Raw genomic sequence first — 144,179 nt, 5'->3', positions numbered from 1 at the left:
ACTCGAACGTGATTCGGATCACCGATGTCCAAGTGCTGAACGGACAGCACCTCCGCGTTCAACACACGTACGGGACGGGAGACGTCTCCTCCTTCTTGATCCAGCAAGGGGGAAGGAGAGGTTGAGGAAGATTGTCCAACGGCAGCACGACGGCGTGGTGTAGTTGGTGCAGTAGTACTCCGACAGGGCTTCGCCAAGCATATACGGAGGAGGAGAGGTGTTGGGGAGGGGAGGGGCTGCGCCTTGGCTTGTGTTAAGCTCCCATGCGCCTCCCCACTATATATAGGGGTGGAGGGGCTGGTTTCTTGCCCTCCAAGTCCATTGGGGCGTTGGCCAAGGTGGGAGGAAAGAAATCCCATCATTTCCTTCCCCACCGATTGTTATCCCCCCTTTTTAGGGATCTTGATCTTATCCCTTCAGGATATGATCTTATTCCTTCTAAGGGGGGATCTTGGTGCGCCTTGACCAGGGGTGTGGGGCCTTTCCCCCACTACTCACGTTCATGTGGGTCCCCCCATGCAGGTGGGCCCCACTCCGGAACCTTCTAGAACCTTCCCGGTACAATACCGAAAAATCCCGAACATTTTCCGGTGGCCAAAATAGGACTTCCCATATATAAATCTTTACCTCCGGACCATTCCGGAACTCCTCGTGACGTCCGGGATATCATCCGGGACTCCTAACAACATTCGGTAACCACATACAAACTTCCTTTATAACCCTAGCGTCATCGAACCTTAAGTGTGTAGACCCTACGGGTTCGGGAGACATGTAGACATGACCGAGATGTTCTCCGGTCAATAACCAACAACGGGATCTGGATACCCATGTTGGCTCCCACATGCTTCTCGATGTTGTCATCGGATGAACCACGATGTCGAGGATTCGATCAAACCCTGTATACAATTCCCTTTGTCAATCGGTACGTTACTTGCCCGAGACTCGATCGTCGGTATCCCAATACCTTGTTCAGTCTCGTTACCGGCAAGTCACTTTACTCGTATCGTAATGCATGATCTCTTGGCCAACACTTTGGTCACCTTGAGCTCATTATGATGATGCATTACCGAGTGGGCCCAGAGATACCTCTCCGTCATACGGAGTGACAAATCCCAGTCTCGATCCGTGTCAACCCAACAGCTACTTTCGGAGATACCTGTAATGCACCTTTATAGTCACCCAGTTACGTTGTGACGTTTGATACACCCAAGGCACTCCTACGGTATCCGGGAGTTACACAATCTCATGGTCTAAGGAAGAGATACTTGACATTGGCAAAGCTCTAGCAAACGAACTAAACGACCTTTGTGCTATGCTTAGGATTGGGTCTTGTCCATCACATCATTCTCCTAATGATGTGATCCCGTTATCAACGACATCCAATGTCCATAGCCAGGAAATCATGACTATCTGTTGATCACAACGAGCTAGTCAACTAGAGGCTCACTAGGGACATATTGAGGTCTATGTATTCACACGTGTATTACGATTTCCGGATAATACTGTTATAGCATGAATAAAAGACAATTATCATGAACAATGAAATATAATAATACTTTTATTATTGCCTCTAGGGCATATTTCCAACAACATCTCCTACTGCTCCTCCCGAACGAGGTATTGTTGGGGGGCCCTGTGCAGAATCGTTGGCAGTACGGCCCTGAGAGACAGAACAAGCATCTACGACAGAAATGTGGAAACAAAGCTAAGATTGAAGCTTCCATAGCTGAGGCAGTTATCCTAGAGGAGGTGGCAGACCTCAGGACAGCCTACTATCTGGACCATGTTCCCACGTTGCACAATAAGGTGTCTCGATACAATACAGAAGAACCCAAGTATAAACCCAAGTTGCCTCTATTCATCGGGCAAGGTAGTAGGGCTGGATGCTCGAAATCTTATCTCATGCCACGAGATGAGTGGGAGGATGTCATGTTTTATATCTTGCACAACATCAAGGAAGTTGAGGATGAGTGGATGAGGTAATACCTTTGCACCATTCTTTTAGTCAATTCATTATGTTCACTTTGCCTAGTTCTTATACCGCTTTTCTTATTGTAGTCGATTCATTGAAGAAGAATGGACGGGAATGTTGCCTCCTTCTGAAGCGGAGGCACTTGCTCTTCTCCGAAAGGGTGCTGATGGAAGGAAAAAATTCGTTGCGTGGTTCATCAAGAAAGTAATTTTTCACACTTTCAATTAAACTCATGCACCCTATAATTTCAATTAAACGCATGCACCCTATAATTTCAATTAAACTCATGCACCCTATAATTTCAATTAAACTCATGCACCCTATAATTTCAATTAAACTTGTAGGGAAATGATCCGACCGAATCAATGGATGAAGAATTGAGATGGGTTTCCATGGGTTTTGATCCTGTCGTCATGACATGCAAAAAGTATGATGTGAATGGGTATCGCTTCCATACAGAGGAGCACCAGAACAGTCGGCCTGATCCCAAAACCATAAATACCGGAGTCTTCACTGAAGGAGATAATGAAGTAGATTACTACGGAAGGGTAGGAAAAATATACGAGCTTACATTCAAACGTGGCCGCGAACACCTAAGTCTCACTGTGTTCAAATGCCGATGGTTCGACCCCAAAAAGGGTCTGAGACATACGCCTTCTGTTGGTTTAGTTGAAGTTAAACCATCAACCGTCTATGCCGGAGCTGATCTCTTTATCGCCGCTACCCAGGCCACACAAGTATATTATCTGCCTTACCCATGCCAGAAAGAGTACCTAAAGGGTTGGGAAGTTGTGTTCAAGGTGTCGCCGCATGGTAAGCTACCGGACCCGAACGATGATGATTACTACAACATAAACCCCATGACATACGAGGGAGTGTTCTATCAAGAGGAACATGATGACGTGGTCCGAAGCAACGAGGATGATGACTTGGGTTATGTTGACCTGGACCCAAACGACGACGACGCACGGATTGATGGTGAGGCAATTGTGAATCAAAGAGACATAATTATGCTTGAAAAGTTAAATGAAGACGCTGACAATGAGGAAGAGCCTCCACCTTCGTCAGACAACGAAGAAGATATGCGTGATAGTGATGATGAGACCGGTCCACAAATAGATTACAATAGTGATGATTCATATGGGTTCTAGAAAATGTAAGTTCTTTTAATGATCATTACAATAGTATGCTTAATGTGCTCTTCTGGTATTAATGTTTTTCCTGTATGCTTGTTTAATTGATATCATTACTAATTGTTTATTCTCTTCTCAATGCAGGTTTAATAATCATGGGCAAGTCCAGCGGCGCTAGTTTCCTCAGTAAATTTAAAGGACTTACTCGGAGTGGACGAGCCCACAAGGTTCCCTCCCGACTACGCGAGGATGACACCTCACAGGGAGGTGGAGGGGTTGGAGGAGGAGACCCTAGAGGAGGAGGCAGTGGGGGGAGAGCCCCTAGAGGAGGAGGAGGTGGGGGAGAGGCAACCGGGGCAAAAAACTCCGGGCCGTGTCTGAAATAGGAGGGTCTTCTTTGATGCCCTCCTATACAGAGGCACCTTCTAAGTCTGAGGAGGAGGAGTATGTTCCTGATGGCGAGGAGGAGGAGGCCGAGGAGGAGGGTGAGGAGGAGGAGGACGAGGAGGAGGGTGAGGAGGAGGCCGAGGAGGGTGGAGGGGAGGTTGATCCCGCGTTGTGGGGTGACTTGCCACCGGGTTCTTCGCAGGGGTGGCTGCGTGGTAATGCCGGACTACCTACACCACCTTCTATCGAGGAGCACAAGTGGCTCATTGAACCTGTGGGGACAGAGTAAGTGCCTCTCAATCATATTTTCAACACATGACAATATTTTCTTATTGTACACATGGCAATCATTTGATTCTTTTGCAGAAACTGGATCCTTCACGGAAAGGGCCGTAAACCGAACGGCCTGGCTTATTCTGCCCGCGGCTAGACAGGGACCCGCAACAGCGGGTTTTGGCCACGAGCTGGGCCCACTACGAGGCTTGCAGCAACGCGGAGTATGGGACGACCGCTAAGGCCGTGATCACCAAATTTTGGGTAAGTTCTCTTCTGAATCACTTGTCTTCTGTTTCGTTCATAGTTTATCATTGAATCACTCAACTCATGCCTTGTTTGCTTCTGGTTTTTGCATGATTGCAGCAACTCTATAGAGTTCTTGACGAGCACAAGGCCAGAGCCAACGTGGTCTTGCTTGCGGCTGCGAAGAAGAAAGCTCATCAGTTGCAGTACGAGGTGCACTGGGTTGCCGTCTCGCAGTACTACCACTACTACCTGCAACAAAAGATGCCCAAAACTCAAGCGCAGAAGCTACGACTTACCTTGAGCAAGGAGCAGTTCATGATGGTAACTATTACTAACTTTTCATTGTTTCAAGCAGTCAACTATATGTTTCGTGCTCACATGTCATGCTTCCAAAATTTGCATAGGTTGTTCCTCGTTGGTGCTATGGAAGGCATGACGGATGGGCGAGTTTGGTGGATAGGTGGCTCGGCGCCGATGTAGAGTTTGCTGCCAAGAGCATCAAGGCCCGAGCTAACCGTGGAGACAACGGGACACACGGCCAAGGAAACAGGAACCACTGGGGCATCAAGGCCATGAAGGTATATCTATGTGCATGATGCATTTTTGTTCTTCTTTACGTCATGTTCTTATGTATGGCTGACTTCTATTTGACGTTGTAGGAGGACAAGTTGAAGAGGCCGCTCTCAGACATGGATTCGTGGAAGCTGGCCCGCGAGCGGAGTCATCTCAAGGAGGGCGAGAGCCAGTACTACGGCAAGACCGAGGAACACCTGGGGTCTTACATTCATCACTATCAGGAGTTGCATCCGGATGTTCCTGTTGTTGAGGTCGCCCAGTCTCAGATCGACGACACGGCGGTGGTGGCCATCCAGGGGAAGAAGAATGGCCGGTATCCGTGTTTCGATGGCTTGATCACTCCTTCGATCTCGTACACACGGCTTCGGGCTAGCAACCCGAGCCAGTTAGAGAGTACGGGGCGTTCACAGACTCCCTTAGCCCGCCAGCATGCTGTAAGTACTTCCTCTTTATCTTTTTCTATCTTGCATTCTCAGTTTATTTTCAGCATTGCTCACTTAGAAACAACCTAAATTATGTAGGCATATAAGGAGTTTGTCGAGCATAGGAATCTCAAGGTGCGGGAGTACTTGAAATGAGTGAAGGCAAACGATGATTACAACCGTCAGATGATGACGGTTAGTTTTGCCCTCTTAAAACCAACCTAAATTTTTGCACTTTCATTCCTTCTGATCTTCTAGTTTGCTTGTTTAACTAACATTCAGGCTATGTTGGCGTCTTGGACTAACCGCACGGATCCACCACAAATGGGACCCCCACCACCACCTGCGGGAGAACCCCCACACGTGCCCACGTTCGATGAATGGGTGGCACTAGGCAGTGATGGTCCGGTTAGTACATTTGCCTAACTACTAGCAAACTAGTTCTCGTTCATGAAACACTATCATATCATATTTACCGTTAGAATCTTTTCTGAAACATGTAGGGGACCGGTGGCTCGACTCCTGCTCCGTCGACCCCAGTCACTCCGATCTAGCAGAGTGGTGGTGGTCGCGATGGCGGTTTTGGCGGAGGTGGTGGTGGTGGTTTTGGCGGAGGTGGTGGTGGTGGTTTTGGCGGAGGTGGTGGTTTTGGCGGGGGTGCTCTTGCTTGATGATTCCGTGCATGTGGCCATCGTGCCATGCCTTTCATATTCCTACTTTTATCATGTTTCATGTCTTGCACTATTTTTATGTTCATGAACTTCCATCGGTAATGATCTTTAGATGATGTGATGAACTTGAGTATGTTTAGATGATGATGGTGAACTTGAGTATGTTCACATGATGAATTGTCATATTTCTGCATAATTTCATATTGTTCTGTTTTGAAATGCGGTCAAATGAATTGGAAAAGAGAAAACAGGGAAAAAACAAAAAAAAACTATGCCTACGGCAAAGCCGTCGGCATATATACGCCCAGGAGTTACCAGGGCTTGCCACGTGGCACATCTATGCCTACAGCAAAGTCGTAGGCATATATGAAAAACTATGCAGACGGCTTTGCCGTAGGCATAGCCCTGCTGCCAGGAGAAACCAGGAGCTGCCACGTGGCAGAGATATGCCTACGGCAAAGCCGTCGGCATAGATTTCCATCTATGCCGATGGCTTTGCCGTAGGCATAGCCCTGCCGCCAGGAGAAGCCGGGGGACGACACGTGGCGCAGGTATGCCGACGGCTAGGCCACAGCCGTCGACATATGCTCCTATGCCGACGGCTATACTACGCCGACGGTCTGACACATCTACGCTGACGTGATCTACGCCGACGGGGCTATGCCGACGGCAGCCGTAGGCATAGATCTATGCCGACGGCAATGGACCTATGCCGACGGCCCTGGGCCGTAGGCATAGCCCGCGAGTCCGGTGGTGATAGATGCATTTTAAGTATAGATTCATTCATTTTGCTCTATATGTAATCCACCTAGTGAAATCCCTACAAAGATTTATATTTAGGAACGGAAGGAGTAGTTGCGTGATGAAGGTCAAATATTACGCGGCACTCAAATTCAAATGCTACAATTGTTCCAGCCTGCAGTTTCATCAGGTTCTTGTAGTCCTTGCACTGGAGTCAGATCACTCGCTACCTTTATCACTGGAAAGTGCAGTATTAACAGTTTAACACTGGGACAACAAGTACAAAAACAACAGCACCAAAGGGCATATCCATATTTTCTAGATATAACATCAAAGGAGTATAAATGAGCACCTGATCCAGTTATAGATACTAGCAAAAAGGCCCGTGCGTTGCAATACAACACGCGCCAAGTTAACCTTTGACCAGCTCAAAACACAGCTAAAGGATACTGTACTCACTTCTCTAAGAAGAAACATATTCCATCAGAAGAAAGATTAATAAGTAAATGAGTAAAAAAAATCTGCCTCAAGTACTTGTTAGTTATGCAACCACGATGACAATCTATACACTGATAGGATACTCATAACCTGGCTGGTCCAAATTCAAGACTCAATAGCAGTAGCAGCAATTCAAAGCTCTTATCTACCACCTGGTAGGTCATAGCAATAGCGGCTAACTAGATGAGGAATCTCACCTTGGATGTATGTAGTCAGTGTCCTCAAAATTAAACTTGCTAGACTACACACTGCTAATTAGAACAAAGTTTGCAGGTACAAACAATAAAACAAATAGGCACACTGTAGACTGTGTTGGCATGCAATACAGGTTGGTAGCAGGTATTTCCAAACATAACCGTACAAAGATTATCGCAAATAGTTAGGATTTCGTAGCAAATATAGGAGCACCTGAACCAGTTAAATAGAGCATTCTAATTCAGTACGCAATAAACAACCGACTGAAAACACGGCTTGTGGATACTACTACACTTGCTTCTCTAAGACAGATTTTATGCCGACGGACCAAGTTGCCACGATGCAGCTCACTCTTCTTTGATCCAAGACTGAGGTGGCCTCTCTGCTCCAAGAAAAACAGAACATAGATCAAGATAGAGATTTAATTAAGCATAACAAGATCTAGACTATTTAGAAGCCAATCAGCTGTACAATGGAAATCAAATATTAGCCGGTACTAAGTCAAAATGATACAAATAAATATTGACACCCAAACAGATTTATTTACAGTTCACCCACTAAAACATACTAATTGGTCATAGAAGAAGGCAAGATGAACATCACCCAACTACCCTACATGTTTTTAGCTAGGTTGCACTTTGCACTTTTCATAAGTACAGGAAAAATGTACTGTCACATATTCATAATTGAAATCCATGTGAGAGACAACATACTTCAACATACAGACATGGAAGTTGGTTCCATTGTATCCAGGAGGCCAGATCATCCTAAATTGACAGATATTATATGTGTGGCTCATTTCCTGTCAACTCATGCACTTTACACAGCACCTTGCACATGATATCTCGGTAGAGTATGCATCGATCCATTTAGATCGATACAAGCAAAAAAATAATAGCATTTCGTTTACGCACATAGTGATTAGCAAGCATCAATAACTTTTATTATACTTCTGATATGGATTCAGTCTATTTCAATAATAAATAATGATATAGTTTAAACTCTCGTAAGGGTATTGGCCAAGGAATGGAAATGGAACCCCCCTCGACTTGCATTGCCCTAACATGACCATTCTGACAAAGAAACAGAAAAAATCAATTTAGTCACAAATATCTTGCCGACCTTGAAGCACACCAATGATATCACATCAAGCATTTACCATAAGGAAATGTAATGAATTCAACAGAAGAAATCACTCAAGGGGGTATTACCTGCAATGTAGAAATTTGTATACGGATAATACATTCGGAAGTGTGTGCATTCTCTCCTTCCAATATATCTGAACTGCACCGACTCGAGCTGCAGGATGAAATCATGAGAATCCGAAGACAGAAATATCGCATTTGTGTCCTCATCATAGCCTGCCAAGAGGATGACATTTTTCCTGCGTGCGGGTCTTGAAAAGAGCTCATCCAGTTGAACACATTTCTGCAGCACCCATGAGACAATACCATCACCATTTGACTTCCTCCCCCATAACTGAATGCTCAGTTTTAACTTTGAAAGAACCGCAAGGCCAAGGCAATTATACTCTCCTCGTAAGATCTGGAAGGACATGTCGACGCTAGAACCAGTAACATGGGCATATGTTGTCGGCTTCTCAATTACAACAAGGGTCTGCCTTTCACAATCAAACTCAAGGATGTTTGCTCCAGAGAGCAACCAGTAAAGTGCATTCCCAACTATGACGCTGGGCCTTGCCACATTAGCAATCTTGCATGTACCCGTTATGGATATAATATCTCCCCATGTATTAGACTTGGAGTCGTAGAGGCAAACAGACACCTTTGTTTGGTTAGCGAAATCTTCCTGGCACACCAGTACCAGTTTGAATGTGTTCAAGCAGTTCTCGTTGTGCAAGTGCTGATGCACGTCGCGGGCAGAACACATCACCGCTGCGCTCACAACAGAGGTATCGAAGCCATGACTGACTGCTGGTGGAAAAGTCACATGGTTTTTGCCCCCGGTGGTGGGTTCCCAAATGATGGCCTTATGGCGTGCGCGGTCGAGGACGAGGGTGATGCCATCGCGGCAGCCAAGGAAGACGCCACCTAGAGAATAAGGACCAGACAGGTTCTCCGGCAACGCTACGGCGATGAGGTCCAACTGGTCCGAAATTGGAGTGAAGATGGGTGCTTCATTAAATTGTTGGTAGAAGAAGCCGAGGAGCTTCCAATGGTGTTTGCGGAAGCGCCCGAGGAATTGGGGGTCGAAGAGGATGCGGCGCCATCGCTTGTAGATGAGGGAGGCGTTGCGGAGGGAGGATGGCTTCGGAGTGAGGCGGAGGAGGATCTCGATTAGGAGGTCATCATCACTGAGCACCTTGGACACAGGGTCAGTTGGTGTCAAAGAACACCCAGGCCTGGCATCAACCCTGAAATGCAGCAACAGCCACAACAAATCAATGAATGCGGATGCATATATAACTTCACATTCATCCGGCGGACCAGCCCAATAGACACAAAGTGAAGGGAGAAATTAGAGGTCTTACCCTTGGGGAATCTCAACAGGTTCCATCCTATCTGTCGCAGCACCCTCTTCTTTCTTTCCCTCAGCTGTCAAATCAAACAAATGCAGGGTTTAAGAGTGGGAATCAAGCAAGGTTTTCCACTAGGACAAAAGAGAAATCGAAAAAATTACAAGGAGATGGAGAAGGGGTGGCCTGACATCAAATCTTCAGTGTCTGCGATCATATATATAACCCTTATTACTTGCACACCTGATCATTTGCCATATTACTTTGTATCTATTAATCATTTGCCCCAATATTACATTTGGTCTATCGATCATTTGCCCTATAATACCGCCCGACCCCATTAATCAATTTCCACATATTAGATTGATCTTTTGTCCCGTATTACCTTGCCTTTAATCATTTCCCCCGTATTAGACTGGTCCATTGATAATTTCCCTCATATTACACGCACAAGAGAACAGGCCTATACCTATAACTTAATTCCTAGTAATTTTATTGTCTCTGTTTGATCCTTAGCAAATGGATCAAACTCACGGTTCTGCAACCCAAACAACAATTAAAAAACAGTAAGCATCAATTGTTGACCGAGAGGAAGTGTAGTGCTACAACAAGGTTATGTGGTACTGCCAATTTCAAATCCAAATCTGGTCTTTGCTTATAATCAAACTGCAACAAACTTAATGACAAATCTGGCACTGCAAATGTAAAGCAAAGTTGGTAACCCGGTGGAGGCCGGCGACCGGCGCGGCTGCGGGAGGGAGGAGGGCGACCATTACCTGGCCGGTGACCCGGTACAGATGGAGATGGCCCCACCTCCTCGCACGGCTGTTCCTCTCTCCTTCCGATCGGACACCGCCGCCAGCGAGCTGGGAAAGAAGAGAAAGGAGAAGAAATCTGTATGAGATGGGAAAGGAGAGGAAGGAGAAGGGGTAGACTGACCTCGATTCGTGGGTTGCTGCCGGCGACGGGGCCGATTGAGGTCGGCGGCGGCGCCGATGTTCCTTCCTCTCACTGCAGTGGAGAGAGAGAGACTGCGGAGGGAGGACAGAGGGGAGAAAACTGCAGGCGTGCAGTGTGACAAGCCAGGCCCTACTACAATCCTGGCCTGGACAAGCCCGGCCCACTGTCAATTTCTTTTTAAGAAAAAACTGCCTATGGCTTTGCTGGGTCTCCAATCCAAAGCCCATCTTTCCACGCAAACCTTACTTCGTCTGATTTGTTTCTCAAAAAAAATTGTGTGATAGCGGATAAAAAATACTTCTACAACCTGTACTCATGGAAGACATGGTCTGGTATTTGTTTCGCGAAGAGCAGATTGAGTGTTAACATGAAAAAAATTACGCAGGAAATCGTTCGGGGAGGCGCGGTGAGGCTTGCACTTTCATCTTGGGATACAGTTATGCATTTATACCATTATTACTGGTGAGTGCAAAGATATCCGAGTGAGGAAGATGAATTAACAATATCCAGTGGGACACTGTGTTGATCTTCGATGTCTTCTCCTGTGGTCCGTCGATGAATCTAATAGCGCATGATAATACTCCATCGATGAATCTGGGTGAGTAATAATCCTACGCTCGCGCAAGATCTATCTAGAATATGCATAGCAACGAGAGAGGGAGAGTGTGTCCATGTACCCTCGTAGACTGAAAGCGGAAGCATTTGCTCAACGCAGTTGATGTAGTCGAATGTCTTCTCGTTCCGACTTATCGAGTACTGAACGTACGACACCTCCGAGTTCTGCACACATTTAGCGAGATGACGCCCCTCGAACTCTTGATTCAACGGAGGGTCGAAGGAGTAGATGAGTTCCGTCAGCACGACGGTGTGGTGACGGTGATGGTGATGTGATCCGCGCAGGTCTTCGCCTAAGCACCGCGAGAATATGAACGGAGGCGTAAACTGTGGAGGGGGGCGCCGCACACGGCTTGAAGTAATTGGTGTGTCTCATAGGGGCGCCCCCCCCCATATATAAAGGAGGGAGGGAGAAGAGGCCGGCCTAGGCGCGCCCCAAGTGGGGGGGTCCTACTAGGACTCCCACTAGGATTCGCCCCCCCCCTTCCTTTTTCCGGAGGGAGAAAGGGGGAAGGAGAGGGAGTAGGAGAAGGAAAGGGGGGGCGCCACCCCCACCCCTTGCCAAATTCGGTTTCCACCTAGTGGGGGCACGCCAACCCCTTGTGGGCTGGTGTGCCTCCCTCCTGTGGCCCATATGGCCCATATCTTCCACCGGGGGGTTCCGGTAACCCCTCCGGTACTTCGGTTTTTACCCGATACACTCTGGAACCCTTTCGGTGTCCGAATACCACCTTCCAATATATCAATCTTTACATCCCGACCATTTCGAGACTCCTCCTCACGTCTGTGATCTTATGCGGAACTCCGAACAACCTTCGGTCACCAAAACACATAACTCATACAATACGTATCGTCATCGAACATTAAGCGTGCGGACCCTACGGGTTCGAGAACTATGTAGACATGACCGAGACACCTCTTCGATCAATAACCAATAAAGGAACCTGGATGCTCATATTGGTTCCCACATATTCTACGAAGATCTTTATCGGTCGAACCGCAATGTCAACATACGTTATTCCCTTTGTCATCGGTATGTTACTTGCCCGAGATTCGATCGTCGGTATCTTCATACCTAGTTCAATCTCGTTACTGGCAAGTCTCTTTACTCGTTCCGTAATGCATCATCCTGCAACTAACTCATTAGTTACATTGCTTGCAGGGCTTCATATGATGTGCATTACCGAGAGGGCCCAGAGATACCTCTTCGATACTCGGAGTGACAAATCGTAATCTCAATCTATGCCAACCCAACAAACACCTTCGGAGATATCTGTAGAGCATCTTTATAATCACCCAGTTACGTTGTGACGTTTGATAGCACACAAGGTACTCCTCCGGTGTCCGGGAGTTGCATAATCTCATAGCCTGAGGAATATGTATGTGACATGAAGAAAGGAGTAGCAATAAAACTGAACGGTCATTACGCTAAGCTAAACCGGTGGGTCTTGTCCATCACATCATTCCACTAATGATGTGATAACGTTCATTAAATGACAACCCATGTCCATGGCTAGGAAACTTGACCATCTCTGATAAACGAGCTAGTCTAGTAGAGACATACTATGGACACGATGTTTTGTCTATGTATTCACACATGTATCAAGTTTTTGGTTAATACAATTTTAGAATGAATAATAAAAATTTATCATGATATAAGGAAATACAAAATAACAACTTTATTATTGCCTCTAGGGCATATTTCCTTCAGCAAGAGCTACCAGTATCATGCCTGGAGTGTAGGAGCTCATATAGGGTAGGACGCTAAAGGAGACTCCAGACTCATCAACCTTCTTAACCTGCCCAGAATTGAGCTTGGTCGTGAATAAGCCACCACCTGAGCTAAAGAAGATGATACCCACACCTTCCGCAAAGCTGCCCACAAATTATTTGTCATTGGGATTGGCAACAAGTATTGTCGGAGGACGCCGGATAGGGGAAGTCGGGCATGGAGGTGGTGGATGCGAAGCGGGGGGTGGGCGGGCCCAATTGGCAGAACATGAGACGGTGGAGGAGGCCGAGGAGGGGAGGGGCACCGTGGAAGGCGCGGTAGCTGCGGAGGAAGCCGGGGTCGCAGATGATGTGGAGCCACCGCTTGCAGACGAGGGTGGCGCGGAAGAGGTGCTTGGGCTCGTCCGGTGGGAGGCGGAGGAGGATCTCGGCGGTGGCGTCGTCGACTAGCGGCGACGGCGGCGCCATGGTGCGGTCGTCGAGGGTTTGGGTGGGGATTGGGAAGAGTCAGAGCAGAGCAATCTACTCTACTAGTCGGTTGGGTTGGAGCAGAACCGGGTTGAGCTCAAGAGTTGTCTCACCGTTCTATCGTAAAAAAATGTCGTGTTCACGTGTGGGCTACAATTCGAATGCGCAAGCATATGTTCTTTTCAAATTTTCTGAACTTCAATAGTTTATTTTTGTTTTTTTAAATAGGAGTATTATATAATTATTATCATGTCACAAAATTTAAATATTAAACTCACACTACTACATACTCAAAAAAACTAAAAAAGGACTCACACTATTACGTGCATGCAAAAAAAAATATTCACACCACTACCAATACCAAAGTGAACTGCCAAAACGCTTTATATTTAGAGATAGAGGGAGTATTGTATAATATTTTCATCTCAACCGGCTTAAGTAGGCCAACTGCTATATGTGATGATCATTGTATCCCATTCCAAAAGGGAGAGTCATGTCTGGCGGCAGCAAAGACCAGCAACTTAGGGAAATACTTTACCTTAAGAATCCTCCCCCAAAGGTCGAAGGAGTTTTGCCTCTGCTTCTAGATCTTTTGGTAAGTAGCGTCACATTCGTTACTTTCAGACTAACGATATATATATACTAGAAGAACGCCCGTGCGTTGCATCGGGGCCACATTAATTTTAAAAGTTCAATATTAATCATGTTAATATTACATTTAATATTCTCATACATATCAAATGACATTGACGACCTTTTTTATCATTAAATTCTCACACACACGCACACACTCTCCTTCCCTCTTCCTCACTCTCTCCCCCTCTCCCTCTCTCTCTCTAACACACACACATATCCATCTTATTGGGTACGGGACCATAATCCATCTATTTCACACACACAGACGGTAGTGCATAACAATATGGATTATGTGTATTATATTTGCCACCACAACTGAGGGAATTAATTTCATGTAAATCGGCTAGCCACAGCTCCATGACAAACAATACATCTAAATTCTCAGTGTTATTTTTATGTAATATGCATTATCTTTATACTATTTCTTGAATGTGTTCAAACTATTACTTGAACTTGCTACCACCAAATGATATCTAAATTCTCTCTCTCTCTCTCTCTCTCTCTCACACACACACACACACACACACACTCTCTCTCTCTCTCACACACACACTCTCTGATATTATGGGACCAAAAACTTTTACCAATTATCATACTGTTACTTTTGTTGTTCACAAAATGCGGCGAGGTAATTCTGAGGAAATAAAATGCAGAGTTGACCAAAACAATTAACCACTATACTTGATGTAGAAGATGATGAAAGTATAAGCCTGCTGACAACAACACCAAATGAAACTTCAAGAACACCACCCGCACAGAGATTAAAATCTATAACCATACAAACTCAACTTCAACATGACTCTCCAACATCAATATAATCACTGGTTATCCTCCCCAGCCTACTTTGAGGTTGCTTGAGCCTGCATAACCATTTGACAAAAAACAGCTTATTTTCTTACTAATCCCTAGATGAACTCTAGACATAAACAAACTCTGTATAGTAAGCAATTAGATGCAGAGCCTTTTTAACAGTAGGCCAGGTGTTGAAAGGCAAGGATGAATATTATCTTGTGCAGACTCCATCGCACGAGGCTTCAAGAACGTTGTGGTCAACCACTTTTTTGCCGTGGAAGGCAGTAGCTTCCCCACCGGGGGCAGGAGGCCAGCACTACCTCGCCGGATCTCGTAGGAACGGATATCGGTGGAGTGCTTCATTGCTGGATCTCACATGGAAGGGCATCCTCCTCGTCGGAGCAGGGGCGGACGCCCTTGCATCAGCCTCGTCGACCGGAGCGGCGTAATAAATAACGCACGTCTCTCCAAAATTAACGACGAAGCGAACGAGACGGCACTGGGCGCAAGGGGGTGATCATAAACGTTGGCAACTATGAGGTGATTGAGTCTCCCTTGTTATCAACTCCATACACGTTATCAACACGCTCTACCGAGAGCGAACGAGAGACAAAGACATTCCGGCGAACCCCAATTCCGGCCACCATGCACACCCATGTGCTGGAGCGATTGAATAGGAGGAAGGTAGCCAGCATGTGGAAGGGACGACGCATGGAATTCCTCCCGAAGATTGCCGATCATGGCCTGGTTGCTGGAGAAGTCGACTTCCACGCCGCTCACTGCAAAAACATCAATTAGGAGAAAGCAAAATCATTGTCTTCTGTGATTAACCTCAATGATTTAATAATTAATTTGATTGTTTTCACTTGTATGCTATGCACTCACGCGAGTCACTTCCATCCGAGCATGAGAATAATTCATCTATTCCATTTCCACTTCAGAAGCAAGACGACACCGTCTTCAGCTGGGAGGAACATACAGAAGGGAATTAGGGATGAATGTTTACCTCGGAGTGATGCACAGGAGGATCAAGCGCGCATACAACCATGCATATACCAAAGTCTTGATCTAATTGGTATAATAATCAGGTGCTTCTTTCCTATTTTAATACCTTTGGCTCTCGTCATTGAGGCGCACGCAGCAGCATAGATGCATCCACATCGGCGCGCCCTAGCTCGCCGAGCAACACCCGCAGCCGTGTTCGCCTCGGCTCCGGCAACATGTGCACCCGCGCCACAAGCCCACCATCGCCAACGTCCGTGCTTGCCATGGCCCTCTGTGCGCGATGACGGCTCCTGGCAGGCTATGGAAGCGACGGCGAACAACCGCTTACAGCGCGGCAACCAACGGAAACGGCTGCGGCTCCGCACAGCTTGTCTCCAGCGCATCCGCGCATGTTCGCGGCTCCGCATCTTGCCGCCGGGCGGTTAGATCCTCTCAAATACGACCAAGGGATCTACGCCGCGGCCGCCATCTAGCACGGCGGGGATGTCATCGACGTCGTCCTGGTGCTTGGTCTTGTCGAGCATCCGGGTGTATGCGTCGTTGAGGGAGTCCTGGATTAGGGGGTGTCCGGCTGGCCGGACTATGACCTTTGGCCGGACTCCCGGACTATGAAGATACAAGATTGAAGACTCCGTCCCGTGTCCGGATAGGGACTTTCCTTGGCATGGAAGGCAAGCTTGGCGATACGATATGAAGATCTCCTCCCATTGTAACCGACTCTGTGTAACCCTAGCCCTCTCCGGTGTCTGTATAAGCCGGAGAGTTTTAGTCCGTAGGACGAACAACAATCATACCATAGGCTAGCTTCTAGGGTTTAGCCTCTCTGATCTCGTGGTAGATCAACTCTTGTAATACCCATACCATCAATATTAATCAAGCAGGAGTAGGGTTTTACCTCCACCGAGAGGGCCCAAACCTGGGTAAAAACATCATATCCCTTGTCTCCTGTTACCATCCGCCTAGACGCACAGTTCGGGACCCCCTACCCGAGATCCGCCGGTTTTGACACCGACATTGGTGCTTTCATTGAGAGTTCCTTTGTGTCGTCATCGTCAGGAAGGATGCCGCACTCCGTCTTTAAAGACGCTGTTGTCGCTAAAGGAGCTTTGGCTGTCGGTCAAACTCTCCGGCTAGGCAGGTTTTTGATGACCGCCTGTTCGGCCGCCGCGCCGACGATGACCTCTCAGGCCATCGAAAGCAATCTTCACATCAGCTCGGAACTCGCCGAGCAGTTAGATCTGACGGAGCTCTCTTCCCTGAATGAGCTCCTGGATCGCATCGCCGCCCTGGGAGTCGCTACAGATTACGGCCAGATTGGGCTTAAACCCGATCTGAGAGAGATCGACTCTCCCCAGGTCACCCACCACGTTGAAGTGGTGGAAGAACAATGCGGCGCATCTTCGCCCGCTCTAAGGACCAAATGTGTCCGGATTCCCGACCCCTCCAAGCCGGATACCCGCGGAGGGGAGGATGTTGCCCAAGTCCTGAACCTAAAGTCAGGCAGCAGGCCCGATTCATTGAATAATGTCCAAGAAAGCAGGCTTCTGAATTCGAAAACTTCTTGGCCCCTGAATCTTTTATCGGGCAAGGTTCCGGATTTAAATCCACCCGCCCACCCAACTATAAGGGATTTATCCCAAATACGGCAAGTGCCCGGGGAAACAGTACACCACTATTGGGCCAGATTCCTCCTTGTTATGAACAAGATAAAGGACTGACGTGAGGAAGAAACAATTTCATTCTTCTGTAACAACTGCACGGACATCGAAATCCTCAACGCCATAAGTCGCCGCGAAATTACACGCTTCGCTGACTTGACATCCATAGTACGAAAGTACTGTGCGACAGAAAGCGTTCGGAAAACGAAGATAAATTCTGGGACAATCTAGCCCTGAATACAATACGAGTCCGAAAAAAAGGGTGCATCATCGCCAGGCACCTAAGCCAAACATCAAAAAACAAAAACCCTCTATAGGGTATGGGACCGTACTAGAGGGATGGCTCAATGGACCCTGTAAAATTCACAATTCAGGGGAAGTCACACCAACTCACAGCCTTAGAGCATGTTGGATACTCCGGCAGGTGGCCAGAAGTGGCGAGGAGCTTTTAACTCCAGAATCCGAAGAACACCACCCCAGAAACGCTAGTACGGTGTCGACAGTCTTCGAGACCTTCACATCAAACAATGCGAGGAAACGAACCCTCCGCAACATCGTGTCCCTTGTCTCCTGTTACCATCCGCCTAGACGCACAGTTCGGGACCCCCTACCCGAGATCCACCGATTTTGACACCGACAGTCGTTGACGTTGCTGAGGCCTGGATCGAAGAGGATCCGATCTGAGGCCTCTCATTCAGTCATCCTCCTTCCCAATCAATGTGCATCTCTATGAGGAGAATGGGAGCTAGGAAAGGAAAGAGAACGTTAGAGAGGAACGGGATTGGCATCCATGCATGGGTTTCTGTTTCTAAGTTAATTTCCTTCCTTTCAAGTACGAGGGGAGGCGTAGGGATGTCTTCGCTCGGTGGAACTAACAAGAAGAATTGGCGATTTAAGGTAAGGTTAATTAATTTAGATTTGATCTTTAGATATTGATCGTGATTAATTTTTTCACATAAATGCATTACTAAATAATTTGTGCTAGCATGGAAAGTTCTGACCGGTTTAGATTTTTTTCCGTTGTGTGAGAGGGTGACCCGAAACTAAACCGGTGGGGTGGGGGGACGGGACGAAAAAAACCTAGTGAAAGTGGTGGGACGAAATAAAACCAACGAAAAATAACCAGCGGACTATTCACCAACTGCTCCATTAGGAGTAGAGATAAAGACCGGCTTAACGTATTATTACCATTAACAATACGTTTAATAAGTCCTTGCCTCAACATGTCTCTCCCTTCAATGATGGCCCTCTAGATCTGGCTGGGATGATTGCCTAAAGGAGCATTCAAAATAGTACCATTTGGAAAGTAATACTTTTTAGAAGACGAGCACTCAAAGACTCTGGATTCTGCAGTAACCTCCATGCATGTCTGGCTAACATAGCCAAGTTAAAAAGCTCGAAATCTTTGAATTCCAAGCCTCCATACCTTTAGGTTGGGTCATAGTTTTTCAAGAAACCCAATGTGGCTTGCGTTTGCCCTCTTTGCGGCCCAATAAGCCGCAACTTCCTGATCAACATATTTAGGTGCTCCAATAAGCCGCGTGGTAGCTTGAAACAGGACATAGAAGGCCTATGCAACTGCCTTGACTAGCACCTCCTTACCTGCAATTGACATAGCGCCCGGAACATTTAGAATGTTTTTTAGCTCATTGCAGGTGCTTTCCGACACCCCTTTACTAAAAAATATGGACGACATTGAGTAGTTAATTCGCTGACCGGTGCATTGACAATACATATCCAGTACCAGGTTCACCTCAATAGCCCCCACGCTATTTGCCTTGAAGTACAGAAGCCTGTCATCAGCAAATAAGATATGGTTCACTTGTGGGGCAGACGACACCACATGCAATCCATGCAAATTAGATGACTCACTTCTAGCTTTTAACAGGTACGACTGGCCCTCTGCTGCTAACAAAAACAAGTACGGAGATATTGGGTCCCCTTGTCTGATTCCCCGCGATGGTTTAAACTCCTCCAGCCTTTTACCACTAAACAAGACAGAAAAATTCACTGTAGTGGCTAGGCTTGCAACAATGCTTACCCAGCTGTCAGAAAATCCCAGCTTGAGCATGATGCCTTGAAGATAGGACCACTCAACTCTGCCATAGGTTTTCATCATGTCAAGTTTCAGTGCGTAGGATTGATATTTCTTTGCCTTGTTCCTCTTCATAATATGTAAGCACTCATACACAGTGAAATTGTTATCGGTTATGACTATGCTTGGTACAAAGGTTGACTGCTCCCTAGAAATAATGTTAGGTAGAACCAGTTTCAGACGGTTGGAAATTACCTTTGAAGCTATCTTGTACATAAACATTGCACAAACATATTGTGCGGAATTGCGATAAAAGCGTGGGATTTTTTACCTTGCGAATAAGAAGCAAGATAGTTTCATTGAATCACTCAGCTGATTCTTTGGCTTCAACGATTTTCAGAACGACTTTTGTAACCTCATCTCCACAAACTTCCCCGTGACGCTGAAAAAAGTATGCAGGAAAACCATCTGGGCATGGCGTCTTAGTGGGAACCATCTGAAAGAATGCGGCCTTGATCTCCAAAACACTGTATGGGGCATTAAGGATCTCATTCATTTCAGTAGTAACTTTTTGATGGTTCGTCGATAGAACTTGGTCCATATTATGTACTCCCTTTGATATGTAGAGAGCAGTGGCCATGGCTTTCAACTCGGCTTTATTCTCAGTTATTTGCCCGTCAGGTCATTGGAGAGACTTGATCTGATTTTTTTCGTCTAAGCTGGCTCCCTCTAAGATGAAAAATAGGTGTTTTTGTTGTCGTGTGTTAGAGTTGTGTCGAATATTATGTACAAAATAGGTTACAGTTGGACTTTGAGTAGTATTGTGTTTAGATATGATATGGAGTCGTGTGCTATTAGGACACTTGTATCTTAGGCCTATCATATAAAGTGAGGATAGACACACAATGTAACCTATGCCAACATAATAGCACAGGAACGCAGGGGAAGCCGACGGCATGTGCCGGCGTCCAGGGCGACCGGGTGCGATATTGTAGCGGTGTCGTGGGGAGGAGCGGCCATTGTCAGGCCCCAGGGATGTAGCCATATCGGTGAACCTCGTTAACAAATATCGATGTCGTGCTCATGTGATTGCCTAGTCCTCGAATAATCAGTGGTATGCCTTAAATTTATTTTAACAAGTAGTATCATGAGAAAGATTACAAAGAGGTTGTTGCGTGTTGATCTAGAGGAAGAGCCGAGAGAAAAGAGATCAGTTTGATCGAAGCTACAGTCAAGCGGGCCATCAGGCGAGGTGGCGGGCCGAGGAAGGGCCCCGAGCGAGAGACTAAAGGAGCAGGTCGACACGGCTGCGTGCGGTACCGAAGACGTGGCCAGCTACGTACCGAAGACGTGGCCTGTCAGACCATGTGATGCTTATCAAGAAAGAAAAAAAAGAAATTCGAAAGCTATATACTTGAGTTAATTAGGAGCATTGTCTCCTTTTGGTATTCACACGGGAAAGCTACAAGGGAGTTTATTTGGTTTTCTTGTTGGTACACATTGTGTATGGATGGCAATGGTCACAGTGACGACTTGAGGAGTCTGGAGCGTGTCATGCAGCCGGACAAGTTCGCCTGGGTCGGACTAGACAGTCTGACGGATCGACGCAAGTCGGTTGGTATAGAAGGTGGTCTTGGATTCAGTGATGATGGCGCAGGAGCGTGATGCTGATGGTGATCGACTTCTGGGCATGGAAACACGTGGCGCAGGCCCCGAGGGATTGTGTGGCTTCGACAAGACTATGGCGCGGGGTTGATCCAAGACGGTGCACACATGAGAGCTTGAAGTACCGGACACTCTGTTATAGGTGAGCGATGGGATAGATGGCTACATCCTGTGCGTATGTTAATGAAGGTTAACCTATCGGATGTACCAGACACTATACAATGGAAGCTTTCCAGGTCAAGAGTTTTCTCGGTTAAATTCATGTACACGGATTTGATTAATACCGGGCCTATCCCAAGGACGGTTCATATTTGGAAAGTTAAGGTGCTGATGACCCACAAATATAGGGGATCTATCGTAGTCCTTTCGATAAGTAAGAGTGTCGAGCCCAACGAGGAGCAGAAGGAAATGACAAGCTGTTTTCAGTAAGGTATTCTCTGCAAGCACTGAAATTGTAGGTAACCGATAATTTTGTGATAAGATAATTTGTAACGGGTAACAAGCAATAAAAGTAAATAAAGTGCAGCAAGGTGGCCCAATCCTTTTGTAGCAAATGACAATCCTGGACAATTTCTTATAATGAGAAAAGCGCTCCCGAGAACACATGGGAATTATCGTCAAGCTAGTTTTCATCGGGCTCATATGATTCACGTTCGGTACTTTGATAATTTGATATGTGGGTGGACCAGTGCTTGGGTACTGCCCTTACTTGGACAAGCATCCCACTTATGATTAACCCCTATTGCAAGTATCCGCAACTACAAAAGAAGTATTGAGGTAAACCTAACCATAACATGAAACATATGGATCCAAATCAGCCCCTTACGAAGCAACACATAAACTAGGGTTTAAGCTTCTGTCACTCTAGCAACCCATCATCTACTTATTACTTTCCAATACCTTCCTCTAGGCCCAAATAATGGTGAAGTGTAATGTAGTCGACGTTCACATAACACCACTAGAGGAGAGACAACATACTTCTCATCAAAATATTGAACGAATACCAAATTCACATGACTACTAATAGCAAGACTTCACCCATGTCCTCAGGAATAAACATAACTACTCGCAAAGCATATTCATGTTCATAATCAGAGGGGTATTAATATGCATTAAGGATATGAACATATGATCTTTCACCAAGTAAACCAATTAGCATCAACTACAAGGAGTAATCAACACTACTAGCAACCCACAGGTATCAATTTGTGGTTTTGATACAAGATTGGATACAAGAGATGAACTAGGGTTTTGAGAGGAGATGGTGCTGGTGAAGATGTTGATGGATATTGACCCCCTCCCGGTGAGAGGATCGTTGGTGATGACGATGGTGATGATTTCTCCCTCCCGGAGGGAAGTTTCCCCGGCAGAACAGCTCCACCGGAGCCCTAGATTGGTTCCGCTGAGGTTCCGCCTCGTGGCGGCGGAATTTCGTCCCGTAAGCTTGCTTATGATTTTTTCCAGGGTAAAAACCTTCATATAGCAGAAGATGGGCACCGGAGGGCCACCATGGGGCCCAGGAGACAGGGGGCGCGCCCAGTAGGGGTGGGCACGGCCCCCACCCTACTGGCCAGGGGTGGGCCCTCTCTGGTGTTTTCTTCGCTCAATAATTCTTATTAATTCCAAAAATGACTTCCGTGGAGTTTCAGGATTTTTGGAGCTATGCAGAATAGGTTTCCAATATTTGCTCATTTTCCAGCCAAAATTCCAGCTGCCAGCATTCCCCCTCTTCATGGTAAACCTTGTAAAATAAGAGAGAATAGCCATAAGTATTGAGACATAATGTGTAATAGCAGCCCATAATGCAATAAATATTGATATAAAAGCATGATGCAAGATGGACGTATCAACTCCCCCAAGCTTAGACCTCGCTTGTCCTCAAGCGGAAGCCGAAATCGAAAAATATGTCCACATGTTTAGAGATAGAGGTGTCGATAAAAATAAAATACGAACATGAGGGCATCATGATCATTCTTATAACAGCAACATATATACATTTTTTGCCATATGGTTTCTTATGCTCAAGTAACAATCAATTCACAATGTCAAGGATGGTTCAGAAACTTCATTGAGAACTAACAAACTATAATCTCAGTCATTGAAACAATTGCAATTTATCATAACATCAGAAGGAGTCAAGAATAGAGCTTCTCAGCAAGTCCACATACTCAACTATCATATAGTCTTCTACAATTGCTAACACTCACGCAATACTTGTGGTTATGGAGTTTTAATCGGACACTGAGAAAGATAGGGGCTTATTGTGTTGCCTCCCAACGTGTTCACCTTTGGGTGATGTCAACAATAATAATTCATGCTAACTTACATCCAATTGGATATATATATATATATATATATATATATATATATATATATATATATATATATATATATATATATATATATATATATATATATATATATATATATATATCAGGATCTTTCCAACACGAGGTGCTTGCCAAAGGATAAAATGAAAAAGGGAAAGGTGAAGATCACCTTGACTCTTGCATAAAGTAAAAACATAAAGTAAAAGATAGGCCCTTCGCAGAGGGAAGAAGAGGTTGTCATGTGCTTTTAGGGTTGGATGCACAAAATCTTAATGCAAGAGAACGTCACTTTATATTGCCACTTGTGATATGAACCTTTATTATGTAGTCTGTCGCTTTTATTACTTCCATATCACACGACCGTATAAAGCTTATTTTCTTCGCACTAATAAGTCATACATATTTAGAGAGCAATTTTTATTGCTTGCAACATGACAACTTACTTGAAGGATCTTACTCAATCCATAGGTAGGTATGGTGGACTCTCATGGCAAAACTGGGTTTAAGGAAATTTGGAAGCACAAGTAGTATCTCTACTTGGTGCAAGGAATTTTGGCTAGCATGAGGGGAAAAGGCAAGCTCAACATGTCGGGAAGATCAATGACAATATACTTTAACTGAGATGTGAGAAAACATAAACCATTACGTTGTCTTCCTTGTCCAACATCAACTCTTTTAGCATGTCATACTTAATGAGTGCTCACAATCATAAAAGATGTTCAAGATAGTATATTTATATGTGAAAACCTCTCCTTCCTTACTACTTCCTATTAATTGCAACGATGACCAAAACTACGTTTGTCAACTCTCAACAACATTTATGCCTCATACTCTTTATATGTGAAGTCATTACTATCCATAAGATCAATATGAACTCTTTTATTCTTTTTATTCTTTCTACTTCCTGAAGATCATAGCATGATAGCAAAGCCCTTGACTCAACACTAATCTTTATTATAGATAGCTCACGAACTCGAATACATAAAGAGATCACAAAGCAAAACTCAAAACTACTTGATACCAAAACTTCAATCTACCATAACAAGATATTAATAAAAGGATCGAACTAAATAAAACAGTAAAGATAGGAGTGTGATGGCGATACGATACCGGGACACCTCCCCCAAGCTTGTCAGTTGCCAAGGGGAGTGCCCATACCCATGTAATTATGTACTCGGAGGTGGTGAAGTAGGAGTTGTTGATGATGTAGGCTTGTCGTCCATCTTCCAAGGCATAGGCTCACCATCATAGAAGGACGATCGAGTCTCCGGGATCCTCAAATCTGCAACCAACTCATCCTCTTGAATCTATATTCATACTCACAGTTTTGGTTTTGCAGGTCATAGATCTAGGCTTGGAGGTGCTCGATTTTCTCTTGAAGCTTAAAGATGGTCTCCCCAATGATCTTGGCATCCAGCTTGTCGTTGTTGGTGAACTCCGTGATCATCATCTGGTTAGCGTTGAGTCCACGCTCCACCATCCCTTGGCACTTGAAAACTTGTTGCTCCATGGCTTCGAGCTTTGTCTCCATGCTTCCGGTACGCCTTGGTCCCTCCACATCGCGGATGTGCAGCACCCCCTCACACATCTCAATGGTTTGAGGGTGTTGCAGCACCTCCGCGAGATAGGGGTTGATAACCCTCTCGAAAAACTTGTCCTTGGGAGCACTTGGAGACGTTATGATGCTCTAGATCTGTCAGAAAAACAGCTCGAAACGAAAACAGAGGATATTTGCGTGATACGGTGGTCAAAACCTTCGGGAGATTATATAATGAATTTTTACTGACCAAAATACGTAACATGCAAGAAAACGGAGTCAGGGAGGCACACGAGGTGGCCACGAGACAGGGGGCGCGCCCAGTAAGGGTGGGCGCGCCCTCCACCCTCGTGGAGGCCTCGTGTCCTTCCCGGATTACTTCTTTCTTTCCAAAATTCTTAAATATTCCAAAACAGAGAAAAAATGCCATTAGAATTGTTTTCGAGTCGGTTTACTTACCGTACCACATACCAATTCCTTTTCGGAGTCTGAAACATTCTGGAAAGTGTCCCTTATGTATTCCTCCGGGGTTACGATCTCAATAATATTAGTTTCAACATTGATAGGATTACCTGAGATATAATGTTTGATTCTTTGACCGTTCACCACCCTCGGACTTGTGCCTTCGAAGTTGTTGATTTTTATGGCACCGGAACGATAGACCTCCTCAATAACGTAAGGACCTTCCCATTTAGAGAGAAGTTTTCCTGCAAAAAATCTTAAACAAGAGCTGAATAGCAACACATAATCACCTACGTTAAACTCACGCTTTTGTATCCTTTGTCATGCCATCTTTTAACTTTTTCTTTGAACAGCTTGGCATTCTCATAGGCTTGGGTTCTCCATTCATCAAGTGAGCTAATATCAAATAACCTCTTCTCACCGGCAAGTTTGAAGTCATAATTGAGCTCTTTAATAGCCCAATATGCTTTATGTTCAAGTTCAAGAGGTAAGTGACATGCTTTTCCATAAACCATCTTATACGGAGACATACCCATAGGATTTTTATATGCAGTTCTATAGGCCCATAATGCATCATTAAGTTTCTTGGACCAATTCTTTCTAGATCTATTGATAGTCTTTTGCAAAATTAATTTGAGCTCTCTATTGCTCAACTCTACTTGACCACTAGACTGCGGGTGATAAGGAGATGCAATTCTATGGTTAACATCGTACTTAGCAAGCATCTTACGAAAAGCACCATGAATAAAATGTGAACCACCACTAGTCATAAGATATCTAGGGACTCCAAACCTCGGAAAAATAACTTCTTTAAGCATCTTAATAGAGGTGTTATGATCAGCACTACTAGTTGGAATAGCTTCTACCCACTTAGTAACGTAATCAACGGCAACTAAAATATGTGTGTAACCATTAGAGGCAGGAAAAGGTCCCATATAATCAAAGCCCCAAACATCAATAGGTTCAATAACAAGAGAATAGTTCATAGGCATTTCTTGACGTCTACTAATATTATCAATTCTTTGGCATTCATCACAAGACAAGACAAACTTACGAGCATCCTTGAAGAGAGTAGGCCAATAAAAACCAGATTGCAACACCTTATGTGCAGTTCTATCTCCAGCGTGGTGTCCTCCATATGATTCAGAGTGACACTTGCGTAGGATATGTTCCTGTTCATGCTCAGGCACACAACGTCTAATAACACCATCTACTCCTTCTTTATAAAGGTGTGGGTCATCCCAGAAGTAATATCTTAAATCATAAAAGAACTTTTTCTTTTGCTGGTATGTGAAACTAGGTGGTGTAAATTTAGCAACAATATAATTAGCATAATCAGCATACCAAGGAGCAGTACGAGAAGCATTAATGACCGCTAATTGTTCATCAGGAAAGCTATCATCAATAGGTAGTGGGTCATCAAGAACATTCTCTAGCCTAGACAAGTTGTTTGCAACGGGGTTATCAACTCCCTTTCTATCAATAATATGCAAATCAAATTCTTGGAGCAGGAGAACCCATCTAATAAGTCTAGGCTTAGCATCTTTCTTTTCCATAAGATATTTAATAGCATCATGATCAGTGTGAATAGTAACTTTGGAATCAACAATATAAGGTCTAAACTTATCACATGCAAATACGACTGCTAAAAACTCTTTTTCAGTAGTAGCATAATTTCTCTGGGCAGTATCAAGAGTTTTGCTAGCATACTAGATAACATTCAATTTCTTATCAACTTTTTGCCCTAGAACAACACCTACAGCACAATCACTAGCATCACACATAATTTCAAAGGGTAAATTCCAATCAGGTGGCTGAACAATAGGTGCAGTGATCAAAGCTTTCTTAAGTATTTCAAATGCTTCTACACAATCATCATCAAAGACAAAAGGAATATCTTTTTGCAATAAATTAGTCAGAGGCCTACAGATTTTAGAAAAGTCCTTAATGAACCTCCTATAAAAACCGGCATGACCAAGGAAACTTCTTATACCTTTTATGTCCTTGGGACATGGCATCTTTTCAATAGCATCAACTTTAGCTTTATCAACTTCAATACCTCTCTCGGAAATCTTATGCCCCAAGACAATGCCTTCATTAACCATAAACTGACACTTTTCCCAATTCAAGACGAGACTAGTGTCATCACATCTCTGCAAAACTCGATCAAGGTTGCTCAAGCAATCATCAAAAGAGGATCCATAAACTGAGAAATCATCCATGAATACCTCACAAATCTTTTCACAAAAGTCAGAGAATATAGCCATGATGCATCTTTGAAAGGTAGCAGGTGCATTACATAAACTAAAAGGCATACGTCTATAAGCAAAAGTACTGAAAGGGCAAGTAAAAGTAGTTTTTGATTGATCCTCCGCTGACACGGGTATTTGAGAGAAACCAGAATAACCATCTAGAAAGCAGAAATGTGTATGTTTGGATAGTCTTTTGAGCATTTGATCAATAAAAGGTAAAGGGTAATGATCTTTCTTAGTAGCTTTATTTAATTTACGGAAATCAATTACCATCCTATAACCTGTAATAATTCTTTGCGGGATCAATTCATCTTTATCATTAGGAATGATAGTAATACCTCCCTTTTTAGGAACGCAATGGACAGGACTTACCCAATCGCTATCAGCAACGGGATAAATTATACCTGCCTCAAGGAGCTTTAGTATCTTCTTTCTTACCACTTCTTTCATCTTAGGATTCAATCGTCGTTGAGGATCTCTAACTGGCTTGGCATCTTTCTCCACTTTAATTTTGTGTTGGCATAGAGTAGGACTAATGCCCTTAAGATCATCGAGAGTATATCCAATAGCAGCACGATGCTTTTTCAGAGTTTTCAAGAATCTTTCTTCTTCTTGCTCTGAAAGGTTAGCACTAATAATAACAGGATATATTTTCTTTTCATCAAGATAAGCATACTTAAGATTATCAGGTAATTGTTTGAGCGCAGACACGGGATCACCCTTGGGTGGAGGGGGATCCCCTAGGATTTCAACAGGTAGGTCGTGTTTCAGAATAGGACCCTGTTGAAGGAACACTTCATCTATTTCCCTTCTTTCATTCATAAACATATCATTTTCATGGTCTAACAAATATTGTTCTAATGGATCATTAGGAGGCACAGCAATAGAAGCAAGACCAATAATCTCATCCTTACTAGGTGATTCTTTATCACGGGGTTGTCTACGAAACTTAGCAAAATTAAACTCATGAGACATATCCCCTAAGCCAATTGTAACAGTATCCTTTTCACAATCAATCCTAGCATTAACAGTATTCAAAAAAGGTCTACCAAAAATAATGGGACAAAAGTCATCTTGTGGGGAACCAAGAACAAGAAAATCAGCAGGATATTTAACCTTCCCACACAAGACTTCAACATCTCTAACAATCCCGACTGGCTTAATGGTGTCCATATTGGCAAGCTTAATAGTAACATCAATATCTTCTATTTCAGCAGGTGCAATATCATGCATAATTTCTTTATATAAGTCAAAAGGTATTGCGCTAGCACTAGCACCCATATCACATAAGCCATGATAACAATGATCTCCTATTTTAACAGAAATAACATGCATGCCTACAATAGGTCTATGTATCTTAGCATCGGGTCTAGCAATATTAGCAGCCTGTTCACGAAGTAAATAACATGCCCATCTAAATTATCATCCAAGAGATCTTTAACCATAGCAATACTAGGTTCAACTTTGATTTGCTCAGGAGGTGTATAAGTTCTAGTATTTCTCTTACGAACAACAATTGAAGTTTTAGCATGATCATTTATCCTAACAGGAAAAGGAGGTTTCTCAACATAACTATAGGAACAATAGGATCATTATAAGTGACAGTCTTTTCTTCAACTGTAATAGGTGCAACTACTTTTACTTCAATTGGAGGATTATATTTAAACCACTTCTCCTTAGGGAGAGCAACGTGAGTAGCAAAAGATTCACAAAAAGCAGCTACTATCTCAGAGTCAAGTCCATATTTAGCGCTAAATCCACGAAAAGCATCGGTATCCATAAAACATTTAACACAATTAAACTTAGGTGTTATACCTGACTCCTTACCATCGCCGGAACCCCAATCTTCAGAGTTGCGTTTAATTCTTTAATAAGTCCCACTTGAATTCAGTAGTCTTCAACAAATAAGAACCTGCACAGGAAGTATCGAGCATGGTGTGATCATTAAGAGAAAGCCGAGCATAAATTTTTTGGATAATCATTTCTCTTGAGGGCTCATGATTGGGGCATGAATATGACATTGACTTAAGCCTCCCCCAAGCTTGAGCGATGCTTTCTCCTTCGCGAGGCCAGAAATTATATATGTAATTACGATCACGATGAACAAGATGCATAGGATAGAACTTCTGGTGAAATTCCAACTTCAATCGTTTATAATTCCAAGATCCCGTATCATCACATAGCCTATACCATGTCAAAACATCTCCCTTCAAAGATAAAGGGAAGACCTTCCTTTTGACAACATCATCGGGAATACCTGCAAGCTTAAATAATCCACAAACTTCATCCACAAAGATAAGGTGTAAATCGGGATGCAATGTTCCATCTCCTGCAAAGGGATTAGCTAGCAGATTCTCTATCATACCCGAAGGAATCTCAAAGTAAACATTTTCAGTAGGTTCAGTAGGTTGAGGAGCAACTCTTTGCTCTACTGGTCGGGGTGAAGATACCTCGAACAAGCCCCTCAAAGGATTAGTTTCCATAGCAACAAGTGACAAAATTTTTTAGCACACTATATAAATGTTTCCTTACCAAGTTCCACTCACCAAAGGCACTTCACTCGCCGGCAACGGCGCCAGAAAAGAGTCTTGATGACCCACAAGTATAGGAGATCTATCGTAGTCCTTTCGATAAGTAAGAGTGTCGAACCCAACGAGGAGCACAAGGAAATGACAAGTGGTTCTCAGTAAGGTATTCTCTGCAAGCACTGAAATTGTAGGTAACAGATAGTTTTGTGATAAGATAATTTGTAACGGGTAACAAGCAATAAAAGTAAATAAAGTGCAGCAAGGTGGCCCAATCCTTTTTTAGCAAAGGACAAGCCTGGACAATTTCTTATAATGAGAAAAGCGCTCCCGAGGACACATGGGAATTATCGTCAAGCTAGTTTTCATCACGCTCACATGATTCGCGTTCAGTAATTTGATAATTTGATATGTGGGTGGACAAGTGCTTGGGTAATGCCTTTACTTGGACAAGCATCCCACTTATGATTAACCCCTATTGCAAGCATCCGCAACTACAAATGAAGTATTAAGGTAAACCTAACCATAGCATGAAACATATGGATCGAAATCAGCCCCTTACGAAGCAATGCATAAACTAGGGTTTAAGCTTCTGTCACTCTAGCAACCCATCATCTACCTATTACTTTCCAATGCCTTCCTCTAGGCACAAATAATGGTGAAGTGTCATGTAGTCGACGTTCACATAACACCACTAGAGGAGAGACAACATACATCTCATCAAAATATTGAGCGAATACCAAATTCACATGACTACTAATAGCAGGACTTCACTCATGCCCTCAGGAACAAACGTAACTACTCACAAAGCATATTCATGTTCATAATTAGAGGGGTATTAATATGCATTAAGGATCTGAACATATGATCTTCCACCAAGTAAACCAATTAGCATCGACTACAAGGAGTAATCAACACTACTAGCAACCCACAGGTACCAATTTGTGGTTTTGATACAAGATTGGATACAAGAGATGAACTAGGGTTTTGAGAGGAGATGGTGCTGGTGAAGATGTTGATGGAGATTGACCCCCTCCCGATGAGAGGATCGTTGGTGATGATGATGGTGATGATTTCCCCCTCCCGAAGGGAAGTTTCCCCGGCAGAACAGCTCCGCCGGAGCCCTTGATTGGTTCCGCCATGGTTCCGCCTCGTGGCGGCGGAGTTTCGTCCCGTAAACTTGAAGGAAATATGCCCTAGAGGCAATAATAAAGTTATTATTTATTTCCTCATATCATGATAAATGTTTATTATTCATGCTAGAATTGTATTAACCGGAAACATGATACATGTGTGAATACATAGACAAACATATAGTCACTAGTATGCCTCTACTTGACTAGCTCATTAATCAAAGATGGTTATGTTTCCTAACCATAGACATGTGTTGTCATTTGATTAATGAGATCACATCATTAGAAGAATGATGTGATTGACATGACCCATCCCGTTAGCCTAGCACTTGATCGTTTAGTATTCTGCTATTGCTTTCTTCATGACTTATACATGTTCCTGTAACTATGAGAAATATGCAACTCCCGTTTACCGGAGGAACACTTTGGGTACTACCAAACGTCACAACGTAACTGGGTGATTATAAAGGAGTACTACAGGTGTCTCCGAAGGTACATGTTGAGTTGGCGTATTTCGAGATTAGGTTTTGTCACTCCGATTGTCGGAGAGGTATCTCTGGGCCCTCTCGGTAATACTCATCACTTAAGCCTTGCAAGCATTATAACTAATAAGTTAGTTATGAGATGACGTATTACAGAACGAGTAAAGAGACTTGCCGGTAACGAGATTGAACTAGGTATTGGATACCGACGATCAAATCTCGGGCAAGTAACATACCGATGACAAAGGGAACAACGTATGTTGTTATGCGGTTTGACCGATAAAGATCTTCGTAGAATATGTAGGAACCAATATGGGCATCCAGGTCCCGCTATTGGTTATTGACCGAGAATGGTTTTAGGTCATGTCTACATAGTTCTCGAACCCGTAGGGTCCGCACGCTTAACGTTTCGATGACAGTTTTATTATGAGTTTACAAGTTTTGATGTACCAAAGTTTGTTCGCAGTCCCGGATGTGATATCGGACATGACGAGGAGTCTCGGAATGGTCGAGACATAAAGATTGATATATTGGAAGCCTATGTTTGGACATCGGAATGGTTTCGGGTGAAATCGGCATTTTACCGGAGTACCGGGAGGTTACCGGAACCCCCCCGGGGGGTTAATGGGCCTACTTGGGCCACGAGGGAGAAGAGAGAAGGAGCCAGGAAGGGGCCGCGCACCCCTCCCCCTCCTAGTCCAAATAGGACAAGGGAAGGGGGGTGGCGCCCCCCCTTTCCTTCCCCTCTTCCTCCTCTTCCCCCCTTCTCCTATTCCAACTAGGAAAGAAGGGAGTCCTACTCCCGGTGGGAGTAGGACTCCCCCCTTGGCGCGCCCTCCTTGGCCGGCCGCCTCCTCCCCCCTGGCTCCTTTATATACGGGGGCGGGGGGCACCCCAAAGACACATAAGTTGATCTACGGATCGTTCCTTAGCCGTGTGCGGTGCCCCCCTCCACCATATTCCACCTCGGTCATATCGTCGCGGAGTTTAGGCGAAGCCCTGCGCCGGTAGAGCATCATCATCATCACCACACCGTCATGCTGACGGAACTCATCCCCGAAGCTTTGCTGGATCGGAGCCCGGGGATCGTCATCGAGCTGAACGTGTGCTGAACTCGGAGGTGCCGTACGTTCGGTGCTTGGATCGGTTGGATCGTGAAGACGTACGACTACATCAACCGCGTTGTCATAACGCTTCCGCTTACGGTCTACGAGGGTACGTGGACGGACACTCTCCCCTCTCGTTGCTATGCCATCACCATGATCTTGCGTGTACGTAGGAATTTTTTTGAAATTACTACGTTCCCCAACAGTGGCATCCGAGCCTAGGTTTTATGCGTTGATGTTATATGCACGAGTAGAACACAAGTGAGTTGTGGGCGATATAAGTCATACTGCTTACCAGCATGTCATACTTTGGTTCAGCGGCATTGTGAGATGAAGCGGCCCGGACCGACATTACGCGTACGCTTACGCGAGACTGGTTTCACCGCTACGAGCACTCTTGCTTAAAGGTGACGGCGGGTGTCTGTCTCTCTCACTTTAGTTGAACCGAGTGTGGCTACGCCCGGTCCTTGCGAAGGTTAAAACAGCACCAACTTGACAAACTATCGTTGTGGTTTTGATGCGTAGGTAAGAACGGTTCTTGCTAAGCCCGTAGCAGCCACGTAAAATTTGCAACAACAAAGTAGAGGACGTCTAACTTGTTTTTGCAGGGCATGTTGTGATGTGATATGGTCAAGACGTGATGCTATATTTTATTGTATGAGATGATCATGTTTTGTAACCGAAGTTATCGGCAACTGGCAGGAGCCATATGGTTGTCGCTTTATTGTATGAAATGCAAACGCCCTGTAATTGCTTTACTTTATCACTAAGCGGTAGCGATAGTCGTAGAAGCAATAGATGGCGTAACGACAACGATGCTACGATGGAGATCAAGGTGTCGCGCCGGTGACGATGGTGATCATGACGGTGCTTCGAAGATGGAGATCACAAGCACAAGATGATGATGGCCATATCATATCACTTATATTGATTGCATGTGATGTTTATCCTTTATGCATCTTATCTTGCTTTGATTGACGGTAGCATTTTAAGATGATCTCTCACTTAATAATCAAGAAGTGTTCTCCCTGAGTATGCACCGTTGCGAAAGTTCTTCGTGCTGAGACACCACGTGATGATCGGGTGTGATAGGCTCTACGTTCAAATACAACGGGTGCAAAACAGTTGCACACGCGGAATACTCAGGTCATACTTGACGAGCCTAGCATATACAGATATGGCCTCGGAACACGGAGACCGAAAGGTCGAACGTGAATCATATAGTAGATATGATCAACATAGTGATGTTCACCATTGAAACTACTCCATCTCACGTGATGATCGGACATGGTTTAGTTGATTTGGATCACGTGATCACTTAGATGACTAGAGAGATGTCTGTCTAAGTGGGAGTTCTTAAGTAATATGATTAATTGAACTTAAATTTATCATGAACTTAGTACCTGATAGTATTTTGCTTGTCTATGTTTGTTTGTAGATAGATGGCTCGTGCTGTTGTTCCGTTAAATTTTAATGCGTTCCTTGAGAAAGCAAAGTTGAAAGATGATGGTAGCAATTACACGGACTGGGTCCGTAACCTGAGGATTATCCTCATTGCTGCACAGAAAAGTTACGTCCTGGAAGCACCGCTGGGTGCCAGGCCTGCTGCTGATGCAACTGACGACGTTAAGAACGTCTGGCAGAGCAAAGCTGATGACTACTCTATAGTTCAGTGTGCCATGCTTTACGGCTTAGAACCGGGTCTTCAACGACGTTTTGAACGTCATGGAGCATATGAGATGTTCCAGGAGTTGAAGTTAATATTTCAAGCAAATGCCCGGATTGAGAGATATGAAGTCTCCAATAAGTTCTACAGCTGCAAGATGGAGGAGAATAGTTCTGTCAGTGAACACATACTCAAAATGTCTGGGTATAATAATCACTTGATTCAACTGGGAGTTAATCTTCCTGATGATAGTGTCATTGACAGAATTCTCCAATCACTGCCACCAAGCTACAAGAGCTTCGTGATGAACTATAATATGCAAGGGATGAACAAAACTATTCCCGAGCTCTTCGCAATGCTAAAAGCTGCGGAGGTAGAAATCAAGAAGGAGCATCAAGTGTTGATGGTTAACAAGACCACCAGTTTCAAGAAAAAGGGCAAAGGGAAGAAGAAGGGGAACTTCAAAAAGAACGGCAAGCAAGTTGCTGCTCAAGAGAAGAAACCCAAGTCTGGACCTAAGCCTGAAACTGAGTGCTTCTACTGCAAGCAGACTGGACACTGGAAGCGGAACTGCCCCAAGTATTTGGCGGATAAGAAGGATGGCAAAGTAAACAAAGGTATATGTGATATACATGTTATTGATGTGTACCTTACTAATGCTCGCAGTAGCACCTGGGTATTTGATACTGGTTCTGTTGCTAATATTTGCAACTCGAAACAGGGACTACGGATTAAGCGAAGATTAGCTAAGGATGAGGTGACGATGCGCGTGGGAAATGGTTCCAAAGTCGATGTGATCGCGGTCGGCACGCTACCTCTACATCTACCATCGGGATTAGTATTAGACCTAAATAATTGTTATTTGGTGCCAGCGTTGAGCATGAACATTATATCTGGATCTTGTTTGATGCGAGACGGTTATTCATTTAAATCAGAGAATAATGGTTGTTCTATTTATATGAGTAATATCTTTTATGGTCATGCACCCTTGAAGAGTGGTCTATTTTTATTAAATCTCGATAGTAGTGATACACATATTCATAGTGTTGAAACCAAAAGATGCAGAGTTGATAACGATGGTGCAACTTATTTGTGGCACTGCCGTTTAGGTCATATCGGTGTAAAGCGCATGAAGAAACTCCATACTGATGGGCTTTTGGAATCACTTGATTATGAATCACTTGGTACTTGCGAACCGTGCCTCATGGGCAAGATGACTAAAACGCCGTTCTCCGGAACTATGGAGCGAGCAACTGATTTGTTGGAGATCATACATACTGATGTTTGTGGTCCAATGAATGTTGAGGCTCGCGGCGGGTATCGTTATTTTCTCACCTTCACAGATGATTTGAGCAGATATGGGTATATCTACTTAATGAAACACAAGTCTGAAACATTTGAAAAGTTCAAAGAATTTCAGAGTGAAGTGGAAAATCATCGTAACAAGAAAATAAAGTTTCTACGATCTGATCGTGGAGGAGAATATTTGAGTTACGAGTTTGGTCTACACTTGAAACAATGCGGAATAGTTTCGCAACTCACGCCACCCGGAACACCACAACGAAATGGTGTGTCCGAACGTCGTAATCGTACTTTACTAGATATGGTGCGATCTATGATGTCTCTTACTGATTTACCGCTATCGTTTTGGGGTTATGCTTTAGAGACGGCCGCATTCACGTTAAATAGGGCACCATCGAAATCCGTTGAGACGACACCTTATGAACTGTGGTTTGGCAAGAAACCAAAGTTGTCGTTTCTTAAAGTTTGGGGCTGCGATGCTTATGTGAAGAAACTTCAACCAGATAAGCTCGAACCCAAATCGGAGAAATGTGTCTTCATAGGATACCCAAAGGAGACTATTGGGTACACCTTCTATCACAGATCTGAGGGCAAGATTTTCGTTGCTAAATTCGGATCCTTTCTAGAGAAGGAGTTTCTCTCGAAAGAAGTGAGTGGGAGGAAAGTAGAACTTGATGAGATAACTGTATCTACTCCCTTGTTGGAAAGTAGTTCATCACAAGAACCAGTTCCTATGACAACTACACCAACTAGTGAGGAAGCTAATGATATTGATCATGAAACTTCAGATCAAGTTTCTATTGAACCTCGCAGGTCTACCAGAGTAAGATCCGCACTAGAGTGGTACGGTAATCCTATTCTGGAAGTCATGTTACTTGACCATGATGAACCTACGAACTATGAGGAAGCGATGATGAGCCCAGATTCCGCAAAATGGCTAGAGGCCATGAAATCTGAGATGGGATCCATGTACGAAAACAAAGTATGGACTTTGGTTGACTTGCCCGATGATCGGCAAGCCATTGAGAATAAATGGATTTTTAAGAAGAAGACTGACGCTGATGGTAATATAACTGTCTATAAAGCTCGACTTGTTGCGAAAGGTTTTCGACAAGTTCAAGGGGTTGACTACGATGAGACTTTCTCACCCGTAGCGATGCTTAAGTCTGTCCGAATCATGTTAGCTATTGCTGCATTTCATGATTATGAAATTTGGCAAATGGATGTCAAAACTGCATTCTTGAATGGATTTCTGGAAGAAGAGTTGTATATGATGCAACCAGAAGGTTTTGTTGATCCAAAAGGTGCTAACAAAGTGTGCAAACTCCAGCGATCTATTTATGGGCTGGTGCAAGCATCTCGGAGTTGGAATAAACGTTTTGATAGTGTGATCAAAGCATATGGTTTTATACAGACTTTTGGAGAAGCCTGTATTTACAAGAAAGTGAGTGGGAGCTCTGTAGCATTTCTGATTTTATATGTAGATGACATATTATTAATTGGAAATGATATAGAATTTCTGGATAGCATAAAGGGATACTTGAATAAAAGTTTTTCAATGAAAGACCTCGGTGAAGCTGCTTACATATTGGGCATCAAGATCTATAGAGATAGATCAAGACGCTTAATAGGACTTTCACAAAGCACATACCTTGACAAAATTTTGAAAAAGTTCAAAATGGATCAGGCAAAGAAAGGTTTTTTGCCTGTGCTACAAGGTGTGAAGTTGAGTCAAACTCAATGCCCGACCACAGCAGAAGATAGAGAGAAAATGAAAGATGTTCCCTATGCTTCAGCCATAGGCTCTATCATGTATGCAATGCTGTGTACTAGACCTGACGTATGCTTAGCAATAAGCTTACAGGAAGGTACCAAAGTAATCCAGGAGTGGATCACTGGACAGCGGTCAAGAACATCCTGAAATACCTGAAAAGGACTAAGGATATGTTTCTCGTATATGGAGGTGACAAAGAGCTAATCGTAAATGGTTACGTTGATGCAAGCTTTGACACTGATCCGGACGATTCTAAATCGCAAACTGGATACGTGTTTTTATTAAACGGTGGAGCTGTAAGTTGGTGCAGTTCTAAACAAAGCGTCGTGGCAGGATCTACATGTGAAGCAGAGTACATAGCTGCTTCTGAAGCAGCAAATGAAGGAGTCTGGATGAAGGAGTTCATTACCGATCTAGGTGTCATACCTAGTGCATCGGGACCAATGAAGATCTTCTGTGACAATACTGGTGCAATTGCTTTGGCAAAGGAATCCAGATTTCACAAGAGGACCAAGCACATCAAGAGATGCTTCAATTCCATTCGGGACCAAGTCCAAGTGGGAGACATAGAGATTTGCAAAATACATACGGATCTGAATGTTGCAGACCCGTTGACTAAGCCTCTCTCACGAGCAAAACATGATCAACACCAAGACTCCATGGGTGTTAGAATCATTACTATGTAATCTAGATTATTGACTCTAGTGCAAGTGGGAGACTGAAGGAAATATGCCCTAGAGGCAATAATAAAGTTATTATTTATTTCCTCATATCATGATAAATGTTTATTATTCATGCTAGAATTGTATTAACCGGAAACATGATACATGTGTGAATACATAGACAAACATATAGTCACTAGTATGCCTCTACTTGACTAGCTCATTAATCAAAGATGGTTATGTTTCCTAACCATAGACATGTGTTGTCATTTGATTAATGAGATCACATCATTAGAAGAATGATGTGATTGACATGACCCATCCCGTTAGCCTAGCACTTGATCGTTTAGTATTCTGCTATTGCTTTCTTCATGACTTATACATGTTCCTGTAACTATGAGAAATATGCAACTCCCGTTTACCGGAGGAACACTTTGGGTACTACCAAACGTCACAACGTAACTGGGTGATTATAAAGGAGTACTACAGGTGTCTCCGAAGGTACATGTTGAGTTGGCGTATTTCGAGATTAGGTTTTGTCACTCCGATTGTCGGAGAGGTATCTCTGGGCCCTCTCGGTAATACTCATCACTTAAGCCTTGCAAGCATTATAACTAATAAGTTAGTTATGAGATGACGTATTACAGAACGAGTAAAGAGACTTGCCGGTAACGAGATTGAACTAGGTATTGGATACCGACGATCAAATCTCGGGCAAGTAACATACCGATGACAAAGGGAACAACGTATGTTGTTATGCGGTTTGACCGATAAAGATCTTCGTAGAATATGTAGGAACCAATATGGGCATCCAGGTCCCGCTATTGGTTATTGGCCGAGAATGGTTTTAGGTCATGTATACATAGTTCTCGAACCCGTAGGGTCCGCACGCTTAACGTTTCGATGACAGTTTTATTATGAGTTTACAAGTTTTGATGTACCGAAGTTTATTCGGAGTCCCGGATGTGATCACGGACATGACGAGGAGTCTCGGAATGGTCGAGACATAAAGATTGATATATTGGAAGCCTATGTTTGGACATCGGAATGGTTCCGGGTGAAATCGGCATTTTACCGGAGTACCGGGAGGTTACCGGAACCCCCCCGGGGGGTTAATGGGCCTACTTGGGCCACGAGGGAGAAGAGAGAAGGAGCCAGGAGGGGGCCGCGCGCCCCTCCCCCTCCTAGTCCGAATAGGACAAGGGAAGGGGGGCGGCGCCCCCCCTTTCCTTCCCCTCTTCCTCCTCTTCCCCCCTTCTCCTATTCCAACTAGGAAAGAAGGGAGTCCTACTCCCGGTGGGAGTAGGACTCCCCCCCTTGGCGCGCCCTCCTTGGCCGGCTGCCTCCTCCCCCCTGGCTCCTTTATATACGGGGGCGGGGGGGCACCCCAAAGACACAGAAGTTGATCTATGGATCGTTCCTTAGCCGTGTGCGGTGCCCCCCTCCACCATATTCCACCTCGGTCATATCGTCGCGGAGTTTAGGCGAAGCCCTGCGCCGGTAGAGCATCATCATCGTCACCACGCCGTCGTGCTGACGGAACTCATCCCCGAAGCTTTGCTGGATCGGAGCCCGGGGATCGTCATCGAGCTGAACGTGTGCTGAACTCGGAGGTGCCGTACGTTCGGTGCTTGGATCGGCCGGATCGTGAAGACGTACGACTACATCAACCGCGTTGTCATAACGCTTCCGCTTACGATCTACGAGGGTACGTGGACGGACACTCTCTCCTCTCGTTGCTATGCCATCACCATGATCTTGCGTGTACGTAGGAATTTTTTTGAAATTACTACGTTCCCCAACAAAACTTGCTTATGATTTTTTTCCAGGCTAAAAGCCTTCATATAGCAGAAGATGGGCACCGGAGGGCCACCAGGGGGCCCAGGAGACAGGGAGCGCGCCCAGTAGGGGTGGGCACGCCCCCCACCCTCCTGGCTAGGGTGTGGGACCCCCTCTGGTGTTTTCTTTGCTCAATAATTCTTATTAATTCCAAAAATGACTTCCGTGGAGTTTCAGGATTTTTGGAGCTGTGCAGAATAGGTTTCCAATATTTGCTCCTTTTCTAGCCAGAATTCCAGCTGCCGGCGTTCCCCCTTTTCATGGTAAACCTTGTAAAATAAGAGAGAATAGCCATAAGTATTGAGATATAATGTGTAATAACAACCCATAATGCAATAAATATTGATATAAAAGCATGATGCAAAATGGACGTATCAGGTGCCGTTGAAAATAAAAGTGTTTATGTGGTTTGTGCACAAGGGTGTAATTCTTATTAAAGATAACTTAGCTAAGCATAAGTGGGAAGGAAGTAAAGATGTTGCTTTTGTGATCAGGATGAAACAATAGGGCATCTATTTATCACATGTCCGCTTGCGTTCATGTTACGTTCATGATGAAACAATAAGTGAGAACTATTCATGTTACGTTCAACATCATTCCGCCTCTCACGATATCACATTTGTTTGATAACTGGTTGGCTAGAGTGGAGCCAAAGTCCACGGCACATATCCGAGTGGGAGCATATGCATTGGGATTTATGGAATTGTCGAAATGACGTTGCCTTTAACAGACAAACCATTATCAACTTTTTGCAGGTCATCTTCAGAGCATCTACTTGGATCCGTACGTGGTCATTACTCAGCCATGTGGATCACAGGGAGCATATGGATATTGGGTGCAGCCGATGGGAGATGGTTGCACGGGATACGTACAGCTGGTTTGGATGTCGATCCAATAATAGGATAAGCGTTTAGTCTCCTAATCCTACTGTCGCTGGTTGTGGCTTTTATTTTTTGCCGGTTGTGGCTTTTATTTATTTCCTAAGACTTTTTGTTTCGTTTTGAGACTACTTGTTGGAACCTTCGGGAACCTTTATTTTAATAAATGGTTGTGTGCATCAAGAGATGCAGAGGCCGGGGGTACGCCTCCTTTTCGAAAAAAATAAGAGCTTGAAGTCGACGAGACACGTGGATGGACTGATCATCTACCATGGAGTTATGTTGAAGGTGGAGCTGGATTGAGGGGCTGCGGCGTAAGTGCACAGAGAGTCAAAGCCTATTCAGCTGGAAAAAGTGAGTGAAATGTAGTTCAGACTGGAGCCCAGTGGTCTGATGGAAGTGTGAAACTCGTCATCGGTTAGTGATGATCGTGGGGTTGAGTGGTGTGGGTTTAAGACCCTTGAGACTCGACTGAGACAGCGGAGGCTGGATGCGCTAATAGCGGTGAGGCGTGCGATACGCACGGAACATGGAGACGGACCAGGGCTCTGGTGGTCATACATGTGGTGAGACAACTGTGAATTTGACTTGGTTGACTACAAGAAACGGTGAAATTCCTTCAAGTTTCAGACATGCGGTCAAGAAAGGAGCGGTGATGTTGAGTTCAGGTAACTCTTACATGTGACACCCAATATGTGAGTTATTCACTTTCACGCAGGTAAGTCATGGAAGTTGGGAGCACAAACTAGAGAAACAAGGAACTTAATTTTGCTCGAGTGGTGACTGTGGTCAAGAAAAGAAGGGACTACAAGTTGCATGTGGAATCATATGGAGTCTTTGGAGTGGCAGCGGAACTCACGGGATAAACTCAAGTCCAATGTACATGAAAGTTTGATGAATTGACGAATTCAAGGTGGTGGAGAATATTCGCCAAGGTGGAGCTTGTTAGAGTTGTGTCGAATATTGTGTACAAGATAGGTTATAGTTGCACTCTGAGTAGTATTGTGTTTAGATAGGATATGGAGTTATGTCCTATTAGGACACTTGTATCCTAGGCCTCTCATATATAGTGAGGGTAGACACAAGATGTAACATATGCCAACATAATAGCACAGGAACGCAGGGGAAGCCGGCCGCATGTGCCGGCGTCCAGGGCGGCCGGGTGCGGTATTGTAGCGGTGTCATGGGGAGGAGCGGCCACAATCAGGCCCCGGGGATGTAGCCATATCGGTGAACCTCGTTAACAAATCTCGATGTCGTGCTCGTGTGATCGCTTGATCCTCGGATGATCAACGGTATGCCTCGGATTAATTCTAACACCGTGCATAAGCCACTCAATCCTCCCCTATCTTGCGCCATGAATTTTGGGAAATGATTCTAATCAGCCAGCAGATGTAGCACGGGGTGTCTGTCGCCTCCGTTGCTTGATATGTGTCCTGCTTGACCATGCACATCTCTCTCCCTCATCTTTTCTTGCAACAACATCGTTGTTGTAGAACAGTGGCAGCGAACGATGATTGCACCAGTGCGCGATGCAGCTGGAGATGTGTTGCAATTTTTGCAACATGCGCCTTGTTGCAAAATTAGGTGTGGCGGAGACGTTGTTGCAACTTTTACAACAAGGGTCTTCTTGCAGAAAAATAGGGAAGAAAAGGTTATGCAGCATGGGTCTTGCTGCAGGAGATTAGAGAAGAAATGGTTTTGCAACAAAGGTTTTGTTGCAGAAATGAATAGAATGTTTTGCAACAAAGGCTTTGTTATAAGAGGAACAACGATTAGAATCGCCCGACTGATCACGACTATAGTTGCGCCAGACGCGTAGTCATCGGATACAAATTTAATCGGACGACATGCAACCTCTATCAGCCGCCCAAAACCTACGTCACTGGACGCGTGCCTCTGCCAATTTTCTGCAACATCATCTGTGTTGTAGAAGTCATCCCGCGACAACGTCCTCGTTACAAAAACATTAAGATGAGAAAAAAAATTCTGCAATATCATATGCGTTGCAGAAGTCCATCCGCAACGACAAATATGTTTCAAAAAAGTTAATGCGAAAAAAAATCTACAACAAATATGTCCAAGTTGCAGAAATGAACAGCGAGAAGGCCCAGACGCTTCTTGCATCGGCCCATCCACGCGAAACCCTAGCAAGTGAGTGAGCATCTCACTTCGCATTGGTCGGAAGCAAGGGCACACCAGCCAGCTGCTCCCCGCCGCCGCCACTCTCCTCCCCCATCGCCGTCGCCGGACGCCATGGATCCGCCCCTCTGGGTCGAGCAACTCATGCACTCCTACCTTCCAGCCTCCCCGGTTTCCGCCACCGCCTCCCTCTCCGCCTCCACCTCCACCTCTGACCAGGACGGCGGCGGCGAGGACCGCATCAGCGCTCTCCCAAACGACCTCCTTTGCAATGTCGTCTCCCGCCTCCCCGTCAAGGACGCTGCCCGCACCGGCGCGCTCTCCCAGCGCTGGCGCGGCCTCTGGCGCGCCGCCCCGCTCGTCCTCGACGACGCCCACCTCCTCCCGGACGCCGCCGCGGCGTTCCGCGTCCTCGCCTCCCACCCGGGCCCCTTCCGCTCCGTCCGGCTCGTCCACAACCTCATCAACGAGTCCAACAAGGACGCGCTCCTCGCCGAGTGGCTCCGCCTCCTCGCCGACAAGGGCGTGGAGGATCTCATCCTCGCCAACGACCCTTGCTCCCGTGGAGCGATGCCCGTGCAGCTACCGCCGTCCCTCCTCAGCTGCGGCGCCTCGCTCCGCCGCCTCTACCTCGGCCTCTGGCTCTTCCCTTTCACCGTCGACCTCCCGCGCGGCCCCGGCGTCTTCCCCGACCTCCAGGAGCTCGGCATCTGTCACGGCATCACCCTGGAGCGCGATCTCGACTACATGCTCGCTTGCAGCCCCAAGCTGGAGATCTTGGCGCTCATCGGCACCTTCTGCCTCCCCAACCGCGTCCGCGTCCTCCACCAAAGCCTCCGTTGCATGGTGCTCTGGCATTCCCTTGTGGACGAGGTCAGCGCCATGGCCGCCCCGCACCTGCAGCGGCTCATCATCTACTGCACGAACCCCACTGGGCCTGGAACCACCATCAAGGTCAAAATTGGCTGTGCTCCTCAGCTCGCCGTGCTCGGCTACTTGGACACGGCCAAGCACGTGCTTGAGATCGGTGACACCATCATCAAGGTCGTCAAATTTCTCCCAGTGATCTTTGATTGGTGCCTTGTTTGACTTGCATTGAATTAGACAATCAATTTGAGTGATCTTTCCTTTTCAAAAATCAAAATTGAGCGATCTTCTAGTGGTAGCTGGCTTGAATTAAACTATCAGTTTGATCGCTTTGCAGGCTGGGGTGACAAAGGTTTGCCCAAGTACAGTGGTTCCAAGCGTCAAGGTGTTAGCTCTCAAGGTGCGTTTCAGAGTCGCTGCTGAAGTGAAAACTTTGCTGGGCTTCTTGAGATGCTTCCCTGAAGTAGAGACCTTACACATTATGGCTGTGAGTTTACTTTTTACCCTCTCTCTGCCTTCACAATTTGCATCATCACCATTTTGACTGCTTGGTTTGTTCCATCTTTCAATGAATTGAATGGCACACTTTGATTTTGCAGTCCGACAATGACACTGACTACTATGATGACCATGGTGAAGTCAAGGTAAGGGATAGGCTCAATTCCACCTTCTGGCAGCGGGTCGGTCCGATCGGATGCGTGCAGTCGCGTGTCAAGAGGGTGGTGTTCGATCAGTTCACCGGGGGGACAAACGAGGTTGGGTTCCTGAAGCTGGTCCTTGGGAGAGCTGTGCTGCTGCAGAAGGTGACAGTCGTGCTGGCCCGTCCGGATTCTGTGGCGATGAGTGAGGCCATGTGCAAACTCCAGCCGTTGGCTTCGAAGAGAATGTGGGCCACTCAGGTTGTGGACAATCCTTCCTTTGAAGTCTCTGGGCGTGTGGCAGGCCATTTATGTTGGTACAAAGAAGCATCTGATCTTTCTATCACCGACCCGTTCATTTCTATGTTAAGGCTGTACTGATGGAGCATTCGTTAGAAGCTAGAGCATCGTCATTTGGCTGTTTATGTTAAGGCAGTACCAATGGAGCGTTCACCGCCATTGGCTGTTTGAGTGACTTATTTCTATGTTAAGGCAGTACCGATGGAGTGTTCATTAGCGTTGTCGTTTGAATGACTCGTATCTCTTTGTGAATGGTAGTGATGCATCGTTCAGTTAGCAGCCTTTTTTGGGTGTTGGAGATTTGGGCTGCAAAAGACTTGTCATGGCTTGGATATGCAGTTACTGTGGCTGTTGCTCATGTTGCTATCTGAATGATAAATATTGTTTCTGCACTCGAGGTGATTTTTACATTTTGGTATATGCATTCAAAGTGATTTTCATGGTCTGACTCTGTTAATGATGCAATTGGGCAAGATTTATGCTTAGTTTTAGTACTAAATGTTCTGGTTTGTTGTAAGTTCTGGAACAACTCCTGATAATTGCTGAAAGTTAGACTCTGTATAAGGGATAGAAACTTTGCCAATTCTTCTACACTCCTGCCAGCACTTACGTTACACTTTCTGTTAAAAAGGATCGAATTGACCATCTTTTCACTTCTTTGGACCCACCTGTCATGCACTTATTAATTACTCCCTCCGTTCCTAAATACTCCCTCCGTTCGGAATTACTTGTCGCGAAAATGGATGTATCTAGAACTAAAATACGTCTAGATACATCCATGTCTGCGACAAGTAATTCCAAACGGAGGGAGTGTATATAGACATATTTTAGAGTGTAGATTCACTCATTTTGCTCCGTATGTAGTCACTTGTTGAAATCACTAGAAAGACAAAAATTTAGGAATGGAGGGAGTATAATTCAGCGAACAAAAACTGAATAGAAAGCCCCCTGTTCTCCATGCCAAAATTTGAAGCTGAAAGTTCAGAAGCATGAATCACTCAAAACAATGATCCAAATGGTCTGAAACTTCCCCAGATTACTCATACATGTATTATTCAATTTCTGCATATGTTTCAAAATTTTCTGTCAAAATTCAGTCAAATTTTGTAACTGAATGTTCAGAAGCATGAAAACTCTAAAACAAATGATCTAACTTCGCTCAAACTTTCCCAGATTAAGCATATATGTTATTCTTATTTCTAGAACTGTTTCAATGAAAATCTGGAAATATGAAATTTCTGTCCAAATTTGCAGGTGAAAATTGAAGTCGATGTTTCTCCCAATCAGCTGAGATTCTCCTAGAATGGACAAATATATATTTTTGACATTATGGAACATTTCCATGTTTTCTCCGGGCACTTCAATTTTTCATTCTAAGTTGTAACGCACATATGGGCATCATTTTGACCATCCTAGGGCTGGAATGAAAAACACATACGCACCGCGTGAGTGTTCTAAAACAAGAAAGGTAAAATAGGAGTATCTCTTTTAAGACATGATGCACATTCTAAACACACCCTACAACTGTCAGCGAACCAGGCTCAGATTTATGAATAAACAACAGATTGACATTCAGATAAAGTAGCAATCCGATGCAGCACAATTAACAGAACAGAGCAAATTGATAGGTTTCAGATACCTGTTGTTTTAACGAAAGGTATTGGCTTTTGTCCTTAATTCCAAATACAACCAAAAGGACCGTACTGCATACCACATGTCTATTTTGAAGGTGCAGCGCAGCCTTAGTAGGCGCCATCCCCTTCAGCTTGCAGGGCCTCCATGCAGATATTCAGATGTCTAATTTCTCCTCAACAGCTGTCTAATTTCCCAAAATTATGCACAACCAAAATGCAGATATTCAGATGCTTAACCCTTGGCAAATCGCTTAGGACAAAACATACAAGGAAGCTAACAGCTTAAAACAAATGATGTGCATGATACATGGAAAATCAAGCTTCAGAATAACCTGAGAGATTTGAAAAAAAAAACACATGCTAACAAAAATGATCATTACTGATTCGGAAAACAACATTAGCCAAGTAGCAGTGCCAATAATTACTCTAGAAAACAACCTCCACATACCTTGATCTTCCCCCTCTGGCTCTAATAATGTGTCTTTGTATCTTTCTCGGTACACAAAACACAAAACACATCAATCAGAAAATTAATTGTGGTTATCAACATCCATGAAAAAAAACTTTTAACTGGCTGTCACGTGCCGGTCCTGTAGGAAAATCAAAGCCTCTGTGGTGGAGCAAGAGAGGTTATTAATGTAATCACTACTGATATGTTCCTCAGAACTAAAAGCATATTCGGATGGCACTATGGACGCCGGAATAGCCAATATGCTGTGGGCTATCCTAGAGAAAACCAGGTACTTGGTTGAGTTGGTTTCCCGCCATTGTAAATATATCCAACTTTTTTCCGCGGACACAAATCTTCTTTCAAATATTGATCCAACTCACTATTTGATTGGCATTTCTTTGACTAATATCATGCCCCATTCTGCAAGTGGATCATCCTCCTCTTCCATCTCTTGAGCATGAGGACTCCCAGGATCTTCTTTTTGGTGATGAGAGGAAATCTCTAAAGAGTAATCACCTAAGAACATTTGAATTGCTTTCTTCAATTTGTGCATCCATTTATCAGCATTGGTCTCACATCCAAAGTCCTTTAAGAGATATTTAAGAAGATCGAACCTGAATGTCTGATCGAATACCACGGGAACACAAATTGCCCAGTAGGATTCTTTCCATTACACATTTAACTTGATTTCCTTTGCTTTTTTTTTGAAAGGAGGATTACCCTCAGTCTCTGCATCGCCGATGCACACAACCATCTTTATTGCATTATTCAACAAGGCCTTACAAAATAAAAACATAGATTGACCCAGAGACACCTTCCTGACGAAAGTTGTCACCCTACCTACAAGATTGATGCACCCCAAGAAATCATGTGGCCTCACTAAGCCGCCCGCTGGCTAGCCGGGAGCACGAACCGGTCTAGTAGATCCTCAGCATGCACCGCATGCGCAGGCGATAGAATTTGTTGCCGCCTTATTCCGCAATGCTATCTTCAGGAGCAATCAATGCACTGATCTTGCCGGACCCTTCTGCCGTCGACACCACCACGACGTTGGGCAATTCCAAGCCTACTGCGTGCCCATCAAACGGTATCCAACACCGAGACCCTGCTGCACCTTGCCACCAAGACTCACCGGCATTGATACTGTAGATGGCATGCCACTCAACCTTGGTCACCCCACGAGAAGAATACAGAGACCTGCGCCCAGCCACGAAGCCAAACACTTGTCCCTCCAGCCGATGTACAGTCTCAAAGATGATGCCCCCACGGGGGTGACGACGCAGGAACCTCGCCATCATCTGATCCGGAAGTAGAGATGGCTAGTGTGATACTTTAGATACAAGTTTGGTTACTGTTGTAAAACACCTTTAGCAACATGCATACATCTTCAGCCATTTTCCATTCAGCGAGTGAAGGAGCATATTTGTATTTCTTGTCTTGTTGTTCTAAAACATTAAATGAACTTCTAAAAGGTATAGCTGATTGAAGTATGTGAAATTCCAATGAGTAGGTACATCAACTGAAGGCTGCTTATAAAAAAATATCCTGCTTCGCTGATTATCTCTTGAAAAATTTGGCCTCTGGTTTGTGAACTCTTCCCATATTTTGCAGATTCTCTAATATTGTCGACTCTAAATTCCCTAATAATGTGACATTGATTTCCTCTCACATTGGTACGTTCAACTCATACAACACTACCTCGATGAATCTATCGAATCGGCATTGTCTAGACAAAACCAACTTGAATACGTTGAGCTAGTGTACTTTTGCCTCCTAGCTCTAGAACGCAACTCTAGACCAGACGGTTCTTTTCCACTCTGAATCAAATTCCCAACGCATCTCATGCCCTAGGAGATTTTACCATGTGAGTGCCAACGGCTAATCGTCCTCATCATTTTTGCTCCCTTCCTGCACTTGGTCGTTCTCCCTGTAGCTACTACACATGATTGTGCTACACGTGAACCTGGTTATTTATAGAAGATCAGTGAGTGAATGATCGATGATGTATGCACGAGTCTCTGTGCACTAGAGAACTTCTGGTTGACAACACATGTATCCTTCCTTCACTCTGGAGGTAAGGAAAATTAGCATGTCTTGAAATTACAATCAGTTAAGCAAATCATTTATATCCAAGCCTGGGAAACCGGCCAAGTTTAAATTTTCAATATATGCTCTGAAGCCGGAAAAAACTTGGCACTTAAGCTTAGAAATTGGATTGATTTGGCCACCCATCCAGTCGAAGAAATTAGACCAACGACATGGCAGTAGTTTCTCACACGGAGCAACCCAGTTGATAAAGAAGAAAAATCATTCAAGAGAAAATCTACATAAATCCCTTTTTAAGAAGATGAAGAATAAATAAAAATCAATTTGGAATCTCCCTCAAAATGATCTTGTAGTAAATAGAAGTAGGAAAACTATTTGAGAGATAACATAGCAGTAAAAAAGAATATTATGGAAGAAATGTACGAAACTAGGAAATGTTCGAAATGTGGGAAATAGGAAATATGAAGTGAGGAAGAGATGATATATTGTATAGTATATTACTCCGTATTTATACTGGTGAAAAAAATGAGCATTAACAGCGTGCCCCGGAAGCGGCTCTGACCAAACAGAATGAAGTCAACCCCTCCACCCCCACCCCCACTGGTTAGTCGGTGTGTAGAAAGCTCCGGAGGCGTTTGCATTTCCAAAACCACATGTAGTTTGTGAACATTGGAGGTGGTTTTAAAATTCGAACCGCCAGCCGTCCTTTCACCACTCTAGAAAGCCTAAGCAACCCCCACACACACTCAATTCCCACTATTACTCTGCTGCTACTCACTTCCTCTGCTCCTACTAGAAGGAATAGATCTGCCACTTCCCTCCTTGCTGCCCTTGCCGCATTTGACGTATCAACACCCGAGAAAGTAAAGGGGGATAAGTCTGTTGGGACCACCACTGCCTCCGCCCGCATGTCTTATGGAAGACCACGCGGAGGAGTTCTTCCTGCCGTCGGCACTGCCTGCCCTGCCGCCATTGTTGCATCCACCACGTCAACTCCTGGATGGGTAAGGGCAGTAAGTATACTAGCGCCACCAATGCCTCCGCTACCAAACTTTGCCGACATTGCTGCCCAACTGTTGGGAATTTTGGCGATGTACAGCCTCGAGTACGTGAAGAAGGACCCACTCGCACTGAAACGGCGAGCTCCCTATCATTTAGGGTCCAGTGGTGGGCTTCTAGGATCCGGAAGTTGTTCCCACCTCCACTACCACCGGATGTTCCCCATTGGACAAAGTTAAGGGGGGCAGTGCGGCCTTCCTAGCAACCACCGTTGCCACCCCCGATCCTAATGGGTGACCTTGAAGAGGCCTCCGCCAAGGCGCCCAAAACCGCACTAAAGAAGTGACGAGTGAACCATCATACTGGAGGGATGACGCGGGAGGCAAAGAAGCCTTGAAAATACATGTAGTACTGTATTAAATGGAATATATTTTCAAGTATGTGGTTCTTTCATAATCAAAACTGAATGATCTAAAGTGGAATGCATTTTCCTACAGATTATATATAGTAGGAAGTGTTATTCTTGCATGTGTAATCCTTTGGCTCTTTCTTTTTGAGATTTGTGTAGTCCTTTGGTACAAAACACAAGTTTTTTGGGTGTAACAACCTCCGGCGTCGTTAAACCCAGAAGTACATAATCCCGACCGGTACAATAGATATGCCTTGCCGCCGCCAACTCTTTCCATCACCGCAGCCATCTCCGGTCGACAGCGACCTTGCCGAACATGACAAGGGAGCACTTTGAAGGGCATTTGTACATTTCTCAGAGGGCCTTTCTTCTTAGTTAACCTGCTGAGAAACTAAACGTTGTTAATGTTCTCGCTACCTAACCGACAAGCAAACATAACAATCATTGTCAAATCAAGGCACGAGATAAATTCCAGGTTGATTCTAGATGGCCACATTACAACCAAACAAAACCAAAAGAACCCTACTGTGGAACAACCTAGTGGTTAATTCCCGAGTTACATCACCAGCATCCCACGAAGTCCTCAACACTGCCTGATCTCCAACATTCGTATCTGCACTACTCTGGCCGTGGTCACTGTGCGCTTGATCTTGCAGCAACGCCTTGTTCCAGCGTCTCCTTATCAGCCCTGTTTCCAAAACCTGTCCAGTATCTCAACAACTTGTGAATAAGAGGAACAAAAGGTAGTATTTTTTGTATTCATCTGAACTAAGACTTATGAATAAGTTTGATTTTCAGCTCTGCAAATTTTGGAGTCTTTGTTACAGTACCAAACTAACAAATAACCAAAGTCGGCCAGGAGCACTAGTTACCACATTCTCATGAGTCATCACAGGGTGAAAAAAACACATCAAGAAGCGTGCAAAGGCGCACCACAGTCCCTAGTCAATCTGAGATAGAGGTAGGTGGACAGTTTAAAATGTTCATAAACAGTAAAAAAAATATGGGTGCACTGCCTCTAGGCTCTCGTGCTGCTGGTTTCAATCAAACAGTTGAGCTGCGGTTTAGGTCTAGTGATGACCAAATACGATTTTCCTGCCTCCTTATATCTATTAAAGCAAAAATGGGGACAACATATGTCCTGCTTGACTGTATTAAATATTTCTAAGGTAAAACAAACTAATGCGAACTTGAAACAATGTCCTCCCATTAGCTTGGCGATAAAAACAAAACAATTTTTGCAACCCATTGCCTTTTCAATTCCACGATGCCTCTAAAAGTGAACCAGTACTATTTCTGTCTCGCACTATGTGAGATATTTTCTTCTACTAATCTGACTCCATTGAAAGTTGAAAAGGCAACTAGAACAAATAAACAATTAAATCACTGGCATGTCCTGAGCTGAAAGGTAACAACGACCAAACTCTGCACTCACACGATAGTGAAGTATCAAACATATGAGTAGCTGTGTGATAACTACGAACAGAAGGGGAAACTGGGATGCAGCATAAAGTTTACCACTTGATATTGTCGGTGTCGACAACAACGATGGTGGCAAGTTGCTATATGTGTGCGCGTTGGGGTAGCAGACATCTGAAACAAACACCCCCTCAATCTGGAATGTGTTGACGTCAAGAGAGAAACAGTGTGCATCCGGTGGCTTTCGCGACCTATGTAGGAACAAGTGCCTTCCCATTGAGCCCATGAACAAGTACCTAGAATCCACTGGGATTGTCATCTCCAACTGCCATTGGTTGGAACTCCCAAAGTTGTTTTGCCTAATGGTATAGCTAAGGTAATTTGTGACTTCGGCACACACGAACATCCCAAGCATAACCTCCACAATGGCTATATCCACACCAGGAATACCTCTGGCTTCGGGTGGGGGTTCTGCAATGGAGAACTCCATCTTCGGGGTGTCAAGCACCAACAAATTGTCCCTCAAAATTGTCACCCAATAGAAGCACCCATAGGTGTATTGGCGCGTGAATAAGCAAGACATCCTTGTCGGCAGCGGCAAGCCAGCAAATAAATCGCTCCAGCTCTGGGATGAAATGGCTCGCCATTGTCCGATGTTGGAAGAGAAGACAAAGGCGAACGTCTTAGTTTAACATTGCACCATCCAGACCACGCTGAATGATGTCTCTTCCTCGTCGCCAGAAGAAGCGAGGAAGGCCTGTGGTTCTATCCAGAGTGCGTCGTCCACGGACTCGGCTAGGTCACCAGGGATTGGGGGGAGCTGGAGGTACCGTCGGTGCAAGGGGTCGCACACCGCCACCTCCCTGAAGATGACTTCGAACTTGGGGTATCTTTCGAGGAGGACCCGGCCATCCCGGACGTCCTGGACCGCCCAGTAGGAGGCGGGACCGGGTAGGAAGGAGAAGGAGGAGTCGGCGGCAAGAGTGACGGCGCTGGCTGCCGACGCGGAGGGGTGTGGCGTGACGACAGCGTGGAAGACTCCTTCGTCACCAAGGAAACAGAGGAAGGGTGGGGTGTTGAGCCTGCGGTAGCGCCGGATGAAGGAGCGGTCGCACTACCCCAAACTGACTTTTTCCTGACGGCCAAAATCCGTCAGGAACGAACCGATTTTGTCAGGAATGATACCCCACCGTCAGGAAACTCCCGTCAGCAACAGCTTGTCAGGAAAGATCGTCGTCCTGACGGTACCCGTCACGAACAGATTTTCCTGACGGCGTTTCCTGACAAGTGCCTGGAGCCACCCAAATTCATATTCCTGACGGCCTCACCGTCAGGAGATACCGTCAGAAAACTGGCCATTGGGAACATGTTCTGTTTCCTGACAGCTAGTGGCACTCAGGACCATACCTTCAGGAATGAGCTCTACATATCCATGACGGCTGGCTTCGTCGGGAAAGAATTAAAACGGTCCTCAGGAATGAACCAAGAGCAAATAAAAATATTATTGGAAAGCGGTATATATATTCACAGCCACATGCCAAATCATTTCACATTCATGTATACACAAAGATCATATAACACGGTTTAAAATCACATCCAATTCCTAGGGCACAATGTACCCATCCAATTTATTTAAATCTCGTTATTCACAAGATCTACATATTCATATCCAAGTCATGATTCATGGAGCCTTAACTTAACAGGAGGTGTCACCAAATACGAAACACGCATACTGGTTGATTCCTAAATTGCCAAGAGAAGCAATTGACAAAGAAAGCCTACCTGCACCCTATTTCACAATATTAACAACTAATTATACTACTGGAATTTCTAAATGTTGGAGTAGAACTATGCTCATCCACATGAGTAGCATGAGGATGGTCTTCCATCATGGGAAGATTCTGTTAATGGAGTGCATTCCCTTGGGCTTGGAATGTTCCATTCACCTATACAATAGAAAAATATAGGAGATTTTAATGAACAACGGTGAAAGGCAAAACTGTGATATGTACAAGCTTTCAAACCAAAAGGTAAACTACAGCTCATGACTTTTCTTATTGCCAAGTATAGGCTGCAATTAAATGTAACATGAACATAATTAAAAAAAGGCAAGAAAAATTAAATGATTGCCATCCAATGCCCTATACCCATAGTTTTCATGGCAAATGAAAATTTGTCATGACCAACCACCTTCACAACTTTACGTGGTAGCAAAAAAAATCATCACTTCATAGGAAAAATCTAAGTATGACGAGCACTAAACTGCATGTACAGAACCAGCACTACATGTAGAAAACTAGCAGTAAGCGTCATATTTATAGCTTTGCAATGCAAGTTCCGAACATCGGTAGTTTAACATTACTACAAGAACTTGCTGTATCTCAAGTAAGGACAAAACATGGGCATGAGCTAAAACAGTTGGGGAGCCTAAACAAGCTGCAAGGTAATCTGAAAATTCATCATCTTGAATATGTCAAAAACAAGAAGGAAGCAGACGATGCAAAGCTAGCTGATAAGAAAAGACTAATATGACTGGAACTGTCCTGGGGTGGTTCCTTACAGACTTGCTCACCAGAAGTTCAAGTGGAGGTGCTCAAGGGCGTTCGCCCACCCAAGGGTCTTACAAGTCTATGTCTCCATCACCACTACGCCCAGTACCTGGAACGATTTCTTCTCAGAAGCTGTATTCATGAAGGAAATTAGAATAACTGGAGACATACTCATAAATGCAGTCCTTAGATATAATATTAAGAGTTTAAGACAATGTTTTTTTGTTGCAAGAACACATTAATGAAAACTGACTGGAATAGAAATTAGAAACTCTAAATGATCTATAAATGGATCTCACCAGTCATAGTGAATCATTTCCTAAAATTATAAGCTAACATGTACAGAGAACATATTTAATTTTGTATGACAACTTAAATCATGAACTAAGTTATACTGACTACATGGTTGCAGTACACAGTCACTTAAGAAGGCAGCAACCACTAACTGAAATACACAAACACTTGGGCAGCATGAACAAGTTTACAAACCAAAAGGAAACTTCAGTTCACGACACACACATGTTGTTATCCACCAAGCAAGTGAAGAAGTCTTTTATTAAAGCTAAGTGTAGGCTGCACTTATGAAGAGCTAACAGGAACATAACGTACAAGGAAGAAAAGGAAATAAAATAAATGTTTATAATCCAATCCAAACTGAAAGCCAAGACCATGCACCTTTCGTACTTGAACTTGCTCCTCTACTTGTTGAGGTTGTCAAATATTTTAATACATGAATAAAATGTCAATACCATGCACATTCGAAACCATTCCAGCTTGCTATATAGCATCTATAGTGCGACAAACAGTTAGGTTTATGTGCAAATCATCAACAAGACCTATAGCACAGTCAGAGCAAATATGTGTAAAAGACATATATATGCAGTTGTGCACTGCACTGGCACGACACTACAAGGACAGAACTAGCACCACATTTACACAGAAAGAAACAGAGCAGCACATAAGCAAGCAGCAACCACTAATTGAAATACACAGGCACTGATTAAATAGATTGTTTCATATCATAAATTATTAACACATGAACTAGTTTGATGCATCCCTGTTTTGATGACACCACAATCTTACATGCACTATACTACATTGCTCTACTTGTATAATTCAGCTGCAGTTTACTTTGCTAACCATAGAAGTAACATGATCACAACCATTGTTAAGTTTGTGCATAGAGGAATTGGGGATCATAACAACAACTTACCGTATCACTATCATCCATCTTCTAATCTTGAAAAGGAAGAAGCTCTTGGGTATTTCTTATCCATCTTGCTATATACCAACTGTAGTGCAACAAATGGTATATATCCTGTCTTGGGGTAGAACCATGCTCATCCAGATGAGTAGCATGAACATGGCCTTCAGCATGGGAAGGATCTGCCAGCGGAGTACCGGCATCCTCTTGGGCTTGGAAGGATCAATTCACCTACAATGGAAAAGAATATAGCATATTTCAATGAACAATGGTGAAAGGCAAAACTGTAATATATGTATACAAGTTTTCAAACACAAAGGTAAACTCCAGCTCATGACACACATGCTATTAGTCACCAAACAAATGAAAAGGTCTTTTCTTGGTGCCAAGTGCAGACTGCAACTATGAAGAAGTACCAGGAACATAACTTTGAAGATCGAGATGACGTTCCTTCCAATATGCTGGATGTGCGTCTTGAAGATGCTTTGTGGTGGGTTCTTCTGAAACCATGGACATAGCATGTCGCTTTAATTTCAGATTAACAATAATTGTAGTGTTCAAGTTTGTTGCTGCTGCAGGCCCATACTTTCTTTCCTACATATGAAAACATGCTCTTTCAACAAACTTTCCATGAGTGGAACTTACCAACATGCCTGGATTGGACTTCTTGATCGAGAGGGTTGTGGTGTGGCAATGTCACTTCTCAAACTTGGCCTTTGTAGCGCTACAACTTCCTGATTTTGTAAGACCTTCAATGAAGAGAAAACAATAAAGCATGCATACGTAAACTGCACCTTCCTGAACAGGGGACATAACCTACAGCTTGCAGGTATTGACACGCATACAGATATGTATCACAACTCATCAATGAGACCAATTGAGGAACAACCCGATTTAATGTATGCACAAACTTAAAATTGCGCAGCACACTACCTAGACAGATGGCGACTATATCCCCATGGCTGTTGCACTCAATCCTTTCAGAAGAACAACAAAACATCATTGTTTTAATCTCAAGAAGAGTGTACTAAACAATGAACATATTGCTGCAGCACATGTAAATTATTTGGAACAGCAATAGATGGGGAGGGGGGAGGAGAAGACGGGCACTCACTGGTCGGGGAGGGAGCCACCTCCACACGGCGACGGAGGTGGATCTGGAAGTTCGCCGGCCAGGGACGCGGATCTGGAAGTTCGCCGGCCAGGGACGCGGATCTGGAAGTCGCCGGCGATGGGGGCCGCGCTAGATGGGGAGGGAGGCTGTGCTGGAGGCGTGGAGTCGGTGCTCAACGGCGATGTGGGCGGCGCTCGATGGGGAGGGAGTCGGCGGATCAGAACTGGACGGCGGACACGGGGGCAAGCGGCGGCGCTGGTCGTGGGAGTGAGAGGAGCAGACCGATGGGGGAAGACCGGACCCTGTTTTAGGGATTTTGACCAAGCGCTCCACACGTGACCACAGCCACGCGAAAATATCCGGTATCCGCGCGCTTTTCTCTCCCAAACGAAAAAATCAGGCGCCTCCCGAGCGAAAATATCAGCGCGTCCCGCGAACGTGTCTTCCTGACGGCCAGGTACACATTCCTGAAGGTGCGTATCTGATTCGCGACGTGGATTGGGCCCCGACGCGAACGTGCCACCTCGTTCCTGAAGGTTATCCTATTTCCTGAAGGCTATCATGAAGAGCGTCAGGAACGTTGCCATTTTTCCTCTCGGCGGACCGTCCACGTCAGGAACGTGCCCACGTTCCTGAAGGAGGCATCGGGCCCGTCACGATGGTGCCTGGCCGTCACCAAAAAGTCTGTTTCGGGTAGTGTCGGCGATCAGGTGGCGAAAGGAGGTGCAGCCGGCGGATACGTGCACGAGATCAGCAGGGTTGGGAAGGCGGAGGAATATATCCACCAGGAGCTCGCCTGGGATCGGCGGCGAGTCCATCTCGTGCCCGCACGCGGCTCTCAGGCTGGTTGCTCTTGTTGTTGTTGGCGACGGTGGCGGCGGGGGTACCGAATACCAATGCCTAGAAGATCCCTATGAACGGGCTTGCACATACACGCTTGGCCCATTAAGAAAGGAAAAACACATTTGGGCGTTTTTTAATTCTTTGCCTTATTTTTGGGAGGAGCAATATTATGTACATTTTTTAGGGTAAGTAACTTTATTATTATCTAAAAAATGTTTGAAATCTCTTCCGAAATTATTTGTAGCCACACCTCACAGCGTACATCACTAACACCTAACTTGGGAAAACTACCAGACTTCAGGTGAACCACGGGCTCATAACTACCGACATATATAGGAACACTGGTTCAACGACTCGATGGTCTTACACTTGAATGCATTACCAATCATCTAGCGTTGCAGTTATCTTGTCGAAACCATATCTCCTGACTGTAGATATCAAAAAATAGTTCCATTTAGTGGGCTTCGACTGTACTTTGCGAGAGCCAGAGTATAAATACCACGCGATTTCATCCCAATAGTGTCCAACGATCCAACCAACAGGCAAAAAAGTTGTCAATACTCTACACCATTCTCTACCAGCATATCCCAGGTTAATGTCACCATCCCCATGCTTAATTCAATAGCATAGTTTTTTTAACCCAGATGGTTGAGAGTGACAACTGAAACAGATTTAAAGTGAGCAAGTTGATTAATTCATGTTTACTGCCAGCAAGATACACAATTCATTTACAGAGGAAGCACACAGCAGGAACAGAACCTCTCAATTGCGCCATAAGCAAGTAGCACAAACAAATTCGCTTCACTTTGTCACTGAAATAATATGAAATATTCTAAAAAATTTAGGGAATTAGTGAGGGCTAGCAAATAATTTGTGAACACACATAATTTTTTTCTTTCTAATGAGACTCCACAAATTTATACTTTTGTTCATTTGGAAAAGAAGCACTGTGAATGTCAGATGGCTAGCCAACGCAGCTTAGCATCTAAGGCAAAGATAGTTCTACCAATGTAGCTAGTATGACGCGCAAGGGGATATGCCGTACGTAGTCTGTTGAAGATGCGAATGCCCGAGTATACAATTGCTTTGCATCAATTCCCGGTGCATCCTATTCCCATGGATCAGTATATACATACAATCTAGTGCCGCTAATGTTTGTCACAATGGCTCCCCCGATCAAGCCTCCCATGAATTCTCCTCCATATCTTCAGTCACATTCGATGATTTCACTGTGTCTTTGTTCACGTTAATTAGGAAAACTACTAGTCTTAGGTGAATCATGGGGGCGATAGCTACTACCATATATAGATACACAGTTCAACCACTCGATGGTCTTAGACTTGAATGTATCAACTATCATCAGACTTTTTTTTTATCTTGTGAAAAATATATCTCCTAGTTGTACTACCAAACAATAGTTAAGTATTGCTGGGCTTCCTTACTCCGTAAGAGGCAGACTATAATAAACAACCCACACTTTTCGTCATCACTCCTTCCTACTCCCTCCGTTCCAAAATAGATGACTCAATTTTGTACTAACTTTAGTACAAAGTTGGGTCATCTATTTTGGAACGGAGGGAGTAATAAGAAAAAGAAGGAGACATCAGACATATACGCTCAATTTGCTCAGTATAGTGTTTGAACACACCGAGGTTGTCTTCTCCAAGGATCAATCAAGTCAAGGTGTCTCGTTTACAGACGGGAGCATGCACATTGAAATACGTTGGGCCTCTCAACGAGCTTGCCTCAAATAAATACACTTAAAAACCTGATTGACACAGCACAAACAGAGCTACAGTATCTTCACCGTGTAAGAAAATAGCAGCATAATCAGACCATCTTCCTTTTTTTTTGCGGGAGATAATCAGATCTTCCTAGCTACAAAATGAACAAGTAGCACACACTGAATTTCATCTCCTTAATATTCTCATACCTGACCAGTTCCATCCATTAACACTCATACGGTCATAATTAATCTACTGGCTGTACGTAAACTAACTGTTTGTTACTGCTCTTGCTACCTATCCGACAGATACACCAATCATGGTCAGAGCAAGCCACGCAGGATATACTCCATGCTAATGTTAGATGACCATATTGCAGACAGACAGAACCACAAGTTACAAGTACCCTGTTGCTGACCAACCTGTGGTCATCAGTCCACTCGCAGCACACCCTAAATCAGCGCCATCCCCGGTCCTTGACACACCGGCTTGACCACCACCAAGTCAAGATTACAAGGTGTGTGGCTCTCTCCGTAAGTACAAGCGCAAGGTCATTCAAGGGTTCAGTCGTGCATTCAACGTAGGGCCGCTTGAGAGGCTGAGAAATTCAGTCACAACTTTGGATGATGTTGCGGCCGGTGCGGCGAGTTTCCTCCAGGTTCTCAACCACTTAAATAACGATAAGATGAGGAGACATAAACAGGATGTGGAGTTCAAAAACTCGCGCCAGACAAGCTCACTGCCTCGTGGCCTTCTGCTTGGCAGAGAGGAAGAGAGCAAGCATATAGTACAGTGGTTGACCAAGCCTGACAGTATGGGGACGTGTGTTGGAGTAAATCACGTTACGAGCGTGTGTGTGCTTGTGGCAGTAGTGCGTGCGTGCGCGTAGTGGTAGTTGTTCGGCTGTTAGCAGCGGCCGGCCGCGTCGTGCGCGAGGCCAGCGGATCGCTCGCATGCAGCTAGGCAGGAAGCGTGAGCGCTGTGTCTCCGGGGCTACAAACCCGCATGTATTCTTTTTGAGTTTGTGGTATGCTGAAAGAAAAAGGGCGTTTGAGCGCTGGAGCGTTGAAGCACCGGGGCGTTAGTCGTCAGGAAAAAAGTGCTTCGTCTACCTCGAGTCCGGCGTGAGAGAGAGCTAGTCTAGAGCGGCAACAACAACGTGGATTTTTGAGCTCGGGCTACCGGACACCTCTTATCCTTACCATCCAGTGTTGCTTTGAGATCCGTGTTACACAACTAACTTAGTACATCAAAATTTCTCTTTTTTGTTTCTTCGAAACAAAACAAACATGTGAACTTCAAACTTTGCAGGATAACAAAACATTCTTACAACAATGTGGGATAAAACTTTCGTATTTTTTAGCCCAAGATAAATTTACAAAATGAGATTTGTTTGATTAAAAATATCTTATTTTTGGTATTTATGTTGAACGAAAAAATCTGAAAGTTTTTTCTCACGTTCTAGTTAGAATGTTTTGTTCTGGTGCAAAGTTTGAAGTTCATATGTTGTTCTGTATGAGAGAAACGAAAAAGAGAAAAATACTTGCACGAATCACGACGCACAGTTGGATGGCTAGATAAGGGGGTGCACAGGAGTCTAAGCTCCAGAATATGTTTTCGGTAGTGCCAGTGATATCGCTGTGTTTTCAGTAGTTGGTATAGGTGGAATAGGAAAGGCATCACTTGCTCAAGATATATGCAATGCTAGATATGTCAAAGAGCACTTCGATTTCGTCATCTGGGTTTGTGTTTCTCACGATTTCGACATTGAGTCACTAATAAAAAAAAGATCCTTCAAGACATGACTGGAAATGGAACAACCCTGGTTGGTCTTAATGCACTCCACAAAGCACTCAAGGAGAGATTGAGTTCAAAGACCTTTCTCCTTGTACAGGATGATGTGTGGAATGATGAGAGAGATCTGTACTGGGAGAAATTTTTATGTCCTGCTAACAACCCGAATGCAGTCTATAGCTGCTGCTGCTGCAAGAGCAGTGCAGGGGGAAAGAACAGAACAGGTGTAATGCCAGTCTTTAAGATTGTATGGCCTGGAAGAAATTGACCTCCAGATTCTTTTGGACAGGCATGTATTTTTTTTGGTGTTAACCCTCATGACTACATGAACCTACAGCAGATCGGAAGAAAATGGTAAACAAACTCAGTTGTTCTCCATTATTGGCAGCAAAAGTTCTTGGTGGATTGTTGAACGGCAACAAGGATAGTAGGACCTGGAACAGAATTTTGGACTCAGGTGTTCATAATGTAAAACACGGCAGTGAAGGGATTATGACAGTGTTGAGGCTAAGTTATCAACATTTAGGAACACATTTGCAGGTGTGTTTCAGGTATTGCAGCTTATTTCACAAGGACTATGAGTTCACAAAGATAGAATTAGTGTACTTATGGATGGGTTCAGGACTGATCCAGCCATTGGTGGATGGCATGATACAGCCAGAGGATATTGGAATGGAGTATTTAGACAAATTATCCTGAAAGTCCTTCATTACTGGAAAAAGGGCTTATAGGTGAACTCAGATTAGTGGCTGGCACATTCTAGCGCTCGCCACTGGTAGGGCTAAAAACCGCTCGCCACTGCTATTAGCTTAGAGGTGGCGGGCGTCAGTTTCTGCCCAACACTGGCAACAACTGTTCACATTTACTATGGGACATATGTTACCCGTGGCGGCCACAAACTGGAGCCCGCCACTAGTGTATGAGTTACCATTGGCGGGCCACGATATTTGCCCACCATGGGTATTTTTTGACCGGGCGCCAAATCTGTCATAAACAACCAATGGGGGGCGGCAGTAGATGCCCGCCACTAGTAACAAAAATAGCAGTAGCGGGCGGTAATACATGCCCGCAACTTGTATTTTTTGGCTTGATGGCAAATATGTCCAAAAATTACCAGTGGCGGGCCATAGTTAATGCCACTAGTAAAGGAAATAGCAGTGGCAGGCCCTATTTTGTACCCACCACTAGTATTTTTTTCTGTCATTTTCTGTAATGTTAGGATTTTAGAAATTTATGTTTAGTCTTACGGGCTAATTTATTTCCCTACAATAATGGTACATCATTTAAACTTTCATGTAAAAGTTTGGCCCATTTTAATGTTAATTAACTAGTTTTAAGTCATTAAATAGTTTTCTAGGTATTTAATGGAGGTACATGCACTTAAAGACCTAAATATAGCATACAGACCCGAAATGATGCCAAATTTTCCATGTTGTGTATTAACAATGAAAAAAGTTTGAAGTCCAAATATAACCCTACAGGAGTCAACATTACCTTGACATAAAATTGAAAAAACATTGCAGTGGCGAGAGTCCTAGTGAACGCCCGCCACACGTACTTGATCTTGCAGTGGCAGGCTTTGAGATGAGCCCGCCACGGCAATAAATGTTTATACCGCTTCGTCCTCCCGAGTCTTATCCTATTCCTTATTTCTCTCCTCTCATCTCACTCGCACTCGGCCACCCACACCCTTGCGATTCGGCGGCTCGAGCCCTGCTGGCCATTGGAAGCACATTCGACCGTCCACCATTGCGCTATCCTACGTACAGGTCGTCCGCTCTCCACTCCGCACGAAGTCCGCGCCATCCATCCGTGATTTCCACGTCGTCGCCACCTCTCCTTCCGGCATCTCTTTGACCGGATCCGCCGCCAGGGTAAGCCACCTTGCTCCATTCACCGTCGCAGTAGCTAGAGTTAGGGCTGCGTTTAGGGCTAGGTTAATTTGACCCCTGTAATTAATTTGTATTAGTGTAGATTTGTTAATTTGACCCCTATAGTGAACTTGTTTATAGTAGAGTAGTTAATTTTAGAATTTTAGAATGTCATGTTAATTTGGTTAGTGTAGTCATGTTAAGTAGAGTAGAGTATTTAATTTGTTTTAGAATCAACATGCGCTTAGCTTTAAAAAAAATTAGGGAATCATATACTAAGTGCCAATGTTTTGGCGATACGTTGATTGATTTCCCTTTCGCGAAATTTCTGGCACTAAATATGTCCATTATTAAGTAGAGGTCATTCCAAATTTTTCGTACATTTATAAAATTATATCTGCATGTCTTAAATTTAGCTTGTACACTTCAGATCAAATACGAGAAAGTATAGTCTTTTTATTTTCTTTTCTTTTTTGAATGAGGATTCTACATACTGCAAGAGTTGTTGGAGGGTTGGGTGTTTCTCTCTTTTTGTCCACTAAATGTTGTTTGTGATCTAAAATAAATTGCTAGAGTGCAATATTGTTAGAGTGGAATTCTGTACATCATTTCTCTTATTGTTAGAGTGGATTATCATCTTTCTTTCTTGGTTGCAACAACACCAATGACGGCTGATATGCTTGCAGATTGATCTTACCGGCCCCATTGTCAAGGTCTTCCTCCACGTGGTGCAATTGTACCTGGTGAGGTTCCATTCCATACCACTGTATCTATGCAAGTTATCCTGATGTTTCAGTTTTTCACATGTTTTTTTAAATTTTCCACGTGTTCCTTCACTGAAGTTTTGAGTGTCCTACATTTCCTATGGAAATTCTACAACTAACTAGTTTCACATGTGTACATTTTCCAAGATTTTGCAGGTTCAGCTCTAAAGGAGAAATCAACGAAAAACTAGATGAATGCATTTTAACATTTTCTCTTCCTCTGGTCCTTTTAACATGCATCTTTGATACTACTCCCTCCGTCCCGTAATATAAGAACATCTTTGATACTACTGGAGTAAAAAGTGCTCTTATATTATGGCACAGAAGGAGTATTGAACTAATTATATTTGTGTTGGGAACGTTGCATGAAAACAAAACAAAAATTCTACGCACACGCACTAGTAGAAAACCAGCCATTAGTCCCGGTTCGTAAGGGCCTTTAGTCCCGGTTCATGAACCGGGACTAATGGGTCGTTACTAATACCTCCACCCATTAGTCCCGGTTCAAACCAGAACCGGGACCAATGTGCCTCCAGGTGGCCCTGTGCGCCCACCCCAGTCAGGGGGCCTTTAGTCCCGGTTGGTGGCTCCAACCGGGACCAAAAGTCATTTTCTTTAAAAGTGGCTGCTTTAGGGGTTTATTAAATCAGTTTATTAAATAAATTAGTTTATTAAATCAACTAGCTAGTTCAACTATATATAAACTACTTCTTATTTTTTTCCTTTTTCTAAATACTATGAATAAAAAAATCATTAAAATTCTATGAACAAAATTAATTACACAATCTAAATATAACCAAAAAAAATCTATTAACAATAATATCACCAAACATGCATATTCAATAATAATATCACCAAAAAAATCTATTAACAGAAAAAAACTAACATAATATGAACAAATTAATTACTACACATATCTAGTCTAACAAAAAAATCTAATTAATCTAACAAAAAAATCTAACATAATATGAACAAATTAATTACTACACATGTAATCTAACAAAAAAAATCTAATCTAACAAAAAGATCTAATCTAAAATAATACGGCGGGCTCGGGGCGGCGTGGGGCGGGCTCGGCGGCGACAGCGACGAGGAGCAGAGGCTCGGGGCAGGGGAGAAAGAGATGGGATTTGGCGAAAACTGTCAAGTCCAGTATATATAGCAAGAGCATTGGTCCCGGTTGGATCCCGGTTGGAGGCTCCAACCGGGACTAATGCCCCCTTTAGTCCCGGTTGGTGCCACCAACCGGGACCAAAGGCCTCATTTCAGCAGCGCAAAGGGCGGGAAACAAAGACCTTTGGTCTCGGTTGGTGGCTCCAACCGGGACTAAAGGGGGGGCATTGGTCCCGGTTGGCCCAACGAACCGGGACCAAAGATTTGCATTTGTACCGGTTGGTTCCATGAACCGGTATCAATGGACCCGTGTAACTACTTTTTTATTTTCTGCAGCTATTTTTTTGTTGATTCTTCCTGCAGCTGTTTTTTTAGTCCCACCTCGCCAAGCGAGAGGCAGTCGCAGCTGTTTATAAGCCCTGAGTGCAGAGACGATGACGAAGAGGCTCAATGCTCCTGCACGTTGGTTAGCTTCAAGCCTTGAGGAATATGGTAGACTGCACAGAGCTATGTGCAGTGCAGTTGACACTATTCCGAAAGGCTTGAAGCAAATTAACGAGCATTGCGCCTCTTTTTTATTTTTAATGACTTTACTAAAAAATAATTCTGACCGTTGCAGCCAGCGATGATGGTCATCTCTTCAGTCAGAGGTGGTCGGCCTGAGACTGGGTGTTCGGATCTCGGGATCCGTCATCTGGCACCAGCTGCGAGTCGGCGAGACGTAGTTTCCGGTGAAAACCGAGCTGACGGCGGGCGATGGCGGCGTTCCATGTCGTTACCATGATGAAGGCATCGTCGTGTGACTACCGTTGACCCACTCGTATTGCTCCGGAGGAAAACCCTAGGATCTGGTGTTCCAGACCGGACGATGGCGGCACTGCGGTGTTGTTTATCTCTTGGGAGCATTGTTTTGTGGAGCAGCGCTGGAAGTCAGAGGAAGGAGGTGGAGCGGCTTCGTCTTAACGAGCATTGCGCCTCTTTTTTATTTTTAATGACTTATTACAACTCAGAAATAAAAAGAAAAAAATAAATGTAGCAGAAAAGAAAAAATATATAAAAAACCACTCAGAAATAAATAGAAGAAAAAATAATTTTGATTAACTTTACTAAAAAAATAGCATAGATGCTTATTTCTAATGAATTATTACAACTCAGAAATAAAAACAAAAGAATAAATATAACAGAAAAGAAAAAAAACTATATATAAAACTACTCAGAAATGAATAGAAGCAAAAAATAGTTGTGACTAACTGTACTAAAAAAGGAGCATATATCCTTATTTTTAATGGCTTATTACAACTCAGAAATAAAAAGAAAAAAATAAATGTAGCAGAAAAGAAAAAAAACTATATAAAAAACCACTCAGAAATAAATAGAAGAAAAAATAATTTTGATTAACTTTACTAAAAAAATAGCATAGATGCTTATTTCTAATGAATTATTACAACTCAGAAATAAAAACAAAAGAATAAATATAACAGAAAAGAAAAAAAACTATATAGAAAACTACTCAGAAATGAATAGAAGCAAAAAATAGTTGTGATTAATTGTACTAAAAAAGGAGCATATATCCTTATTTTTAATGGCTTATTACAACTCAGAAATAAAAAGAAAAAACATAAATATAGCAGAAAAGAAAAAAAAATAAAAAACTACTCAGAAATGAGCATAGATGCGCTTATAGAGGAAAATCAACTTAAATTCATAATGAATTTCAATCGAAATCTGTATGAATTTAGGCTAATTTCCCTATATAAGGGCATCTATTTTCATTTTCAGAGGAGCTCAATAAGGCAGAGAGGGAGGGGCTTATAAACTGGTCCGATTCCCCTTCGGTTGGCGAGGTGGGACTAAACTCTGGCCGCAACGAGGACCAACCCTTTAGTCCCGGTTGGTGGTATGAACCGGGACTAATGGGCATCCTTTAGTCCCGGTTCAAGCCTCCAACCGGGACCAATAGTGGTGGGCCAGGAGCGAGGACCATTGGTCCCGGTTCGTCCCACCAACCGGGACCAATAGGTCCAGAAGAACCGGGACCAATGGCCCACGTGGCCCGGTCGGCCCCTGGGGCTCACGAACCGGGTCCGATGCCCCCATTGGTCCCAGTTCTGGATTGAACCGGGACTAATGGGCTGGACCGGCCTGGACCATTGACCCCTTTTCTACTAGTGACGCAAGATCTATCCATGGAGATGCATAGCAACGAGAAGGGGACACTAGTGCAGAACCGGGATTTAGCACCGGTTCATAAGGGCATTTAGTGCCGGTTCTCCAACCGGCACTCAAGGGTGGGGACTAAAGGTCCCCCCCCTTTAGTACCGGTTAGGCACGAACCGCCACTAAAGTGCCACCACGTGGCACAAGCCAGGGCCGGGTGCCGGGTGACCTTTAGTACCTGTTGGTAACACCAACCGGTACTAAATGTTTGGGGGGTTTTGGTTTTATTTTTTCCTTTTGTTTTGTGTTTTCAATTTAATTTAGAGATTGTTTTTACATTATAATGAGTTGTTAAATCATTAGGTGAAAGTACCGCAGATTAGTTTCAACTGGATGCATGCATGGATCGTAGCTAAGTGATCAAAGTATATATGCCATATCCATATTACTTGATCACTTATATTAGGTGAGCAAGTAATATGGATATGGCATATACTTGATCACTTAGCTAGCTAGGATCCATCCAGTTGAAACTATCTGCGGTTTCTTTCATAATTGATATAATAACTCATCATCATCATATTAATATAAAAACTATTGCATCATACATCATCACCAACAAGCTAATAAATCATTATAGTCGTCACTACCACTATTTAATAATCATAGTCATTACCGCTATCTAATCACCACCAATACTAGCTTAAAGAAGAAACATTCACTTGTACCAGAAAGAAAGATATCATCGAGTTCAACATGGTCATGATTATAAGCGTTCATATATAAGACCACAAAAGCAAATCACTCTTTGAGATTAAGTTTAGGACGAAGAGCACAGACATGAGAGGACAAGTACTAAGAGCATGCTAATCACTCCTGCTGCTCTCTCTCAGGTAAATAGCATAGAACATGTATAGCTCTCCCGGTTCATCATATTGGAGCATGCAGATGAACCTGTCTCCTAATCGTGGGTTGCGCTTCTGATTGCTGCTCCCTAGTACTTCTCTGCGATCGTGGACAAATTTGCTCCAGTCTTTCACTATTAAGCATTCTCGCTATTAGAAATTCTGAATGCACTAAAGTGCATTGTAGGATGTCTTGGCCGTAAGGTAACCATTCTCATGCGACCTTTAGTCTCGATCCACTGAGGCACAACATTCATTGGGAGTCCCTGTTGAAGAACATCGTATAGTAACATACTTAGCAATGAAGTTTAGCTTAAAAAATAATGTATGCAAAAGATGCACTGAGGAAAAATAGTAAAAATCTTACCATCTTTCCTAAATAGATGTGAGCGTCAATACGATCACTATTGGGCGCACGTTTTGAGTACTAAGATTTTCAAATTCAGGAAAATAAATTTCTCTTCACAGCATCAAGATCCTCAATCCATGAAATATAATGACTTATCTCCTCGCAATTTAGTTCAGCCCCGGGATAGTGGACGGTCCTGTCTATCAAGCGCTGGACATGTTTGCTTGAATGGAAATAAGCTGCCAATAAAAATTAGTTGTCAACTATTTTTGAAAAAACAATATCAAAGACATAAATATGGTTGAGAAACTCACACAATGGCAGAACTGGAGGTGTATGCACATCGACCCAAATGTCTCTATTACCTTCAATATCATCTTCGGGACGAATATCAAAGGTGATAAACATATCAGGCTCAAATGCATAAGCCTTGCATAGTGCTTGCCAAGTTTTGCATTCAAAATGGGTGTAGGTGTCTTGATTGTATAATTTGACATTGAAGGTATAACCATGCTCGGTCTTCAAGTAAACTCTCTTTACCTCCATAGTTTGTTAGGACTACAACCTATCTTCTCCAAGACAAAAATTCTTGCATGGCAGGGGATATGCTAGTAGAATAGTGAAAATTTAAAATAATAAGTTGAAGCAAATGAATCATATATAAAGTCATGCTTAATTACGAAAAAAGACTTGTCGTTGTGACTTACTGTATCCATTTCGAAGGTCTCATCCAGCTTGATGCCGAAGCGCCTATCATCAACTAGGAAATTTTTGTCGCACAGGCCGCGCTGGTCTTCGCAGTTTTCGCACATAATGAAATCGTTTTCATCGTCAAACGACATTTCCTATGTTCACAGGTGAAACATTAAACACTTATTAGTTATATTAATTAAACTAATTAAACTAGTTCTATTAATTCAACTAGCTACTTCAACTAATTAATTCAACTAAGCACTTACAAAAAATATACCTAAGTAAAGTAGCTCCTACTTCAACTAATTCAACTAAGTAGTTCAACTAATTCAACTAAACTAGTTCTATTAATTCAACTAGCTAGTTCAACTAATTAATTCAACTAAGCACTTACTAAAAATATACCTAAATAAAGTAGCTCCTAATTCAACTAATTCAACTAACTTGTTCAACTAATTCAACTAATTAAACTAAACTAGTTCTATTAATTCAACTAGCTAGTTCAACTAATAATTCAACTAAGCACTTACTAAAAATATACGTAAATAATAAAGTAGCTCCTAATTCAACTAATTCAACTAACTAGTTCAACTAATTCAACTAATTCAACTAAACTAGTTCTATTACTTCAACTAGCTACTTCAACTAATTAATTCAACTAAGCACTTATTAAAAATATACCTAAGTAAAGTAGATAGTTCTATATACTAAAAATTTTATTAGATGATCAAATCTCATATACCTAAATTTAATATATATCTAATTCATCTAACATTAATATAAATTCATCTATAACTAAAACTAACTCATCTAACATTATCTAATTCATATATAATCTAACATTTGACATTAAAAATTTGTGTGTGTGTGTATGTGTGTGTGTGCGTGTGGACATGTGCACAGAGGCCGCCGGCGAGCGGCAGGGGGGCGGCCGGGGCGCGCGGTCGATCGATCTTATAGCCGGGCAGTCAGACGGGGGCGGCGACGTCGACGGCGACGGAGGGTGATGAGATGGGGGCGGCGACAACAACGACGGGGGCGGCACGGGACGGGCGCGACAAACAGATGAAGATGATAACTGAAATTTTCGTAAGTGCTACTTATATAGGGGAGGCCTTTAGTACCGGTTGGAGACAGGAACTGGTACTAAAGGTCATATTTGGCCAGGCCAAGCGGCGGGAAGCGACCCCCTTTAGTACCGGTTCGTGGCTCCAACCGGTACTAAAGATCTACCTTTAGTACCGGTTGGAGCCAGGAAGCGGTACTAAAGGGGGTGCGCTCCCGTTCCGCGGTGCACAATGTTTAGTCCCACCTCGCCGCATGAAGGGCAGCCGTACCGGTTTATAAACCCAGCCACGGCTACTCCTTCGAGCACCTATCTAATGCAGGCCTCTGGGCCTAACTATGTCGCGCTGCCCTGTTAGCCTGCTTGGCCTTATGGGCCTCGATAACCATGCCCAAGGTCGAGCAGGCCCACTGGGCAGTGCAGAAATAATTTTTTTATATAGTCTTTTCTTTTGTGGTTCATATATTTTCTTCTACTTATTTCTGAGTAGTTTTTTTGCTGTATTTAGAGTTTCTTTGTGAATATTTTTGCTTTAGGTACAATTTTTTAGAATAGTTTCAATTTGAATTATTTGAAATTTGTGTGAATCACTAGTTCGTGAATAACTTAACTTTAAAAATAGATTTTTTAGTGATTATTTTTCTTATGTTTAATATTAGTGTGTTCTATCATTATATTCAAATTTGTAGTGATTTTTCAGTTCATTTTGTAGTGTTTTTCAATTTCACGGTCATTTTGTAGTGATTTGAATTGTGCATCTGAACGCAAAAAAAGTCAGGAGTTGTAATAAGTTATTAAAATATGGAGTAACCGGTGTAAAAGATGAGTTTTCGTCCGAAACCCTGATACCTCGAAAGAGATTGTCCAGTTTGTACACGAAGTGCATCCAGTTTTTGCTGTAACCCTCTCTACTTTTTTGCACATGCTATGCGGGTGAAATGATGATACCTTGCCAAGTTTCAACCTTTTCAGAGTTCATTTTGTAGTGCTTTTCAATTTCAAGGTCATTTAGCTCTAAAACAAATCAGTAAATGCATCGAAAATAGCAAATTATATCAGAAAGGGTTGAAAGTTGATGACGTGGATTTGAATTGTGCATATGAACGCAAAAAAGTCTGGAGTTGTAATAAGTTATTAAAATATTGAATAGCTGGTGTAATAGATGAGTTTTCGTCTCAAACCCTGATACTTCGAAAGAGATTGTCAAGTTTGTACACGAAGTGCATCCAGTTTTTGCCGAAACCCTCTCTACTTTTTTGCACATGCTATGCAGGTGAAATGATGATACCTTGCAAGTGTCAACCTTTTCAGAGTTTATTTTGTAGTGCTTTTCAATTTCACGGTCATTTAGCTCTCAAAACAAATCAGTAAATGCATCGAAAATAGCAAGTTATGTTAGAAAGGGTTGAAAGTTGATGACGTGGATTTGAATTGTGCATCTGAACGCAAAAAAAGTTTGGAGTTGTAATAAGTTATTAAAATATTGAATAGCCGGTGTAAGAGATGAGTTTTCGTCTGAAACCCTGATACTTCGAAAGAGATTGTCCAGTTTACAGGAAATATGCCCTAGAGGCAATAATAAAGTTATTATTTATTTCCTTATTTAATTATAAATGTTTATAATTCATGTTAGAATTGTATTAACTGGAAACTTAGTACATGTGTGAATACATAGACAAACATAATGTCACTAGTATGCCTCTACTTGACTAGCTCGTTGAATCAAAGATGGTTGTGTTTCCTAACCATACACATGAGTTGTCATTTGATTAACGGGATCACATCATTAGAGAATGATGTGATTGACTTGACCCATTCCGTTAGCTTAGCACTTGATCTTTTAGTTTGTTGCTATTGCTTTCTTCATGACTTATACATGTTCCTATGACTATGAGATTATACAACTCTCGAATACCGGAGGAACACTTTGTGTGCTACCAAATGTCACAACGTAACTGGGTGATTATAAAGGTGCTCTATAGGCGTCTCCGATGGTACTTGTTGAGTTGGCATAGATCGAGATTAGGATTTGTCACTCCGATTGTCGAAGAGGTATCTCAGGGCCCTCTCGGTAATGCTCATCACTATATAAGACTTGCAAGCATTGTGACTAATGAGTTAGTTGCAGGATGAAGTATTAAAAAACGAGTAAAGAGACTTGTCGGTAACGGAATTTAACTTGGTATGATGATACCGACGATCGAATCTCGGGCAAGTAACATACCGATGACAAAGGGAACAACGTATGTTGTTATGCGGTTCGACCGATAAAGATCTTTGTAGAATATGTAGGAGCCAATATGGGCATCTAGGTTCCGCTATTGGTTATTGACCAGAGAGGTGTCTCGGTCACGTCTACATAGTTCTCGAACCCGTAGGGTCCGCACGCTTATCGTTCATTGACGATATAGTATTATATGAGTTATGTATGTTGGTGACCGAATGTTGTCGGAGTCCCGGATATGATCACAGACATGACTAGGAACTCCGGAATGGTCCGGAGATAAAGAGTGATATATGGGATAATAGTGTTTGGTCTCCGGAAGGGTTCCGGAATTCACCGGAAGGGGTTCCGGATTTTTCCCGAAATGTTTGGTTACCAGAACACTTTATTTGGGACAAAGGGGAAAGCCCACAAGGTTTTTGGAAAGCGCAAAGGAAGTTTTGCGGAGTCCATGGGCCAGACGCCGGGAACCCTGGCGTCTGGCCCTGGAGTCCGAGAAGGACTCTTGCCTTTGGGTGAAACCGGCTTTGTGTAGGCTTTTACTCCAAGTTTCGACCCCAAGGCTCAACATATAAATAGAGGGGCAGGGATAGCACCAAAGACACATCAAGAAACACAAGCTGTGTGCCGACAACCCCATCCCCTCTAGTTTATCCTCTTTCATAGTTTCCATAGTGCTTAGGCGAAGCCCTGCGGAGATTGTTCATCACCAACACCGTCACCACACCGTCGTGCTGCCGGAACTCATCTACTACTTCGCCTGTCTTGCTGAATCAAGAAGACGAGGACTGTTGGAATATGCCCTAGAGGCAATAATAAAAGGATTATTATTATATTTCCTTGTTCATGATAATTGTCTTTATTCATGCTATAATTGTATTAACCGGAAATCATAATACACGTGTGAATACATAGACCATAATATGTCCCTAGTAAGCCTCTAGTTGACTAGCTCGTTGATCAATAGATAGTCATGGTTTCCTGACTATGGACATTAGATGTCATTGATAACGGGATCACATCATTAGGAGAATGATGTGATGGACAAGACCCAATCCTAAGCATAGCACAAGATCATGTAGTTCGTTTTGCTAGAGCTTTTCCAATGTCAAGTATCTTTTCCTTAGACCATGAGATCGTGTAACTCCTGGATACCGTAGGAGTGCTTTGGGGTGTACCAAACGTCACAACGTAAATGGGTGACTATAAAGGTGCACTACAGGTATCTCCGAAAGTGTCTGTTGGGTTGACACGGATCAAGACTGGGATTTGTCACTCCGTATGACGGAGAGGTATCTCTGGGCCCACTCGGTAATACATCGTCATAGTGAGCTCAAAGTGACCAAGTATCTAGTCACGGGATCATGCATTACGGTACGAGTAAAGTGACTTGCCGGTAACGAGACTGAACGAGGTATTGGGATACCGACGATCGAGTCTCGGGCAAGTAACGTACCGATTAACAAAGGGAATTGTATATGGGGTTGATTGAATCCTCGACATCGTGGTTCATCCGATGAGATCATCGAGGAGCATGTGGGAACCAACATGGGTATCCAGATCCCGCTGTTGGTTATTGACCGGAGAGCCGTCTCGGTCATGTCTACGTGTCTCCCGAACCCGTAGGGTCTACACACTTAAGGTTCAGTGACGCTAGGGTTGTAGAGATATGAGTATGCCACAAACCAAAAGTTGTTCGGAGTCCCGGATGAGATCCCGGACGTCACGAGGAGTTCCGGAATGGTCCGGAGGTAAAGAATTATATATTGGAAGTGCAGTTTCGGCCACCGGGAAAGTTTCGGGGGTCACCGGTACTGTACCGGGACCACCAGAAGGGTCCCGGGGGTCCACTGGGTGGGGCCACCTATCCCGGAGGGCTCTGTAGGCTGAAGTGGGAGGGGAACCAGCCCCTGGTGGGCTGGTGCGCCCCCCTGGGCCTCCCTGTACGCCTAGGGTTGGGAACCCTAGGGGAGAGGGCGCCTCCACTTGCCTTGGGGGGCACTCCAACCCCCTTGGCCGCCGCCCCCCTAGAGATCCCATCTCTAGGGCCGGCGCCCCCCTGGGGGCCTATATAAAGGAGGGGTGGAGGGATGGCAGCCGCACCCTGAAGTCTTGGCGCCTCCCTCTCCCCTGCTACACCTCGCCCTCTCGCAGAAGCTCGGCGAAGCACTGCCGGAACTCTGCTGCATCCACCACCACGCCGTCGTGCTACTGGATCTTCATCAACCTCTCCTTCCCCCTTGCTGGATCAAGAAGGAGGAGACATCATCCGCTCCGTACATGTGTTGAACGCGGAGGTGCTGTCCGTTCGGCACTTGGTCATCGGTGATTTGGATGACGACGAGTATGACTCCCTCAACCCCGTTCTCTTGAACGCTTCCGCTCGCGATCTACAAAGGTATGTAGATGCACTCCTATCACTCGTTGCTTAGATGAATTCATAGATGGATCTTGGTGAAACCGTAGATTTTTTTTTATTTTCTGCAACGTTCCCAACAAGGACGTCATCGAGCTGAACGTGTGCTAAACGCGAAGGTGCCGTACGCCGAGGTGCCGTACGTTCGGGGCGGATCGTGAAGGTGTACGACTACATCAACCGCGTTGATAAACGCTTCCACTTAGCGATCTTCAAGAGTATGAAGATGCACTCCTCCTCTCGTTGGTATGCATCACATAGAGAGATCTTGCGTGATCATTGGAAATTTTTGAAATTACTACGTCCCCAACAGTGGTATCAGAGCCAGGTTTATGCGTAGATGTTATATGCACGAGTAGAACACAAGTGAGTTGTGGTCGATACTAGTCACATTGCTTACTAGCATGTCATACTTTGATTTGGCGGTATTGTTGGATGAAGCGGCCTGGACCGACATTATGCGTACGCTTACGCGAGATTCGTTCTACCGACGTGCTTCGCACACAGGTGGCTGGCGGGTGTCAGTTTCTCCAACTTTAGTTGAATCGAGTGTGGCTACGCCCGGTCCTTATTGAAGGTTAAAACATCACATACTTGACAAAAAATCGTTGTGGTTTTTGATGCATAGGTAAGAACTGTTCTTGCTAAGCCCGTAGCAGCCATGTAAAACTTGCAACAACAAAGTGGAGGACGTCTAACTTGTTTTTGCAGGGCTTGTTGTGATGTGATATGGTCAAGACGTGATGAGATATAAGTTGTTGTATAAGATGATCATGTTTTGTTGAAGTTATCGGAAACTGGCAGAAGCCTTATGGTTGTCTCTTTATTGCATAAGATGCAAGCGCCAAATAATTGCTTTACTTTATCGCTAGGCGATAGCAATAGTTGCAAGAGCAATAGTTGGCGAGACGATCATGTGACGACACATTGATATAGATAAGATGATGGAGATCATGGTGTCATGCCGGTGACGATGGAGATCATGATGATGCTTTGGAGATGGAGATCAAAGGCACAAGAGGATGATGGCCATATCATGTCACATATTTTGATTGCATGCGATGTTTATCTTTTATACATCTTATTTTTCTTAGTTCGGTAGTAGCTTTATAAGATGATCTCTCACTAAATTTCAAGGTATAAGTGTTCTCCCTGAGTATGCACCATTGCCAAAGTTCGTCGTGCTGAGACACCACATGATGATCAGGTGTGATAAGCTCTACGTTCACATACAACGGGTGCAAGCCAGTTTTGCACACACAAAAATACTCGGGTTAAAATTGACGAGCCTAGCATATGCAGATATGGCCTCAGAACACTGAGACCGAAAGGTGAAGCGTGAATCATATAGTAGATATGATCAACATAGTGATGTTCACCATTGAAAACTACTCCATTTCATGTGATGATCGGGCATGGTTTAGTTTATTTGGATCACGTGATCACTTAGATGATTAGAGGGATGTCTATCTAAGTGGGAGTTCTTAAGTAAAATGATTAATTGAACTTTAATTTATCATGAACTTAGTCCTGATAGTATTTTGCAAATAATGTTGTAGATCAATAGCTCGCGTTGTTGCTTCCCTATGTTTTATATGCGTTCCTAGAGAAAACTAAGTTGAAAGATGATAGTAGCAATGATGCGGACTGGGTCCGTGATCTGAGGTTTATCCTTGTTGTTGTACAAAAGAATTATGTCCTTGATGCACCGCTAGGTGACAGACCTATTGCAGGAGTAGATGCAGACGTTATGAACGTTTGGCTAGCTCAATATGATGACTACTTGATAGTTTAGTGCACCATGCTTAACGGCTTAGAATCAGGACTTCAAAGACGTTTTGAACATCATGGACCATATGAGATGTTCCAGGAGTTGAAGTTAATATTTCAAGCAAATACCTGAGTTGAGAGATATGAAGTCTCCAACAAGTTCTATAGCTAAAAGATGGAGGAGAATAGCTCAAGCAGTGAGCATGTGCTCAGATTGTCTGGGTACTACAATCGCTTGAATCAAGTGGGAGTTAATCTTCCTGATAAGATAGTGATTGACAGAGTTCTCTAGTCACCATCACCAAGTTAGTAGAACTTCGTGATGAACTATAGTATGCAAGGGATGACAAAAACGATTCCCGAGCTTTTCATGATGATGAAATCGATGCAGGTAGAAATCAAGAAAGAGCATCAAGTGTTGATGATTAACAAGACCACTAGTTTCAAGAAAAGGGCAAAGGGTAAGAAAGGGAACTTCATGTAGAATGGCAAGCAAGTTGTCACTTCCGTGAAGAAGCCCAAAGCTAGGCTAAAGCCTGAAACTGAGTGCTCCTACTGCAAAGGAAATGGTCACTGGAAGCGGAAATGCCCTGGACATTTGATGGATAAGAAGGATGGCAAAGTGAACAAGGGTATATTTGATATACAAGTTATTGATGTGTACCTTACTAGTGTTTATAGTAGCCCTTGGATATTTGATACTTGTTCGGTTGCTAAGATTAGTAACTCGAAACAGGAGTTGCAGAATAAATAGAGACTAGTTGAGGGTGAAGTGACGATGTGTGTTGGAAGTGGTTCCAAGATTGATATGATCATCATCGCACACTCCCTATACTTTCGGGATTAGTGTTAAACCTAAATAAATATTATTTAGAGTTTGCGTTGAGCATGAATATGATTTGATCATGTTTATTGCAATACGATTATTCATTTAAAGATAGAGAATAATTGTTGTTCTGTTTACATGAATAAAACCTTCGATGGTCATACACCCAATGAAAATAGTTTGTTGGATCTCGATCGTAGTGATACACATATTCATAATATTGATGCCAAAAATATGCAAAGTCGATAATGATAGTGCAACATATTTGTGGCACTGCCATTTGGGTCATATCGGTGTAAAGCGCATGAAGAAACTCCATAAAGATGGACCTTTGGAATCACTTGGTTATGAATCATTTGATGCTTGCAAACCGTGCCTTATGGGCAAGATGACTAAAATTCCGTTATACGGAACAATGGAATGAGCTAGTGACTTATTGGAAATAATACATACCGATGTATCTGATCCAATGAGTGTTGATGCTCGTGGTGGGTATATCTACTTAATGAAACACAAGTCTGAAACATTTGAATAGTTCAAAGAATTTTAGAGTGAAGTGGAGAATCATCGTAAAAAGAAAATAAAGTTTTCACGAATTGATCGTGGAGGAGAATATTTGAGTTATGAGTTTGGCCTTCATTTAAAACAATGTGGAAATACTTTCACAGCTCACGCCACATGGAACACCACAGCGTAATGGTGTGTCCGAACATCGTAACCGCACTTTATTAGATATGGTGTGACCTATGATGTCTCTTACCGGGTTACCACTATTGTTTTGGGGTTATGCATTAGAGACAGCTACATTCACTTTAAATAGGGCACAATCAAAAGCCGTTGAGACGACGCCTTATGAACTATGGTTTGGAAAGAAACCAAAGTTGTCGTTTCTTAAAGTTTGGGGCTGCGATGCTTATGTGAAAAAGTTTCAACCCGATAAGCTTGAACCCAAATCGGAGAAGTTCGTCTTCATAGAATAACCAAAGGAAACTATTGGGTACACCTTCTATCACAGATCCGAAGGCAAGATATTCATTGCTAAGATGGATCCTTTCTAGAGAAGGAGTTTTTCTCGAAAGAAGTGAGTGGGAGGAAAATAGAGCTTGATAAGGTAATTGTACCTTCTCCCGAATTGGAAAGTAGTTCATCACACAAATCAGTTCCAGTGATTCGTACACTAATTAGTGAGGAAGCTAATGATGATGATCATGAAACTTCAGAATAAGTTACTACAGAACCTCGTAGGTCTTCCGAAGTACAATCCACACTAGAGTGGTACGGTAATCCTGTTCTGGAAGTCATGTTACTAGATCATGATGAACCTACGAACTATGAGGAAGCGATGATGAGCCCAGGTTAAGCAAAATAGCTTGAAGGCCATGAAGTCTAAGATGGGCTCCATGTATGAGAACAAAGTGTGGACTTTGGTGGACTTGCCCGATGATCGGCAAGCCATAGAAAATAAATGGATCTTCAAGTGGAAGATAGACGCTGATAGTAGTGTTACTATCTACAAAGCTCGACTTGTCACAAAAAGTTTTTCGACAAGTTCAAGGTGTTGAATACGATGTGATTTTCTCACTCGTATCGATGCTTAAGTTTGTCCGAATCATGTTAGCAATTGCCACATTTTATGAAATCTGGCAAATGGATGTCAAAATTGCATTCCTTAATCCTAAAGTATGCTATGCTGTGTACCAGACCTATTGTATACCTTGCTCTGAGTTTGGCAAGGGAGTACAATTTGGATCTAGGAGTAGATCACTGGACAACAGTCAAGAATATCCTTAGTGAGGACAAAGCAAATGTTTCTCGATTATGGAGGTGATAAAAGAGTTCATCATAAATAGTTACATCGGTGCAAGCTTTTACACCGATCCAGATGACTCTAAGTCTCAATCTGGATACATATTGAAAGTGGGAGCAATTATCTAGAGTAGCTCCGTGCAGAGCATTGTAGACATAGAATATTTGCCAAATACATACGACTCTGAATGTGAGAGACCCGTTGACTAAACTTCTCTCACAAGCAAAACATGACCATACCTTAGTACTCTTTGGGTGTTAATCACATAGCAATGTGAACTAGATTGTTGACTCTAGTAAACCCTTTGGGTGTTGGTCAAATGACGATGTGAACTATGGGTCTTAATCACATACATATGTGAATATTGGTGTTAAATCACATGCTGATGTGAACTAGATTATTGACTCTGGTGCAAGTGGGAGACTGAAGGAAATATGCCCTAGAGGCAATAATAAAGTTATTATTTATTTCCTTATTTCATGATAAATTTTTATTATTCATGCTAGAATTGTATTAACCGGAAACTTAGTACATGTGTGAATACATAGACAAACATAATGTCACTAGTATGCCTCTACTTGACTAGCTCGTTGAATCAAAGATGGTTGTGTTTCCTAACCATAGACATGAGTTGTCATTTGATTAACGGGATCACATCATTAGATAATGATGTGATTGACTTGACCCATTCCGTTAGCTTAGCACTTGATCGTTTAGTTTCTTGCCATTGCTTTCTTCATGACTTATACATGTTCCTATGACTATGAGATTATGCAACTCCCGAATACCGGAGGAACAATTTGTGTACTACAAAACGTCACAATGTAACTAGGTGATTATAAAGGTGCTCTACAGGTGTCTCCGATGGTACTTGTTGAGTTGGCATAGATCGAGATTAGGATTTGTCACCACGATTGTCGGAGAGGTATCTCCGGGCCCTCTCGGTAATGCTCATCACTATAAGCCTTGCAAGCATTGTGACTAATGAGTTAGTTGCGGTATGAAGTATTATGGAATGAGTAAAGAGACTTGCCGGTAATGGGATTGAACTAGGTATGATGATACCAACGATCGAATGTCGGGCAAGTAACATACCGATGACAAAGGGAACAACATATGTTGTTATGCGGTTCGACCGATAAGATCTTCGTAGAATATGTAGGAGCAAATATGGGCATGTAGGTTCCGCTATTGGTTATTAACCAGAGAGGTGTCTCGGCCATGTCTACATAGTTCTCGAACCCGTAGGGTCCGCACGCTTAACGTTCGTTGACGATATAGTATTATATGAGTTATGTACGTTGGTGACTGAATGTTGTTCGGAGTCCCGGATATGATCACTAACATGACGAGGAACTCTGGAATGGTCCAGAGATAAAGATTAATATATGGGATAATACTGTTTGGTCTCCGGAAGGGTTCCGAAATTGACTGGAAGGGGTTCCGGATGTTTCCTGAAATGTTTGGGTACGAGAACACTTTATTTGGGCCAAATGGGAAAGCCCACAATGTTTTTGGAAAGCGCAAAAGGAAGTTTTGCGGAGTCCAGGGGCCAGACGCCAGGGTCCCTGGCATCTGGGTCCAAACGTCGTGAACCCTGGCGTCTGGCCCTTGAGTCCGAGAAGGACTCTTGCCTTTCGGGTGAAACCGACTTTGTGGAGGATTTTACTCCATGTTTCGACCCCAAGGTGAATATATAAATAGAGGGGCAGGGCTAGCACCAAAGACACATCAAGAAACACCAATCCATGTGCCGGCAACCCCATCCCCTCTAGTTTATCCTCTGTCATAGCTTCTGTAGTGCTTAGGCGAAGCCATGTGGAGATTGTTCATCAACAACACTGTCACCACGCCATCGTGCTGCCGGTACTCATATACTACTTCGCCTGTCTTGCTGGATCAAGAAGGCGAGGACGTCATCGAGCTGAACGTGTGCTGAACGCGGAGGTGCCGTACATTCGGTACTTGATTGGGGCAGATCGTGAATGTGTACGACTACATCAACCACGTTGATAAATGCTTCCGCTTAGCGATCTTCAAGGGTATGAATATACACTCCCCCTCCCGTTGCTATGCATCACATATATAGATCTTGCGTGATCGTAGGAAATTTTTGAAATTACTGCATCCCCAACACAGTTTGTACATGAAGTGCATCCAGTTTTTGCCGTAACCCTCTCTACTTTTTTGCACATGCTATGTGGGTGAAATGATGATACCTTGCCAAGTTTCAACCTTTTCAGAGTTCATTTTGTAGTGCTTTTCAATTTCACGGTCATTTAGCTCTCAAAACAAATCAGTAAATGCATCAAAAATAGCAAATTATGTCAGAAAGGGTTAAAAGTTGATGACGTGGATTTGAATTGTGCATCTGAACGCAAAAAAGTAAGGAGCTGTAACAATTATTAAAATATTGAATAGCCGGTGTAATAGATGAGTTTTCGTCTGAAACCCTAATACTTCGAAAGAGATTGTCCACTTTGTAGACGAAGTGCATCCAGTTTTTGCCGTAACCCTCTCTACTTTTTTGCACATGCTATGCGGGTGAAATGATGATACCTTGCCAAGTTTCAACCTTTTCAGAGTTCATTTTCTAGTGATTTTCAATTTCACGGTCATTTAGCTCTCAAAACAAATCAGTAAATGCATTGAAATACCAAATTATGTTAGAAAGGGTTGAAAGTTGATGATGTGGATGTGAATTGTGCATATGAACGCAAAAAAGTCCGGAGTTGTAATAAGTTATTAAAATATTGAATAGCCGGTGTAACAGATGAGTTTTTGTCCGAAACCCTGATACTTCGAAAGAGATTGTCAAGTTTGTACATGAAGTGCATCCAGTTTTTGCCGTAACCCTCTCTACTTTTTTGCACATGCTATGCGGGTGAAATGATGATACCTTGCCAAGTTTCAACCTTTTCAGAGTTCATTTTGTAGTGCTTTTCAATTTCACAGTCGTTTAGCTCTCAAAACAAATCAGTAAATGCATCAAAAATAGCAAATTATGTCTGAAAGAGTTGAAAGTTGATGACGTGGATTTGAATTGCGCATCTTAACACAAAAAAGCCCGGAGTTGTATTAAGTTATTAAAATTGTGCAAACATGTAAAAATATACATAAGAATACATTGATCATTACTGCCTTTCAGCCAAAATGCGCTACTGCTACAGACAAATACATAAAAAATACATTTGTCATCAATGATCTTTTTGTTTACAATCTGAATTGTCAATGTGAGTCCTCACTTGTTTAGAAACTGGACAAGACTCATATTGTGGCCACAAATTCTACACATAGAGTTCAATGAAGACCAAGTGGTTGTGATAGTTTGAGAAGTAACATATTTAAGGTGGTAAACACTCTGTTAGCGGAGCTAGGTGGGACTAAAAAATTGTTGTAGAATGAATCAAATGGGAACCTATAGTACCAGTTTGTGGGATGAACCGGTACTAAAGGTGCTGGTGGGCCCCCAGCCTGACCACACCATGCAACATCCTCTTTATTACCGGTTCATGGCACGAACCGGTACTAAAGGTTCGCCACGAACCGGTACTAATGATCTCTGCCCCCCTAGCCGTTGGGACAGGCACTAACGATCACATTAGTGCCGGTTTTGTTACAAACCGGGACTAATGTGCTTCACATTAGGCCCTTTTTCTACTAGTGGGAGTGTGTCTACGTACCCTCATAGATCATAAGCGGAAGTGTTTAGTAACGCGGTTGATGTAGTCGAACTTCTTCGCACTCCAACCGATCAAGCACCGAATGTTCGGCGCCTCCGAGTACTACACACGTTCAGCTCGATGACGTCCTCGCCTTCTTGATACAGCAAGATGGGCGAAGTAGTGGATGAGTTCCGGCAGCACGACGGCGTGGTGACGGTGATGGTGAAGTGATCTCCGCAGGCTTTGTCTAAGCACTACGAAAATATGACCGGGGGTGTAAACGCTGGAAGGGGCGCCGCACACGGCTAAGACTATGTTCTGTTGGTGCTATGCGCCTCCTCCCACATATATATAGGTGGGGGTGGAGGGAGCAGCCCGGAGGCGCCCCCTTCCTTATTTGGAGTGCGGGGGGAAGGAAGGAGGAGGTGGCGCTCCCCCCTTTCCTTTCTCTCCTGAGGAGGGAAAGGCAGGAGGGGCCACCCCTCCCGTTTCCTTCCCCTAGGGCCAGCTAGCCAAGGAAAGGGGTGCACCAGCCCCTTTGTGGGCTGGTCTGTCCCCTCCTTTGGCCCATAAGGCCCATAACTTCCCGGGGAGGGGGGGGGGGTACCCAGAACCCCTTCCGTTGACCCGATTTCTTCCCAATACATCCTGAAACACTTCCGGTGTCCAAATACCATCGTCCTATATATCAATCTTTACCTCTTGACCATTTCGAGACTCCTCATCATGTTCGTGATCTCATCTGGGACTCGGAACAACATCCAGTCACCAAATCATATAACTCATATAACACTATATCATTAACGAATGTTAAGCGTGCGGACCCTACGGGTTCGAGAACTATGTAGACATGACCGAGACACCTCTCCGGTCAATAACCAATAGCGGAACCTGGATGCCCATATTGGTTCCTACATATTCTACGAAGATCTTTATTGGTCGAACCGATATGAAAACATACATAATTCCCTTTGTCCATCGGTATGTTACTTGTCCGAGATTCGATCGTCGGTATCTTCGTACCTAGTTCAATCTCATTACCGGCAAGTCTCTTTACTCGTTCTGTAATACATCACATCGTAACTAACTCCTTAGTCATTTGCTTGCAAGCTTATGATGTGTATTACCGAGAGGGCCCAGAGATACCTCTCCGATACTCGGAGTGACAAATCCTAATCTCGATCTATGCCAACTCAACAAACACCTTCGGAGATACCTATAGAGCATCTTTATAATCACCCAGTTATGTTGTGACGTTTGATAGCACACAAGGCATCCTACGGTATCCGGTAGTTGCCTAATCTCGATAATTGAAGGAATATGTATTTGACATGAAGAAAGCAATAGCAATAAACTGAACGATCAATATGCTAAGCTAACAGATGGGTCTTGTCCATCACATCGTTTTCCTAATGATGTGATCCCGTTTTCAAATGACAACACATGTCCATGGTTAGGAAACCTTAACCATCTTTGATTAACGAGTGAGGGAGTCCTGGACTAGGGGGTGTCCGGATAGCCGAACTATCATCATTGGTCGGACTCCAAGACTATGAAGATACAAGGTTGACGTCTTCGTCCCGTGTCCGCATGGGACTTTCCTTGGCGTGGAAGGCAAGCTTGGCGATACGGATATGTAGATATCCTACCATTGTAACCAACTCTATGTAACCCTAGCCCTCTCCGATGTCTATATAAACCGGATGGCTTTAGTCCGTAGGACATAACAACCATGACAACAATCATACCATAGGCTAGCTTCTAGGGTTTAGCCTCCTTGATCTCGTGGTAGATCTACTCTTGTAATACCCACATCATCAATATCAATCAAGCAGGACGTAGGGTTTTACCTCCATCAAGAGGGCCCGAACCTGGGTAAAACATCGTGTCCCTTGTCTCCTGTTACCATCCGCCTAGACGCGTAGTTCGGGACCCCCTACCCGAGATCCGCCTGTTTTGACACCGACATTGGTGCTTTCATTGAGAGTTCCTCTATGCCGTCATCGATAGGCTCGATGGCTCCTTCGATCATCAACAATGACGCGGTCCAGGGTGAGACTTTTCTCCCCGGACAGATCTTCGTGTTCGGCGGCTTTGCACTGCGGGCCAATTCGGCTGACCATCTGGAGCAGATCGAAAGCTATGCCCCTGGCCGTCAGGTCAGATTCGGAAGTCTTAACTTCACGGCTGACATCCGCAGAGACTTGATCTTCAACGGATTCGAGCCACAGCCGAGCGTGCCACACTATCACGACGGGCATGATTTAGCTCTGCTACCGGACAGTGCCCTGGAGGCCGCACAAGAACCCGCTCCGACCCTCGATTCGAAGCCGGCTGCGCAGCTCGAGGACGGATGGTTAGATACCGCCTCGGGGTCTGCAACCTCTGCGGTGATAGAGCCGAATACTGACTTTGTCCCTTCTGAAGCTCGTGACTCCAAGGTGCCGGACTCCTTGCCAGACTCCGAACCTCTCGCGCCTCCTCCAATCGAATCCGATTGGGCGCCGATCATGGAGTTTGCGGCCGCGGACATCTTTCAACACTCACCTTTTGGCGATATTCTGAGTTCGCTAAAATATCTCTCGTTATCGGGAGAGCCCTGGCCGGACTACGGTCAGGACGGTTGGGATGCGGACGACGAAGAAATTCAAGAGCCACCCACCACCCACTTAGTAGCCGCTGTCGACGATCTAACCGACATGCTAAATTTTGACTCCGAAGACATTGACGGTATGGACGACGATGCCGGAGACAACCAAGAGCCAGCGCCTATCGGGCACTAGAAGGCCACCTCGTCATATGACATATACATGGTGGACACCCCAAAAGGAAGCGATAACGAGGAACAACGGAACGCGGCGAAGGGCAATTCCCCCGAAAAACAACCAAAACGGTGACACAAGCGCCGTCCAAAGTCCCGCCTCGATAACAACAGCGCCCATAATGACCCAGCCGTAGAGCAGGGCAAACCAGTGGATGACGAACATGCAACAAAGCAACCATCCGAACAAGATGAATCGGACAATCAACCCATCCTCGGCGAAAATAACAGTCCAAACGATCTCACGCCGGACACATCACCGGAGCATAAGAACCTTCACAAAAGGCTCGTTGCCACTGCAAGAAGTTTGAAGAAGAAGAAACAGAAGCTCAACACAGTGGAAGACGTACTCAGAATGAGGTGGAGCAAAGTACTCAAAACCGCAGACAAATACGGCAATAGTTACCAAGCAAAGAGCTACCCGAAGCGCAAGCTGCTGCCCGAATTGGACGAGGAGGGCGTAGAGCCACCACAATCAAAAAACAAAGAGGCCGCCTGGCCGGATAGACGACCAGATGACAGGCCAAGAGCGGCAAGCGGCGCCGCACACAAGCCAGCACACGACACACATAAAGATGCTCGCCAAAAGGATGGCCCGGTCAGGTCCATTTACGGGCCAAAAAAGAGGGCCCCAGGAAGCAACACAACACGCCGAGTGCTCACAGGTAACAGCACACCTAAATACAGGGGCGCTGCACACCCACTATGTTTCACCGGTGAGGTGCTGGATCATGAATTTCCAGCGGGATTCAAGCCCGTAAATATAGAAGCATACGACGGAACCACAGACCCTAGAGTTTGGATTGAGGATTACATCCTACACATACATATGGCTAGAGGAGACGATCTCCACGCCTTAAAATATCTACCCCTCAAGCTCAAAGGGCCAGCTCGGCATTGGCTTAAAAGCCTCCCAGAAAATACCATTGGAAGTTGGGAAGAGCTCGAGGACGCGTTTAGAGCAAATTTTCAGGGGACTTATGTCCGCCCTCCGGATGCAGACGATTTAAGTCACATAACTCAACAGCCCGGAGAGTCAGTGCGCAAATTCTGGAACAGGTTCCTCACTAAAAAGAACCAAATAGTTGACTGTCCGGACGCCGAAGCCCTAACAGCTTTTAAACATAATGTCCGAGACGAATGGCTCGCCAGACACCTCGGCCAGGAAAAGCCAAGAACAATGGCTGCGCTAACGAGCCTCATGACGCACTTTTGGGTGGGAGAAGATAGCTGGCTGGCAAGATGCAGCACCAGCGACCCAAGTACGTCCGAGGTCAGAGATGGAAATGGGAAATCACGACGCAGAAAAGATCAGCGCCGGAATAAAGAAAATGGCCCAAAGAACACGGCGGTCAACGTCAGATTCAAAAGCTCTCGGCCGAACAACAAAACACTGCCTCCCAAGGACAACAGTGACGAGCTATCCAACCTAAACAAAATTTTGGATCAGATATGTCAAATCCACAGTACCCCCGGGAAACCTGCAAACCACACCCACCGAGATTGTTGGGTCTTCAAGCAGTCCGGCCGACTCAACGCCGAACACAAGGGGCTCGACACACCAAGCGGAGACGATGACGAATCCCAAAAGCAGCAGACCGGAGTACAGAAGACTTTCCCACTAGAGGTCAAAACAGTGAACTCACTTCATGTGATAAATTGTGCGGAAGCGATATAAACCTGTTATACCAGGATACCATCCGCAGAATGGGGATAGACCCTACCAAAATCCGCCATAGCAACACTTCCTTCAAGGAAGTAACGCCAGGCCCATATGCCAAGTGTTCAGGCCCTGTACTATCAAAAGTTGTGTTCGGTTCACCCGACAACTTCCGTTGCGAAAAGCTAACCTTCCATATCGCCCCATTCAAAAGTGGCCATCAAGCACTACTGGGACGCAAAGCTTTCGCCCGCTTTAACGCAAAACCGCATTACGCGTCTCTTACACTCAAAATGCCCGGTCCACGAGGCATAATCTTATCAAAAGGAAACTCCAAGTGTCCCTTGACCATGAAAAACGTGAGGCTGCCTTAACATCCACATATCAACCCAACCTTTTTGATCAAAGCCCCTAAAAAACCGGTCATTTAGACCTCGAACACGGTTAGACGAGTCTGGCTTAGATAAACAAGGGGCTTCCTAGCCGCATAAAAGGGGCTGCACGTATAAACAATGAGAACCAATAAAACTCAGTTTTATCCATCTCCCAAATTATACTCTGTTTTAAATACATTTTTTGCACGATATTTTTCCCAAACGTGCAACAGACGTGCTACACCCATCCAGGATATAGCACAACGGAGACACATGCGTAGACGTGCAGCAGGGACCCGTTGCAAGGATTCTTTTCAGATTAAGACCCTGCGTAAACCTTTCATACTGTCTCTTGTTGATACTCATCCCCCGGTTCCCCACAATAACCGAGGAGGAGGCTGGCGTTTTGGCATTGGCCGCGTCAGAAATTCCCACTTGCACCTGGACAATAGGGGCTTAGGGCATTGTTCTCCCCATTATCATAAAGTCCGAATACCTTAGGGAGTGTTCGGCGTCTCGAGTTAGGCCTTATATGCATCAGCTCCGAATCATGTCTTTGGTCAAATTTTGGGTTTGCCCGGCTCCTGTGTTTTGCTGCCTTACATTCCGCATCGTCGGCTAACGCGGCACCAGGAGAACTACTGCGATTGTGCCCCGGTTCGGCCGGGCGAGCACCTCAGTAGAGAAAGCCGAAAAGTGACTGTCATGATATAGCGAGAGACTGGTCAACCATTCGATCGACTATCGGAATGTTTAGAATTCCTCCGCTTTGACGAAGGGCCGCTTCCCGGTCAGGCACACACGCGCCCCCGAGTTCGGAGATCGCGGTGCCTCTAGGGGCTATATCGTAGCCCCACCATCGAGCTCCTATGGCTAAGTGAAAGTGATAAAGCATTATAGTCCGGTTGCCTAGTTTGCTATGCTATCAACTCCTTCAAAGGACCAAGACGTTGGATTAAGTGTGAAAATGTGCCTTTTTTGCAAACACCCCCGCACTATGTGCGTGGGGGATGAAGCCAAAGACTGCCATCTTTCAGGTTACAAATATATGTACATAAACGGCCGCACAGGGGATATTTCAATACTTGAACGCACAAGTATAAAAAGTCGATGCATTATACATTTGATCTCACAAATCATACATGTCATTTGAACATGACATTTTTCGAGCACTGCGACTCTATTACACGAGCGCCCTGCAGGACTTCCTCAAAACAGTGCTCGGTGGGTAATCGGCTCTCATCCGAATCCCGGGATGCAACGTCGGTGGCATTCATCTCCGCCCAGTATGTCTTAACACGGGTAAGAGCCATCCGTGCACCCTCTATGCAGGCCGACCGTTTCATCGCCTTGATATGCGTACCGCCCCAAGGAATTGCTGCAATAAACCAAAGTAACTCTTCGGCTTGGGCCTTTTCGGCGACAGATGAGCGACCACATCCGTCATGGCTAGTCCGGACAATCTATTCAGCTCAGCCCACTCAGCTAACTAATCGGTCAACGGCAGTGGACGCTCCGGACTTTGGAATTGAAACCAAAACAGCTCTTCCGTTTCATGATCCTTCTGACTTCGGAAGTGCTGAACCGCGTCCGCCGCACTCGCCGCCAAATCCAGATAAGGATTCTCCGCACTCCACAGCTGGCCTAACTGAGCATACTTCGGATCCGTGAATTTCCTACGCAACAGAAAGGGCTTTCCAGCCACAACATCTCCGGCCTGATGCAGTTCCTCCTTCATAGCCCGCATTGCAGAACGGGCATCCTTGGCTTCGGCGGTGGCCTTCTTCAGGCCCTCTTGCTCCGCTTGGCGTTCTCTCTCAAGAACCTCATAGCGGTCGGTAGCATCTTTTAATTTCACGGCCATTACGGCCATTTCTTCCCTGCTTTGACAGTGAGCAGCCTTCTCGGCTTTTAGCTCCTCCGCAGCCTTCAAGGCAGCCGCATCACTCTTTCTGGCTTGGTCCTTGGCCTGAGCAAGCTCCGCCCGAAGGTCTTCCACAGCAGCGGCGCCATCTACATCAAGCATACATGTTGTAAGGAGTGGGCATCAGCTCCCTTACCAGGTGACCACGGAGAAGCAACCTACCTTGTGACTCGTCAAGTCGTTTATTGACCAGCGCGATGTCTGCATCCGCAACATCGAGTTGCCGCTTTAGTTCGGCAACTCCATCAGTCCGGCTGGCCACCGGACTATCAGCCACCTGCATAGGAAAGGCGAGAATTAATACCTGAGATTATGATCCTCGGCACGCCGTCGCTTCCGACAACATACCGAGCCTCAGGGGCTACTATCTTCACTGGGCACACTTTATGTGTAAAAACTGTCAAAAGGTACGTCATTTTTACGTACCTCAAACCCCGTCAGCAAACTTCTGATGGCATCATGCAACCCGCCCTCGGCAGATGAAATTCTTTCAATCACCGTACTCATCAATGTACGGTGACCTTCTGAGATAGGCGCCCTCTCGAGCAAATCCTTCAGCTCCCCCGGCTGTACACCAGTCGGTGCCGAACTCTCCGGTCCCGCCGGACTTGGGGAGACCCTCCACGACGATACTTCAGGGTCGCCCGCCCCGCCTGATGGCGCGGCAGATGGAGGTGTCTCGCTCTCCATCATCTCCGGACGAAGGTCCCCCGAAGACGAGCTCTGTTGAGAAGGACGTAGATCCGAACTACAAGATGAAAACTTCGGTTATCCTCAGAAGCAAAAATTGGGATATCTCTTATTACAAAACTCCCCTTTCTCTACTTACGGTTCGCTGGAGGGCTGATTCCTTAGGGGAGATAGTGCGGCCAGGGTTCCCCCTGGTGTAGGACCCTCGGGTGACGATTTCTTCCCCCGCTTTAAGGCCTTAGCCTCCGTATCTTCGGAAGCGGTCCTCTCCCCCCCCCTGGAAGGAGGGATTCTCGATCCCCCCTTTCTCGAAAGCCTCCTTAATAGAGGCGGTAGTTTCTCTGTTTTCCCCTTCGCCCTCCTCTGGAGGTGCAACCTCCAGCATCTTGACCAGCACCGAATCTGGCGCGGTCTCCGGGAGGGGGGCCGGACACCGTATCAGTTTTGCTTGCGCTATCCACTCCTGTTCAAAGGACGACTGGTTAAAAGGCAAGTCCAAGAATATGCAGACAAACGATATGTCTGGGCACAGGGCTACTTACCTGAGCATCCTGGCGATTGGAGCTTAGGCCGGCATCCTCGGTCAATTCCGGACACACTTCTTGTGATCCAAAGAACAATTTGTACATCTCCACGGGTTTCGTACCCATGAAGTGTTGGAGAGCTCGTGGCCCCTCTGGATTGAATTACCACAGGCGGAGGGGGCGGCGTTTGCAGGGCAGAAGACGCCGAACCAGCATAACCTTCATCACTACGACCAGATTGATCTCCCTCTCTTGGAGGTCTCGAATCCGGCCCTGCAATAGGGGTACGTCCTTTGACGGCCCCCAGTTAAGCCCTTTGTTGACCCATGACATCAGCCGATGTGGAGGTCCCGAGCGAAAGGCGGGTGGCGGCCTCTGCCTGCTGCCCCTGGGAGCGGTGATATAGAACCACTCCTGTTGCCACAAACCGATCTCCTCCTGGAAAGAGCCTTCGGGCCATGGAGCATCGGCCCTCTTGCTTATAACCACCCCGCCGCACTCTACCTGACGCCCCCTGTCGGTGTCAAAACCGGCGGATCTCGGGTAGGGAGTCCCGAACTGTGCGTCTAGGCGGATGGTAACAGGAGACAAGGGACACGATGTTTTACCCAGGTTCGGGCCCTCTTGATGGAGGTAAAACCCTACGTCCTGCTTGATTGATATTGATATTGTGGATGTTTACAAGAGTGGATCTACCACGAGATCAAGGAGGCTAAACCCTAGAAGCTAGCCCATGGTATGATTGTCAGGGTTGATGTTGTTCGTCCTACGGACTAAAGCCATCCGGTTTATATAGACACCGTAGAGGGCTAGGGTTACATAGAGTCGGTTACAATGGTGGGAGATCTACATATCCGTATCGCCAAGCTTGCCTTCCACACCAAGGAAAGTCCCATCCGGACACGGGATGAAGTCTTCAATCTTGTATCTTCATAGTCTTGGAGTCCGGTCGATGATGATAGTCCGGCCGATGATAGTTCGGCCGATGATGGTAATCCGGCTATCCGGACACCCCCTAGTCCAGGACTCCCTCAGTAGCCCCCGAACCAGTCTTCAATGACGATAAGTCCAGCATGTGTATAGTCTTCGGCGTTGCAAGGCGGGTTCTCCTTCAAGTTCCATGTACCGGCCGAACAGTGTCCGGCTTCCTCATCAATGTTGTGCTTCTCGGCTTCCATGCCCAATAATGGCCTTCTTCCACGCGTCGCACGAATGCGAAAAGCCAGGGTGTCTTTTGTGTTTTACCCCCTAGTTGTGCGAATAATCTGCATATAAGAGAGGCAAGAATCCAGATCCAAATCACCATCTTCCTCCCGCGAATACTCATCGGAGTGCTTTCGACCAAGAATCCGTTCCATCATGGACCATCAACGCAGCTCCTCTTCTCGCGCTCCCAGCCCTCTGCCAGGAGATTGGAGATGTTTTGTTCCGCACAACGAGCTGGTGAAGCTCCAAACGGGGGGATATCTCCCTCCGGCCTTCATGGTTCCGGTTCGAGCCGGATTGGCCACCTACAAAGGTGGGAAACAGGCGGAGGCTACCCCAAGTCCCAACAAAGGGGAGCGGGTATGCTTTGTCCCCTATCTGATAAGGGGACTCGGATTTCCTGTACATCCGTTCCTCCGCGGGCTCCTGGAGTTCTACGGACTCCAGCTTCATCACCTCACGCCCGCCTCGATCCTGCATATTGCGGGTTACGTAGCTCTTTGCGAGCTATTCTTGGGTGTCGAGCCCCATTTCGCGCTGTGGAAGAGGTTGTTCTGCCTTGTACCCCGCTCTCACGAGGGGTCCATATATCAAGTGGCGGCGCCGAAGTATGGCGCATTGCCGGGTCCGGATATCCATCCGGAACCCCTAAGAAGGCGTCCGAAGACTGGCCTTCGGAATGGTTTTATATAGAAGACGCTCCGCTGCCGGACCCTGTTCGGATCGGCCTCCCGGAGTTCAGCAATGCTCCTCTAAGGAAACGCCTTAGTTGGCGTCCGCGGAGCCCCCAGCTGGAGGAAGACAAGAGCGTCCATTATTTGATGGGCCGAATAAGGTTACTGGCCCATTCCAGGTTGACCATGATTGGAGTCATGGCAACATGCATTATGCGGGGGGTGCAGCCACTACAATACAGGGGCCACCCCATGTGGGATTTCAACGGGGAGGACGATGCCACCCGCCATGGCCGCAAAGGGCCGAATTCGGCCGAAGACCTGGTGAAGATCCTGTCCGTCCTGTATAAGGGGGAGAAGGAGGATTTCCTTCGGACGAACCCGTTAAATGGGTTCTCCATGAATAATCCCCGGCCTTGGGTAAGCGAACACTCCGTGCGTCCAACCCATGCCTTTGAAATTTAAGTTTCCACACCAAGGAAAGTCCCATCCGGACACGGGATGAAGTCTTCAATCTTGTATCTTCATAGTCTTGGAGTCCGGTCGATGATGATAGTCCGGCCGATGATAGTTCGGCCGATGATGGTAATCCGGCTATCCGGACACCCCCTAGTCTAGGACTCCCTCACCCCCCAATCATCTTCGGCTCCACGTTGAAGGTTTTGAGCCATAAACCAAAGTGAGGGGTAGTGCGGAGGAAGGCCTCGCAGACGACAATGAATGATGAGATGTGGAGAATGGACTCCAGAGCCAAATCGTGGAATTCCAACCCATAGTAAAACATGAGCCCCCTCACGAAGGGATCCATCGGGAAGCCTAAACCCCTACGGAGGTGAGATACGAACACGATGCTCTCGCCAGGCTCGGGAGTAGGGATGACTTGCCCTTGGGCAGGCAGCCTATGCGAAATCTGGTAGGTTAAGTACCTGGCTTCTCTCAGCTTTAGCACGTCCTCCTCCGTGACAGAGGAGGGCATCCATCGGCCCTGCAGGTCGGAGCCGGACATTGTCGAAGTTCCGAAGCGCTCGAATCTGGAGCCCTGAGTGTTGGAGCTCGGGGCAAGGGGCGGATTCGATTGAGGATTGAAGAAAGGAAACGAGCCTTGGTCTCATTATAAAGAGGGAGAATACCAAGAGCCGTCCCCGTAACCGTTTGGAACTCGCCTTCGATGGAGGAGGCGTGGCAGCGGGCGCGGTGGGGTTACCCACGTCCGTATTGATGAGAATCCCGGAATAAGGGGGACACGATCTCTGCTTCGACAAGACGTGCCAAGGAAACCGCTTCGCTAAACGCGCTGAGGCGGTATAACAGAAACGATTCAATTAAAGGCTTGGTTGTGGTGTGACGTCACGCCACGAAATACGTCAGCAGATTGAACTTGTGTAAATATTATTCTTTCTACGGTGGAATGTGGAATTTATTTTGCAGAGCCGGACACTATCCTGGTGTTCACAATCTTCTACAAACTATTCGGAGAAGGAACCCGCCTTGCAATGCCGAAGACAATATGCGCGCCGGACTCGCCGTCATTGAAGCCTGGTTCAGGGGCTACTGAGGGAGTCCTGGACTAGGGGGTGTCCGGATAGCCGAACTATCATCATTGGCCGGACTCCAAGACTATGAAGATACACGATTGAAGACTTCGTCCCGTGTCCGGATGGGACTTTTCTTGGCGTGGAAGGCAAGCTTGGCGATACGGATATGTAGATCTCCTACCATTGTAACCAACTCTATGTAACCCTAGCCCTCTCCGGTGTCTATATAAACCGGATGGCTTTAGACATAACAACCATGACAACAATCATACCATAGGCTAGCTTCTAGGGTTTAGCCTCTTTGATCTCGTGGTAGATCTACTCTTGTAATACCCACATCATCAATATCAATCAAGCAGGACGTAGGGTTTTACCTCCATCAAGAGGGCCCGAACCTGGGTAAAACATCGTGTCCCTTGTCTCCTGTTACCATCCGCCTAGACGCACAGTTCGGGACCCCCTACCCGAGATCCGCCGGTTTTGACACCGACAACGAGCTTGTCTAGTAACTTACTATAGGGACACTATATTTGTTTATGTATTCACACATGTATTTAAGTTTCCGATCAATACAATTCTAGCATGAATAATAAACCTTTATCATGAATAAGGAAATATAAAATAACAATTTTATTATTGCCTCTAGGGCAAATTTCCTTCAATGTGCTCTCCCAAGTTATGCGAACTCAGCTCTAAAGAAGAATGACACCTCAGATTTGAGCTTGTTGCTATTTGCAGTTGGTTGTAGTATTTTTTTTCATTATAATGTTCTTTTGCTTTTGTTGATGTATGTAACACCATGCACTTTGAGATCCATAAATATTTATACTTTTTGTACTAGTCATATTGTCCAGTAGCTTCATATTCAATCATTATTCAAGAGTAAAACTGAGGAAAGCAAAGTATCATGAAAGCAACCATCATGTGTATTTCTGCAAGAGACTAATGGCTTCAACTTTGGGTTTGTACTAAATTCTGTACTCACATCATATTGTGCGGACACATACAAGAAAATTAGTAGTGCTCCAGATTTTGCGATGCCAACTATGAGGACATGCAGAAGCATAAGCTCGTACACTTCATTTATTTATTAAATGAACAACTGACAACAACTGTATGTTTTAACATGTTTGTAGTATCTGAGTGTAAATAAGCACTCAGCAGTTTGTTCTAAATTCAGTTTATGTTAAGACATTCTATGTTTCAACTTGTTTTCTTGCTGCCAATTCAAACATCATCTTATGTTTTGTAGAAGGCCACTACTAGTTCATATATTCTCACCCGAAATAGACCTATTCATCACGTGGATACTTGTTGATGCCCAATTCTGCTTTGGCGCATTGATTCATGGCTTATGGCTTCATATTCTTTTGTTTGTAGGTGAGATCCAACCGGGAAAGGATGGACCAGCAGAAGGCTACTAGGAGGAGGAGCCTCTACCCTATCCGGCCCTTTTGTTATTATTTTCTTTCTTATTCGATTTGAACATTGATGATCTTTGTATGCACTCCTCGCCCCAGGCTATGCAAAATTTGCAATCAAACATGATGTATGAATATATTATTTTGTGAATCAAACATGATGTATGAATATATTATATTTCTTATATGATGCGTATGTACGTATGAACACCTTGTATTACATGAACTGTACTATGTACATCACATGTACATAGTATAGTATGTGTATATTTTTTATTTCATAAAATTATTAGCAGTGCCGGGCATCAAGCAGAGCTCACCACTGGTAGTGTGTGACGTTAGTGGTCATTACTAGTGGCGGGCGCTAGGTAGCCCGTTACTACTAGGTATGTACCACTGGCGGACATGGGCCCGCCACTGATGCCATGTTAGCAGTAGCGGGGGGTCAGTGGCAGGCGCCCCTGAGAGTCTTGCCCGCCACAGCTGGCCTTTTTGCGCCCGCACTACTAGATATTCCTGCAGTAGTGCTTTACATCAAATCAGGGCTTCTTGATAGTCGCACTATAAAATGCAATTTATATTATGAGTATTGCGAAGAAAGATTTGTTATGCACGATCTCTTGCATGAGTTGGCCCGGTCTGTTTAAGCAAGTGAATGCACAATAGTGGACTTAAATTTCTCTGGTTGTATTCCGAACACTGTCCGTCATATCTGCTATTGTTGAACAGATTTCTCACGCAAAGAGACTGCGCACACTTCTTATGCATTTTGAAGACCAAGAAGAGGCAGATCAAGTGCACATACTGAGTAAAGTGTTGGGTGCGGCCAGAAGCTTACGGGTGTTATCGTTAATAACAAACTCACCGTATCCTCAAAAATAAAAAATAAAATAACAAACTCACCACGTAAGCTTCCTGATTCCATGGGTGGTTTAATGCACCTTCGCTATTTGTCTTTTAAGCGGAGCCGAAAAAATGACACATTGTTGTTCGTTTCCAAGCCTGTGTATAATCTTTATCACTTACAAGTAATGAATTTTGAGGATCACCAACTCGCAGTTCCTCAGAAAGGGGAAATGGACAGAGTGCACAACCTAGTTAATATAGGTCATCTGAAACTATCTTACGGAATAATACCAATGCTTCCTTGTGTAGGAAAGCTTACTTCTCTCCATGAGCTATATGGCTTCTGAACCAAACAACAAGTTGGTTACACCATTGGTGAAATAAAAAAATCTTATGAATAACCGTCATTTATATGTTTCTGGTCTTGACAAGGTAAACAGCACAGAAGAAGCTGCTGAAGTTATGTTGCAACAGAAAAAGTGTCAGTCAGAACTTTGAAGTAACTTTAAATTGGTCCCCGGGCTCTTCAAATTCATGGATGCCAAGCCAAGCTGAGTTGGATCTTGACAAACTTGAACCACACCATAATTTACAGAAATGTTGATTGAAGGATATCCTGGTTGTCGATCTCCGTGTTGGCTGCAAAACCCCGCGCTCATTAATTTCACATATGTTTACATACGCCATTGTGAAAGATTGGAGCATCTTCCACCTCTTGGGAAGTTACATTCTCTACAATATCTTTACGTAATTTACTTGGAATTAGTAGAGGGTGCGGATTCTTCATTTTATGGAAGTGAAAAGCCTTGTGGGATTGCAATATCTGAAGGTGCTAGAGATTGAAAGCATACCAAAATATCTGGAATGGGTTGGATTGGAGGGTAAGAATGTGTTCCCTAGGCTTGAGATGCTAAAAGTCTGTGACTGTGAGGTGCTGAGAACATTGCCCATTGTACCCACCATTATTCGCCATGTTAAAATACATAATGATGGTCTGTTGGCTATGCCAGTACTTTTTGGGAGTTCTGATACAAGCTCCTCACCATCATTGGACCTGGCTCTCTCTAAGCTTGTGATTTCAAACTGCCCAAATCTAGAAACTTTATGGCAGGGGTGTTCTCTATCTGCACTCAAGGAGTTGTCCATCCAACAATGTGCAAGCTTGTCATGTCTACTTGAGGATTCGTTTGGTACACTTGCCTCCCTGAAAATCCATGAAGTAGTGAAGTGCCCAAATTTGGTGACAGGAGAGATCAGGTTGCCCCCTACCATTGAAACCATCAGTTTAGGATTGTGCGGTGAAGCTGAACAACCACTAATCCATTCACTGAGAAGTCTTAATTCGTTGGTACTGTTATTTTTAGATGGTTGTGCACTATCACTCTATAGCTAGATGCATACATATACAAGTTTTCTGGTACTCTTGAAAAGTACTACTCCACTTGCAATTCTTATCAGCCCAGCATTCTCGAATCCCCTTTTTCAAATGAAGGTCCTACAAATTTTCAAAGACGTATTCTTAACTGTTTCTGGTTCAATCCAAGAAATACAACTCTACAGCAACGGATACGGTAGATGAAGATCGCAGCAAGCACTGACTGGAACCTTGTCTATGAGCAAGTTTCTCGGCAAAACAATGAGATGACACTGCTCAGCAACACAACCCAAGAAGATAGCCGACAGTTGTCTTAAAGGATGGAAAGGATCTTCTTTAGGTTTTAGATTCTACTCATGTTACATGCAAAGTGATAGCCATTGATTTCAGCACATTTTTTTCTTTTCTATGACTTTGGCCAAAGAATCAGGTGGAAATAGTATCCTGTCAACTAATTACACCGGGCTAGACCATGCATGACTGATTATTAATTAAGTTCAGGTATCAACAAGGTTGGAGTTGTTCCACATGTCTTGGCAGTACGCATGGTTCTTTTCAGAATAAGCAATGGAATTATTCAGAACATTATATGAGGAAATTATTGCACTGTCGCAGCTACTAGGTTCATGGATTACCAACATCATACATTCCATGTTCTTAAATTAGATAGATACCACTGATCTATGTCTATCCAGCAACATAAACAACAAGATGCATTGTGTTTCCTACGACTGTATCCCTCTTTCATTCGCCTCTTTTTGCTTGCTTCTTGTGTGCATGTGTGTTGGATTCATTGCTTATCACGATGGCTCAAGATAATACTAAATTGTGTGACTTTTACAACGCCAACAACAATGATTTTACTAGCACTTGATTGCTCCTACTACTAACTCTGAATCTTGTGAAATTATGCCGCTTTGTTGAATCTTGTTATGAAAGATCAATTTTCTGGCTTCCTAGTGAAGATGACGCATCCCATCTAAACAATTTCGTTGATTTGTGCGGTATGCAAAAGAAGAAAGATGTGGATAATAATATTGTTAAATTGAAGCTATTTCCATTTTCACTTAGAGATCGTGCTAAAACTTGGTTCTCCTCTTTGCCTAAAAATAGTATTGATTCATGGAATAAGTGCAAATGCTTTTATCTCTAAGTATTTTCCTCGCGCTAAGATCACCTCCCTTAGGAATGGTATTATGAATTTTAAGCAGCTTTATCATGAGCATGTTGCACAATCTTGGGGGAGGATCAAATTAATGATACATAATTGCCCTACACCTGGTTTGAATTTTTGGATGAGTAAACAAAAAAATTATGCCGGATTGAATTTTGTTTCTAAAAATCTTTTAAATTCGGCCGCGGGAGGCACTTTTATGGAAATCACTTTAGGAGAGGCTACTACGCTCTTAGATAATATTATGTTTAATTATTCTCAATGGCACACCGAAAGGTCCACTAGTAAAAAAGTTCATGCGATTGAAGAGATTAATGTTTTGAGTGAAAAGATAGATGAACTTATGAAATTATTTGCTAATAAAAGTGTTTCTTCTGATCCTCATGATATGCCTTTGTCCACTTTTATTGAGAATAATAATGAATCTATGGATGTGAAATTTGTTGGTAGGAACAATTTTGGTAACAACACGTATAGAGGCAATTTTAATCCTAGGCCATTTCCTAGTAATTCCTATAATAATTATGGTAATTCCTACAACAACTCTTATGGAAATTTTAATAAGATGCCGTCTAATTTTGAGAATAGCGTGAAAGAATTTATTAGTTCGCAAAAGAATTTCAGTACTTTGATTGAAGAAAAATTGCTTAAGATTGATGAGTTGGCTAGGAACGTAGATAGAGTTTCTCTTGATGTTGATTCTTTGAAACTTAGATCTATCCCACCTAAGCATGATATCAATGAGTCTCTCAAGGCCATGAGAATTTCCATTGATAAGTGCGAAAAAAGAACCGCTAAGTTGCGTGCTAAAAACGATTGGTTTGTAAAAGCGTGTTCTTATAGTTTCCATGATAATAATGATGAAGATCTAGATGCAAAAATTGATAAAAGTGGGATTGAAGAGGTCAAAACTTTAAGTAGCAATGAACCCACTATTTTGGATTTCAAGGAATTTAATTATGATAATTGTTCCTTAATAGATTGTATTTCCTTTGTTGCAATCCGTGTTAAATTATCCTCATGCTTCCAATCAAAACAAAGCTTTTACTAAACATATCGTTGATGCTATGATGCAATCTTTTGAAGAAAAGCATGAACTAGAAGTTTCAATCCCTAGAAAACTTCATGATGAGTGGGAACCTACTATTAAGATTAAGATTAAAGATTCTGAATGCTATGCTTTGTGTGATTTGGTTGCTAGTGTTTCCACGATTCCAAAACCTTTGTGTGATGTGCTAGGTTTCCGTGAATTTGATGATTGTTCTTTAAATTTGCATCTTGCGGATTCCACCATTATTAAACCTATGGGAAGGATTAATGATGTTCTTATTGTTGCAAATAGGAATTATGTGCCCTTAGATTTCATTGTTCTTGATATAGATTGCAATCCTACATGTCTTATTATTTTTGGTAGACCTTTCCTTAGAACGATTGATGCAATTATTGATATGAAAGAAGGAAACATTAGATTCAAATTTCCGTTAAGGAAAGGCATGGAACACTTTCCTAGGAAGAACGTTAAATTGCCGTATGAATCTATTATGAGAGCCACTTATGGATTGCATACCAAAGATGGCAGTACCTAGATCTATTCGTGTTTTTATGCCTAGCTAGGTGCGTTAAACGACAGCACTTGTTGGGAGGCAACCCAATTTTATTTTGTTCTTTAATTTTAGCTCATGTTTAATAATAAATAATTCATCTAGCCTCTGGTTAGATGTGGTTTTATTTTTAGTTAGTGTTTATGCCAAGTAGAACCTTTGGGAAGACTTGGGTGAAAGTTAATGCGATCTTGCTGTAAAAAACAGAAACTTTTGCGCTCACGAGAATAGCTGTCATTTTTTTACAGAAGAGTGCTTTTAAGTTGATTCTTTCTGCAGAAGATTAATAGAAAAATTCCTCACGTCCACCATTTTAAGTTAGAATTTGTGGAGTTAGAGAAGTATTCGGGAGTTACAGATTACTACAGATAGTTCTGTTTTTGACAGATTCGGTTTTTCGTGTGTTGTTTGCTTACTTTGATAAATTTATGACTAGTATCGAGGGGTATAAACCATGGAGAAGTTGGAATACAGTAGATATTACACCAATATAAATAAGAATGAGTTCACAACAGTACCTTAAAGTGGTGATTTATCTTCTTATACTAACGGAGCTCATGAGATTTTGTGTTGAAGTTTTGTGTCGTGAAGTTTTCAAGTTTCAGGTAAGGATTTGATGGACTATGGAATAAGGAGTGACAAGAGCCTAAGCTTGGGGATGCCCAAGGCGCGCCAAGGTAAAATTCAAGGACAACCAAAATACTAAGCTTGGGGATGCCCCGGAAGGCATCCCTTCTTTCGTCTTTGTCTATCGGTAACTTTGCTTGAGGCTATATTTTTATTCACCATACGATATGTGTTTTGCTTGGAGCGTCTTGTATGATTTGAGTATTTTTCTTTTTAGTTTACCATAATCATCCTTGTTGTACACACCTTTTGGGAGAGACACGCATAAATCGTGATTTATTAGAATAATCTATCTGCTTCACTTATATCTTTTGAGCTAGACAATATTGCTCTAGTGCTTCACTTATATCTTCTTTAGAGCACGGCGGTGGTTTTATTTTATAGAAATTATTGAACTCTCATGCTTCACTTATATTATTTTGAGAGTATTTTAGAACAGCATGGTAATTTGCTTTGGTCATAAAATTAGTCCTAATATGATGGGCATCCAAGATGGATATAACAAAAAATTTCATATGAAGTGCATTGAATACTATGAGAAGTTTGATTATTTATGATTGTTTTGAGATATGAAGATGGTGATATTAGAGTCATGCTAGTAGAGTAGTTGTGAATTTGAGAGATAATTGAGTTAAAGTTTGTGATTCCCGTAGCATGCACGTATGGTGAACCGTTATGTGATGAAGTTGGCGCATGATTTATAAAACCGTTATGGTGAACCGTAGTTTGTGATTCTCTCTATACGTATAGTAGCTAGCGTCGACCACGCACGGAGAAAGACATGTCGCTTCCCTCTATTAGCTAGCTAACACAATATGATCAAACCCCATCTAGGTGAAAGGTCATCCAAAGTTGCATGAACAATAGGAATTCAATCAATATGATAAGTGCATTCATACGACAACATCGCTTCGAAAGAGACATGTTTTTTTATAATGTTTAGATTTAATTATTGGTAGATCAGTTACCATGAAAATTTTGTCGGGGGAAAACAGACATCAAAATATTAATGGTGTTCCAAATCGGGCTCAAACATCAATATCATTGCTCTTCAACGGGCAAACACTTCTGCAAGAGTATATTCATATTTTATTACCAAGGCTTTGCCTTTAGCTATAGTTTGTCTAAAATGTGATAAAATGCCAAAGCTAATGCCTCGACGAATCAAAAACAAGTACGAGTTGCGAGAAAGGAAACGTTGAACAAAAACACCAAACATAACATTCTATATTAAATCTAGCCGCGCAAATGCGCGGGTCACAACGCTAGTTATATCATATACATTATAATTGCTTTTTAGGTTATATACATTATAATTGCTTGTTAGTCCTTTTTTTCTAGTGAAATAGGGCCTCATTTTTTAGTTTCGCACATGCCCGGGATTTTGTCGGGCCGGCCCTGGATGGGATTGTTGCGTGGAAGTGGTACGGCGTGGCCGCATGGATACTGGGGATGTGACAGGAGGAGGAGCGACATTAAAGGGCTCCTCGCTGGGCAAAGGAGTCGGCTTCTTGGCGAGAGAGATTTTTATGTAGTGTATCCCATGGAAGGGTTAGATAAAGAGGCATGCACGTTGGACAGTTTTCAAGGACTCCTTCAACATTTATGAGGATTAACGTGGAGTCTCACATGGTGCTTCCAATTAACAGGTGTCTTAGGTGTGTGTGTTTTTCTGTTTTTGTGATCTGATGGCTGGTTCTTCGTAGCGCTTCGGCAGAACGTCTGTGTGGTGTGCACCCGGAGGAAAGAGTGAGCAAGGCACCGCTCACCGGGAATATGCTTGGTTGAAGTCATAAACCACCAGCTGTAGTGAATCTCTAACTCGACACTCTAGAACAAGTCACACCAACTCAAATGCATGGAGCCAGTGTACACGCTCATTCTACCTCTAGATCATGACTCTACACATTGCCCTTGCTTCTTTCTCCAAATCAAATTCCCAATGCATCTCATTCCTCGGATGTCGCACCATCGGACCACCGGAGACACCCATTGTCCACATCATTTTTGCTCTGCTCCAACACTTGGCCATTCTCCCTCGAGCAACTACACATGACTGATGCACGTCAGACTAGTTATTTATAGATGGCCAGAGTGAATGCACGTCAAACTGTGTGAGACTATTCCTCTTCTAAACTTCACATGCCAAACATTGTGGCCATTTATTAATTTCTATGGTGGGTGCCCTTTATTTCAACGGTGAGTGATCATGTTCTTATGTGAATCGCCCATCTGCCTTATGAGCAACCGTGACTTGGCCGTTGAGGTTTGGCCGGGAGGAACCAAAGAAAGACATGGCTGGAGTGTCTGGATCGCTAGATGGTATGGAATAGGAGAGCTCTGATTACCATGTGTGATGGCGGAATGCATCTTGCCTCGACAGGAAGCGACGCCCTTCAAGTTTGTAGGAAGGGGGGCACCAATTGGACCGGATTGGGCGGACTTTTACCATGTGCGTGTGCGAGAACTTATATCATATTTAAATACACATATGTGACTGACTCCATCAGCTGCTCGTGACCCCCTCCTCCTACATACTACCTCCTCGTAGTTATGTTGTAACTCATTGCTTCCTTGCAAATTAGTCACTCACAACTCGCCCTCATTTACATCTGGAACGAGTGTGCATTTGGGGATCAACGTCCTTTGAAATGGGGGTGGGGGTGATTTGAACCTTAATCCATGGGGCATGGGCAAAGGATGTATTAGTTGTGGCTAGAGGTTGTGGCATACGATATTCTACAAAGGGATTCAATATACCAAAGGCTTTCGTTCGCAAGGTTTCTTCACGATGGTGCCCGGGAGTACAGTTCACTGTCTAGGCGCACTGCCACTCCATTTTACTTGAATGTGTCGATCCAGGGAGATGGAAGACCTATCACAGTTGGATAGCATGTTGATCCTGAGCAACACAGAGCATGTGGAACCTGAGCAACACGTTGGGCTCCTCTATGTAGTCGTAGCAGAAGCCGCCACTAAAGCATCTATGTGGCGAGCTGATTGACTCGGCCGATCTTAAGTCGTGTTCTGAATATTTCTTGAGCACGTACCGAGCATTGACCAATGTAGGTTGGCACGATTGGACATGCTTCAAACTTTTGATGTCCGTGACAAGGTTGTATTCGTCATGAAGATAAGAAGGCAAGAAGAAAGCAAATTGCCTGCAAGTGATTTGGCTGGAGGCCTGCGTTGACCCGGCTACCTTGATAGATTGGCGCCTCCCATCGACCTCTTGTGATTCATCTATTTTAAGGCATCAGATGCATTTACAATGGATGTATGGGGTACTTTGTGGGCACCTCCGAAAAACAAGACCCTAATTGGTAGACATTCTCGATAAGAAAGAATTTTTTTTTGCCAGCTGAAACATGTCATCAACATTGTTCTGTGTGCTCCAGATGATATCAACTAATTGGCAGAGGGATAGATGGTCTTGTTTCCAAAACACTTAATAGACAGAGAACACAGTTTGGCCCTGAATGGAGGTGGCAATTAACTTGTGGGATACCTCCTGTTTAGAAAGGCTCTTACTTCGCAAAATTCGCTAAACAAAATATATTCAGGACGACCCGATTTTGAGAAAGGAGGTGACAGAATTTAGAAGGTCATGCTGCTCTAATACCCTCATATGTGAACGGTGATTCAAGGAAACCCTACTAATCAAATCTGCAATGATCAGTTTTTTTTGTATTTAGCATGGCTAGCATCAACACGAGCAAGACTAAAAGAGAGATTAAGACTTCGATTTCCAACACATGATGACGCTAGCATCTTTTGTTCATAGCAAACAGAGAAATTCAAGTGTCATGTAAAAACATACATCTCTACCAATGTAATCTTCCACTGACGACTGGAAATAAAGCAAAGAAACTAAGGCATGTTACATGCCTTTACCAACAGGGACGGAGCACCCATAAAAAATCTGAGGCAGAGCTGACTCAGTACTCCAAATCAATGATACTTTTGTTTAAGGACAGAGGAAGTATTATTTCATTACCCTATAAATATAGAAGATTTCTCATGGGCCCCAGGGTTCCAGTCGACGGGAGGCCCAAAGGATGGCTTGGCTAGGTTTGCAGAAAACATCGGTTTACGACTTTTTTGCCGGAAACCACTGATTCTCGGCCTAATCTTTTGCAAAAAAAACATTAGTTGGCAGCTTTGGCCATTTGATGACGACTATGACAAATGGAGCTCACCATTTCCTGATGTCGCGTAATGGCTCACGATAAATTACGCAGGGTATTTCTACCAAAAACTCCCCCCCCCCCTCCCTAAAAAAATAACCTCCCTAGATCCCGATGGCGAGGACGAGCACATCGAGCAGGCCCTGGATCCTGCATAGGGGCGCGACAGCCACACTAGTGCTGATGACGAGCTCCGGCCTAACTATAACGCACGCTCGTGGGACGCACATGACCAGATGACGTGACGTATGAAACCAATCATCATGCCGTCGCCTCGCTGTCCCTTTTCGGCGGCTCGGCCATCTACCACCGACCGGCTGCCGGCCCGCTGCTGTCCTGGCCTCCCCTGTCACATCTGCTGCTTGGCAGCACCTTGTTGGAAATATTCTCTGTATGTCACGTACCAACGTGTCGGCGTGTACATCAAGTATAGGTCAGGGTTTAGTTAGAGTAGTTAGAGATTTTCCTGTTTAACTTCTTATCTCTCTATCCCTCCCATATATCTCTCTTTGGTCGTTTGTACGATCAACCACATGTAAACCTACGAGACCTAGCTCTCAATATAATCAATAAATACACCGCGGGCTCCTGTGAATAGGGGTTGAGACACTTTACCCATTCTTAACATGGTATACAGAGCCTCCTTCTTCCTCGTCTAGCTTTCATCTCCACCACCACTTCCGCCATGTCTTCCGCCTCACAAAACATCTCCTCCGGTCTAAACAACACCACCTCCGAGCCTCTCAATTGTACCAACTATATCCTATGGAGAGCTCAGGCCCGTTCTCAGATCATGGGGGCGGGACTTTTTGGCTATCTTGAAAAAACAATCCCTGAACCCTCCACCACCATAGTCTCAAAGAACTCCGAAGGGAAGGACCAGACGGTTCCTAACCCCGCCCATAACCCCTGGTTGATCCAGGACTAACAGCTCGTGGCATACCTGCTTCGTAATCTTTCTAAGGAAGTCCTGATCCAGATTGCGTCCCTTGAAAAATCCCACCAAATCTGGGCCGCCCTTACCAATATGTTCACAGCCCAGTCACGATCCCGAGCCAACAACTGTCGCACAACCCTTTCCAAAGCCCAAAATGGCACGCAATCAGCCGCCTCTTTCTTCGGTCAGATGCAATCACTCGCAGATGAGCTCCTCGTGGCCGGAAAACCCATAACTGAGGACAAGCTGATCTCATTCATTATTGCTGGTCTTGATATGGACTATCAGCCCCTAATCTCGGCCCTTGATGTGCGCACAGAACCTCTTTCTGTAGATGACCTCTTCGGCATGGTAGCCAACTTTGATCAACGAGTAGAGATGTTCCATGGATCGGGGGCAGGGGGCTTCAAGTCCTTAGCCAATGCAGCCTACCGTGGCCAAGGGAGCTCCTCCAAGGCCAACCGCAACTCACATAAAGGGGGTGGCTGCGGTGGGTCGCGCGGCGGCGGCACTGGTGGCGGCTACCACAACGGTGGTAGCGGCGGCTACCACAACAAGAAGTCCGACGGCCGCTACAACAACTCCGGCGGCCGCTACCACAACAACAATTCTGCCGTCGGCCAACGCATCTACAACAACAATGGCAATGGCGGCGGCTACTACAACCACAACCCACCTCGTCCCTTCTACAACAACAATAGGGGCGGAGGAGGTTTTCACTTTGCCGGGTATGAAGAGTACAAAAACAAATGTCAGATCTGTACGAAAACAAACCATATTGCCAAGGAGTGCAAGTGGCGTTATGCAGAGGAAAACTCCCAAAGAAGGCGTGTTGCAGCTGCGGCAGATACCTCCTATGGTGTTGATTCAAACAAGTATGTTGATACCGGCGCGAATGAGCATATCACTTGACACTTTGCCAAGATGAGCATGCATGAGAAGTACACCGGTCAAGATCAAGTCCACACAGCTGAAAATGGGCAAGGTATGATGATTAGTCATGTTGGTCGCTCTATTATTAACACCCATATCATGATATCCATATCAAAGATGTTCTACATGTTCCTAATGCATCAAAAAACCTCCTTTCTGTTCACCGTATTACCCTTGATAATGGTGTCTTTATCGAATTTCACCCCTATTTATTTTGATAAAGGACCAGGCCACGAGGAGGGTTCTCTACTGCGGTAGATGCGTGCACGGTCTCTATCCGTTGATTCCACAAATTTGCAATTCCAATAAACAAGTGTATGGCGCCACCAAAGTCTCTTCAGAAAGGTGGCATAAGCGTATAGGCCATCCATCTTTTTCCATTGTTTACCAAATTCTTAGTAGAAATAAGCTCCTGTTTGTTGGTGAGCGTGATCGTGAAACTATTTGTGATTCTTGTCAAGCAAAAAGTCATCAATTGCCATACCCAGTTTCTATTAGTATTTCTACAAAACCCTTGCGACTTATCTTTTCTGATATGTGGGGACCGGCCCCTTCCTCTGTTGGTAGATACACATACTACGTAAGCTTTATTGCTGACTATAGCAAGTTCACGTGGATTTATCTCCTCAAAACACGTTCAGATATTTACCAAGTCTTTCACAACTTTCAAGCTCTCGATTGAACGCAAGTTTGATAGTAAAATAATTGCCATGCATTCTGATTGGGGTGGCGAGTACGAAAAGCTAAACTTTTTTTTCAAACTATAGGCATGCATTTCCCATCATGTATCTTGTCCCCATGCTCATCAACAGAACGGATCAGTAGAACACAAACACACACATATTGTTGAAATAGGTCTTGCCCTTCTTGCTGCTGCATCCATGCTGCTCAAATTCTGGGATGAAGCTTTTTTAGCCGTTGTTCATCTCATAAACATACTTCCTAGTCGTGTCATAAAAAACGAAACTCCCACCGAACATCTTCTTCATGTCAAACCAGACTATGCTCCACTCCGTGTGGTTGGTTGTGATTGCTGGCCCAATCTTCGTCCCTACAACAAGAAGAAACTCATGTTTCTTTACACACAATGTGTTTTTATTGGCTATAGTGCACAACATAAAGGTGTCAAATGCCTTCATGTTGCTACTGGTCGGGTTTACATATCACGTGACGTTGTTTTCGACGAAACTCAATTTCTCTTTGAGAAACTACACCCTAATGCCGGTGCTCTTCTTTGCAAGGAAATCTTGCTTCTGCCACCATCTCTTATTGGAACAGCTCACGGGGGTGAAAGTAATAGCACTGTTCCTTCCTTGACTACTCATCAAAATTTATCTAAGTCTGTGGCTGCAGATTTTACTTTGGATGCAAACAGGGCAAGAAACAACAAAGAAAATGGCAGCTATTCCATGTGTTCCCCGCATGGAGACGGCGAAACTCGAGGCAGTTTCGTCTCGGGATTATTACCGCAGCACCTGACGCAGATGCCAGGGCGATCCACATCGGGGTCCGTCCCTGCCACTCATAGAGCCACGTCCTCCGCGCAGCACACAAAGGACACCGCGGGGGCGAGCGCGCATGCAGGCGGCGACAGCGATGTTGCCTCCCTCGCCTCTCTGCGCAAATCTACAGACAACATGTGGCTGGAGCCACCCTCACCCGGTCACGCTGCTCGCCCATCGCCAGGCAGCCCGTGTGCATCGCCAGGCTGCGTGTGGTCACACGCACCCGAATCTCCCTTGAGATCGGGCCGGTCAGTGCACCCTGCGGTCGAACACTCCTCGGGATCGGAGCGGACAGCGACTGCTCCGGGATCCCCTGGGGTCACGGCTGGACCATCTACATCGAGCGCTCCTGTGGTCTCTCCTGTGCAACCGCGAACCAGACTACAGAAGGGAGTTACTTCCAGAATCAATTATAAAAACTTTTCCAAGTTTGGTTTATCTTGTATGGCAGGTGAACCTACTAAATTATCAAATGCTCTTGCTGATGATAGGTGGAAGACAGCTATGAATGATGAGTACATGGCCTTAAAAAGAATAAAACGTGGCACTTGGTTCCTCCTCAGCGCGGCTACAACTTGATTGACTGCAAGTGGGTGTACCGCATGAAAAAGAAATCAGATGGCATCATAGATCGCTACAAGGCAAGACTCGTGGCAAAGGCTTTTAAGCAAAGGTATGGATTGGATTATGATGACACATTCAGTCCTGTTGTCAAAGCTGCAACAATTCGCCTTGTGCTATCTATTGCTGTCTTCAGGGGATGGAGCCTTAGACAGCTAGACGTACAGAACGCGTTTCTTCATGGTGTTATGGAAGAAGATGTGTACATGAAGCAACCTCTTGGGTTTGAAGATAAAAATAAACCCTTCCATGTTTGCAAGCTTGATAAGTCTCTATTTGGGTTAAAACAAGCCCCTAGAGCGTGGTATTCAAGGTTGAGCACGAAACTCCAATCACTTGGGTTTGTTCCATCAAAATCTTCCACCTCTCTGTTTATCTATACCAAATCACACATATCCATATTTGTACTCATATACGTTGATGATATTATTGTCACTGGTTCGTCTAATGAGGCTGTAAGAAAGTTTCTTAAGGATTTAGGTTCTGAGTTCACTCTCAAGGATATGGGAGATCTGCATTTCTTTTTGGGCTTTGAGGTTCAGAAAAATAGTAATGGTCTTCATTTATCTCAAGCAAAATATGCAACTAAGTTGTTAAACAGGATTGGTATGCAAAACTGCAAACCTTCACCAACACCATTGTATAGTTCAGAATCTCTCTCATTAACACAGGGAGAGCTCCTGAATCAGGAGGATATCACCAGTTATAGAAGCATAGTTGGTGGTGAGGGAGTCCTGGATTAGGGGGTATCCGGACAGCCAGACTGTATACAATGTCCGGACTATTGAAGCGTGGAGATACAAAACTCAAGACTTCGGCCCGTGTCCGGATGGAACTTTCCTTGGCGTGGAAGGCAAGCTTGGCGATCCGGATATTATATTTCCTTCCTTGTAACCGACTCCATGTAAACCCTAGCCCTCTCCGGTGTCTATATAAACCGGAGAGGTTGGTCCTTAGAAGGCCGATCACAATTACATTCATACTATCATAGGCTAGCTCCTAGGGTTTAGCCTCTACGATCTCGTCGTAGATCTACTCTTATACTACCCATATCATCAATATTAATCAAGGAGGAAGTAGGGTTTTACCTCCATCCAGAGGGCCCGAACCTGGGTAAACATCCGTGTCCCTTCTTGTTACCATCAGCCTTGATGCACAGATCGGGACCCCCTACCCAGGATCCGCCGGTTTTGACACCGGCAGGTGGTCTTCAGTATTTGACTCTCACCAGACCTGACATTTCATTTGCAGTCAATAAACTATGCCAATTTCTTCATGGTCCTACCACAGCTCATTAGACAGCAGCCAAGCGGATTTTACGGTATGTGAAGCACAGTTAACCGTTGGTCTCACATTTAGCAAATCCTCATCTACTCTTATAAGTGCATTTTTTGATGCTGACTGGGCTGGCCGTGTGGATGATAGAAGGTCCACTGGTGGGTTTGCTATATTCTATGGACCAAATTTAATTTCTTCGTGTGCAAAAAACAGGCAACTGTCACCAGGTCAAGTACAGAAGCAGAGGACAAAGCACTAGCAAATGCCACAACAGAAGTCATTTGGCTCCAGTTCACGTTGAAAGAACTTAAAATTGCACAAGTGCAACCTCCTTGTCTTTGGTGTGACAATCTTGGTGCCACGTATTTTTCAGCTAATCCATTTTTCCATGCCAGGACTAAACATATTGAGATAGATTTTCACCTTGTCAGAGAACGAGTTGCAAATAAAAAGTTAGAGGTCAGATTTATTCCCTCAAAGGATCAGCTTGCAGATGGATTCATAAAAGCATTGCCTACTAGAAGTTTTGAAGAATTCGGGCGTAATCTCAACTTACTATAGTTGTGATTAAGGGAGAGTGTTGTAAATATTCTTTGTATGTCACGTACCAATGTGTGGGCGTGTACATCAAGTATAGGTCAGGGTTTAGTTAGAGATAGTTAGAGATTTTCCTGTTTAACTTCTTATCTCTCTATCCCTCGCATGTATCTCTCTCTGGTCGTTTGTACGGTCAACCACATGTAAACCTATGAGATGTAGCTCTCGATCTAATCAATAAATACACCGGGGGCTCCTGTGTATAGGGGTTGAGACGCTTTACCCATTCTTAACAACCTAAACCCGCGCCCGCCTGTGCGGGCTCGTCCGCCGGATGCTGCGCCACCATGCTGCCAGCCTGCCGTCATTCGCTATCGCGCTGCCACGGTGTCCCTGTGTCCCCTTCCTAATTACCAATCGGGTGCATTGTCTTTGTAACCAAAAAAATAGCGTCCAGCCAGCTAGCTACGGTGTACTTGTGCGTCTTGGCCAAAAGCAATTAGACGGAACTAGTCATCAACCCGTGCATCTGCACAGGCTTGTTTTCCAAATGGTAGATGAGTTCAATGCAAGAGAAGAATACATTTATTTTGTGTAGAACATTGAATGAATGGTCAATACGAAAACATATCAATATTGCCTTAAAGTTTACTTATTTAACACACATTGGCTTGTTTTATAAACAACTTAATGTGCTTATATTTTGTTTTGCAACAAATGCAAAAAAGCTAATTTGTGTAGGCACTCGAGATATAACCCAATTTCTTATAAGTAACTTCATTTTGAGTGATAAGTATAAAATATAATGATATTTCTTGAGTTAATATTTCTCCTTTCATTCTTATTATGGTGTTGCATTAAGCTTGAGCTATTATATATTATGCTCAGACTCGTCGAATAAATAAGAGCATTGATGTGTACTTCACTTTTTCTTTAATAGTGTTCTTAGTCGACAAACACCAAAAACTTAACCTAAAACTAAGGAAGCAATCAAAAGGTAATACTTCCTCAATTGCCCTTAATTTTTTGTGGTTCTCTCCTTCCAGGGCTCCACATACTGGCACCACCCACCGAGTAGTGTTTCCACCATCTTTTTGACTCATGGTTACATTTCCTTGCAGATGATGGGTTAAAGTTTCTCATAGAAATGTCTACTTCTTTTCTCATGACAGAAGGCTCGATTAGTCTTACTAGGAAAAATTGCCCGTGCGTTGCAACGGAAAAAAATCATTCAGGCAACCCACTTATAATTAAAAGAAAACAATGTAAATAAAATTTGAGATCTTTCCAATTGCCTGACATGAGAAATTAAATTCTTTTAGTGCACATATTCCGCAAAGCAATTAAAGTGAAGCTGAACATTCCAACTCTACAAGATCCCTATACGTGCAGAACAGAACACTCACTTTGGCGTTGTGGCTAGCTCATTCTACAAACAATCTGTTGGTCCGAGATTCAACCGCGGGTTAGACATTACTGTTCATGGTAGAACAATTAACATCAAAAGCATGAATCTAAATGACCAATAATTTAGTGTACCCTCCGATTTTGGGCTAACAGTGTTCATATATTTATAGTGCATCAAAAGAACTTACAACAATTCTAGTTTTTATCATAAATACGTCTGGTGTGTCTTAGTGCTAACCGTGTGTACAAAAATGATTACAACACACTATTTGCTATATACGTCCTCATATAAGAATGATACTAATTGATGCAAGTATGTCTTTGTGTCAGCTAGAACAAACATAAACTTCCACTAACAAATATGCAGGTTTGGAGCGAATAATGGACCTTATTTTGACAGGTTAAATATAACTATAAGACGACTCTATATATTTCACACAAAGAAAATCAAAGAGAAAAGGAATCGCTTCAATTATTTAATAAAAAAATTATTAGTACCCTCTGATTTTGGGCTGACGGTATTCATTTCTTTATAGTGCATCAAAAGAACTTACATCAATTTATAGTTTTACCATAAATACATATGGTGTGTCTTAGTGCTAATTAACTATACGTACAAAAATGATTACAACACACTATTTGCTACATACATCCTCATATAAAAATGAGTCTTTGTGTCGATTGTGACAAGGGGGTTCTCTTGTGCAAAGAGCCTGCATGTGTGTGTTTCTTGTGTCTTCGATTGGACTTGCATGTGGCGTGCACTACTATGACCAGACATGTAAAAAGTACTTTGTATAAAAAAATGTTATCATTGACAGCATATAGTCACGGACTCACAGGTGCCCAATACGACACGCGACAGCAGCACCTCGGTCTCTGCTGCTCGTCCTCCTCCTCCTCCTAGAGTTCTAGTAGTAGTCATCCCTTCCTCTCCGCCACCGCTCTTCCTTGGCAGATTGCTCTGACTTCGCTTCTGGCGTTATCCTTCCTCCCTACTGCTCCTCCTCCTAGTAGCCATCCTTTCCACTCCGCCGTGCGCGACACTGTCTATCACCACCATAGTCATGCCGCAGCTCGATCTGCTGCTCCCAAGCGCAGCCACCTCGTCCCCGACCCCGAGCTCCTTCTTCGTCGACGACCGAATTCACGACCAGGACCCCGTCACCCCCCTACCTTCTTTCCCCCGTCATCTCCCTCTTCCCTTCTTCTCTGTTTCTCCCGTTTACTCTCATCTCCCTCTATCTCTCTTCCTCTTTGTTACAGCCTTACAGGGAGGCCGCCATGGACGCCCGGGGTCCTCCGCTCCGACCCTCGCTGTGGCGGCTCTGCCGACGTCGTCGCCTAAGTGAGCAGCAGCAGCACCGTGACGTTGCCCCGCCTCCTCTCTCCCTCTCTATCTCTCCCATGTCTCTCTATTCTCTCTCTCAACCCTCTCTCTTTTCTTCAACAGGAAGACTACCATGCCCGCTGCAGGAGCTTCGAGCCGACCCCCGCAACATGGAGACCGCCGCCGCCCTTCCGACATCGAGAATCGCCAGATCCGGCCCGTCTCCGACCTGCCTCGCCGTCCTTCGCCCGTTCCGACGTCTCCCCGGCGCTAGGAGCTCAGGCGAGCGCAGCCACAAGACCCTGACTTCTCTGCCCCAGATCCCGCCATGGTGGTCGTCGCCTCTCCGTCTCTATCTGTCCATCGCCGGATCCACGCTGGTGTCCTCCAGGGACCCGCCATGGAGGTTGCCGCCTCTCCCGTCTCGATCCGTCCGCCGCCGGATCGACGAGGGAGCAGCCGAGATCCGCCGCCCATTCCGCGACGCCTCGGCCGGCAGGAAGGCCAAAGGCCTCGCCAAGCAGCAGGAGGACTTGCGGCTAGGCTCGCCTGCCGCAAGCGCGCCCGCGAGCTCACCCCCGTGCCGGCCAAGGCCACCTTTGGTGACTTTCATGTCCGCCGCGCTCTCGTACGCCTGCCGCGACGCCAAGTCCGCCGCGCTCTCGTACGCCTGGCGCGACGCCAGGGGCTTTTTTGCAAAAACGAAACGTTATATCAGGAACACACTGAAAATAGGACTGCGGGTTTATTTCAAAGAAACAGAGGGGCTTTTTCGCAAAAACGCCGACGACGTACGGGCAGAAGCACTCCGTGCTTTATTAGTAGGGAAAGATGTTTGTGTTTGATCTTTCAATAATTGAACATAATTCATGTCCAATCAGTGCATCTGTAAATCTATCCAAAAGGGGTTTCCTATCTTCACTAACATATAATGGAAGCGTGTCAGACTTAATGCCACAAATATTAAACATGCATGTCATCATTCAAGACAAATATGGCATCTATATAGGTTTGGAAACAATTGTGCTGCCATACTAACTGATAGCATTCATGCAATTGATTTGATTTCTAGCCTTTATTATTAATGAGCCTGATTACTTCGGGTTAATACACTGGAGAGCATGATTATATCTATTTGTTAAAGTTGCCATCCAACACATTACATGGAATTAGCATAAACCCAGTGCATAGACAAATCTTGCATGTTGACCGCGATCACATTACAACTGAGTTTGCACAAACAGAGTGTCTGCATGCCCAAACTAAAACTTCAAGTGGCACATAACTTATTGTTTAATTTTCTAACATAAGTTACCTAGTTCACTTCAGAGTACTATATAATTATTCTAACACGTTAACTTACTTTTTTTCTCAACAGTACATCTAACCATTTCAACTCACTCACTATATTCAACTTAGTAAGACGGGAGTTTTATGTTCTGAAAAATGGTTAAAAATCAACACATGTAGAGGTCACACAGGACATACATATGTGTATTTTGATAAAATAATGTGATGATTTTTCACTCAAAGAAAATATTATGATAATTTATGATATTTACTTACTGTAGTTTAAATATATTTTTACGGCATGTACCTATAAATGTGTCGCTTAGTGCATAATATCTTAATTTTTTGGTCATAAGTTAGAATTTACCATATTACCTCGCATGTATCTACATGTCTATATATGTTATACATGCATGGAATTTTTCACACTATTTTAGAATAAAATAAAATATTTCCCTAAGTTAATTTATCATGATGTCCAATTAGTGGAGGCCTATCCATGCTATTTCTTTTTGTTCTCGACGGAGTTCAGGTGTATGCATGGCAAGCTTGTCAACTCTATTTTGCACATATATTCACATTCACTGCCCATGCATGTCGAATATAGTCATAGACAATAACCAAATATGTAGAAACAAACATCCCAGATCAATTTCTATTTTTACTTTTGCATTCTTCTATAATTACTTTTTTTGCACTGTTGGCCTGTAAAAAAATCTTACATTGTTGGCAGAGATTGATCGCAGGTTCTTTTTATCCACTATATCACAATTGCCTACCAGAGAGTAAAGCAGATTTCTAGGCGGAGACTATGCCATCCTTTGATGGTCTAATTCTGGAGCACACGTTCTCTTAAGGTAAACGTCATGGGGCTTTGAACGCGATCCGTATATGAAAATATCTGGAAAGGAAAGAAATACTCTCGATGGATAAATTTGAAAAGAAGGAAGGCTGAGGCACGTTACATATTCTTCTGAAGCCAGTCATCCGCTCAAAAGTCAGGCCGTCGCCGGTGCCACGCGTTCGCCCCAGGATCAATCAGTTTACGTATGTGCATCACGTAGGCATCCACCAGCCAGCCTTTGTTTCTATGTCGTTTCTCAAGACCAAAAGTACCGGCAATCAGCACATGTGAGGCCAGCTTTAGGCATAGAGATAACGCTCGCCGAAAAGTCCTTGGTGACTTTCATCGAGAATATGGCCTTATCGTGCTTGCCGCAATGCTTCTGCCATGCCATGTATCTCGACGGGGAGATAAATCTGAACTCGTCTATTCCAAGAATCATGGGGAGATAAAGACCAAGTTATGTACGGTTACACGTATGGGATAGAGAGGTCGCTCAAATTCCCTTGCTAAACAAAGGTGTCCTTTTTTCTAGGAAACATATAGAGACCCAAGGGAGGAAGACTACTGTACGTGATTAAAAGACCCATATACGTGGTACTATCGGACAACACATCTTAAATTCTAAGGATTAATGTAAGGACGCTCAGATTTCCTTTTTTAAGTTCCTCTAGGAAACGGAGAGACCCAAGAGAGGACGACTCCCATACGTCTTAGTTTTATCCGATGGCTATGGATACATTATAAATTAATCAAACGGTCAAAATTCATTAATTTTAAAGATTAATGTGGTGTCTCGTATGGTGCCTCCGATTAGTAAATATAAGATTGGTAGGAAGTGAAGTTCGGTGGGGTGAGCTTTTGCAGTTAATCTCGACAGGGCCAACAATTTTGCCCTCGTAAGCCTTCCTAGGATCTTGGACTTCTCTACAATCCTGTAATCAAAATTTCCACATTCAATCCTGATGTATACCTCAACACACATGCGTCACATCTTAAAATAAGTTCGTAGACTAGAAAACATACAACTGACGTAGTATGTGTTTCTGGAGGTATACATTTTGGAGAATTGAGAAGATCCATCTATCCTGCAGGCCATGTACAAGACACACGAAGAACCAATGAGAGAATCAATATATAGAGATTGCATCTTATCACTGCGGGGTATCAACCTTCAGCAACATCCATCAATCTAGATCTCACCGACTGTTGTACCATCGATTAAATGTAGGTAGGCTTTAGGAGAAATAATATACTTCCTCCGTTCCAAATTACTCGTCACAGAAATGAATGTACAGAGAACTAAAATACATCTGGATACATCCGTACCTGTGACAAGTAATTCGAAATGGAGGAAGTAGCTGGGAAACCTAAAATCTGGAGAACGAAAAGATAAGGGCAGTGCTGCTGCTGGTAACAGACTGAGACCGCCAGGAAAATTATTCATTGCACTCCTTTCTTTCAGTCCGGCCTTGTGTGGCCTAGTGTACTGGACCCATCTTCACGTTTTTTGTTCAACTTGTAGATCTAACTGTTCATAGTTCTGACTTACCCGCATACAAAAGATAACTAATTCATGGGAAGCTTTATTCCCACCATCAATATATTTATTTTTCGAAAAGGAGGATGACCCCCGGCCTCTGCATATGGGAGGTGCATGCGGCCACTTTATTGATTATTCTCGAGGACCTTCAAAAGTATTATAACAATATGCCTGAATCCTTCATCTTGGCAACATATGCCACTACTCCTATCCATATGATGAAGGGGTGCTAGCTGGGCCAAATACCCAGACCACTCACCTAAGCCTATCATCAAAAGCCGGAAGCCCCAGCCGAGCCACATACTGGGTCTGGGGCACAAACCGGTCTGACACACTCACATGTGTCGTCGCCGCCATCTTCCACAGGTCCGTCTTCAGAGCAGATATTGAGGCTTGTACCTTGTCAAACCACTCTGCCATCGACGCCACCATGACGCCAGACAGCATCCTCCTCCTCCGCGAGTCCATCTCCAAGTATCGGACGCCATGTCTCCATTGCACCACGCTGCCGAGATCAGCGGCCATCAAAGTTTAAGATGAAGCACCGCTCACCAAAGAAACCAACCACCATTCCCACCTCCAAGAATGATGCCCCCAAGGGGGAAACGACACAAGAGCACCGCCGTCATCCGATCTACTTATCTAGGGTTTCCCCCGGAGGTAGCAGATAGTTGTCTTCAACTTCTCCTTGGTGATGCCTTCAAGAAGGAAACGCCACATAACAGCGACGTCACCGCCGGCCTTGGCCAGGTTTTCACCCGGATCTGAACAGAGGACCTCCATCAAGCAACTTGTACACGAACCACTGCCATGCTGCCGGGGACTGGACGGAGAATCCAGGCCGCCACCACCTAACCGGCCATGGCACCACCATGGTGCCTAGGCTGGCGTCGTCAGGCCCACCATCTCCGTCTGTAGACGCTCACCAGATCCGCCGGCCCGCCGAAGCCCATCTGGGTACGGCGAGATCCGCGATCTGGGCCGCCGCCACCAGGGCTCCTCTGCCGCGGTATCGCGCCTGCGCTGACGTCGCTGTCACACTCGCCGCCGGGAACCCGCCGCTCCACGCCGCCGGTGCCCCGCAGTTCCGTGCGCCGCCGCCAGGGGTAGATGCAGCCACCACGCGAGGGGGAAAGCCCCGCCGCCGCCATCACTGGCCAGGCTACGGGCGTGGCCTCCAGCGGCGGCAGTGGAGAGAGGACGAGGGAGGAGGTCTTTCGGCCGGCGGCTCGCCCCCCATGTCGCCAAGGTTAAGCGATGCGGGGGCAGGGGAAGTGCTGTGTGACGGTCTAAAAAACAATGGATATACTTCTATTTATGTGAGATGTTATTGGCTACTTGGCTAGTTCCTACATGTTCTTCTTCCATTCTTAGGATGATGACAGAGTATCTAACTATCTATTGGTGTTGTGTTTACAAACAGGAATGATCCTGTTGCTAATAGGACTTTCTAGTCCGTTGTTACAACATCTTTGTGATGGAAATGACAGTCTATACAGTTGTTTACCAAATGCTTGTGACTAATTAATCACTCGAGCTGTATGTCTTCATGCCCTGCTCTAGTTTTCTGCACTTGTCCGAGGGATTCATGTCTTGGTTCTAAGTTCTAGTTTGCCTTTTGTAGGTAGTTGCAAGGGAAGAACATCTTGGAAAAACATCTACATGTTTAGCTCTGTGATATCCTATCCATGTTGTAATGTATACTACAGTGAATACTAGGAAGCGAGATGTGACGCAATATACTACCTCCTTTATGGTTTAAAGGTCCACATGTACCCCTAGATGAAAAAAATGACCAAGATAAAACAAGTCATATCACAAAAAGTATTACGATTAAAAATTTCAAATGCTTTCTTTTGGTGTGACTCAAGTTGGGTTTCACACTTAGAAGACGGTACTTCCTCCAATCCATAATAATTATTGTGGTTTTAACTGAAATTTGAACTAAAACCACGATAATTACTATGGATCGGAGGGATTATTTGCAATGTCAATTCATATAGTGCAATATGACTGTACACGGACCCTTGCAAATATCCCTTAAATATGCTTATTTTTCTTCATCATCAAACAACAGTCAGCTAGTGTTTCTAAAATGGCCTGAGAGAGTTTAATAAACATGGTGATTTTCTTATTCTAAGTAACTAAATGATCCGACTCTTTCATGGTTTTCAGAAAATAAAATGATCTAAAGGGTCAATCATATACCTACCCCCACCCCGACACAGAGGCGGAGCTAAATGTAGACCAAGATGAGCCATGGCCTACCCTTAATTTGTTTCATTGAAAAGCATGCTAGATTGCAGGCGTAACTTGTGTTTCAACTAGACTGGCCCCTCCATCCCTACTAATTTGTTCCCTTTCAACTCATGCCCCAGTCCTAATTTGTGCTCAAGCTCAGCCACTGCCCCCACATGAACCATTTCAAAAGAAATGAAGCATTAGGAGTGTAGAAATGCATGGAAAAAATCAATGACATTGTCTAACGAAATAAACGAAAACAGAAGAGGCGGTTTCTTCCAGAAGGTTTGCTATTGATTGAATGACAAGTGGGACAATACTAAATGGAGTTGTACTCCGCGGGTGTTTCAGAATTGAGCATATATCATATATGTATACCACTGTGTACATAACTCTATCACCTCACGACCCCCCCCCCCCCACTGCCTAATAGATTTCCCTCACACCTTCCTAGTTTCTAGAAGTCCAAGCCCGACTCCTCCCGACTCCTCCCATGTCGCCCTGCGCGGCGACCGGGGGGAACCCTAGCACCGCCGCATCCTAGTCCCTCCCCCGACCTCTCCTCCTCGCCGCCGCCGGGGCGCGCGGCCGGGCAAAGCCCTGTCGGTGTCGGCGGCGGCGGGATCTCTTCTCCCACGGCTCGCTGGATCTGGCGCGGGCGGATCGCGGCTGCGGTTGGCGGCGCGCTGGAGGTGGGGCACGCTGGCGCGGGCTTGGGGGCGACGGCAGTCCCCCTGGTGTGCGTGGGAGTCCGCTCAGGGCGCGCGGCGGCGGCCCTCGGTAAGCGGTGGCGGGCGCTGGGATCTCGGCGGCGCTCCGGCGTGTGCAGGCGGCGGTGGTCCCTGTGCACGGTCGGCGGCTCCGTCTCTGACCCGGACGACGCGGGGGATGGCGGCGGCCCGCACTATTAGAAAACAGGGCTATCGTTCGGGCCTGGCCAGCCAACTAATCCAACTGCATAATGATACCAAGCCTCGGTATGAATGGCATATTTTCTAATCTTTTTAATCTTCAACCGCATTGATTTACTGATTTAATTAGATGCTCCGGAGAGCTATATGTTGTTCAATGAGAACCATGTATGTACTTTGGTTTTAATGTGATGATGAACTTCTAGATGATATGTGGGTGAAATGATGATACCATGCCAACTTGGAACCTTTTCAGAGTTTATTTCAAATGCTTTTCAATTTCATTGTCTTATAGCACAAACTAATCAGTAAATCAATGAAAAATAACAAATGAAGTCAGAAAGGGTTGTAAATTGATGATGTGGCTTTGAATGGTTCGTTTTGAACACAGAAAAACTATGGAGTTCAAATATGTTCAAAAAAATGAAATCCCTTTGTAACACACGAGTTTCCGTATGAAGTTGTACTCTGCGGGTGTTTCAGAATTGAGCATATATCATATATGTATACCCCTGTGTACATAACTCTATCACCTCACGACCCCCCCCCCCACTGCCTAATAGATTTCCCTCACACCTTCCTAGTTTCTAGAAGTCCAAGCCCGACTCCTCCCGACTCCTCCCATGTCGCCCTGTGCGGCGACCGGGGGGAACCCTAGCACCGCCGCATCCTAGTCCCTCCCCCGACCTCTCCTCCTCGCCGCCGCCGGGGCGCGCCGCCGGGCAAAGCCCTGTCGGTGTCGGCGGCGGCGGGATCTCTTCTCCCACGGCTCGCTGGATCTGGCGCGGGCGGATCGCGGCTGCGGTTGGCGGCGCGCTGGAGGTGGGGCACGCTGGCGCGGGCTTGGGGGCGACGACAGTCCCCCTGGTGTGCGTGGGAGTCCGCTCAGGGCGCGCGGCGGCGGCCCTCGGTAAGCGGTGGCGGGCGCTGGGATCTCGGCGGCGCTCCGGCGTGTGCAGGCGGCGGTGGTCCCTGTGCACGGTCGGCGGCTCCGTCTCTGACCCGGACGACGCGGGGGATGGCGGCGGCCCGCACTATTAGAAAACAGGGCTATCGTTCGGGCCTGGCCAGCCCATTAGTCCCGGTTCTTCAAGAACTGGGAGCCATGGGGGGTATTAGACCAGGATCGGGAGCCCGGGGGGCGGCCGGGGCCTCGTGGGCATTGGTCCCGGTTCGTATGGAACCATTTGTCCCGGTAACAGGCACGAACCGGGACAAATGGGCCTCGCTGCTGGCCCACAACCATTGGTCCCAGTTCGTGGCTTGAACCGGGACAAATAACTTTCCTATATATACCCACCGTCGCGGCAGAGCAGTCCACAGTGCTCTATTTTTTCAAGCCGGCGAGGGGAGGGCATTTGGGTGCTCTAGTTCACCTCCTATGCACATTAGGTGTTCGATGAAATGCCCCAGACACACTAGTTAATCTTTCTCCTCTCGAAACTCAACCTCCGAGCTCCATTTTCCCCGAGATTTGTCTAGGTTTAGCGGTCCGTCACGTCCTGTCCCCGTTTTCACCGCCGTCGATCACCCGCGCCGATCTTGTCGCCGGCAACACCGTGGTGAGCCTCTTGTTCTTATCTTCTTTCTGAAAGAAAAAATTCTTACTTCAAATAGACACTTGTCTAATTTTCTTACTTTAATTATTCCTTGTTATTATATAGTGCGATGGTTTTCGTATTCGCCCCCGCCGGCACTCGCCCTGTCTATGATTCAGATGTGATATATATTATCTTTTCATAACTATTTGGTTCATTTATTGTTTATGACAATTATGCCGACCAATGTGACATAGATTTTATTTATCTAGGAGGTTGTTGAACCGGAAGTTCCAACCGACCCTATTGTCGAGAGGTTAAATTTAGTTGAAGAAGAAAACAATTACTTGAATGAAAAAATAAGAAAAATTGAGGAGGAGAAGATGATATTGGAGTTGCATGTTGTGGATGTCGTCGATGATCACGAGATCAAGATGGATGCAATGCGGTTGAAGATTAAAAAGATTAGAAAATATGCCATTCATACCGAGGCTTGGTATCATTATGCAGTTGGATTAGTTGTTACCTTGGTTGCGATTATGATCGCATTTGTTGTTCCATTGAAATGTTTTACATAATTTCAATGTATGGTTTAATTAGATGCTCCGGAGAGCTATATGTTGTTCAATGAGAACCATGTATGTACTTTGGTTTTAATGTGATGATGAACTTCTAGATGATATGTGGGTGAAATGATGATACCATGCCAACTTGGAACCTTTTCAGAGTTTATTTCAAATGCTTTTCAATTTCATTGTCTTATAGCACAAACTAATCAGTAAATCAATGAAAAATAACAAATGAAGTCAGAAAGGGTTGTAAATTGATGATGTGGCTTTAAATGGTTCGTTTTGAACACAGAAAAACTATGGAGTTCAAATATGTTCAAAAAAATGAAATCCCTTTGTAACACACGAGTTTCCGTATGAAACCCTAATACTTCGAAAGAGATTGTCCGTTTGGTACACGAAGTGCATCCAATTTTTGTCGTAACCCTCTCTACTTTCTCGCACATGCTATGTGGGTGAAATGATGATACCACGCCAACTTGGAACCTTTTCAGAGTTCATTTCAAATGCTTTTCAATTTCATGTTCTTATAGCTCAAAATAATCAGTAAATGCATGAAAAATAACAAATGAAGTCAGAAAGGGTTGTAAATTGATGATGTGGCTTTGAATGGTGTCATTTGAATACAAAAAAAACTATGGAGTTCAAATAAAAAAAGGGCAATCTGGTGCATGTAGCTCCCGCTTGCGTAGGGTCCAGGGAAGGGTCCGACCACTTTGGGTCTATAGTACGTAGCCTTTCCCTACATTTCTGTAAGAGGCTGTTTCCAGGACTTGAACCCATGACCTCATGGTCACAAGGCAGCAGCTTTACCACTGCGCCAAGGCTCCCCTTCTATGGAGTTCAAATAAGTTCAAAAAAATGAAATCCCTTTGTAACAGACGAGTTTCCGTATGAAACCCTGATACTTCGAAAGAGATTGTCCGTTTTGTACACGAAATGCATCCAGTTTTTGCCGTAACCATCTCTACTTTCTCGCACATGCTATGTGAGTGAAATGATGATACCATGCCAACTTGGAACCTTTTCAGAGTTCATTTCAAATGCTTTTCAATTTCATGTTCTTATAGCTCAAAATAATCAGTAAATGCATGAAAAATAACAAATGAAGTCAGAAAGGGTTGTAAATTGATGATGTGGCTTTGAATGGTGCATTTTGAACACAGAAAAACTATGGAGTTCAAATAAGTTCAAAAAGAATGAAATCCCTTTGTAACAGACAAGTTTCCGTATGAAACCCTGATACTTCGAAAGAGGTTGTCCGTTTTGTACACGAAGTGCATCCAGTTTTTGCCGTAACCCTCTCTACTTTCTCGCACACGCTATGTGGGTGAAATGATGATACCATGCCAACTTGGAACCTTTTCAGAGTTCATTTCAAGTGTTCTTCAAGTTCATGGTCTTATAGCTCAAAATAATTAGTAAATGCATGAAAAATAACAAATGAAGTCAGAAAGGGTTGTAAATTGATGATGTGGCTTTGAATGGTGCATTTTGAACACAGAAAAACTATGGACTTCAAATAAGTTCAAAAAAATGAAATCCCTTTGTAACAGATGAGTTTCCATATGAAACCCTGATACTTCGAAAGAGATTGTCCGTTTTGTACACGAAGTGCATCTAGTTTTTATCGCAACCCTCTCTACTTTATCGCACATGCTATGTGAGTGAAATGATGATACCATGCCAACTTGGAACCTTTTCAGAGTTCATTTCAAATGCTTTTCAATTTCACGGTCTTATAGCTCAAAAGAATCAGTAAATGCATGAAAAATAACAAATGAAGTCAGAAAGGGTTGTAAATTGATGATGTGGCTTTGAATGGTGCATTTTGAACACAGAAAAACTATGGACTTCAAATAAGTTCAAAAAAATGAAATCCCTTTGATAGAAAAAGCTTTTACAAAACTCTAATAGCAAAAGGAATCAACTAAAAAGCTTTTATAAACCTCTAGTATTTTTTAACCTAAAATTATATAAATTTATGCAACTAAAATTATCAAAGTATTTTCTGTTCAAAACATGAAAAGCAGAAAGAATTATTATAAATAATTTTTTGTTAGAAACTTTTGTACCAAAAAGAATTTTCATAAAGATTTTTTTTGATAGAAACTAAAATAACAAAATCTGTTTTTGAATATAATGATAAAACGCAGTAATATTAAATAGCAGGAAAAAGAATCACCCAAATTTGGAAACTAATGGAGTAACAGAAAGATTATTATTATTCTGAGTTAAAAGCATAAATAATGAAAAAAATAAAGAAAAAATCAAAAGAAAAAAATAAATAATTAAAAAAAACTGGAAAAAATAAAAAAAATGCCGCCTAATGGGCCACACGGCCTGCATACGACTAGAAACCCATTTGTACATGGGCCAGGATGCAGGCCCGCAGGCCCAATAGGCCCAACACAGCAGTGACAAGGGTAGGAAACTAATGCCTGCATATTAGAGAGGAGCTCAGCACCTGAGCTGCAACACAGCTTATAAACAGGTGTTGAGCTCTCTCAGCTAGGGAGGTGGGACTAAACTTCCCACCGCACCGCGCCAGCACAAGGCCTTTAGTCCCGGTTGGTGCCACAAACCGGGACTAACGATATGCGTTGGTCCCGGTTGGTGGCACCAACCGGTACCAATGACCCCCCTTTAGTCCCGGTTGGTGCCACCAACCGGGACTAAAGGCCTCTGCTTCCCGCCCTTTGGGCTGCTGAAAAGAGGCCTTTGGTCCTGGTTGGTGCCACCAACCGGGACTAATGCCACCTTTAATCCTGGTTTGTGGCACCAACCGGTACTAAAGGCTTTGCTATATAAGTTCACACTTAGGAAATTTTCACTCTCATCTCGCAGCCGCCGCCCCCGACGACGCCGACGACATCGACGCTGCCAGGCTGCCCCGACGCTGCAAGGCTGCCCCGACGCCGCAAGGCTGCCCCGACGCCATCCCGTCGCCCGCGCCCTCGCCATTGCCCGCGCCCTCGCCGTCGCCCGCTCCCCTGCCCCGACGCGCGCCGCCCCGGCCCGGCCCCGTCGTTGTCGTTGCCGTCGCCCCCTACCCAGAGCGCGCGCCCACTGCCCCGTCACCGTCCTCGCCGCTGACCCCGCGCTCCTCCTCACCTTGGTCCGGCCGGCGCATTTCTTTTCATATATACATATGCTTGTTTTTTCATATATATGATGATATATATGCTTGTTATCATAATTGTTTTTGTTCATATATATATGATTATTTTTTTATAGAATATAATGTTTTTTTCATAGATGATCACATATATGATGTACGCATGGATGTGGATGAAATATGATATTTTTTTATAGAATATGATTTTTTTCATAGATGATCACATATATGATGTATGCATGGATGTGGATGAAATATATATGCATGGATGTGGATGAAATATAAAAAGAGGAGAAATAAATAAGAAGAGGAAAAAAGAATAAAAAGAAGAGGAGAAGAAGAAAAAAATAGAAAATTTTCTATTTTTTTCTTCTTCTCCTCTATTCCTTTCTTCTTCTCCTTTTTTTCTTCTTTTTTCTGATTGCTTCTCTTCTATTCCTTTCTTCTTCTCCTCTTTTTGTTTCTTCTTTTGTCTTATTTATTTTTATCGGTATGTCGTTGTCGATATACCCCCTCCCGATAACTTCAACACGAGGGGGGGGGTCGATATACCCCCTCCCCGATAACATTATTTTCCCATGTATGTATGTCGCGTCATTGTCGATATAACCCCCTCCTGGATAACTTCGACATGAGGGGCGGTCCATATATATACCCCCTCTCGACCGTGATAACTTATACCACGGGAGCACCCCCCTCGGCCCTCTCGCTCGACCAAATCCCTCGAGGACACCCAAACCCTAGAAAAAAATGATGTTGATCTCCCTCCCGCCGCGCCCCTACCCGGCAAACTCTCTCGAGGCCACCCAAATTTACCAAGTTAAAATAGCATCATCGTTGCGGCCACCCCAAACCCTCGAAGCGTTGTCGAGGCGACCCCAAACCCTTGAAGCGTTGTTGAGGCCACCCCAAACCCTAGAGAAGCAGCGTCGAGGCCACTAATATGATTCCTTATTGTGATTATATTAGCTTACTAGTTCTACGTTTGCCACTATAATATATCCAGCTATCATGTTTGAATAATAATTGCCATGTTGTAAATATTTGCAGAAACTATGGAGCACCCCCGAGACGAAGAAACGGGAGAGATGTTGGGGGACATAATCGCAAAAGGAAGTGATGTCGTTGCATCGTTTCTCAACGACACCGATGGTCTGGAAGGATAGGGTAGTGAAGAAGAAGGTTATGAATATGATGGCTCCGGTGACCCAATACTGGTACAAGAAGAAGTAGACCGTCATGACGGCTCCGGTGACCGAACCGAGTCCGGCCAGGTATATATATTAGTTAAGCCTGTGCTAACTAGCTAATTGATGCATTCATTGTTTTTGTATGTACACATATTAATTAACTCTCGTCTTTCTTCTTTTCTCTAGCCCTCCGGATCGAGCACAACTTCGGTAAAGAAACAAGGCTCGAAGAAAAAGTTGCGCTCGGATGAAAGGTTTGAGATCGCAGCAATCGCGCGCGATGGCAAGCCGATTGAACCCATCCGGACAAGGGATGCATTTCGTGCCAAGTGCGGGGTTCTTGTTAGGGACAAGATCCCGATCAGTATCCAGCAATGGTTAAAGCCTAAGAAGGAAGACCCTGAGGTGTCTTATGTCTCCGATATGCAGAAAGAAGATCTTTGGACATCACTTAAGGCAAATTTCACCCAACCGCCAGAGGAAGATCCGGAGAAGCCAGTTAAAGAGCAATTGATCAAGTCTCATGCTCTTAAGAAGATGGCAGAACTATTCAGGAGGTGGAAGAATGAGTTGAAAACAGAGTTTGTCGACGAAGATTTTACATCAGAATTGATCGGAAAGTATGAGACGATCAGAGATCACTGGCCCGCATTTGTGGCCCACAAGACATCGGAAAAGAGTAAGAAGATGTCAGCGATAAACAAGAAAAATGCTGCAAAGAAGAAGCATCACCATCGCACGGGGTCAGGTGGCTACCTCAAAGCCCGACATTTGTGGGACAAGGCTGAGAATTACCTGATTGCTAAAGGGGTTGAACCAGAGACATTGAACTGGCCAGACCGTTGCCGGACTTGGTTCTTCGGGGTTGGCGGAACCTTGGACCCTGTAACAGGGAAGTGCGTTTGGACGGAAGAGCAACTGCAAATACCCGTCACAAGGCTTCAGGAGTATATCGAGAAAGTGCAGCAAGGGATGTTCGTCCTAGACAGAGAGAAGGACGAGCTCATAATGGCCCTCGGGAATCTTGAGCACCCTGGACGGACACGAGGCACGCCAGGCTCCGTTCCGTGGAATGCTAGCTTTCCGGACGCAGGGGGTTACAAAACCCAGGAGAGGAGGAAGAAAGTGGAGCATAGCCAACTGCAGGTGCTGCACGAAAGGGTACAAGGGCTAGAGGAACGAGAAGTAGATCGCAGCAAATGACCTGCCGATTCTTCCCCTGAAGCTACCCCGCCATCTTAGCGAAGAAGCAGCGTGGCTTCCACCGAGCAGACTCAGCAGCTGGAGCCTGTCTTCACGGCTCCTGCTAGCTACCCCGTGTATGCTATCACGGAATCTCAATATTGCCACCTTATGAGGCGATGGATGACATTGGAAGTCAAGGCGGCTGTTGTCTCTGTTATACCTAATGAACCTGGCGCAACCTACCACGGCCAGCCAATTCCAGAAGGATATGCTAGGGTGATGGTGGATCAAATAAGGACGGATTTGAGGACCTTTAGCTTGACCACCCTATGGGTGAAGGGGAGATTCGGCTGGGTTCTTCTCTGAAGACTCCATGCCTATGGCGGAAGGAGCTCATCAACCTTCCGAACTGGACGCCTCCGCCTCCTCCTCCTCCTCCGGCGAGTCAGGGAATCCGCCTCCTCCTCCGCCTCCTCCTCTGGTGAGTGATCAGGGCACTCAGCCTCCTTCTCCGGCGTGTGGCGGCACTCCGCCTCCTTCTCCGCCCATGCCGGCGCGCCTGAGCAGCCAGCCTCCTCCATCTCTGTCTCGTCAACAAGGGAGGATCAAGAGACCCGCCGCCGCTCCGGCTGCTCCGGCGCGTCGTAGTCCTTCGCCTCCGCCTCGTAAGAAAGGAAAGACAGTCATAGCCGCTTCGTCTGCTCCGGTGTCTAGCGGCACAGCCAGAGCCGGGAGGCAATACAAATACGGTTGAGGGAGTCCTGGACTAGGGGGTGTCCGGATAGCCGGACTATCATCATCGGCCGGACTCCAAGACTATGAAGATACAAGATTGAAGACTTCGTCCCGTGTCCGGATGAGACTTTCCTTGGCGTGGAAGGCAAGCTTGGCGATACGGATATGTAGATCTCCTACCATTGTAACCGACTTTGTGTAGCCCTAGCCCTCTCCGGTGTCTATATAAACCGGAGGGTTTTAGTCCGTACGACACACAACCATTACAACAATCATACCATAGGCTAGCTTCTAGGGTTTAGCCTCCTTGATCTCGTGGTAGATCCACTATTGTACTACCCATATCATCAATATCAATCAAGCAGGAGTAGGGTTTTACCTCCGTCGAGAGGGCCCGAACCTGGGTAAAAACATCGTGTCCCTTATCTCCTGTTACCATCCGCCTAGACGCATAGTTCGGGACCCCCTACCCGAGATCCGCCGGTTTTGACACCGACATTGGTGCTTTCATTGAGAGTTCCTCTGTGTCGTCAACGATAGGCTTGATGGCTTCTTCAATCAACAACAACGCAGTCCAGGGTGAGACTTTTCTCCCTGGACAGATCTTCGTGTTCGGCGGCTTTGCACTGCGGGCCAATTCGCTTGGCCATCTGGAGCAGATCGAAAGCTACGCCCCTGGCCGTCAGGTCAGGTTTGGAAGCTTAAACTTCACGGCTGACGTTCGCGGAGACTTGATCTTCGATGGATTCGAGCCACAACCAAGCGCGCCGCGCTGTCACGGTGAGCACGATTTAGCTCTGCTACCGGATAGTGCCCTGGAGGCCGCACACGAGTCCGCTCCGACCCATAGTTCGGATCCGACCACACAGATCGAGGACAGGTGGCTGGACACCACCTCGGGGGCTACAATCTCTACGGCGATGGAGCCGAATAATGACCTTGTCCCTTGCAAAGCTCGTGAATCCGAGGCACCGGACTCCTTGCCGGACTCCGAACCTCCTGCGCCCCTGCCAATCGAATCCGATTGGGCGCCGATCATGGAGTTCACCGCTGCGGACATATTTCAGCACTCACCCTTTGGCGACATCCTGAATTCGCTAAAGCATCTCTCATTATCAGGAGAGCCCTGGCCGGACTGCGGTCAGGACGGTTGGGATGCGGACAACGAAGAAATTCAAAACCCTCCCACCACCCACTTTGTAGCCACTGTCGACGACCTAACCAACATGCTAGACTATGACTCCGAAGACATCGACGGTATGGACGACGATGCCGGAGATGATCAAGAACCAGCGCCTACGGGGCATTGGAAGACCACCTCGTCATACGACATATACATGGTGGACATCCCAAAGGATGGAGACGGCGAAGAAGCATCGGAGGCAGATTCCTCTAAGAAACAGCCCAAGCGCCGACGTCAGCGGCGCCGCTCTAAATCCCGCCACAGCAAGAATGGAGATTCCGGCACCAGGGATAATAACACCCCAGAGAGTGCCGAAGACAACCCCCTCCAGCAAGACTCAGCATAGGAGGACGGAGAAGCCAGCCCTCAAGAGAGGGTGGCAGACGAGGAGATAGAGGATGACAATTACATGCCTCCCTCCGGAGACGAGGCAAGCCTCAACGACGACGAATTCGTCGTGCCCGAGGATCCCGTCGAACAAGAGCGTTTTAAATGCAGGCTAATGGCCACGGCAAACAGCCTAAAGAAAAAGCAGCAACAACTTTGAGCTGATAAAGACCTGCTGGCCAACAGATGGACCGAGGTCCTCGCGGCCGAAGAGCATGAACTCGAACGCCCCTCCAAAAGCTACCCAAAACGCAAGTTGCTCCCCCAATTAGAGGAGCAGGCATACAAACCTTCATCACCAGTGCACAATAGGGCTGACCGACCACCTCGTGGCCGCGACAGAGAGGCATCTAGGCCCTCCACCAGAACCGTACCCCGGCACCGCTCGAAAAGCGCGAAGCCATGGAGGAATGCGCCGGACTTGCGAGACATATTGGAGGAGAAGGCAAAACAATCAAGATCTATCTACGGATCATGTGGGCGCCCCACGATCCACGACGACTACCTTCGCGCCGGATACAGCAACTCCGGCCGGGCCGAACACAGCAGACAAAGCTCTCTTGAGCTACGTCATGATATTGCCCAGTATAGAGGCGCCGCACACCCCACTATGCTTCACAGATGAAGTAATGGATCATCAAATCCCTGAAGGGTTTAAACCCGTGAACATTGAATCCTACGATGGCACAACAGACCCCGCGGTTTGGATCGAAGATTATCTCCTTCATATCCATATGGCCCGCGGTGACGATCTCCACACCATCAAGTATCTCCCACTCAAGCTTAAAGGACCAGCTCGGCATTGGCTTAACAGCTTGCCAGCAGAGTCAATTGGGTGTTGGGAGGACCTGGAAGCCGCATTTCTCGACAACTTCCAGGGCACATATGTGCGACCACCAGACGCCGATGACCTAAGCCACATAATTCAGCAGCCAGACGAATCGGCCAGACAGTTCTGGACACGGTTCTTAACAAAGAAAAATCAAATCGTCGACTATCCGGATGCAGAGGCCCTCGCAGCCTTCAAACATAACATCCGCGACGAGTGACTGGCCCGGCACCTAGGACAGGAAAAGCCGAAATCCATGGCAGCCCTCACATCACTCATGACCCGCTTCTGTGCGGGGGAGGACAGCTGGCTCGCCTGCAGTAACGACCTCAGTAAAAATTCTGGCAGTCCGAACTACAAGGACCGCAATGGCAGGTCGCGTCGCAACAAAAACAAATGCCGTGTTAACGGCGATAACACTGAGGATACGGCAGTCAACGCCGGATTCAGAGGCTCAAAACCCGGTCAGCGGAAAAAGCCATTTAAAAGAACTACCCCGGGTCGGTCCAATTTGGACCGAATACTCGACCGCTCTTGCCAGATACATGGCACCCCCGAAAAGCCAGCTAATCACACCAGCAGGGATTGTTGCGTATTCAAGCAGGCAGGCAAGTTAATTGCCGAAAACAATGACAAGGGGCCGCATAGCGATGATGAGGAGGAGACCCGGCCGCCGAACAGTAGAGGACAGAAGGGGTTCCCCCCACAAGTGCGGACGGTAAACATGATATACGCAACCCACATACCCAAAAGGGAGCGGAAGCGTGCACTTAGGGACGTATATGCGATGGAGCCAGTCACCCCGAAGTTCAATCCATGGTCCTCTTGCCCGATCACTTTCGATCGAAGGGCCACCCCACCAGTATCCGCCATGGCGGGTTCACCACATTGGTCTTAGACCTAATCGTCGACGGATTTCACCTCACTCGAGTCCTGATGGACGGCGGCAGCAGCCTGAACCTGCTTTATCAGGATACAGTGCGCAAGTTGGGCATAGACCCCTCAAGGATTAAACCTATGAAGACGACCTTCAAAGGCGTCATACCAGGTGTTGAGGCCAATTGTATAGGCTCAGTCACACTGGAAGTGGTCTTCGGATCCCCGGATAACTTCCGCAGCGAGGAGTTAATCTTCGACATAGTCTCGTTCCGCAGTGGCTATCACGCCCTGCTCGGACGAACCGCGTTTGCAAAGTTCAAAGCGGTGCCGCATTATGCATACCTCAAGCTCAAGATGACAGGCCCTCGTGGAGTCATCACGGTCAACGGAAACACTGAACGCTCCCTCCGAACGGAGGAGCACACAGCGGCTCTCGCGGCGGAAGTGCAGAGTAGCCTCTTAAGGCAATTCTCGAGCCCGGACGTTAAACGGCCGGACATAGCCAAGCGCGCCCGGAGTAACATACATCAAGACCATCTGGCACGTTCCGAGCACGCGTAGCAATGCGGCCCCAACCCCAGCCCTTGCATGATTGCAAGACCAGCTCTTCGCGTACATCATTACGCTCTGGAGATACCATGGGCATAGGGGGAGGGGCACGACCACGACAGGCCCAGAGTGCGGCTCAACCACACCAGGGGCTCCCAAGTGTGTCGCTCTTTTTCTTTTCCTTTTTTATTTTCTATTTATCCACAGGACTCCGTTCACCAGAGACCCTATCCGGCAGTGAATCTGCCGAACTCACGATGCAACAGCCAGGGAAGGACAAAGGCTACGATGAAAACTCAGGTGGTCTCCATTATGAGCATTAAATCTATTAAATACACCATGCCGCAGCCTACCCCTAGAGGGGGACATGTCTAATAGTCCAATCCCTTGCTTACCGCACTATTTGTATCGTTCTGCACTCATGGCAGAGTTCCTTGAAGAAACAATGCATCACTTTTCGCTTATAATTGCATTCTTTTTTTTACATATATGTTCATTTATGACGTTTTGCATCCGTACACTTTGGTACGGCTGAATACACCAGGGGCTTATGTTCCCCGCATTATGGTGTGACAAGTCCGAACACTTTCACAAGTGCGGCACCCCGAACTTATAGCACTATATGCATCAGCTCCGAATCATGTCTTGGGTCAATAGTTGGGTTTGCCCGGCTCCCATGTTTTGGTACCTTACGTTCCGTTTTATCGGCTAAGGTAGCACTGGGAGAACCACTGCGATTGCGCCCCAGTTGAGCTGGGTTAACGCCTCAGTGGAGAAAGCTAAAACTGACCGTCATGATGAGGCGAGAGCCGGTCGCTGTTCGAGAGGTTTTTTTCGAGTCCCTAAAGACTTATGCCGCTTAGAGCGAGGAGCCGACTAACTGTCCGGCCCAGGCGTGGATAGCGCCCCAAATTCGGCCTTCCGAACACTAGGGGCTTCGCCGAAATTTAAAATTATAGAATTCTATGGCTAAGTGAGAGTGTTCAAGCATTATAAGTCCGGTTGCCTAGTTCGTTGTGTTGACCGCCTCCCTAGATGGACCCAAATATGGGAACAAGAGTGCTCAAATTTATTCCGAACACCCCAGCACTCGTGGCATGGGGGCTGAAGCCGACGACTTGCCATCACTTAGATTTGATAAACAGCCGAACAGAAGGTAATATTTTAAATAAACAAGCGTTGCTTAGCGCATATGAACAAAGTTTTCAGCGCACAGGATAACACATTGCGAGTCTACTCAAATATTACATCTTTGGGGCACTCGTCCGCAATCTTGCGGGCACCCTTCAGGACACTCTTATAATACATTTCGGGCGTACGATACTCCTTGCCTGCCGGTGGCGCGTCTGTCAGAAGCCTCTCAGCATCCAGCCTGCCCCAGTGCACCTTTGCGCGGGCAAGGGCCCGACGGGCACCTTCGATGCAGGCGGAGCGCTTGATGACTTCCACCCAAGGGCACGCATCCACCAGCCGCCGCACGAGGCCGAAGTAGCTCCCAGGCATGGCCTCTTCAGGCCACAGCCGGACTATGAGGCCCTTCATGGCCTGCTCGGCTACCTTGTGGAGCTCGACCAGCTGCTTCAGCTGGTCGCTAAGGGGCACCGGATGTCCGGCCTCAGCATACTGAGACCAGAAGACCTTCTCCGTTGAGCTCCCCTCCTCGGCCCGGTAGAATGCGGCGGCATCGGACACGCTGCGAGGCAGATCTGCAAACGCTCCTGGAGAGCTCCGAATCCGGGTAAGTAACAGGTAATTCACACTCACATGCTTGCTTTGCATGAAAAATGCCTTACCCGCCGCTATTTTCTTCACCGCCTCAATCTCCTGGAGGGCCTTATGGGCCTCGGCCTTAGCGGCTCTAGCACTCTCAAGAGCCGAGGCAAGCTCGGACTCTCGAGTCTTCGAGTCGCGCTCCAAACTCTCATGCTTTTCCATGAGAGCCTGGAGCTCTTGCCGCACCTCCGCCACCCGCGCCTCCTGCTTCTCTCGCTCCGCTCGTTCCGCGGCCGCATTACGTTCGGCCGCGGACACGGCCTCCTTCAGGGTCGCCACCTCGTTCGTGGCCCCTGCAGTGCCCATGTTATCCTTGTTATTTCTATTGCAACCAAAATCCTTTTATGTAAGGTACAAATTTAATACGGTGTTACTCACCTTCTTTGTCCTCGAGCTGCCTCTTGGCAAGGCCGAGCTCGTTCTCGGTCCGCTCGAGGTCCTGCTTCAAAGCACCGACCTCTGCAGTCAATGCGGCAGAGGTCAGCAGCGCAGCCTGCAATCCCATGTTGACATAATTTTCAGATCTCCTGCGTATATCTTTTTAGATCCTCAGTCCGGTTTTTCTTTCCGAACACCGAACCGAGCATCAGGGGCTACTGTCTATGCGGTATTACATTACATATTTTAAAACTTCTTACCTCAATGCCTGTTAGAAGGCTGCTGCAGGCTTCGGTCAGCCCGCTCTTGGCGAGCTGAACCTTTTGAATCACCGCACTCATGATAGTGCGGTGTTCTTCCTAGATGGAAGCACCGTTGAGCGCCTCCAACAAGTTGTCCGGCGCCTCCGGTTGGACGGAGGCCGCCGGTGCCACAGTCTTTCCCTTCTTACGAAGGGGCCGCCTGCCGGACTCCGCAACCACTGCGGGTTCCGGGGCGGAGTCCGGTGCGAAGTCCGGGAGGTTGCCTTGTGACACCACCGGAGCCTCCCCCTCCTGGCGGGTCCCCTCCTGGGACCCCACCTCGGCGTCCTCGGCGTCGCCAGGGGTGGAGGCTGTCGGAATGGAATCCACATCCGACGGAGCCAAGGACCCGCTCAAAGAAGCGGGAAAATCATCCTCGGCCGGAGTACAGGTTGTATGCGGCATTAGAGGGACACTGTGTGGCGAAAAAGAGAAATTATAAATCATTCAGGAATCCGGATACTTACGATCTTGCCGGAGGCTTGGCCCTTGAAGGCCACCCCTCGTCGCCGTCGTCGGCGTTGGCGGAACAGTCCGGGGGAAGAGGCTTTCCTCTCTTGGACCCTTCGGCCTCCCCAGCCGGGGAGGCCTTCCTTTTCTTCCCTTCCCCCGCTGGGGAAGGGGCCTTCTTCTCCTCCTCGTCCTTGGGGGCGGAATCCGCCTCGGAGTCATCGGACACCTAAAAATGGGAACTCTTTCGAGTACCCATGGCATCCTTCTTGGCCTTCTTCTTCGGCACCACATGCGGTGCCGGAACCAGCAGCCCCGCTAAACAGGCATCTACTGGGTCTTCTGGCATTGGAGCTGGACAGATAGTCTGCTCGGCCTTCTTCATCCAGTCCTGTCAAAGGAAAGGGGAGATTAGATCCCGCATAAGGTCGAACTATTGACAACAAGTGTACCGTAAAGGGGTAGAATCACTTACCTCGTTAGCTGGACGCTACGAGCGAAATCCGCGATCTTCAGTAGCGGATGCGGGAGCTTCGGCGCCCTTGAAAAGCACCTTCCAGGCATCTTCATACCTAGTATCGAAGAGCCTGCTCAAGGTTTGGTGCTGTGCCGGATTGAACTCCCACAATTTAAATGCTCGTTCTTGGCACGGGAGAATCCGGCGGATGAGCATGACTTGGACCACGTTGACAAGCTTGAGCTTCTTGTTCACCAGCTTTTGGATACAGGCTTGGAGTCCGGTCAGCTCCTCCGAATCGCCCCAGGTCAGGCCACTCTCCTTCCAAGAGGTGAGCCGCGTGGGGATTCCAGATCTGAATTCGGGGGCCGCTACCCATTTAGGGTCACGCGGCTCGGTGATGTAGAACCACCCCGATTGCCATCCCTTGATGGTTTCCACGAAGGCACCCTCGAGCCAGATGACGTTGGGTATCTTACCCACCATGGCGCCTCCGCACTCCGCCTGATTCCCCTTCACTACCTTCGTCTTGACATTGAAGGTCTTTAACCAGAAGCCGAAGTGGGGCTGGATGCAGAGGAAGGCCTCGCACACGATGATAAACGCCGAGATGTTGAGGATGAAGTTTGGCGCCAGATCGTGGAAGTCCAGGCCGTAGTAGTACATGAGCCCCCGGACGAAGGGATGAAGTGGGAAGCCCAGTCCGCGGAGGAAGTGGGGAAGGAATACGACCCTCTCATGGGGCCTGGGGGTGGGATGAGCCGCCCCTTGTCGGGCAGCCGGTGCGCGATGTCGCTGGACAAGTATCCGGCGCCGCCTAGCCTCTCGATGTGTCCCTCCGTAACGGAGGAGGCCATCCATTTGCCTCCCGCTCCAGACATGGCTGGAGAAGGTTGAGACGAGATGTGCGGACCTGGGCGCTAAAGCTCGAGTGCGCAGAGATGGATAAGCAAAAGGAGGAAGAAGGCGTAGGTAAAGAGGGTTGATCCTTATCCCCTTATATATGGGCGGACGGAGACTATTCATCCCCACCGGCCTGGTAAAACTCGCTTATCTCCCAAGCGCCGCAATCAATGGCGCGGTTGGGTTACCCACGTCCGTATTGATGGGAATCCGGAATAAGGGGAACACGATCTCTGCTTCGACAAGACGTGCCAAGGAAACCGCTTCGCTATACGCGCTGAGGTGGTATAATAAAAACAATTCAAGTAAAGGCTTGGTGGTGGTGTGATGTCATGCCACAAAATACGTCAGCAGATTGAACTTGTGTACATATTATTCTCTCTACGGTGGTATGTGGAATTTATTTTGCAGAGCCGGACACTATCCTGGTGTTCACAATCTTCTATGGATTATTCGGAGGAGGAACCCGCCTTGCAATGCCGAACAATATGCGCGCCGGACTCATCGTGATTGAAGCCTGGTTCAGGGGCTACTGAGGGAGTCCTGGACTAGGGGGTGTCCGGATAGCCGGACTATCATCATCGCCCGGACTCCAAGACTATGAAGATACAAGATTGAAGACTTCGTCCCGTGTCCGGATGGGACTTTCCTTGGTGTGGAAGGCAAGCTTGGCGATACGGATATGTAGATCTCCTACCATTGTAACCGACTCTGTGTAACCCTAGCCCTCTCCGGTGTCTATATAAACCGGAGGGTTTTAGTCCGTAGGACACACAACCATTACACCAATCATACCATAGGCTAGCTTCTAGGGTTTAGCCTCCTTGATCTCGTGGTAGATCCACTCTTGTACTACCCATATCATCAATATCAATCAAGCAGGAGTAGGGTTTTACCTCCGTCGAGAGGGCCCGAACCTGGGTAAAAACATCGTGTCCCTTGTCTCCTGTTACCATCCGCCTAGACGCACATTTCGGGACCCCCTACCCGAGATCTGCCGGTTTTGACACCGACAACGGTCCTTCTCTCAAGACTCCAGAGAAGTTACCATACGAGAGGACCGTGGAGAAAAACACGCAGATCGTGCAAGCCGAAGTGAATAACTTCTTTGAAGGGGTGAAAGCAAAGATACATCCACCTCTGGAGGAGAAGATAGATCCGATAAAAGCGAAGCGTACTCTGGCTGCCCTGAAGAAACCACCAAAGTCTTCGGCGAAAGGCAACTATGAGCGTATTCTTACAAAGTCATTTAAGGAAGCGTCGTGGTTGGGAAGTACTATAAGTGGTCAACGACGAGTTGGGAAAAGAGTTGCCCAGCTCGGCGAACAAACGAATCAATCGTCCCCCCCGCTCCAGGTGTCTAGCAATATCGTCGCTAATGTTCCGGGCGGGATGGTGCCCAGTTATAACAATCTTGAAGATTACCTGCCCGACGATGTACATTATGATTTCTTGGAGGTGGACGAACATAAATACGTGTACGGGAAGCCTCTCGTCAAAGATGAAAGATCTCTACCAACGATGATGTACAGATTCCATGATTGGTACATGAAAACCTGCAGATAGTCTGAGGAGACGAATATTTTGACGCTAAGTGTCAGAGAGGAGCATGACCTAGTTGGAATTGAACCGTTGAATGTTCCATTTCAGGAGTTCTTCGCGTTTTTCAATCTAAAGGCTCTCGATAAAATAATGATCACTTGCTACTGCCTGTAAGTACAGTACTACTTCTGTCATTATGTCTCTATATATAGATCAGCTCTTTCATTATATGTATTTTTAATTATCCTCACTATATTATACAGATTGAAGATCGCCGAATTGAAGAAACGACAAATCGGTGATATTGGGTTCATTAACACAAATCTCATAGATGCATATATGGTTAAATCCTAGGCCAGAGATACCGAGGCCAAGCTGTTACAATCGTTTGTATTAAATCAAAACAAAGCTATAATAGTCTTCCCTTACGAAATCAAGTGAGAGTTACTGTCTTGTGCATATTCGGTTTCCCTTATTAGTCGAGGTTATAGTAACGTAATTGATGAGTTATGCATGCGTGCGCAACTTTCACTATATTCTTCTAGAGATTAAGCTTGAGCAGGGACTAGTAACCGTCTTAGACTCGAGACGAAAAGATCCCAAGGAGTATGCGGACATGACTGAAATTCTAGAGAAGTAAGTTAAATCGATCATTATCGCACCTATCGGCAACTTTTTGTTCATTTCTTGATATCAAGTAATTGTTTTCTTTGTCTGGCATGGTTTGGAAAAAAATCACCTCAAAAACTCCGGGACTGCCGAAGAAGCTGCAATTTAGACACCCAAAAGTAAGTAACATAGTAGCATGTTCCACGCATCTCCTAGTGATTCAAGGGCCAGTTTCATCAATACCATTTAGCATGCTTGCTAATTAATTATCAGTTTCATTGACCTCTATTTCTTGTAAAGTGGTTGTGGCAGGAACAATGGAATAATTACTGTGGATACTACATTTGCGAGTCCATCCGCCACACGACCTATGAGCTGGGCTACTCTGACAAACAATATGAAGTGCGTAAATAATAATATTCACAATTTTATTTTATTACCATCATTTGTGTTCAGTTTCATTTATTCATATATATGTATTGACCCCCTTCTTCAAATTAGATATTTCGGATGCGGGATGAACTCCTACCACCAGATCGTATGCGAGGAATCCAAGAGGAATTGGTGGCATTCTTTCTTGACCACGTGATCGCTAAAGACGGAGAATACCATGTGGACCCTGAGTTCATTTGGAATTAGGAGATTATATTGTAAGAGTTAATTATATTGTATATATGTAGCCAGTACGTAGCGTCGGATAGATATACGAGAACTTGTTGTTCGACCAATCTCTCAGAGAAGGAGAGGTGGTCGATATCATTTCTCTCTATGCATATGTTCATGACGATCTTCTGTTTCCTTCATTTGCTTACTAGTTAGCGTGTCTAGTCCTCTCTATACGTATAGTACGTAGCATCGACCAAGCACGGAGATAAGAGAGGACACTTCTCTCTATTAATTAGCTAGCTAACACAATATATGAAACACCTAAATTAACCCCCCTCCCACCCAAAACCACCTACCCCCCCCCCCCTTCAAAAAAAACAAAAACCCCAGCACCTGAAATGCTGACGCGTGGATGCCTATTGGTCTCGGCTGGTGCCACCAACCGGGACCAAAGGGCCTCCTGCCTGGGCTCGCCGCACCGGCCACGTGGAGGCCCATCTGTCCCGATTTATGCAAGAACCGGGACTAAAGGTATAGGGCATTAGTACCGACACTTTAGTCCCGGTTCAAAAACCGGGACAAATGGCCCTTACAAACCGGGACTATAGGTCCTTTTTCTACTAGTGTCGGTGTGGCCGGCGATCTGGATGCGGTGGTGCCGGCGGCTCGCTGATCTGCCGGTGCTCCATGGTTCTGCCTGGTGGTGCTGGTGGTGAAGGCGGCCCATGCACGAGAGTTGGATCCCTTCTAACTGATCTGGGTGAAAACTTGCCTTCGGTGTCTTCTAAGGCCAGCAGTGGCAGCGATATCTGCGTCATTCCCTTCTTGAAGGCATCGCCGTGGAGAAGTTCAAGGCCACTCTCTGCTACCTCTAGGGAAAACCCTAGATCGGATAATCTGATGACGGTGGCGCTCTGGTGTTGTTCCTCCCTTGGGGGCGTCATTCTTGGAGGTACACACGTGATCGAGGGACCAGAGGACGGATTCTTTGGTGGAGCGGTGCTTCATCCTACACACTGATGGCGACGGATCTTGACGGTGTGGCGCAGCGCAGATTCCACTAGTAGAAAAAGGGTCAAACGTGAAGCACATTAGTGCCGGTTTGATTTTGGCTCGGTACTAATGGTACCATTAGTGCCGGTTCGAACGGATTTGCATTAATGCCGGTTCATGTTGAACCTTTAGTACCGGTTCGTGGCACGAACCGGTACTAAAGGGGTTGTGGCAGGCTGGCGTCAGGCCGGGGCCCCACGATCACCTTTAGTACCGGTTCGTGGCACGAACCGGTACTAAAGGCCTAACCTTTAGTACCGGTTCGTGCCATGAACCGGTACTAAAGGGGTCTGACCTATAGTACCGGTTTGTGACACAAACCGGTACTATAGGGCAATTTTCAAACTCTACCCCCCCTGTGTCGCCATTTCAGTTCTGAAAAAATCAAAAGAAAATGATAAAAACTTCAAAAAATAAAATCCTTCGAGAGGTAGTTATATTACTACATCTACTAGTTAGGAAAATTTGAAAACTACAATTTGGACATGTTTTGCAAAAAGTGTAGGGAAAATGTAAAACGGCTATAACTTTTGCACATGATGTCGGAAAAAAACGTATAATATATCAAAAAATTCAGCACGAAAATCCGCATCCGAAGGAGACCACCTACTGCCTATTTGGAATTTTTTAGAATCCTCAAATTCCAAAAGGAAAAAAAATATGGTCAAATTTCAGTTTTTTTAATAAAATTTGGTTAAATCTGGTCAAACTACTTATTCAAGAAGTATTAATGTTACTACATAATTATTCAAGAATATTAATGTTACTAAATAATAAATTTAATTTTTTGAATTTTTGTCAAATCTGGTCAAACTATGGTCAAAGTGTGGTCAAACTATGGTCAAACTTATTCAAGAGATATTAGCGTTACTAAATAATTACTGTTTTTTAGAATAATAGTTTCAAACTCAAACGGTGAAATGTGTGACTTCATGCTCAAGCTAAACTCCTGAGGGTTAATAGGATTGACATCCTACTATTATCAGGAAAACAACAAGTGCAGACTTGGAAATGAAGGAGAATAGAACCCGAAAGTTAAGCGTGCTCGGGCTAGAGTAGTGAGAGGGATGGGTGACCGGTCGGGAAGTTAGATGATTTGGAATGAGTGATCCACACTTGAGTAGTTAAGAGAGGTGATTAGAGAATAAATCATTAAATAATTTAGAAAAATTAAAAATCCAAAAAAAAATCAAATTTTTTTTTCCAAAATTTTCAAAAAACAAAATTCGAAAAAAAAACCTTTAGTACTGGTTGGTAACACCAACCGGTACTAAAGGTCCCCCATACCAGGGCGCGAGCTCATGCCACGTGGTGGCACTTTAGCGCCGGTTCGTGCCGAACCGGTACTAAAGGGGGGGGGCCTTTAGTGCCCACACTTTAGTGCCGGTTATGGAACCGGCACTAAAGGCCCTTACGAACCGGCACTTTAGTAACAGTACATGCAACAGTACAACTTTGAAGATGGATTGGTGGCAGGTGGCTGCAGCGGCCTCATACCCGGCAGGTGTCCTGGTTGAGGAGTGCGCTGGACTGGTAGGTGCCCCATACCCGGCAGGCGTCCTGGTTGGGACCTCAGGTCTTAGATATTTAGGTTTGGCTGCGATGTCTGTTTGGTATTAGGCCTAGAGTATCTGCGCCCCTTCATCAATTGGATAGGTGTAGCGACAGCTGTTGCTTAGACGTTTGTTTTACTCTTGCTATTGTCCGGCTTTGTAAGGTCTTGTGGGAATAATTAATAAAGTGGCCGTATGCATCGACCAGATGCAGAGGCCGGGGGTGATCCTCCTTTTCTAAAAAAAAGATTCTTACTAGCTTTATTTTCCATTTATTATCTCCTTCCATCGCATGCGAGTTCAAGGTGAAGTGAAGCATGCACATTAGCAAAGTGATCCTCTAGTTGGGTTATAACTCTGCTCCTTTGCCACCTAATCACTCCCCGCTCACCTTCATAAGAGTGTGAATTAGGAACAGAGGACATTTCGAATGAGCTCTTACTTCTCAATAAGGGAGGGACGCCACATTTCAATATAGACATGGGAGACTTTGGGAAATGAAGGGTCAGTTGTGGCGTCGAATATTTTACAAATGGGTTTATATTATCTACAATTTTCTTTAGCAGGGTTTCTTCGGCTCAGCCTCTTCGTGGTTATTACATTGCATGTACCAGTTCCTCACCCAACACCAGCTTAGCTAGGGTTGCTCGGGACCGGCCTGGGCTAGTTTTAAGTCAGTTTTTGGTGGCCACCATGGAGTATTTTCCACATGCTAGATGCAATAGCACATTATTTGGTCGCCTGCACCAAGGAGTCTGCAACGACCACATTTTATAAGTGTGAGCTTACCAGCTACTTTGGTTGTTCTGACTAAGCATCTGCAACATTGCGACCATGACAAGAATCCATCGTGCCATAATCACATAAATGTACTGATTTATCTGTGGATCCTATTACAGAACAATAATAAGTGGAAGGAGATTACGGCTTCGGAACAAACTCCAACACAACAAAGATTCACAGAAAAGGCATGATCTTAAGTCCGATCTTAAGTCGTGTTCTGAATATTTCTTAGCACGTACCGAGCATTGACCTTGATAGATTGGCGCCTCCCATCGACCTCTTGTGATTCGTCTATTTTAAGGCATCAGATGCATTTAATGGATGTATGGGGTACTTTGTGGGCACCTCCGAAAAACAAGACCCTAATTGGTAGACATTCTCGATAAGAAAGAATTTTTTTTTGCCAGCTGAAACATGTCATCAACATTGTTCTTTGTGCTCCAGATGATATCAACTAATTGGCAGAGGGATAGATGGTCTTGTTTCCAAAACACTTAATAGACAGAGAACACAGTTTGGCCCTGAATGGAGGTGGCAATTAACTTGTGGGATACCTCCGGTTTAGAAAGGCTCTTACTTTGCAAAATTCGCTAAACAAAATATATTCAGGACGACCCAATTTTGAGAAAGGAGGTGATAGAATTTAGAAGGTCATGCTGCTCTAATACCCTCATATATGAACGGTGATTCAAGGAAACCCTACTAATCAAATCTGCAATGCTCAGTT

At 45.0% G+C, this 144,179-nt stretch overlaps 3 protein-coding genes, 1 long non-coding RNA gene and 1 pseudogene across 11 annotated transcripts; 3 read left to right on the top strand and 2 right to left on the bottom strand.

The window, feature by feature from the left end:
• Positions 1-7,234: 7,234 nt before the first annotated feature.
• LOC123138736 (uncharacterized) lies at positions 7,235-13,367 on the bottom strand. The gene is made up of 6 exons (XM_044558638.1): positions 13,079-13,367; positions 10,533-10,652; positions 10,370-10,459; positions 9,609-9,672; positions 8,329-9,491; positions 7,235-7,499 (listed from the first exon to the last, which is right to left on the bottom strand). The coding sequence occupies exons 1-6, from the start codon at positions 13,365-13,367 to the stop codon at positions 7,465-7,467; spliced, it is 1,761 nt and encodes a 586-aa protein (XP_044414573.1). The 3' UTR covers positions 7,235-7,464.
• Positions 13,368-43,259: 29,892 nt separating this feature from the next.
• On the top strand, positions 43,260-45,466 carry LOC123133350 (F-box/LRR-repeat protein At3g26922). The gene is made up of 3 exons (XM_044552843.1): positions 43,260-44,292; positions 44,453-44,602; positions 44,715-45,466. The coding sequence occupies exons 1-3, from the start codon at positions 43,363-43,365 to the stop codon at positions 45,132-45,134; spliced, it is 1,500 nt and encodes a 499-aa protein (XP_044408778.1). The 5' UTR covers positions 43,260-43,362; the 3' UTR covers positions 45,135-45,466.
• An 8,090-nt stretch (positions 45,467-53,556) lies between these two features.
• On the bottom strand, positions 53,557-57,243 carry LOC123135598 (uncharacterized). Of its 6 annotated transcripts, none has more exons than XR_006466092.1 (7): positions 56,879-57,243; positions 56,698-56,741; positions 56,410-56,513; positions 56,181-56,264; positions 55,774-55,995; positions 54,584-54,692; positions 53,557-53,957 (listed from the first exon to the last, which is right to left on the bottom strand). It is a non-coding gene; the product is annotated as an uncharacterized lncRNA (long non-coding RNA). The 6 variants fall into 6 exon arrangements; XR_006466091.1 differs by having other exon boundaries at positions 56,193-56,264; positions 56,879-57,242; XR_006466090.1 differs by lacking the exon at positions 56,698-56,741 and having other exon boundaries at positions 56,879-57,241.
• Positions 57,244-97,101: 39,858 nt separating this feature from the next.
• Positions 97,102-97,933, top strand: LOC123138735 (putative disease resistance RPP13-like protein 1; annotated as a pseudogene).
• A 15,628-nt stretch (positions 97,934-113,561) lies between these two features.
• Positions 113,562-115,022, top strand: LOC123133349 (uncharacterized). 3 transcript variants are annotated; one of them, XM_044552841.1, is made up of 3 exons: positions 113,562-114,070; positions 114,176-114,701; positions 114,738-115,022. In XM_044552841.1, the coding sequence occupies exons 1-3, from the start codon at positions 114,007-114,009 to the stop codon at positions 114,895-114,897; spliced, it is 750 nt and encodes a 249-aa protein (XP_044408776.1). In that variant the 5' UTR covers positions 113,562-114,006; the 3' UTR covers positions 114,898-115,022. The 3 variants fall into 3 exon arrangements, with proteins under 3 accessions (XP_044408776.1, XP_044408775.1, XP_044408777.1); XM_044552840.1 differs by having other exon boundaries at positions 114,176-115,022; XM_044552842.1 differs by having other exon boundaries at positions 113,562-114,093; positions 114,176-115,022.
• Positions 115,023-144,179: the final 29,157 nt, after the last annotated feature.

Source organism: Triticum aestivum, chromosome 6B (assembly GCF_018294505.1).
Source record: "Triticum aestivum cultivar Chinese Spring chromosome 6B, IWGSC CS RefSeq v2.1, whole genome shotgun sequence".
NCBI lineage: Eukaryota > Viridiplantae > Streptophyta > Magnoliopsida > Poales > Poaceae > Triticum > Triticum aestivum.
Note: the sequence above shows the minus strand (reverse complement) of the source record. Positions and strands in the feature narration are given on the sequence as shown.

What these genes read in the sequence shown, in the direction of transcription:
- LOC123138736 (XM_044558638.1), bottom strand. Translation starts at nt 13,367, where the DNA reads ATGGCGCCGCCGTCGCCGCTAGTCGACGACGCCACCGCCGAGATCCTC. An exon ending in TGTACCGGGTCACCGGCCAG is followed by an intron (nt 9,673 to 10,369) that starts GTAATGGTCGCC and finishes TTGATTTGACAG; the next exon opens with CTGAGGGAAAGAAAGAAGAG. An exon ending in CCTGTTGAGATTCCCCAAGG is followed by an intron (nt 9,492 to 9,608) that starts GTAAGACCTCTA and finishes GCTGCATTTCAG; the next exon opens with GGTTGATGCCAGGCCTGGGT.
- LOC123133350 (XM_044552843.1), top strand. Translation starts at nt 43,363, where the DNA reads ATGGATCCGCCCCTCTGGGTCGAGCAACTCATGCACTCCTACCTTCCA. An exon ending in TCGGTGACACCATCATCAAG is followed by an intron (nt 44,293 to 44,452) that starts GTCGTCAAATTT and finishes ATCGCTTTGCAG; the next exon opens with GCTGGGGTGACAAAGGTTTG. An exon ending in AGACCTTACACATTATGGCT is followed by an intron (nt 44,603 to 44,714) that starts GTGAGTTTACTT and finishes TTGATTTTGCAG; the next exon opens with TCCGACAATGACACTGACTA.
- LOC123133349 (XM_044552840.1), top strand. Translation starts at nt 114,007, where the DNA reads ATGGACGCCCGGGGTCCTCCGCTCCGACCCTCGCTGTGGCGGCTCTGC. An exon ending in CTGCCGACGTCGTCGCCTAA is followed by an intron (nt 114,071 to 114,175) that starts GTGAGCAGCAGC and finishes TTTCTTCAACAG; the next exon opens with GAAGACTACCATGCCCGCTG.